General features: G+C 40.6%; 3 protein-coding genes across 11 annotated transcripts; 1 reads left to right on the top strand and 2 right to left on the bottom strand.

Moving 5' to 3' along the window:
- Positions 1–1,913: 1,913 nt before the first annotated feature.
- Positions 1,914–43,164, bottom strand: PARP15 (poly(ADP-ribose) polymerase family member 15). 6 transcript variants are annotated; one of them, XM_053663086.1, is made up of 14 exons: positions 42,895–43,164; positions 38,297–38,416; positions 34,917–35,153; positions 33,984–34,205; positions 32,781–32,859; positions 31,436–31,585; positions 28,356–28,418; positions 26,846–27,013; positions 24,136–24,342; positions 23,903–24,049; positions 20,199–20,332; positions 17,096–17,270; positions 16,561–16,787; positions 1,914–1,967 (listed from the first exon to the last, which is right to left on the bottom strand). In XM_053663086.1, exons 1-14 carry the CDS (start codon positions 42,895–42,897, stop codon positions 1,929–1,931), a joined length of 1,971 nt encoding a protein of 656 aa, XP_053519061.1. In that variant the 5' UTR covers positions 42,898–43,164; the 3' UTR covers positions 1,914–1,928. The 6 variants fall into 6 exon arrangements, with proteins under 6 accessions (XP_053519061.1, XP_053519062.1, XP_053519060.1 ...); XM_053663087.1 differs by lacking the exon at positions 1,914–1,967 and adding an exon at positions 14,554–16,082; XM_053663085.1 differs by lacking the exon at positions 1,914–1,967 and having other exon boundaries at positions 14,554–16,787; positions 38,297–38,404.
- A 3,728-nt stretch (positions 43,165–46,892) lies between these two features.
- On the bottom strand, positions 46,893–55,061 carry DTX3L (deltex E3 ubiquitin ligase 3L). 2 transcript variants are annotated; one of them, XM_053663053.1, is made up of 6 exons: positions 54,795–54,884; positions 54,468–54,675; positions 53,714–53,928; positions 49,920–51,458; positions 49,306–49,523; positions 46,893–48,396 (listed from the first exon to the last, which is right to left on the bottom strand). In XM_053663053.1, exons 2-6 carry the CDS (start codon positions 54,490–54,492, stop codon positions 48,327–48,329), a joined length of 2,067 nt encoding a protein of 688 aa, XP_053519028.1. In that variant the 5' UTR covers positions 54,493–54,675; positions 54,795–54,884; the 3' UTR covers positions 46,893–48,326. The 2 variants fall into 2 exon arrangements, with proteins under 2 accessions (XP_053519028.1, XP_036988284.2); XM_037132389.2 differs by lacking the exon at positions 54,468–54,675 and having other exon boundaries at positions 54,795–55,061.
- A 9-nt stretch (positions 55,062–55,070) lies between these two features.
- PARP9 (poly(ADP-ribose) polymerase family member 9) lies at positions 55,071–88,956 on the top strand. 3 transcript variants are annotated; one of them, XM_053663052.1, is made up of 11 exons: positions 55,071–55,173; positions 61,009–61,109; positions 62,069–62,102; positions 63,886–64,733; positions 69,153–69,380; positions 70,413–70,631; positions 76,763–76,823; positions 80,297–80,683; positions 83,538–83,674; positions 84,310–84,484; positions 88,156–88,956. In XM_053663052.1, the coding sequence occupies exons 2-11, from the start codon at positions 61,095–61,097 to the stop codon at positions 88,533–88,535; spliced, it is 2,484 nt and encodes an 827-aa protein (XP_053519027.1). In that variant the 5' UTR covers positions 55,071–55,173; positions 61,009–61,094; the 3' UTR covers positions 88,536–88,956. The 3 variants fall into 3 exon arrangements, with proteins under 3 accessions (XP_053519027.1, XP_053519025.1, XP_053519026.1); XM_053663050.1 differs by having other exon boundaries at positions 62,069–62,210; XM_053663051.1 differs by lacking the exon at positions 55,071–55,173 and adding an exon at positions 55,586–55,768 and having other exon boundaries at positions 62,069–62,210.
- The last annotated feature ends 12,250 nt before the right edge of the window (positions 88,957–101,206 follow it).

The following is a 101,206-nucleotide window of genomic DNA, read 5'->3' as shown; positions in this document are numbered from 1 at the left end:
GTAGAAAATCTCAGATATTTCACACAGCAGTATTTTCACTTATATGTCCCCCTAGAGCAAGGGACATAAAGGAAAGAATAAACAAATGGTATCTCATCAAAATAAAAAAGTTTCTGCACGGCTAAAGAGAACAGTATTAAAATAAAAAGATAACCAAGTGTATGGGAAAACATATTTGCCAATGATTCCTCAGACAAGGGTTTAATGTCCAAAATATATAAAGAACTCACACGACTCCACTTTAAGAAGACAAGCAACCCAATTAAAAAATGGGCAAAGGACTTGAACAGACACTTTTTCAAGGAGGACATAAAGAGGGTCCAGAGACACATGAAAAGATGTTCAGTATTGCTAGCCATCAGAGAGATGCCAATTAAAACCACAATGAGATACCCCTTCACACCAGTCACAATGGCCATCATAAGCAAAGCAACAAACAACAAGTGTTGGAGAGGTTGTGGAGAAAAGGGAATCCTAGTGCACTGTTGGTGGGATTGCAGACTGGTGCAACCACTATGGAAAACAGTATGGAATTTCCTCAGAAAACTAAAAATGAATCTGCCTTTTGACACAGCAATTCCATTGCTAGGATTATATCCTAAGAACCCTGAAACACCAATCCAAAAGAATGCACACACCCCAATGTTCATAGCAGCACAATTTACAATAGCTAAGTGCCAGAAGTGACCTAGGTGCCCATCAGTAAATGAATGGATCAAAAAACTATGGTACATTTACATAATGGAATTCTATGCAGCAGAAAGAAAGGAGGAGCTCCTACCCTTTGTGACAGCATGGATGGGACCGTAAAGCATTACCAAAGACACTGAAATAGAGAACAGGCTAACAGTGACTAAAGGGAGAGAATTTCAGGTGAAAAGGGTGAAGGATTTTCAGGAACAATTGTAAAAGACACATGGACAACAACAGGAGGAGGGTGAAAACAGGAGGGAGGTGGGGAGGTCTGGGGGGTTGGGCTGGGGTTGGGGGGAAAATGCAGGAAACTTTTCTCAAACAATTAAAAAATACTTTTTTTAAACTATCTAAAATTAATAAATTAAGCATTAAATTAAGCAATAAATTAAGCATTAAAAAAAAAGCATAATTGGCGGGTACAAAATAGATAGGGGGAGGCTAAGAATACTATGTGAAATGGAGAAGCCAAAGAACTTATATGTATGACCCATGGACATGAACTAAAGTGGGGAAATATGGGTGGGAGTTGGTGTGCAGGGTGGGGAGGAATAAAGGGGGGAAATGGGACAACTGTATTAGCATAATCAATAAAATATATTTTAAAAAATACAAAAAAGAAAGGATAGAAAAGAGGTTTGAAAAAAGGTTAATCAGATAAGAGTTCCAGCTGGTGGCAATTTTCCTAGTGTTTCTTTTTTCTCTGATCAACAATTCTTTACCTGCACCGTGGGTTCTTCCTCCCTGGAACACAATGGTTCAGATACCATCTCTATCACTTGTAGACAACCTGGGGCACAAAGGTTGAATTTCAGGTCAATCTCCTGGAGTCACAGAAGTCATGTATCCCAGTTCCTGGAACAATAGCTTTCCACATGCTTTAATCACTTAACCCTATCAACAATAACTAAAGCTAAAATCTTTAACTCTTGAGTTCCCCTATCAGGTTGGCTTCACTTCTAATTATTACTTGTTTGTAATGGCCTGAACCTTAGGCTGTTACCTGTGTAATATTAGTCCTTTGGTCCTTGTACAATGCAATAAGAGAACTTGGTAGAAAGATGACCTGAAGGAAGGAAGCTTTTTTTTTGAAGTCAAGAGCCCAAATGGTCTGTCTTCCACTCTGAAGCTCCTTTCTCTATTAGCCCATCATGGCCCCATGAGGCCTATGAAAGCTGGAAGGGCCCCTTCCAAGGCAGAGCGAGCTCCATGCTCTTCTCATCTCTAGATCCTTTTCATTGTTCTGTTTCTCTAGTAGGAGAGAGAAGAAGGAACTGGGAAAACAGAGTCAAAGAGTTAATCCAAAACACACGTCTTAACATCTTGTCTCATCTACATATTACTGAGAAAGCCATTTCTTCTAGGCTCATCCTAGAGTATTTTTCCTTTGGGGGTTGAGCCACAGGGAAAGCATTGAGTTTTGTAGCTAAACATATAGTTCACTTGATTAATTAAAATTCACTTTAAACGTATTTAAAAACTTGGCTCCTGGTTGACAACCTGGGTAATTTTATTGAAGTTAATGTGAAAAAAATCCCACATTGCACTATAAAACACAAAGGCCTGAACAGAAGAATTTTCTTTTTTTTTTTTGGCAGAAAGATTGCTCTTTCATTATAAAAATCATTTCTAATTTATTCTCCCTGACTAAGTAGAATGTGAAGAGATGTTTTGAGATGAAGAGGATGCCAGGTTTGGCATAAAGAAACAAGAACATACTGGGCACTTTAAAGGAAAGGCTTGGGTTGGAGAGGTGTGGTTGGATTTTGTGAAAGTCAAAATTATTTAGTTGATGGTTTTTAGTTATAGAATTGTGATTTTAGGTAATGAGGAGCTTTGGAGAAATAACTTACTGTGTTGAAAAAGACTTTCTTGCCTTGGCTGGTGTAGCTCAGAGTGTTGGGCATCATCGCCCTGAGAACTGAAATGTTGCCAGTTTGATTCCCAGTCAGGGCACATGCCTGGGTTGCAGACCAGGTCCCCAGTTGGGGGTGATGAGAGGCAACCAATTGATGTATCTCTTGCACATTGATGTTTCTCTCCACCTCTTTCTCCCTCCCTTCCCCTCTCTCTAAAAATGAATAAAATCTTCAAAAAAGAAGAAAGAAAAAAGACTTTCTTAACAGGATAAAGAAAAGAAAGTTAGAGAATATTTATATTCTAATGACAACAAAAATAATATGAACAAGGGAGAAGGAGCAAAGTTCTTTTAAAATTGTTTTTCATTCTAATTACAAGATTCCCTTCATATATTTACTAATAGTTTTGGTAAAGACCAAGACTCACATGAAATACTAGAAAAAATATATTGGTCTCTGCCCCTGGTTCTTGGCCGACAGCTCTTAAAATCCTTGTAATTTCCTAAGTGATAAGAACATTATTCTAAAACTTGACCTCAGTTCCTGACACAAGAGTCCTTAAATAAACTTGGAATTTCCTCAGTGTGGCAATGTCTTTTGGTGGGCTTCTGGATGCGGGCTGGTCACCAAAGAGACCAAACTATAATTAGAAACTTGGAACTGTTGATCTTAAGCAAAAAGTCAGCTAGATATTCCTCCAAAAAAGGGGTTTGTTCAGGGAAAAAGAGAATTGCAACCCAGAACACACAGCCATGGCAAGTTCAACAATACAAATAAAGAGGAAGTTCTTTTGTAGATGGGTAAAAGAAATTAGGAGGGCTGTCGTTTACCCAGAGCTCCTTCTATAGGTTTTTTGACTGAAATAGGCACGGGAGTTCCCTCTGTAGACCCTCTGGATTCCAATCTGGTTGAGGTCAACTATCAATTTTTTTAAAGAACTTTCAGCCTCATTGCCTATTTTCCAGAAATGGAAGGGAGGCTAGAAAGTGAATTAATAATTGATCATACCTACGAGTTGAAGCCTGCATAAAAATCACAAAGGTATAAAGTTTAAGAGGCTTCAGAGTTGGTGAGCACATGGAAGTGCTGAGAGACTAGCTCTCTCTGAGCAAGCAAGAAAGCTCCATGCCCCTTGCCTATACTTTTTTTAAACTTTTTTATTGATTATGCCATTACATTTGTTCTATTCCCCCCTCTGTCCCCCTCCACCTTGCAGACCCCTCCCCCACCATTTCCCCCTTTAGTTCATGAACATGTGTCTCAAATTCTTTAGATTCTGTATTTCCCCTACTATTCTTACCCTCCCCTATCTATTTTCTATCTACTGTCTATGCTACTTATTCTCTGTACCTTTTTCTCCACCCTTCTCCTTCTCCCACTCCCCTGTTGCTAATCCTCCACGTGATCTTCATTTCTATGATTCACTCCTGATCCAGCTGTCCTCTTAATTTGCTTTTGTTTTAGGTGTGGTTGTTACTAACTGTGAGTTTGCTGTCCTTTCACTGTTCAACTTTTTTATCTTCTTTTTCTTAGGTAAGTCCCTTTAACATTTCATATAATAAGGGCTTGGTGATGATAAACTCCTTGAATTTGGTCTTATCTGAGAAGCACTTTATCTGTCCTTCCATTCTAAATGAAAACTTTGCTGGATAGAGCAATCTTGGTTGTAGGTCTTTGGTTTTCATGACTCGGAATACCTCTTTCCAGCCCCTTCTTGCCTGTAAGGTCTCTTTTGAGAAATCTGCTGACAGTCTGATGGGAACTCCTTTGTAGGTGACTGTCCCCTTATCTCTTGCTGCTTCTAGGATTCTCTCCTTCATTTTAATCTTGGCTAATGTAATGATGATGTGCCTTGGTGTGTTTCTTCTTGGGTCCAACTTCTTTGGGATTCTCTGAGCTTCCTGGATTTTCTGGAAGTCTATTTCCTCTGCCAGAATGGGGAAGTTCTCTTTTATTATTTGTTCAAATCAGGTTTCCACTCGTGACTCTTCCCCTTCTGGTACCCCTATAATTTGAATGTTGGAACGCTTAAAGATGTCCTGGAGGTTCCTAAGCCTCTCCTCATTTTTTGAATTCTTGTTTCTTCATTCTTTTCTGTTTGGCCATTATTTGCTTTCTTCTGGTCCACTCCATTGATTTGAGTCCCAGACTCCTTTCCATTACTATTGATTTCCTTTGCATTACCATTCATTTCAATTAGTTTAGCTTTCATATGTTTCTCTAGTTTGTGACTAAAATCAACCAGTTCTGTGAGGATCCTGATAACCAGTATTTTGAATTGTGCATCTGAAAGTTTGGCTATTTCTTCATCACTTAGATTTATTCGCTCTGGGGCTCTGAGTTGTTCTTGAGCCATTTTTGGTCTGTTCATGCCGGTAAGTAAGAGGAGCGAAGCCTTAGTTGTTTACCAGGGCAGGGTCACCCAGGTCGCTGGTTTGTGACGCTGTGTGTGGGGGCGTGGTCAGAGAGGGAGCAATGGCGGTCCTCTCTGCTAGCCCAGTCTGTCCCATCCCACCACTCGCCCCAGCCTGTTTATCCGAGCAGAATTGTTCGAGCCTGCTGCCCCGCGTCGAGCAGTCTCAATGCTCACCTCTTCACTGGTCTATCTGCACGCAGGTGCGTGACCTACCACAGCCAGCCAGCCACGCCTCTTCCCTGTGTGCTCTTGTAGCTAGCCCACGATCCAAGCCTTCGGCTGCTTCCGCACCACCAGGTCAGGGTTCTTTTTGGTCAACCGCTGCTGGCTTCGCCCCCCTTACCAGTTTAGCCGAGCATTTCGTCCTTTTTTGGACTCTGTATTATCGATTTTCTGTGTGGTCTGGTTGAGTTTATCGTTGTTAAAAATAGTTGTTCTTAGATTTGGTTGTGCACAGAAGCAAGGTGGGTCCACCTACACCTCCATCTTGGCGGAAGTCCCCCCTTGCCTATACTTTGCCCTGTGAGTTACATAGGGCAACTGATTATTCATCAGTATCCTTTATCATATCCTTCCGTATTAAACCAGTAAAGGTGTTTCCCTGAGTTTTATGAGCCATTCTAGCATGTCATTGAACCTGAGGAGTAGGTTATGGAAACCCCATTGAGTCAGAAGTACAAGTAACAACCAGGAACTTATAATTAGCATCTGAAGTGTGGGGGGGGGCGGGGAGTGCAAGGATGCGGGGGGGGGGGGTAAGTAGGTAGTGTCAGAATTAAGTTATATTGTGGGACACCCAACTGATATTACAGAGAATTGTTTAGTGTAGGAAAAAAACATACGCACATATCTGGTGTCAGAAGTGTTTGTGGTAAGTAGTGTGAGAGTAAAAGACAAATACACAAGAAAAGTGGATTTTTTAAAAACAGCTTATAAATGTAATAATTTAATCAACTAAGGTTGTAAGACATTTATTTTTTGTTTTTGAAAATTATTTTTCATTGCCTTTGCTATTACAGTTGTCCTGATTTTTCTCCTTTGCCTCCCTTTATCCAGTACCCCCACTCCCTCAGACCATCCTCACACCATTGTTCAAATCCATGGATCATGAGTATAAGTTCTTTTTTAAAAAATATATTTTATTGATTATGCTATTGCAGTAGTCCAATTTTTTCTCCTTTATTCTCCTCTGTCCTGCAATCCCCCTCCCACCCACACTCCCCCTTCCCCTTCGTTCATGTCCATCGGTCATACATATGAATTTTTGGCTTCTTCATTTCCTATACTATTCTTAGCCTCCCCATGTCTATTTTGTACCTACCATTCATGCTATTTATTCTCTGTACTTTTTTCCCCACTACCCCCTCTCCACTGATAGCCCTCCATGTAATCTCCATTTTTGTGATTCTGTTCCTGTTCTAGTTCATTTTTGTTTGTTTTTTAGGTTCAGTTTTTAATAGTTGTGAGTTTGCTGTCATTTTATTGCTCATATTTTTGATCATTTTCTTTTTCTTAGATAAGTCCCTTTAACATTTCATATAAGGGCTTGGTGATGATGAACTCCTTGAACTTGACCTTATCTGGGAAGCACTTTATCTGCCCTTCCTTTCTAAATCATAGCTTGCTGAACAGAGTCATCTTGGATGTAGGTCCCTGCCTTTCATGACTTGGAATACATCTTTCCAGCCCCCTCTTGCCTGAAAGATTTCTTTTGAGAAATCAGCTGATTGTCTCATGGGTACTCCTTTGTAGGTAATTGTCTCCTTTTCTCTTGCTGCTTTTAAGATTCTCTCCTTATCTTTAATCTTGGGTAGTGTAATGATGATGTGCCTTGGTGTGTGCTTCCTTGGTTCAACTTCTTTGGGACTCTCTGAGCTTACTGGACTTCCTGGAAGTCTATTTCCTTTGCCATATTGAGGAAGTTCTCCTTCATTATTTGTTCAAATGAGTTTTCAAGTTCTTGGTCTCCCTCTTCTCCTTCTGATACCCCTATAATTTGGATGTTGTAATGTTTAAAGATGTCCAGGAGGTTTCTAAGCCTCTCCTCATTTTGTTGAATTCTTGTTTCTTCATTCTGTTCTGGTTGAATGTTTATTTCTTCCTTCTGGTCCAAACCGTTGATCTGAGTCCTGGTTTCCTTCCTTTTACTTTTGGTTCCCTGTACATTTTCCATTTTTTCACTCTTCATAGCCTTCAGTTCTTCCTCTATTTTGCAACTATACTCAACCATTTTTGTGAGCATCCTGATTACCAGTATTTTGAACTCCGCATCTAATAGGTTGGCTATCTCAGCAGCAAGTTCTACTTTTTGATCTTTGATCTGTTCTTTCATTTGGGATATATATTTGTCTTAACATGCCTGTTACATTTTAAGAGGTGAATCCTTAGGTATTCGCCAGGGTGGAGCAACCCAGGTCACTGGGTTATGGCACTGTTTGTGGGGAAGGGGTCCGCAAAGGAACAATGCCAGTTGCTCAGCTCTCAGCTGGCTTTCAGTCACTTCCCCCACTACCCACAGGCAAATTGGGCCCTTCTGGTGCTGATTCCTGTGGGCAGGGGTGGGTACAGGGCAGGGGGGGGCGCTTGCGTACATTCTAGGATCCTGTGGGTCTCTTCAAAGAACTCTTCTGTGCAGCTAGGAGTTTTTTCTGCTACTGCAGTTCCCATAAGTTTTTACAGCCAGAGGTTTTGAGGTTTTCATTTCCTTGTGGTGGAATCCTGGGCTGCACAGTCTGTTTCACTCTCCAGTTGTTCCACCTGGTTTATCTGCACATGAATGTGGGACCGCCTGGTCTGCCTGCTGCTGCTTCACCCACCCGGTCCTCCAACCACCGCCTTACTGCAAGTCCTCTCCACCAATCCTCTCTGCCCAGCTGCTCATCTCTGCCCCTCCTACTGGTCTGGATGAATTTTTCTTGTTTAAGTCCTTGGTTGTAGGATTTCTATACAGTTGGCTTTCTGGCAGTTCCTATTGTTTTTTTGTTTTTAAATTCATTGCTGTCCTTGTTTTGGTTGTGCAAGGAGGCACAGTGTATGCATCCATCTTGGCTGGAAGTCCCCAGTTTAAGTTCTTTGGCTACTGCATTTCCTATACTGTACTTTACATCCCCATAGCTATTCTGTAACTACCTATTTGTAATTCTTGATCCCTTCACCTCTTCACCCATTGCCCCACACATGCCTCCCATCTGGCAACCATCAAAATGCTCTCCATATCCATGATTCTGTCTCCGTTCTTCTTTGCTTAGTTTGTTTTTTAGATTCAATTGTTGATAGGTATGTATTTATTGCCATTTTATTGTTCATAGTTTTGATCTTTTTTTCCTTAAATAAGTCTCTTTAACATTTCATGTAATAATGGTTTAGTGATGATGAACTCCTTTAGTTTTTTCTTGTCTGGGAAACTGTTTATCTGCCCTTCACTTCTAAATGATAGCTTTGCTAGGTAGAGCAATTTTGGCTGTAGGTTCCTGCTTTTTATGACTTTCAATATTTTTTTCCTGCCCCTACTAGCCTGTAAAGTTTCTTTTGAAATATCAGCTGAGAGTCTTCTGGGGACACCCTTGTAAGTAACTAACAGTTCTTTTTTCTTGCTGCTTTTAAGATTCTTTCTTTATCTTGACAAATTGGCATTTTAATTATGATGTGTATTGGATTGGGCCTCTTTGCATCTCTCATAATTATGACTCTTCATGCTTCCTGGACTTACATGTCTATTTCTTTCACCATGTTAATAATAATAACTTTTATTATTATTCCTAATAGACTTCCAATTTCATGCTCTTTCTCTTCTTCTGGCACCCCTATGATGCTAATGTTGAAACACTTGAAATTATCTGAGAGGCTACTTACACTATCCTCATTTTGGGGGGTTATTTTTTTCCTGCTTTTTGGTCTGATTGGTTGTTTTTTGGTTCCTTATGTTTCAAAACATTGATTTGATTCTTGGCTTTATCCGCTGTACTGCTGTTTCCCTACAGATTGTTCCTTATTTCAATTAGTGTATCCTTTGTTTCTGAATGGATCTTTTTTATGCTGTTGAGGTCCTCCCTAAGTTCACTGAACATCGTTATAACCAGTGGCCACCAGCCTGGCAGTAGCAGCAGCCAGCCTAGATTCACAATTTGGCTTCACGTGGAAATCTCCAAGCCCAGTACAAGTGGCAGAGTTTTGAACACTGCATCTGATAGATTGCTTATCTCCATTTTGTTTAGTTCTTTTTCTGGAGTTTTGATCTGTTCTTTTATTTGGACCATGTTTCTTTGTCTGCTTATTTTGGCAGCCTCCCTGTGTTTGTTTCTATGTATTAGGTAGAGCTGCTATGACTCTCTGTCTTGGCCACACAACCTAATGTAGTAGGTGTCCTGCAAGGTCCAGTGGCAGGGCCCTATCAACCAAGCTGGATACTCAAGGTGTGCCCTCCGTGTAGGCTGAGTATACCCTCCTCTTGCAGTTGAGCCTTGATTGCTGCTGGCAGACCAATGGGATGAATTTACCCAGGCCAGTCAGCTGCAAGGATTGGTTGTGACCACTGACCACTAGCCTCTACCCTCCATTAAAGGTCAGTTGTGCAGGGGCAGGGTGGTGGTGCTCTGATGTGGTCTGTAGTTGTCCACTGGCTGTGAAGGCTTAGGAATATCTCTGGTGGGGCAGGTGAAGGTTAACCCCGACCTGTGTTCTCTCCAAGGCCACCCTGCATGAGCTATAAAGCAGTCTGTGATATCTGCCACTTGTGCTGGGCTTAGAGATTCCCACATGAAGCCAAATTGTGAATCTAGGCTGGCTGCTGCTACTGCCAGGCTGGTGGCCACTTAGTAAGCAGTACGGGGGCCTTGGGGCTCACTGAGGCTGGCTGATGATTGTTTGATATGATTTAGGAAATTCTGTAGCATGAGCCAAGACCAGCCATTTACGTAGTAAAGTCATGGTTAACAGTTTGGGTGGGCCAGTGAGTTGGGTGGTATGGAGTCTCAGGGGTTTTCCAGAGCAGAGCAGCCATTGTTAGCCAGGTTGATGATGTTTCAGATATGGCATTGGCCTGCTGGTCCTATGGCTTTTTGCAGGGAGGGCTCAGAAAGTGACAATGGCCTCTGCTTGCCTTTCTCTCTAAGAGAAAACTTTTCCCCGGTTCTTGCCTTGATCCCAGATATTTCAGTTTCTCTCCATATATCATTGGTGCCTTTCAAGCTGCTACCCCATTGCTGGAGCTCAGAGGGAGTGAATCTGTGTATGGGTTCTTTAAGGGGAACTGCTTGGGATTACAATAGTTTCTTCCACTGACTCAATCCCTGCTGGTTTTTGCAGTCAGACATTATGGAACTTACCTTCCTGGCACTGGAACTGTGGGATGTGGGGCCTGGGACACCTCACTCCTGAGATATCCCTCCTTAATTTTTATCTACTCCAGATGGGTGTGGGACCAGCTTGTTCTGTGTCTCTGCCCCCCACCAGTGTGGATGGATATGGTTTCTTTAATACTGTAGCTGTCAGATTTCAATACAACTTGGTTTCTGATTGTTCTGAGTGATGGTTATTCTATATTTTAATTATAATTTTGATGTGGTTGTGAGAAGACAAGCCATGCTTACCTGTGCCACCATCTTTGTAAAGAATATTTACTATAAGAAACTATGTTTGTTTAATGAAGTATTTAGCAAAAATGAAATAGTAGCTACAAATGATCTTACTAGCCCTACAATAATTAACCCACCACATTGTAAATGAACTTGCTAATATTGTGTTTAATTAACACATCATCCATACTACATGGAATGTGACTAGCTCAGCACTACAGATGAATGAGGAAAAAAATGAAAATGTGACCCCTAATTCTTCCAAGCAGAGTATCTGTTCTCATTTTTCACAAGTGAGAGAAGAAATTGGAAGAGGGGAGAGGGAAGGAATAAAGACAAAAATGCTAAGAAAAGTAAACAGAGAAGAGAATATATGTGAGATAGTAAAGCCCTCTGTGGAAGCAGAGTCCAGAATGGTGGCCTGTGGTCTATGATCAATCAGGTACAATTGCCTGAACTTGGGAAATCTATACAGAAGAAAGCCTTTTCAGGGCAGACCCAAAATGATGGGAGAGTAAGTGAAGACACACTAACCTCCTCCCAGGACCAAACTGGAATTACAACTAAATTAGAAAAATCATTTTGAATAATCAATTGAATATTAGCTGGAGAGAAGCCTTATAACCAAGGATTTATAGAAGCAACCACATCAACACAGTGAGATGGTAGGAAGCGCAGAGGAGCAAAAGGGCTGGTTGGGCTCCTGCAGGTGGCTGATGAAGTTCCAGAGGCATATTTCAGTAGCTGTGGGAGTCTCCCTTGAGAAGTGGGGGGTCCTAACTGCAAGCTGGGCTCCCCAGCCTAAAGCACCAGAATTGGGAACCTAAATACCATCTGGCTGTGAAAAGCAGTGGGTTTCTGTCTGCCAGTGAAAGACCACCAGAGACACAGAGACCCTCTTAAAGGGCCAATGAACAAAATTTCATTTGCAGCCACTACCTTAGTTTCCAGCAGAGGGAGGGCAGAGTGACTAGAGACAAATGAGGAAAGTCTGGCGTTGGTGGCTCTGAGGAAGGAGCTGAATGCTTGGCCACCAAGATCCCTGTGCTGAGTCATTCCCCAAATTGCAGAGGCCATGTTTCTTGGGCAGAACACTCCCCTCCAAGTGGCATTAGCCTGAGGAAAACAATAGCTCCTACCCACAAGAATCTCTCTCACCTTGCCCTGTGGAGTTTAAGCCAGGCAGCTGAATACATCTGGAGGCTATTTCAGTCATTAAGTCTAACAGCAAAGGTGAATCTCAGAAAACTCTGAGACTTTAGCTGACCCAACCCCTGGCCCGCTGCTGGTAAAGGTCTGCTTTCTTGCACAGCCTGGTTCTTCCTGCATGTACCCATGCCCAGCATAGGCAGACACAACTGTGGATCAGTGATAACTCCAAACATGTTTCACAGGGCCAGCCACAGGCAGCATCTGACATAGATCTGCACCAGAGTCTTTGAAGATCTACCTTATACATAGAAATGAACACAAAGAAGCAGCAAAAATGGGAAGATAAAGAAATAGGCCCCAAATGAAAGAACAAGAGAATTCTCCAGAAAAAGAACAAAATGAAATGAAAGCAGGTAATTTATCAGATATAGAGTTTAGAGTACTGATTATAAGAATACTCAACAGCATGAAAAAATACATAAAAACCAGAAGAAAGAACCAGTCATAAATAAAGAATGCAATATCTGAAATAAACAATACACTATAAGGAATAAACAGTAGGTTAGATGAATCAGAGGATTGAATCAGTGATTTGGAGGACAAGGTAGGAAAAAACACCAAAGCAAAGAAGCAAAAAGAAAAAAATAATTTTTTTAAATGAGGAGAGCTTAAGAAACCTTTGGGACAACATGAAATGTAACAACATCCACATTACGGGAATACCAGAAGGAGAAGGGAGTGTGCTAGGGAATCAAGATCTATCTGAAGAAATAATGACCCTATACTTCCATAATTTGATGAAAGAAAAAAACACATAAGTCCAGGAGTTCACAGAGTCCCAAACAATATGGAACCAAAGAGGCTTGCACAAAGACATCTCATAATTAAAATAGCAAAATGAGCTCTGACTGCTGTGGCTCATTGGAATGAGTGCCAGCCTGAAAACCAAAGAGTCATCAGTTCAATTCCCAGTCTAGGGCACATGCCTGGATTGCAGGCCAGGTCCTCAGTAGGGGACATTTGAGAAGCAACCACACACTGATGTTTCTCTCACTCTCTTTCTCCCTCCCTTTCCCTCTCTAAAAATAAATAAATAAAAATCTTTTAAAAAAATAAATAAAATAGCAAAATTAAAGACAAGGAGAGAATCCTAAAAGCTGCAAGAGAAAGGCAGGTAGTTACCTACAAGGGATCTCCAATCAGACTGTCATCTGATTTCCCAATGGAAACACTTCAGGCCAGAAGGGACTGGCATGAAATATTCAAGGTGATGAAAAGCAAGGACCTACAATCAAGGCTACTTACCCAGTAAAGTTATCATTTAAAATTGAAAGAGAAATAAAGAGCTTCCCAGAAGAGAAAAAGCTAAGGGAGTTAGTTAATACAGAACTAATACTACAACAAATGTTAAAGGGCTTTCTTTAAGAACAAGAAAAAGAAAAACAGAGGACATGGACAACAGTGTGATGATTATGGAGGGAAGGACATATAAGGGGAATAAATGGTAATGGAAAAATAGAATAATAAAAACAAAGCCTTTTCTTTTATAATTAGCAAAGCTGGAGGAAGACTTCTCTTGTAGTTAACTTGAAAGTGGGCTCTCCAGAGAAAAGTGGAGCCCATTCTAGTCATATTAATAGAGAATGCCAAGCCAGCTGGGAAAGAGATTAACTTAACAGACCAAAGGACATGATTTTGCTTCAGAATGATGGAAAGTAGAATTTACATATAATTATATATAACTATGTAATTATCAATTGCTTTATATTTTGTTCCTTAAGAAACCATTACAACTTAACAACATGGGTGTTTTACACTCAAGGCTCTGTGTCTTCCTGCTGAAATAGGAGCAGAACAAAATAAACTGGGGAGTCATTGAGTAACAGCACCAGATGAGACAGAAGACAGTAGTTTACATTGTAAGAAAGAGTCTGACTTACCTAAGGAAAAGTTGTTCCATGCTCCAACCTGGCTCTTTAGAATTCTACAGTGGGATTGGGAGCCAAAGCCCAAGTAGTTAACAGAGCATTATTTAACATGTTTTTGTGCTCTGTGTTGTATGAAAGGAGAGAAGGCTAACATGGTTTTTGTGCTCTAGGACTATATTTTCCTCAAGAAATTCAGGAATTTGTGTCTTGTTGAAGGTAAATTATGGTCTTTGCATCTCATATTCCAATCATATGTTTATTGAGAAATTTAAGCACCCTATTTTGACATGACATATATGTAAACACATACATGGAAACAATTAAAATTATGTATAAGATATTTAATGACATGGGGAAAAGGATACAGATATATTGCAAAAGAAAAACTGGATTATTAAACTATAAGTAAAGATGATGACAAAACTTTATCTATACATAAAAAGGAAAATACTTAGCAAATAACTCAATCATTAAGATTGTTTAAAGAAAAAAGTAATAACATGAGACAAATACTTGTAATGTTAAATGGAAAAATACAGATACACTATTATACAATTAGTAATTGAATAACGTATGATTATTTTACTTTCCTGAAGGTGGATAAAGAAACTAGAAGGGAGTACATACATAAGAACACTGGCAGTGGTCTCCTTGGAATGTTGCAATTTGCGTGATGGAGTTTGGTGAGAATTTTTTTTATTGTTTATTGTACTATGGTTGTCCCATTTTCCCCCCTTTGCTCTCCTCCATTCTGCCTGACCCCTACACCCACAGTCAACACCACACCATTTTCTATGTCCATGGGTCATTCATATCCGTTCTTTGACTAGTACCTTCACATTGTTTTAATCAACCCCCACCCCTCCCCTCTCCTCTTACAGCTGCCAGTTTCTTCCATGTTTCCATGGCTCTGGTTCTACTTTGCTCATTAGTTTATTTTTCATTAGATTCCTGTTATAAGTGAGATCGTATGGTATTTTTCTTTCACTGATTGGCTTATTTCACTGAGCATAATAGTCTCCAGTTCCATCCATGCTGTGGGAAAAGATAAGAATTCCTTCTTTCTTTCTGCTGTATAATATTCCATTGTGTAAATGTACCACAGCTTTTTAATCCATTCATCTACTGCTGGGCACATAGGCTGTTTCCAACACTTGGCTGTTGTAAACAGAGCTACTATGAACATTAAGATGCATAGGTTCTTTTGAATTGATGTTTCAGTATTCTTAGGGTATATTCCCAGTAGTGGAATCACTGGGTCATAAGGCAGTTCCCTTTTTAATTTTTGGAGGAAATTCCATACTGTTTTCTGTAGTGGCTGCATCGGTCTGCATTCCCATGCTCCAGGGTTCCCTTTTCTCCACATCCTCACCAGCACTTGTTGTTAACTGGTGAGAGTTTTTAAAATACATTTTTGTACTTTTTAAATTGTGCATGTGCTTTACTTATTATGATAATGTAAGCACTTCTTAAATGTCTGCAACTCTTAAAAAGTAGTGTTGCAGGGTAAATAAGCTGCTAAACATTTTTTAGAATTTGACTAACATTAGTATAAGGGCTAAATCTGAAGGGCCGTCATCTCTAAAATAAATGAGATGTGTTCTGGGTCAGTGTAGGTAGGACAATGAGGTAATAGACACAGAAGGATAGATTTCAACTCAGTGTAAGCAAGTTATCCAATAATATGAGCTGTCTCAGAATAGAATGGGTCCTCTCAAGATGGTGAGTGCTGGACATAGTCAAGCAGATGCTAGAAGGCTTTTTGCCCTAGGAGTGGGAGATAGTGAAGGAAGAAAGGTGAGGGGACAGTGGGACTAGATGATGTAGTGTCTTTTTTACTGCTAACATGTTATCAATTTATCATTCATTCATTCATTTATATGACTTCCAAGATGGTCCTCAATGATCCTTGCCTAGTGGTGTCCATGCCTTGTTTAATTCCCTCTCAAATTTAATGAGCTGATTCATGTAACCAATAGGATATTGTGGAAAAAATGGAGCATGACTTCAGAAGGTAAGCCATAAAAGACATCGTGGCTTCTGCCTTCTCTTTCCTAAATTTCTCACTGTGGAGTAAGCTAACTGCCATGTCATGAGGACACTAAAGCAACTCTGCGGAGAGCCCCAAGTGGACAAGAACTGAGGACTCCTGCCAATGACTAACGAAACCTTGCCAGCTATCTGAGTCATTCACCTTGGAGGCAGATCCTCCAGTCCCAATGAGGCCAGCAGATAACTGCATCTCCTGCCGACATCTTCACTGCAACTTCATGGTAAACCTTAAATCAGAATGACTCAGCTAAGCCAGTCCTGAATTCCTTACCCACAAAGCCACTAAGTTTGGTGGTAACTTGTAATGTAGCATTAGATATCAATACAATACATTTTTTACCTGATTTGTTCCACAACAGAGTCGATGTAATATTCTTTGATTCAGTCATTCTATTGCTAATAAGTGTTTCTGAGAGAGACAAAATCCCCAGTTGTTACAGATGCATAATAGCAGCCCCTTCATTTAATAGTAGGCTTTAGCTCAACACAGTTTGACGTCTTAACATATTCTAATAAGAATGGTGACAACCTCTTTTTATAGTGATTCATCTTATTTCTTTTCTAATAGAAAAGGAGAAAGGTGCTCTCTGTTCTCCTATGGATTTGGTATCTAAAGTTGTAGCTATAATTGTGTTATTTACATTTCTCAGCTTCTACCCATCAATATGCTCAGAAAATAGGTATGATATGAATTGTAATAAAGAATTTTAAGAGACTTTTTTCACCATTATAGTACCTAACATGGAGATTTTTAAATCTATGTAAATAAGCCAAAGATAAAAACTATAAATTGTTCTTATAAATAGATGACTAACTCCTATGTTTTATCATCTGAAAGTTATGAGATATTCTGGATAAGCCTGATAATCAAAGAATACCACAAATACCTTTGGATGTTGTATATCATCTGTGACAGAGTCAAACAGATCTGTGGAATTAAAAGTGTTCTTTGATGGTGGGCTAATTAATTCCTCATGTCCAAGTGTATAGGCTCCTGTAAGGACTCGTGCAATGTAAACATGCTTCCTCCCATTGCCATCTGGTGTGGAGTAGTTATCATTAGCAGAATAACTGGCATCAACAGCAAAATAGGTTCCTTTTCCATAGGCTATAGCTATAAAGAGAAAGACAAAAGCTTTCCTAAGAACATAAAATTATCCCACTGTGTAGAACCATGCCCAAACCTGCCAAATAAAATTTTAATATAGTTCTTGGTCCCCAAAGCCACTCTTCATCATTTCTAAAATTCACTCCATCTGCCCTCAGAAGGTTGCCAGTCTCCTTTTGGGTGAGACAGAATGAGCTGTATCCTGACAATGACAACATGGCTGCCGTCTACAGCTATGCTGCTTGGGTGTGAATAGTCAACATGAGAACTTCCATTCACTTCATTCCAATCAGTCAGACTACTCGCTTCCTTACCATTCTTCCCAGCATAACTGCGATTAAAGCCGTGCTGATTGATGTGTGGCACTGAGTCTGCACTTGTCCCATGGAAGAGGATTCTCTCATTACCCATATGGCCATTCTTCATGTCCATGTGCTTTTTCTTCATCTGGTAGCTCTGCCAGAGAAATGTATTCTGTATCCTCTGAATCTGTAAATGACAAAGAGCAAAACATTTTGGAAATTACCTTAGAGCTCAGTATAGTGTTTATTGTGGCCTTTAAGCAATATAGAGGAGAAGAAGAAAATGCAAATAGCAAATTCAGAGTAGGTGATGACAAGAGAAAAATTCTGAGATGTTCTAAATTGAATTAAAGTGGGCTAGAGAATGAGAGAAAGACAGCAGCTAACAAGATTGCTCACATTTTTTAGTGTATGTTGGAACTGTTAATTAACTTCCAGGTGGTTATTTCTGAGATTATCTGAAAGAGAGAGTAGCTAGGCATCACCAGACCCAAGGAATCTCCATTTCTTGTTTACACATGAACTTTCCAGACTGTTGACCACCCCAATCCAAAGAAGTAAACGCTTCTTCCTTACGGACTCTGCACCTACTCCAGAACTAGCCCTGCTTCACCTTCTTTATCTACAGCCAATGTAAACTCTTTCAAAACACATCTTCCTACCTCTACCTGATGTGCAAAAACGCTGGCCAACTCCAGGACGGCGGACATTTTGCCTTTTCCACCTGCCCCTGCTGCTGGAGGTTTAGACTTCATGCCCCAGGTCCTGGTCTTTTTATTTTGCTAGCAATGGCCCAATAAATCCTTTCTTTTAAAAAAATTTTCAGCTGTGGAAGTTAAATACTTTGTTTAATGATAACTCTCTGCCTTCAGACAAAGGATAAGCTATCTGTATATTGTGTTTATTATTATCTACTTTTCATAGAAGAGTTTATAATTTATATAAAAATGTTTACCTATATGTATTCCCTGGAATTCCTGGAAATTTATTGACATTCAAATTCCTACTAAAAAATTATAATCATTTAATAATTATTTCCTTAACCCCTTCTGGTCTCCCAATCATAGTTCTTTCTGCATTTCTCCATTTATGGTCACAAATCACCTCATAACTGCGTAATTTAATGACTAATTCTTTCCAGAAACCACAGTAGCACTTCAAAACATAAATCATCCCCTCCTTGAAACTTTATCTTTCTTTAGCTTTTTTCAGAAAATCATTCTTTAGAAAATGAATTTAAAATACATTCATGTTGGGTCTCTTCCCTCAAGATACTTTCGATTTAGTGGGGGAGAAAGACAAGAAAACAAATCACTACCCTTCATTATGATAAGGGATAGATTAGGAGAACATACGGAGAGTAGAAAAACATCAGAAAGAAATCCAGATAATCTATGTCTAGGGAGAGAGGAGATCTGAGGAAATAATGTTCTAGAAAAAAGGCAGAAGAGAGGCTGAAGAAGAAGGAAGTGGATAGCTGTAGAGGGTAGTGAGGAGAAGTCAAGTGATAAAAGCAGAAGGGAAAGTTGTTTTGCTGAGAGTGATGGAGTCCTCAGGAGAGTGGTGAAGGTTTAGAGTAGGGAATGCATGAAGGAGGTGACTAGAGGAAGCCAGGAAGGATTCCAGCTACTGGAGGGTCCAGCTGAAGTTGGAGGCCATGAATTAGTAATGATTTTATCTAGCAGCCAGGGGAGAGAAGGTACGTTAGAGACTTAATCCAAAGTTGGGGTTTTTCCAAATGGGTATGACAGGGCAAGAGCCAAGAATGTTGCAGATATCCAGTAAACACAACTGAAGCATGGTTCCAGTACTCGCAACAGCTTTAAACATAATGATGCAACTCCTCCTTTAAATCCTATGCTTTCCACAGTCTCTTTTCTCATTCTCCTTTCTCAGAAATTTTTATTCCATCCTTCAGTAGGTATGGAATAGTATATGTTCTACAACATACTAAGTTCTGGGAATGTAGAGATGAGCAGGAGGTGATTCCTACTTTAAGAAGTCCACTGCCACCCTGGCCAGTGTGGCTCAGTTGGAGCATTGGCTCATAGACCAAAAGGTTGTGGGTTCAATTACTGGTCAGGATGCCTATGAGAAGGCAACTAATCCAGTTTCCTTCTCACACTGATCTCTCTCTTTCCTTCCCTATCTGTCTCTCTCTCTTCCTCTCTATCTAAAAGCAATTTAAAAATGTCTTCTGGTGAGGATAAAAAAAAGAAGTCCATTGTCAAATAGGGGAGTGAGGCTTGTGAAAGGTTACCAAAGCATGATTTCAAAAGTGCTCTAGTAAGTACACAGCTTTAAGGAAGCATCAGCTAGATTTTGAATGACTAGAATGCCACACCCTGCTCTGATCTCTATGGTATAATAAGGACTTTCTCACAAACTGCTGTACTTTACTGGCTGATATTTTTATGCAGCATAGTGCATGGACAGTGTGAAATCTCCAAACATGTGTTCCATTTCATCCGAATTGTGGAGCAACTTCTGGTTTGGGTGGAGTTGGCCGTCCTATGGTTCTAGAATGGAGCCCAGCTGGGTTAAACAAATTGTACGGTGGGATCCAATAGCCCAGGTCCAAGCCAATCAGCATATGGCACTCCCCTGACACAGACTGGTTGGAATGGTCCGATCAACACAAAGCCTGGGACTCTTATCTATTAATTCTGCAGAATGTGGAGGAGGGGAAGACTCAGATTCTCTGATTGACACCGGCAGCCATCCTATGATCACAAGACAGTCCTGCCTTCAAATGAAACTGAGACTGTGAACAGCAAATCCAGAGAATCTGGATCTATGGCATCGTCAAGCCACTGGATTGAACTGCTCCAAACACCATCCTACTCCTGAACTTTCCATTAAGTTTCAGTACATTTCTTCTTTTTCATCAGTTTCAGTGGGTTTATGAATTGTAACATATACATGTGACTTTGGGGAGTCTCCTTCATTATTGCAAATGGATAAATCATGAGATTTGAAGTCTATGGAACTTGAGTTAGTCTAATTATAATAAATATAGCAAGATATAAAAGAAGAAAGAGTGTTGTTTAAAAAGATAGCTTTCATGTTAGTTTTTCAATATTTAAAAGAAGTAGTTTTTAAAATGTAATGTTACCTTCTCTATTGTGTAGAAACGACAAGTCCGAGAGAACCTCTCCTTCACAGTGTCGTATTCTGACTGTCCGGGCTGTAGCTGGATCACACAAAACAGCTGCTGATTCATGTCAGTCCAGGACTCAGGAATATCATCTGGGAAGTTAGCATTTAGTGAACACATGATATCCATTACCAGCAATCTCTCAAAATCAAGGCTTTTTTTTTTTTTTTTTTGCTCTTTTTCTCATTCACCTAATCCTGGTCTTTGGGGGTAGGGAAGGAGCTTCCTTAAATCTGTGTACTTAACTAAGGATTTTACTATCCTGAACTTGAAACACAGATGAACTGAACAGTTCCAACGCTAATATGACATAGGTTAATTAACGGTTTAGCTAAAATATTTAGATAAACTTAGATTTACTATAGCTTGAAATTATAATGTTCCCAGAAATTTCTACGGAATTAATTCCACAAGAAACTGATATGCAAACATGAAAGCTAATTTATTGATGTTTTCACTTTTATTGGTTTTATTTAGTGTGGTTCTTTATTATTTTTCTTTTACAACATGATTACCCTGCTAAAGATATTTAAAGCACCTTGTTCTGTCTCCCATCTTCCATGCTAAATAAACACTACATAAAAAAAATAATGGGAAAAAAAGGAAATAATGGAAGTGTGAAGTCAATGTTTTCATATAAAGTGGTGATGCTCAAAGTTTTTTTCTTTCCAGTGCCTTCCAGAAACTTCAAACACACATCAACTTCCTGAGATGGTATTACTAGTAGAAATATGGACAGACCGTATTAGAGAAGAAAATACCATGATATCACAGATAAAAAAAACAAAAGATTTCTCCTTACAAACAAGCTACAATTTGCCCATTTCCCATGAAGGATACACTGGACCTGGGAGAGGAGTCCAGGGCACTCCCTTCCTGCTTAGCAAGTCCATTCGGGGAATGAAATTCTAGTGATAATGGGTTAGAAGCATCTAACCCTAATTTGGAAGGTCTTTTCAAATTCCATTTTCAAAGCATTTTTCTGGAGAATTTCCCATGGTAGGGTGTGTAGTTTCTGCAAATTAAGTTATTTTCTTTTCCCCACTGTCCACTGCTTCCAGATCTTTTGGCTTAATCATTTCTAGTCCTAGGTGTTCGAGTCCTCTTGGACTTGCTTTTCTTTTTCTGAATGCAGCAGGCAAGACTGGAAAGTAAGTGAAGTGCTTGTTTCTTTGGGCCCCCTCTTCCTTTCATGACCAGAGATTGCAGAGCAGAAAACTACCAGCACTTGGAGTCAGAAAACCTGGTGAGCCTCAACCTGTGACAGCCACATGAGTCTTCACTTTCTCATCTGTAAACTGGAAATGGTAAGATCTGCTTTCTTCACCACTTCATGGGATTGTTACAAGTTTAAAATATAATATGAGGCATTAAAGCACTTTAAGGAATGCCAAGTCCTTTATGAAGACATTGTTATTATTCTTTAAAAATGATTAGGCTTGACCTTTTCTACATCCCAGAGGTACGTGTACTTAAAAGGAGAGTGAAGGGTAAAGCCAAGGGTATTTTCTTAACAGAAACAACTTTTAAATCACACCCTTCAGCCCTATTACCTCTACTCTACCTGTGGACAAATGGCGTCTCTGGATAAACAATTTAAGGATAATAAAATTGTGTCCCAGGAAAGCCAAATGAATACTCGAGCATTTAATACTACCTGGGAGGCCACCGTCAAAGTAAGGAACAGAACTGTGTTCCGTTGTCGTGCAGCCCAGTGCTTCACAACAAACAACATAATAGCTACTTTTCTTTAAAAGTTTAGTTGGCACTTTCTTGAGCCCTTTTCCTAGAAATATTTTTTAAAAGATAAATGTCTCTCTAGTTCCCATTCCTGGTGTTGAAGATAAATGCCCTCCTACACCTCTCCTTGCATGCTCTGCCTCAGTCTCCTCTCCATGTGTAGAGGTGGGATTAGACACCAAAGAGTCCTGGCTCTGCCTTTAGTCTTCTTTCTCTTCACTCTTCATACTCTCCATGGACTATCCAATCCACGCTCAACTCCCACCTTCTTACCCAACTCCCAAATATATATCTCTAGTGTCTGATATCCAGTGGGTGCTCAATAAGTGTTCTCTGAACCAATAAATAGCTTTAACATACAATGGAAAAGTAGCTGTGTATCATCTGTTCAAAAGAAACTCAAAGCTATCCTCTTTCAGTTTTCTTTCAAAGAAGTCCATATGATAAATCCACACGAAAACTTAAGTTCATCTTTGCCAACAGAGTTCCTTTTTACCTGGCACTTTATCTGTATTATCCCTGCCAGCTAATAACAAAGATTATATAAGGCAGTTTAGTTAATTGTTTTTGCCTCAAGTACCATATGGTCACTTGCCTGCTTATTTTAGTCATTTTTCGTTTCCTTCTCCGAACATTGTTTTATTACATACATTTCATACGTCAACTTAAATGCTGGGTGAACAAGTTTAACTTTATTTTTTACTTTACTAACAATGACTTACTGCTCTTATATTTAAATAAAAATTTTCCTCTACAAAGGCCAAGGTAAAAAATGTTCATTTATATATTCCTTGGATAGTATAGTAGATATGTATTATTTTCAACTGTCTGGCATCCTTTTTCCTTTTTTCTGGTAAAAGCATCCTGAATTTCCTTTGGAGGACAACCCCATTGCTTCAGATAGTGATCCCCTCCAGTTCATGTGTAGAGCATGTGACTCCAGCTTGGCCGAATAATGTAGTCCTGCAAAGATGACCTGAGCTGGTCCAATCAGAAGGAAGCTCAGGCCTTATACTGGTGCTTCCCAGGCATCACGCTCCTGATAGGTTACATTGCTCCTGGGTACTCTCTGTCCTGCTGGAACTGAGCATAAAAGGATGTGGACCTGAACCTGCAAGCAGCCACCTCTCATTGTGTGGAGATTTGTGATAAAGACAGCACAGCTGAGAAGAAAATGGGAGATGAAGAAGCCAGAGTCCAGATGATATCATCTGAGCCCCTGGATCAAAATGGACATGAAGCTAAGTATGCATGGACTTTATAGACATATGAGTCAATGAATTCTTTTTTTTTTTTGCTTAATGTAGTTTAAATTGAATTTTCTATTACTTGCTACTGGAAGAGTCTTAACAGATCCAACTATCATTCTTATTTATTGTGCGTGTGTACACGGAGCTCTTACGTGTACTGTGTGTTGCAGCACATTGAGGAGAATAGTTGTCAGGAAATAAGTGTAAGGAGAAATTAAATTCCTGCTGGCAGACAACAATTTTCAGTTTAGGAAGGCAGCTTGTGACGGGTAGGTCTCATTACCAGTAAAACCCACAGTGCTTTCCAATAAGTGCTCAAATTGGGTAAAAATAGTGCAAGAGGAAGCTGTACTTCAAGTTACTCTAACAGCAGTACATAAGCCACAACATGGGAGAAAGCTAGATGAGAGGAGTAGGTCAATACAGATACTTTCACACCAGAAATCTGTCTGCTTGTGATGTTACACAACCAGATGACCTTGGGCACTCTTTTCCTGCATCTGTTTCTGTTCTCAGACTAACTTGTCTAGAGACGGAGGATCAATAAACCAGCATTAACTAGTTAGTTCATAGCTGTAAGGGGCACGAAGTGTCAATACCCATCAATAAAGGGGAAAAATGGGTCATTGGTTTGGATTTTCAAACTCTATTCCCGTCTTTCTGCTTTCTCACCATCACTCTCCTCTTCTTGTTCATTTGTAATTCCTGCTTCCCAGGCACAATTTTGTCCCTCAGAAGAACAATCAGTTGACAGATTTTGCTCCACAGTCCTTGTACTTTTCCATTGTATTATAGGATGCTGTTTGTGAAGTCCTAAAACTGATAGAAACAGTGAGCATTCCCATCTAAACATTTTCTAAGTAATATCAGAGGTAACCACATGGTTTTTTTAAAGAATATCTTACATGCAGCCTTGGAGAATGTGGACTGAAAGATGGGTGATGTGGTTATTTCTCTTTTCTTCATTTCACCATAGAATACATTTAGCAGCTTAGTTTGAAAGACAACAACTTTAACTTTTTTTAATGATGAAGTAGAATATTTCCGTGTGAAGTCTACAACAGCATCGATCATGTCATCAGCAACCCTCTTTGGGTTTTTCCCAGCATTTCCTGAAAAACGATTTTTTTTAGTGACAAAAAAAATTTCAGCTGGTGTTGGTTGTGTGACCAGACTTGGAAAATGTGGCTCTTGGTGCTGAGAGAGGAAAGCAGCACCTGAAAGCCAGGAACTGCCCTGGCACTCACAGCTGGAACTTGGAATTCTCCAGCTGAATACAAACAATTTCACAGAATGTCATCAAATGTAACTACTCTGCAGCTGTGATGAATTAAGCCAAAACTAGACCACTGCATAATCATGTCTGACCACAGACAAAAATATGAACACTACCCATACCACATCATGGCTAAGCATCCCCCATCTTGACTAATATGAACAATTGTTGCTTCATTACCAATCACTGCTTTAGCTACAGTCTTCTCTTCTTCTAGGTAAGATACCCAGTCATAGAATGACATCTGCTTCCTGAAAGTATCCAATCCAGAGCTAAGCCCAACTTACTTGTGACTACCATAAAATCACCTAACACGAGTGCAAATCTCCTAATAAGTCCTTTCTAACAACCTTTTGCTAAGATGCTGCAGAGTCCCCGCAGTGTGTCTTCCTACTGGTCTTCAGCTGAAGGGCATTGGAAGTTCAAGAAAAGAACATGTGATCTGGATGCAGATCTGCGGTTTTGTCCTGGCTCTCCACTGATTAGCTGCATGATCGTAGATAAGTGCTTGGATCTCTCTTATATTAGTTTGCTAGGTCTGCCAGAACAACGGGTCATGGACTGGTGGCTTAAGCAACAGAAATTCACTTTCTTAAAATTTCAGAGGCTAAAAGTCTGAGATCAAGGCATTGGAAAGATTAGTTTCTTTTGACGCCTCTCTTCTACCAGGTGGCCGTGTTCTCTCTGTGTGTCTTCACCCGGTCTTCTCGGTACATCTGTCAGTATCCTCATCTCCTGTCCTGACAAAGCACCAATTCTGTTGGAGTAGGGACCACTCTGATAACCTCATGTTAACTAACTTGCATCTTCAAAGGCTGTATCTCCGAATATACACATATTCTGAAGTTCTAGAAGTTAACACTTCAACATATGAATTTGGGGGTCACAGCCCAGTCCACAACACCGCTAAACTTCAGGTTACTCAGCTACAAAATTGGGGTGATCATAGAAAGTAATAGATAATAGAGATAAGAATGGGGTAGCTGAGAATATAATAATTAAGAGCATAATGGTAAAAATAGAACACACGGTATAAAAAAAAAGTAATAGTTGGAATGTAGAGGCCTGGTTGCCTGGGTTTAAACCTTGCTATGCTGCTCACTAGCTGTTTGACCCTGTGCTTTAATGCCTTAAGTTTTTATCTACAAACTGTGGAAAGTAACAGTCAAGGCTGGGGCCAGATTTTTGTAGGGTTTGAAATGTATACATCTCGGGAAAACATTATAAAATTACAAATATAAAATTATGGTAAAAGTGAATATTTAGAATCAAAAAGAGAAGTCAAAACAAAGTATGAATTTTTAAATGCTGAAAAGCATATTCCCAAGTCAACTTGTTTTAGCTGTATTCCAAAAGCGCTTGCGGCCACTCCAACACCCAGGGCCAGGGAACTGAGAAGTCAAAGTAGGAAGTAACAATGGTTTAACCCACAATGGTTAAACCATGTCACTTTTGAAGTTTTACTAAATCACGTAACTATGTGAAGGCATTAAGGCCCTTCTATGGGCTTTTTAAAAAGCCTATGCAATTTGGTGTGAATGAATCAGGGAGTGGGTTATTAACATCAGTGAATGATTGTATGATATGATAGAGATGAGGAGGAAAGTGTTCCTAGAAATGGTGAGCAGAATGAACCTGAGCTTGTTGGCTAATGACAGCGACTGCAACTTACTCATGATTTTATCTCCAGTGCCTTGCACAGGGCTAGGTTACCACCTTTCAGTCTAATGAATGTATGAATGAGGAGCCGGTTGGGAGATACTGAAGTAAACCAGATGGGAGAGGCCTCAAGGGTTTGGAAACTAAAAGGGAGGCTGAAACTGAGCGACTCCCTGGAAGGAGGTTTAATAGGACCTGTTGACTCTGGGGCTCTGGGACACAAAGAAGCAAGGAGGGCAGGTTAGCTGAGAGCATCAGGGCACCACTGAAGGAGGAAACGAAAATCCAAGGCAATTCAAGGGATAATGATGAGCTTGGATTGTGATATAATTAGGTTTCTGGTGACAGAGAATCTCACAGAGGAGATCATGGAAAAGGTTAGAAATGCTCAGTTGGTTGTCAGTGCAGAAATGGTAATTGATATAATGAGAACAAAAGAATCCCCCAAAGGGGGAAAAATAAACAGTGAGAAAAGCATGAAGTTAAGGGCCAAACATGGAAAGATAACTTAGGAACCTAAAATAAAGAAAAAGATGGATGAAGGAGGCACTAGAAAGTTTGCCCACTCCCTCATTTACCTCACTGCCGTTTTCTGGACTCAGCACAGAGTTCATTAAAAGTGAGATTGTCTAAATGAGTTTGGATTATCTCAAATCTTTAAGTGATGAGGGGCTGCAAACCTGTTCCGATGGCAGGAAGGGAAACAGATTTGTACTTCCTCCGTTCACACTCTTCTAGAACACTGGAAACTGTTTTCCTGACATCATTTTCCCCAAGAACATGAATTATTCTTTTGCACATTAAGTATCCACCTTGTGTAACTATGAAATCTCTGTGAGGCTGTGTTGCTGGAAGAAAAAAAGGAAGAAAAGAAAACACATCCAGCACATTACTTACGGGAAGCAACATTGATGACTGAGAAATGAAAATAGCTGACTTCAGAAGAAACTGAAGATTCTGACCAAGTCCAGCCTCCCTCCATCTGGCTGGTTTCACTAACTGTGTGTGGCGGGCTCATTGTCTTCACAATCCAGATTCTGCATTGTTGAATATTTTGGTAGCTTTTCCAAAGGCAGTGTATCCAGTTAGCTAATCTCTAAATACCAAGCCAACTCTGGGCTGTATACTTATTTCCTTGTTCCTTGATCTTTCTATCTAAGGTCAGATATGCAACTGAAACCAATCACGCACTGTTTGCACGGTTACAGTTCTAACTCTCCATAAAACTCACTCTTGCACACAATCCCTCAGACACACTGCTTGCCCCACTGTTTGTGAGGCACTGTACTAGCCTATCCATGGCTTGTTTTCCCTTAAATAAAGGACTACAAACTTGTTACTAAATTGCTTTAGTTTTGTCATTTGACATTTTTTTTTAATTTGGCTGTCCCTGAGTTGTATCCTTTATAATGCACAGGTAAATGTAAGAAAAGTGTTTTCACTGAGTTCTGTGAGTTGTTCTAGTGAATAGTTGAACCTCAGAAAGGGTTCTTGGGAACCTCTAAATTTACAGCCAGCCAGTCAGAAGGACAGGTGGCCCCTGGGGCTGAAAACTAGTCTTGAAGCAAGGCCACTCTTGTGGCACTAAGACCTTTAACTTGTGGGATCTGGCGCTAACTCCAGGTAGATAGTGTCAGAATTGGAGAATTGGTCAGTGTCAGAAAACACCTTAGACCCACACAGACCTCTGTATCATTCATAAAGAGAAGTCAGCTACATGGTGTGCTATACAAATCAGAACAAGATTGGGGAAAGTAAAAGGTGATTCGCACAGCACTTCACAGCTTACAAAACTCATTTTCATATTCATCGTTCCTTCTCATCCTCATAACCACAGGTGGGGCAGCCACTACCATACTCCTCATCAGTAGAACCGTCTTATGGGCGAGAGAATCAGAGTCCTTAGAGGTTGGATCATGCGCCCAGGATCCCTCCATATGTGGCGGAGCCTGGATGGATTATTAGGATCAGGCATGGGTTCTTTCTAACTCTCAGGAAGAGAAGGTGGGATGGTGGGATGAAGGACCTCTCCCCCACGGCCACCGTGACATATACCACCTGTGTCTGCTCTCCCAGCGGACCCACCTTCTTCCAAAGTGCTCGCCACTTATTTCCCCGTGGACCCTCTCATAGTATTCTCAGCCCTCTAACTTTCAACAAGTTGTAGGCAAAAGCAACATGTGACCATACCGAGTACAGCACATTCATGTTCCACAGCTGGGCCAGCACCTTCTAAAATTGCTTTTGACACCCCTACAGAAGACATTAATGATATAAAGCATCCATTAAAATTCAGTAAGTGGTTATAGCTTTTGTACATTAGACTTTTGGTCAGCTCACCCTTTGCATAATCCAATGATGCCATCTCCCTCAAACCCACCTTCTCTATAGCAACCTTCATTTAATGGTGAATGAATAAACAATCTGGCCCACAGCGTGATGGCACAGCCCAATAGCCAAAAGTCCCCAGTGTCTGCAGCTATATCATTTCTATGTGTCCTGGGATATTTTTGCAGTTAAGTGGTTCTCATTCTATGCTTATTATTTTACACAATTGAACAAGCAATGCAAAAATAAAATTCCTGATACAAATGAGAAGCATGGGTCTCAAACCTATAATAAAACTGAGCATTTTACTTAAGTTCTTTGATTTTGTTATTTAATTCTGTTTGGTTTGGTTTTTCACAATTAGACAGTTGGCTGGCTTCAGTCCAGTGGATCTTCCCCTCAGGACTGTGGCTTCACCACCCTGGTCATGTCTGGTGACAGCTGGGCCGAGTGGTTGAAAAACCATTTTGGACTTTGCATTTTGGACTTTGGATGGACTTTGCATTTTGATACACTGGGTCTGAGCTGACTCCGCCACTTGCTATCTAATACGTGACTAGTTAGTTCCTCCTCTGTTACACAAAGGCTGTCATAGGACTTTTCTTACAGAGTTGTTTGAACATTAAAAGAGATAATGGATAAAAAATGCTTAGCACAGAATATAGCACACAGAAAATATTGAATAAATGTTAGTTATTTTATCAACATGAACAGCGATTGATCTAATCTAAATATCTACCTATTACCTATCTATCTACCTATTTCTCCTTGATTAGGCATGTGTTACTTTTTTTGAAAAAAACTGTCACTTTTTTTGAAAAAAAGAAACTCCTCTTTTTTTTCAGTTTGTTTTGGTCACTGACTTTGCAATGGTAGATGTTTTCCTCAAATCTGTCGGTCCATTCATACGTAAGAGTGAGTTTGGAAGCTCCATGTACAGGAGGCTTGCCGACGGATAGGCGTCAGGAAAGGTGAGCAGGCAGTAAGTACTGGACTTTGGGGCTGTCAGGTTCTTCCCAGAAGGATCCTCCTGTTTCTTGTCTAAAGGGCATAACTCCTTCTGCTGTTCAGGGAGCCACATCGTAGGGAAAGGGGCTGTGCACTCGCTGCAGTATAGAGACTTTGCTGAAACCCCGTTTTCAGTCCAGTCCCCCACCCTCTCATCTCACCTGTTCCCAGTGTGCTAAGTCCAAGAATCTTTCTGATTCAGCTTCTTTACAGAATACACTTCCCATCTGTGGCCAGGGAAGAGCAAGGGAAGTTACTGGTGCACAGGACGGGGGACAACATCAAGAGGTCTATGTGCTTCTTGTTGGGGACCGTTCTGTGTGGTTTCAGAGACGGTAGCCCCATGAGAGCAAGCCCTGAAAGGGACTAGTAAGTCTCCCTGGAAAACCAGGTAAAAACACAGGTGACAGACATGACCCAACTCAAACACTAAGGGTTCCCATGGGAATCAAGTCTGAAATGTACATTTTATCCTTTGAAGGTTGCTCTGCCCAGCATAACCCTGTTGATATAAACTGGATGTTTAAGTTCAAGGCATAAGGAGTAAACTCCTTATCTCATGAAACAGGTCTTAAAGTGTTTCATGGCATCAGCCTGACTAACAGACCCTGACCTATAACAAATCCCTGTGTTCCTTCAATTGTAATCTATAGATAATACCTGCTTTTGTATGACTATAGCCTTTTGACATTGATTGATGAGCTATGCATGTAAGCTGTACACATACTACTCCAATAAAAGCCATGTGGGAGAAGGGCTCAGGGAAGTCCCCACTAAAGGGAATCACCATCCCATTTCCCACTGGAACAAGAAGATTGTATCTGGGATGACTTATTTCTCATCCGTGGTGGCCAGAAGGAGCTCCGCTGGATGGAGTTCCTCCCACAGTTACTGATAAAGAATTTCATCCAATTCCATTTTCATCTCTTCATTTGTCCCCTTTCCTGCTGCCTCCAGTTCCTGCATTTCTAGGGGTGCTGTTCTCCTGCAGGTACAAAGTTTTTTCCACTAGTTGTATCCCTTCTTCTGAAAATATGTTGCTGTCTCTGTTCACTGTTGTTTTTCCTCCACCGCTTTTTTTTTTGTGGGTTTCTACCCTTTAATTCCTTTGTTGTTACTTTAACGAAGTTGCAAGAGGGGGGCAAAGATAAATGCATATGTTTAATTTATTATGTTTTAAATATCTGAACGTTCTTTATATTTGTTTACATTGAATTGATATTCTACAGATTCCCTTCTGCACAGTAAGTTCCAAAATATTTTGCAATTTAGGGAATATTTAAGTTTCTACTTCTATTTAGGTTTTATCTTGCCCTTTTCATTTAAAAGTTAATGTTTTGTAATATACAAAAGATAACAGCATATGAGTATATGTAAACAAGTTATAGATGAATAGACCTGTGAGGAGGGCATGCTCAGAAGTGTTATGTCAATGCGGGTGGTCAAATATTTTACCGAAAATCAAGGAAAAAGAGGCTGGGTTTCACTCTGGGTCAGTAAAGTACAGAGAAGAGTTACAGAATGTGAGAATACCAACTGAATTACATTAAAAGGGAAATAAGAATAGAAGAACTTAAAGGTAATTAAATGATAAGTGTGGAATTTTGATAGTTCAGAGCTAACAGGGGGATGAGAGCTGACACTAAGTACAATGCATTAATTACACCCCAACTGTATACCACTTATACCCCATCTAATGCTTCTTTGAGAAATAAGCATTTGACAGGCAGAGAGACTCAGGCTCAGAGAGGTTAAGTGATTTGTCCAAGGCCACAAAATGGGCAGTGGCATAGCTGGGATTCAAACCCAGTTCTTTCTGATTCCAAGGCCTAAATATTTACTACACACCTCTCTGTGTACTCAGAGCAACAGTAGCCACGATTGCCCTTCCAGAAATTAGTCATGCAATCAAGTACATTACTTAAATGAAGTACCTAATTTCAGATTAAACATCCTTGTTGTTGAGTTTACAATAACATCTGTGCTTTCTTTTGTGATATCTCCAACAGCAACCTGGAAAGTAATCACACCAATTTTCATTTCATATCTGGTGGACGTAGGGCTAGTGACCGTCCCAAAGAGACCTGCAAAAGGAGAAGATGGATGAGAGAACAGCTGGCTGCTGCAGGAGGAACAAACATGCTGGGGCCCTGTTCTCTTCCCGGCCCTGCGCTTCCTGTCCCCTCAACACAAATCCAAACATTACCATGTCTCCTAGCCGAGTGTTCTTTTTCAGGAAAATTAGAAAACAATGCTTTGTGGCAGTAGGAGTACCAACGTTTTCTCAGTTAGGTAGGATGAAGCAGAAACATCTGATTGGACTGTCTTTGTTTGCACGAGTTGCCGTGGTGTCAGGAGTGAGAAAGAAGGGGAGTGCAAAGTGCATTCTCATTTCATGCTGACATTTCTGGGAGATTCTTTTTTTCAGCTTCACTGATGTATGATTGACAATTAAGACTATATATATTTAAGGAGGACATTGTACATATATGTAAGGTGTACAATGTCAAATGATTGCATTGAGTTAATACACCCATCATCTTACATAGTGTGTGTGTGTGGTGAGAACCCTTGAGACCCACTCTCAGCAAATTTCAAGTATATGATACATTATTACTAACTACAGTCCCCATACTATACACTAGGTCTCCAGAGTTTGTTCACCTTATAACTGAAAGCTTGTACTTCTGGGAGATCCTTTTATTATCATTTTACAAGAAGGGAAATGGTCTTAGAGTGGCTAAGTCATCTGTCCAATGTTGAACAACAGCTCCCTAACCAAACATGAGCTCTTCCTGCCCCTTTACATCCCACTGGAATGGCGCTATCAAGGCTGCTCTGAGAAAATTCCCTTTAACATGTTGGTATATCACTGTTCACTCTACACTCAAGCTTGACAACTTAAACGTGTCATTTCTACGAATCCTGTAAACTCTGTAGATCTCCCTTTCCACATTTATACAGTGGCAACGGAACCAGCCACCTGCCCATGGGGCCATGGTATAGCTTTAAATAATATAATACGTGTGAAAGCAAGTGTGCCGTGTACACTTTAGTCATCTTTTATTGTCATAGCTTAGAAATTCTGACCTCATTACCAATGACTTGGTTCACAGCAATATGAATTATTCTTTGGGTGTCCAGACATTGGGATGCTCTAACACTACTTCCTTTACTGATTTGTTCTCCGGGGGAATTTGTCTCCTGTTGAACTTAACTAACACCACACAATCACTAAGCAAAGGGAAATAGTTCCTCAGCAGGACAACTTCACCAGACCTTGAGTATCTCCAGTCATGAGAATCCTGTCCTTGCTGGGGTTTCCACTCGACAATCTAGTGAGTTTATCTAAAAATGCCTAGATAGAAAGAAACACAGTTACTGACCACAACAATGTTCTGTAGGAGTATTAATCCAATTCTCTAGAACACTAAGCCTCAGACATCAAATAGGAACAACAGTTTGCAATAGATTTTCTCCTTATCTCACAGACTTTTTAACTAATGTGTTGTGATTCAATCTAGGAATGTTCTCAATAAATACCAGTGTGGAAGACCATGCTTCTATCTTAAATTCCTGAGAATAACTAAGAACTCAGAAAACAAAATTATATTTGATACCTTTTTAAGTGCTAATATTAGAAAGTTATACCAATTGCCCTTATGGTGAGGTAATAATAACTACTTCTACAACCAGTTTTAAGGCCTGTTTTGTGCTAGAAGCTTCAAATATATCTCCTCTTAATTCTCACAACTCTGAGAGGTATTATTGTCATGTCCTTTACACATAATAAAACCAATTTTCAAAGAGGTTGCTTCACTCAACCTTTAAATAGCAAAGCCAAGATTTAAACTTAACTGAACCTTTCTTTTTTTTTTTGTATTCTCATCTATTGTTTGTTATGAGTAAGCATAATTCCTATAAAATCTTCACCCTTTTCAAGGGTAAAGAATAGATTTTGGCCAGCCAGCTAAGGAGCACTTCTTAAGGAATGGCACTTTACAAAGGCAGTGCTAGTGGTAAGTACTTGGTAAGTGTGCTTTGACTGTTTGTTTCTCCACTGCTAAATATGGTATAGTATTTCTAGGTTTAGACCCTTATAGACTGTTATATACTGGCTATATTCTATCCAAGTAAGTAAATTCTTGAAATTTTTTGCATTTAACTTTTTCTCAATAGATAAAATCATGTCTTAGCTTTCATTTAGTCATTGTTAAAACGTCTAGCCTACTTTTAGGCCAATAACGTTTTACTTCTTTCTAAGAATATATTTATTATAAATTATCTTGTCTTTTGACAAACTGTCTAGGACTGTATGTGTTATCAGTATTACCTCATAGTTAAGCCACGTGACAACCCCCATCAGCAACCAACACTTATGGGTAAAGAAATAGAAAATGCTATTACTTATAGATCTACAAAGACATCAGAGTGCACTTAGGTTGGCTTGTCAGAATGACAGGAAGAGATATGTAACCATACCTGACAGCTTTCATCATCATCTACATGTACCAGAAAGTGAACTTCTCGTAAGGTTTTCAGCCTCGCACTGCTACTAAATTTCAACACTTCCGAAAGGATTAATTCAGCAAATGTAGCTTTGGGAAAACCCAAATTTCCTGTCCCAATCATGGGAAATGTGATTGATGAAAAAGATAGCTGCTCTACAGTTGTCAAACATTTCTCGATTATATTTGTCATGATCTGAAATGTATGAAATACATTTATATAAGTTAGGGCTCAAGCTGGTGGAAAACAGAAAGAACTATAGCTCCAGCAACCCTGACCAGGCCCTCTCTGTTACTGTTGGCTTGGGAGTGAAGAAGGGAGGCTGAGAAGGGAGAGGAATTCCCGAGACACTCAAACTCATGCAGGAGGGCAAGTGTCCAACAGTATGGAAAAGGCTTCCTAAACAGTGGTATCTTGTTGCAATGAAAATTAATTTTCACAAAAATTTTTAAACAACATGAGGGAGTGTTCATGTTATGTTAAAAGAAAAAGCAAGATTATAAATGTTTGGAAGAAAATCTCAACTAAAAATAAATATGCATAAAATCAAAGGAAATACAGTGTTAAGGGGTGTTGTTTTTTTTTTTATTTTTTAATGAATTTTTTTTTTTTTGATATGATTTTTATGTTAAAATTTTTTGTACCTTTTTTGTTTACATTTTGTGGGGGTATGTTATCAAAGCTCTTTTTCTTCTTTCTTGTGCTCTCTGTACATTTTTGACTCTCATGCATATGTTCAATTGTTTACCTGGTTATGTTACCGGATCTGTATTGGCTATAGGTTAACAAGCCCAATGTCCCCCCACCCTGAGATAAATTCGCTTTGGTTGAGAACCATAGATCTATACCATGCCAGAAGATTACCAACATTATCAAATGAAATGGAGAGCTAAGGGCTTTTTCTACCTGCCGAGGAGACCCAGCTCCACTGTCCCAGTCTGGAGCCACAACATGGAGCACAGCTTTGCAGTCCAGATTGCAGCCACTTGTCATGAATATGCTACCCACTTCCTCCTCTGTTTCCTCTCTGGTGGCATTTAGCTCTTTCTGGAGCATCGGGCCAGCTTTCTGCAAAAGAGCCCGAGAGAGTGATCCTCCTCCAAGCTGAAGATCCGTGGGAACAGCGTTGACAATGACATCGGCCTTAAGGAAAACAGCAACAATTTGTTAGAGTTTGAATCAATAAATAATTATTGAGCACTTATGACTTGCTGAGTGTTGTAGAGTGCTACATATCAGATATGTTGTGCCTCTTACACGGACCCGTCAGCCCTACCCTCAGGGAGCTCACAATCTGTTGTTAGTACTTAGACACCATGATGAGATGAGCCACAAAACTTAAAATTAAGGAAATATATTACCATCAAGTCAACATGTTATGAGTCAGAGTAGAGCTATGAAAATAACTAAAACAGACCAGAGATAGAGAGAGACAGGAAAAAACCAAAAGTGAAAGTAAAAGGCAGAAGCAGAAAGAGAAATATAGTGAGACAGACAGAGAAGAAAACAAAGGTTAAAAGAAGCTGAGGAAAAGAGAGAATTGCTTTTAGGATGAGGGGAACTTAGTAACTGCTTTGACTTTATTAATATACATAACAAAAGAATGGGCCCATCTGAAGGGGGGTTCTGGTCAGTCCTAAAGGCCCAGACAAAGGAAGGTGGCTGGGGTGAAGGTAGGCAGTGTCCATTCAGGCCTGTCCAGAGGCACTGAGCTCTCTACTGTCTGTACTGAGGCCACCTCTTCGGTGAAATGGGGTCATTGCCTGACACCAATAGATATTAGACATTCAATTCATCTCATCGTGTTTATTCCAATTTTGTGTTCAAATTTGGAGGGAGAATGCAATGATCATGTGGATTTTGGTTCCTTGGGGAGCTCTTCCTCATTGTAAATTAAAAGGTGTCTAGGTCTCTGGGCCACATGACAGTTCTGTTTCTCCCACTGAGTTAATAAACAGCATTTGTGGGTTCACCTCAATCTTATATGAGGTTAGTTAACATAACTAATGTCTAGGTCCAACAAGCTCCCTGCAGGGACAAGAGTCAGTGGGTCTTCCAAAAAATCTACATCCAGTCCACTTTCACCTCCCCTCAACTTGCAGGCTCACTCTACCTACTGGTTCCTACAGTTTGGGGAAGCAACAGAATAACACGTAGGAAAAAAATAGCCTTAATGTTTAAGTCAGTTCAAGATATAAAAAGAATTGGGTTAAATATACAATTATTAATTGTTATAGGATGTCAAAAGAGAGAGGTATCATTAAATTGGATTGTTTAGTAAAGTCTTTACAAAGAGGATAAAAGATATACCTGGGACAGGTAGAAAGAAGGCAGAAAAGCCTTCTACATGGGTTGCTAATTAAGGAAAGGCAGAGAGTTGAGGAAAGTCAGAGAGTTGGCCAATTTGGCTAAAGGAAAGTTTCATTGGTGAGAGACAGGGCTGGGAAGAGACTTGGGGCCTGGTGATAGAGGACTCTGAAAATCCACATTTCTCTGGACTTTATCCTGTAGGCGGTAGGGAGCACCTGATGAAATAATGTTTTTGGAAAATGCATCAAACAGCAACGCAGAGGGCAGACTGAAGCGTAAAAAGCTAAAGGCAAGGAGGCAAGGCCAGTACTAAGGGAATGAAATGGAAGAGGTGTGTATGAGAGACACTGTAGAAAGAGGCTGGGAAACTAACTGAAGAGGGTTCCAAAATTTATACAGCATCATCCAATGGTGAGATTAGGTACTCTGATGTGAGTTAACAAGGGTTTAACAATTAACCTAACAGACTGTGTAGTGGAAAGACCATGGTTTCTTTGGCTATAAGATAAGGGTAAATAATACCTCTCCCAATTAGATTATAGTAGTAATTGGGTGAGGTAAAATTTAAAGTGGTGGGTTTTAAGTGGATAATGATAACAGATATCATTTTCTGAGTCTTCACTAGATGCCAAGAAGGTACTAAGTGCTTTTATATGAACTATTTTATTTACACCTCACAACAATTTTAATATCATCATCATCCATACTTATAGATAAGGACACTGAGGCATAAAGGAGATATTAACCAAGATTAATGACTGATCAGTGGTAGGGTGGTATTTGAACTCTATTGGTACTGGCTTTAACCACTGCACTATGCCAATTTTTAGAGTAATAAAGAAACTTGGTGTACTTTTATGTCATTTAGTTCTCTTCTGGCCGGATTATATTCACCAGGCAGTCTCATAATAGTCATCTACAGAGCTCACTATTACCATTAGCCATGGCAATTATCTCTCTCACTACAAATTAAATAGGTACAATTCTATTTTACAAATGAGTCTCTTGAGTTTGATTAGATTCGGATCAAGTCTGGGTAAAATGATAAGATTCAACTTCTTAACCGGCAGATCTGAGGACAAAGTCTTGAAGCCATGTGACAAAGGAGTCTAAGAATTCTATTCTAGAGAACGTGAAGAAAGTGGCTAGCTGCTGCAAAAGCAAGAATATTTCCTGTGGCTCCCAATCCATGAGTCTCTAAATGTCTCAGAAGGGTTCTCTACCCATTATTCTCGAATGTGTGTCATCTGAAGTTCAATATCAAGTGTCAAAATGGTGAAGGCTACAGAATCCTGAAGAAGACTCCAAATCAATAATAATCCTCAGACCTAGCAACATATCAGAATCACCTGGAATGCTCTCAAAACTACTGACACTTAGAACACACACCTGACCAATTAAAATCAGGATCTGTAGGGGTGGGGACTGGACATTGGCCATTTTAAAAGTTTTCCAGGTGACTGAATTGCAGTGAGGATTGAGCTGCATAGATGTCAACTATAGATAGAGCCCAAGGCCTGCTAACTGGTGATTCTAAGGAAAAGGAAGCAGTAGGAGGAGAGGGGCAGGCAAGAGCCTAGCTGAGCATTTAGTACCTATACTGGTCAACTTTCCCCCGCCTCATTCCTACTGTGTCTCACAGAAAGCGCTCAGGCAGGAGCAACAGGGTGTGTGCGCGAAGGGTGATGTTATAATGTGATACACAATCAATGCTGACAGAACAGGAGAAGAAGACAGAACTGGGTTGAGAGTAGGTCGAGATGATTTATTAAAAAATAAAAGAGGTGGCTTTGCACAACCCGTTTTGTGGTTAAACTTGGATCTCTCCACATAAGTACAGGTATAAGGATATAGAAGATGGCATGAACCTCAGGTGAATTTAACCTCTCAAATTTATATGATCTTAATTGTCAACACTTAATCACAGAACCCGTTAATAAGACCCCATTGTAGACTTACTAAATAGCACCACTTACACAGAAATATGAAACATCTCCACTTATCAACATGAGGTTCAGACCTTCTTTGGTTTGGGTTGAGGCTACAACATTTCCAATTGAAAGACGATCTTTCCATCTCTCCGACTGTGAAGAAAACTGTAAAATGTATTACCAGGTATTTCCCCCTGAAGATTTTCCTCATAGGTATGCAAACAAAAAATAACTATTAGATTTCACAGAATTCTCTAACACAATTAATAATCAACCCTAAGATTCCAAAGCAAGTAATTTATTATCACCTTGTTTGAGTATTGATTGTACTTCATACCCCAACTGCCAATCAGCTCTTTTACTTATTCCCCCAAGAATCCTAGCCCAGCAGACCTGGTCCATTTCCCCTGGCTCTTACTATTTAAAGGCTTCCTGCAGACTTTCTCTATGTAGTGCCAAAGTCTGTTTTGCTTGCCAGTGTGGCAGAGGAAGCAAAGAGGAAGTGGAGGTAAATTAAGCCGCCCTCCCTTGTCCTTAAGCCCTCAATTCAACCATTGTTAGGAGCTGGTGTAAAATTCTCCCAGCAGCCTTGCCTCCCAGATAGGACTCACACTGAATTCCCCAGTGGGATTAAGTGGTAACAGATTTGATAACACACCCAATCAGTGTCCTTTACTCTCCTATTTAAATCACTTGAGCTTGAATTTGTCTCAGGTCCTCTTCTGGGGGAACCCACAGCAAGACACACTCTGTAGTCCTCCACAATAATGCATTAGTAGTTTGACTAGTAATCAGTCATACAATTTTAAAATTTAAAGAGTCAACACAGATCATGGAGCACAGAAGCTTCATTTTCCTCAAAGGGAAACTGGTGTGCAAAGAGGCAAAGCTACTTGCTCAAAGTCAAACTACTAGCTAATGAAAGACACAATTCTTGAATCTGCTCTTGAATTCTTGAATCAGAAGAGGAACTGAATGCTGAAAACATGTCACATGTCACCTTTCCCCACCACCCCCTGCACCTGTGACATTGTTCACTGGTATCAGCACTCTTTTTCAACCAACCCAGATATGGTCTCAAAATCTTTCTCAACACAGGCAACAGCTATCATTTGGTCAGTAGTAACCCGTGTAATGAAGTATATTTCTCCTGTCAGATGGAACTCAAAAAGGATATGAATTTTCTTTGCTTCAAACAGTCTTGGAGAAATTTTTTATACTCTAGTTTCTATAACAAACAGAAAACTGCAGACAGGCTGGGAATGGGCTTCCTGAGCAACCCTTTTCACTTGTTAGGGACTGTCGTTCTTCACTCTGCATTCGCCTTTGATGGTGAAAGATTTGTCAATTATCTCCCGCACTCAACATTGCTTGGATACAGACTCTTTCAAAGCACTGATGTGAAGCTTAGAATACCTTCCTGGAGAACCAGCCACATTCTCTGTCACAGTGTTTTGGCTGCTCTTTAGTTGTATTACAGTTCTTTTCACATCCTCCAAATAACCTGTTATTACGACCATCTCTTTGAACATATCAATCAAAATCCTATCATCCTCCATGCTCTTTTTTATGTACCCCCATACCGTGCTGGCTTCACATTCAATTTGGTGACTTGATATTTAGACATGATGTGAGAAAATTATTTTAGAAACATCTCCTTTCCAGGTCTTGATGACATTAACCTTTGTTCTTCCTTGAGTGAACTGGGCGGCTGCAGACCTGGGTGTGTGTGTTACCTCTAGCCCCTTACAGCTGACTTGGGGCCATGATACCTCATAGTAGTCCCTTCCCTTTTATAAATCCTCATTCCAATCAGGTGATGCTTTCTCCGTAAGATCCTTCCACATGAGAGGATCTAAGACCACCAAAAATGGTGCCAGCAACTTTCTCAAGGGCTTCTTTCTTCCATGCAAGGCTGTGTCCAAAGACACATAATAAGGAAACACAAAGATGGGCCTTTCATCAAAGGCAAGCTTTTCAGACAAGTAGGTGTCCACCATTAAAAAAATGAAAAATAGTTGGCACAGGAAGAAATCTTGATACTAATGGGATTCTGAAATACGGTGTGTCTGCTCCCTAAAATGGCACAGCTGTCAAGCAGCTCACTGAAGGATGAGACATTCATGAATGCAATGGAGCTGACCCTCATCTAATGAAACATATCTATTCCATTTACGGTTACTTTGCAGTGAAGTTTTATAAAGTTAATCTGATTTTCCCATTGACATTCATTATAATATTGGAGAAGTGATTTTTTTTCTGAAAAAAATCTGGCCCTTACAGATTCAACAACTACAAACAATGGTACGTGAGCAATTCAAAATAACCTGATAAAAGTTAGATGAACAGCATTTTTAAAGGATATTATAAAATGCAGCCAAGAGGGAGGCTTATGAAGGGGATTTTGGAAATTCATCTATTTCATCCACTTCCATTTCATCCACTTTACTCTTCTGAAAAGTATCACTTTTGTACTATGGTCTTCCAAGTCACCAATTTTGAGGCAGAGAGAAACACTTCAGGCGCTAGTTTTATACCTGATTTGACATTTGAAATGCTCCGGTTTTTATGTTACTTGCTGATGTTTTAAATACTTTGGAAAAAATAGATTTTACTCAGCCTTATTTTTAGAAATATTATAGTTAAACACTATGCTTCGTAAAGTCCAATCTAGTCACAAGATCGCAGGAAAACAAAAGTAACAAACATGGCGGTAAATGATGGTGCCCAAGTACTGACGTGCATTAATAGAGCTACAACTTGTTACTGAAAAGAAAGAAGTTTCTGTGACTGCACCATGAAAGGGCAATCTACAGAGGTAACCAAGGGTCAGAAATGCTGCAGAGTCACCAAGAAGACTGAATATGACAGATATTTATAGACATTATGAGGAGAATAGAGACTTCCATTTTTCATTATTTTAAACCCTTGATACAGGGCCAATTTTACTGTGAACTTAAAACTGCTCTAAAAAATAAAGGTGGTAGAGGGGAATTCTCTCCATCCTCTGCTCAGTTTTGTGTGGATTTAAAACTGCTCTAAAAAATAGTCTTTTTAAAGATGCATTTTAAAGTAATAATTATAAAACGAAATAGTTCTAAATTAAGAATAGATAATATGACAAGCGTACCATAGAAATTCCAAACATAAACCTTAATCTATCGAAAAGTTTAACATATGAAGTATTAAGTGGAACAAGAAAGTGGAGAGATAAATTGTAACTTAATAAATATTGTTGGGAAGTTAGTTCTCATTATGAAGAAAATTAGACATCAATTCATACTTCATAATTAACACCCACACACAATAATATTAACCCCTGGTAAGTCAAAAATGCTACCTTTACACACCCCAGCGATAGTGGAATGCAAGTTCTCTATCTATTTAACTAATTGTACCAAGGTGAAAATTTTTCAACTAATGAAACAAGATATACAGATAGCAATTTAAATGGAGTCACATAAAACACCAAAACAATAAAAATTAAAAGAAATCTATAACATAGCAGATACTCAAGAAACGAAGGTTGATCAATGAATTAAGTGGCGCACAGGGCAGTAAATTTCTAAATTTCCAGAACAGAATGAGTAGACTTGGGTTCATGAATGGCCACCTTTGTTCTTCGTTAGAACATCTCAACACCATCTCAAGATGTCAGCTGTCTGTAATTTGATTTATAAATTTAATAAAAGCCTAATGAAAATTCCAATGAATTTTTTTTTGATGCTGAACATAAATCAGAAGTTAATCCTGAAGTTCATGAGGAAAGACAAGCACACACAAAAAGTTGAGAAAACACTGAAGAGGATGAGTTCTGTTAGGGGACCAGCCCTGGCATTAACATGCCCGACATCCCCAGACACTAAAATACAGGGCAAAGTCTCTTTGCAAGAAATAAATAAGCAGGTCGGTGGAATGGAAGTTCCAGAAACAGCCAAAGACAGGAAAACATGGTGTATGATAATGGTTGTATCTCAAGTTACTGAGGCAGTGGTGATCTTTTTAACAAACCCAACTAATGAAACAGAACTAGAGCTCTGCATGGAGGGATTTAAATGGATTCACCCAGCTGGGTGTTGTGACAAGGGGACACCCACTCAGAAAAAAGATTAAACTAGACCCATTCCTCACACCATATACAAAAATAAGTTCCAAGTGTACCAGAGATCTAAATATTTTTTTAAGGACAGAAAAAAAGCATGGGGGCATGATAACCTGGGTATAGGAGAAAACTTCTAAAACTATGATTAAAGTCCAGATGTAATGAAACAAAAGATTGGTAAATTTTACTACATAAAAAAAGTTTGTGTGTGGGAAAATTACCACCATAAGCGAGCTCAAAAGACAAATGACAAACAGAAAGGAAATATTTATAACATTTGTCAAAGATAAAGGGCCAATATTCCCAATTCACAGGGAACCTTTTAAAATTTCAGGGGGAAATGCTCAGACATTCTACGGAAAACACGCCCTGCCGTCCCCTGTCTTCTGGGACAAGTTGGGATGGTAAGTGCCTCCTGAGAGGAGAGGGTTTTGAGGGACGCAGGGTCTCTGCGCAGCCCTGAGCTGCAAAATGTCCAGCTGGTACCTGGCGATCAGCGCTGTCGCCCCCTCCTCACCCCCCCACCGCCCGCGCCCCTCACCATCCTCCTCCAGGAAGAACGCCAGGAAGCGGGGCGGGTTGCCCGGCTCCTGGGGGACTTCGGGCTCCTGGCGTCCGTATCTCTCCGGGCTCTGAAAGTCCTCCTGCAACTCGGTGGGTAAGTCCTTGGACCGGGGCAGCGGGCTGGGAGGAGGGTGCAGGCGTTGGGGCCCCAGGACTGTCAGTCGGCAGCGGGGAGCCGGGCGCAGTTATCCCCAGCTCCACCTGCCCCCACTGCCGGCCTGCCCCACCCAGCAGACCGATGCCTAGGTCTTTCGCTTTCGTTTTTATGTAAACGGATTCTGCCTTAGGTTGCAATCTTGGAATGGCAAACAACAGCTGCCTCGGATTTATGTCACCCTTTTGGGACAAATGTTGCTGTCAGACAACTTTTAGGTCTAAGTCCTGGACTTTATAGTTTATCAGTCAAGTAACCTCAGTCGATGGCATCCGTACAGTGGGTATAGCCTTGACTACTTCATGATATTATTGCGAGGATTAAAAGAGATAAAGCCTGTAGAGTGTCTAGTATTTTTTTTTAAATCATTATTCTCAGAGATCTAGGCCCCTGGGTAAGGCCTGCCCTTGGGATCCTGAATTGCTGGAGTGGGGCCACGGGCATAGCAGGAGGTCCTGTCCGCAGGGGACCAGCTGGTTCTGCCCACCGGAGACCTACAGCTCCTCTGCTTCTATGCAGGCCAGCGCCAGAGCCACCACTCAGCACTGCGGGCAACCCTGCTGTCCAGCACCTGGGCCAAGCAGCCCCCACGTTTCTTCTCGCCCCATGGCAAGTGGGTGATGGTGGCTGCTCTCCCCTTGATGTCTGCTGGGGACACCTTGGGCTGGCTGACAGCCTCCGGGCTTCGCCAGCACAGATCGGGGCTGCAGGTACAGCGCTGCACGGGGCATTGTGAGCTACTCCTCCCGGTCCTCAGCCCCAGAGATGGCCCAGTGTGTGACGCAGCAGGCAGGGAAGGCCCTGAAATTCGCCTCCCTGCTCACCAGCCTGGCCAACTGGGGACCCCTTGGCCCTTCTCTGCCCTCCTGGCTTGCCAGAGTCCCCTTCCAGGCCTTGGACAGCCGGAGGGCTCTGTTTTAGGGACTGGGAGAGGTGGCGGTGCCTTTCCCCATTCCAGACCCTTCCAGTCAGCTCAGTCTCTCACAGAGGCACCTCTTCCCTCTTCCACGGCTTTGTCTGAACCATTTTGTATAAATTACTTTTATTTAATATTATTTCCTGCTTTGTCAGGGGCAGGTGCCAGGGGGAGGAACTGACCTCTTCCTCCTCTCTGGGCCTGGGGTGGAGATACTTTGTCACTCACCTCCCTGCCACCCCCCTCTGGGAGCATCACGGAAGCACCGAAGGCATATCGTCAGAGGAGTGATGAGATCAGAGCTACTTTGTTCAAAAGATGGTTTGCAGTGAGAGGAGAAAGACTTGGGGACAGAGAGAGCTTTTAGTGGGTATTTTAATCATTTTGGCGACAGAACTCTGAAAATGCCAAACGGGTAGTGAGATTTAAAGTGAAGGCGAAGCAGGACTGGTGGTGATGGACAGACAGGCAGGACAAGAGGGAGAAGCCAAAGGTGCCACTAAGATGCCACTTTAATGTACGCTAACTGTAATACATTCTACATTGCCTATTGTTTTCCCAGGAAACAAAACTGAATTTCCTCCTCTTTAAAATAAGGCATTTCAACAATATGATTACTTCAGTCCTTTTCAACTCCTATGCCAAGCAAATAAAGCTGCGGAGTAAACCTGCTGTGTCTTTTCAAAGCTCTTCGTGAAGCAGTGGCCAGGGCATTGCACTGTCCCATCGTAGTTGACCTCACTTCTCTTTTTGTTTGTCCCTACCTTCAACGACCTGGGCTTGCACCTCCCAAACAAGGTGTTGACTTCCGGAGTTTTTTTTCTAAGGCACTGCATTTAGAGGACTCAGAACTCTTATCAACAAAAAAGAAAATAGTGCCAAACCCCCATATAGAAATCAAAGCAAAACCAATACTACACCATAAGACCAATGTAAGGAAGTGCCACAAAGGTTTGATTTTTCTCCTAGCGACTGCTTCGATGCTGTGATGTTGTGATCTATAAGAAAAATATATTTGGTCTTTGTCCTAGTTTGTGGCACAGATCTCCTAAGACCCTTGGAATTTCCTGACGGCTGAGAGCATAAAGGTATTTTTTATGTTAATGAGGGGACTCATATCAAGGAGGCGACTACAGAGGGGCCTGGTTGCCAGAGGAAGCAACTACGTTGTGATTAGAAGGTCGACACTTTCAGCCCCACTCTCTGACCTGCTGGAAAGACTTGGGGACAGAGAGAGCTTTTAGTGGGTATTTTAATCATTTTGGCGAGAGAACTCTGATAATTTACTCAACCAATGGCCAATAATTTACTCAACCACACCTATGGCCAATAATTTACTCAATGGCCAATAATTTGCTCAATGGCCAATACTTTACTCAACCACACCTATGTAATGAAGTCTCCAGAAAACCACAAAAGGACAGGGTTCAGAGAACTTCTGGGTTGGTGATAAGTGAGCGTGCAGAGTGGCACGTTCCCCGAGCATCTCTTTCATCTGGTCAGTTATTTTTGAGTTATATCTTTGTTTTTTATCTTCACCCAAGGACACGCTTATTGATTTTTAAAGACGGGGGAGGGAGGGAAAGAGAGAGGAGAGAAACATCTATTGAAAGGATGAAGCCTGCGCCATCTGCTGTCCTGTCTCCATTTGCCAAGCAGGCGTGTGACTTGTTAAACATGACTGCCATTTCACTCTTCTAAGCTTATGTCCCCAGGACTGGAAATGACTGGAAAGCAAGAACAAAGCAGGACTAACCTCCCCCACAGCCGAAGGCAAAAGATAACATTGGAGCAAACTTCAGCTTTTGCAAAACCAGCTGAAACCTCTAGTGTTACAACACCCGCAACAGCCCAGGGGCCACACAACAGCAACCCCTGTGATCCAATTGTGATCCAATAAAAGCTCACAGCCCCCACCTTTTGAAGCTAATGTATCTCTCCACACCACGCCCCTTTCCAGTCTTAGAAAGTCAATAAAAAGCTTTGCACCCTGCATTTTCTTCTTTGTGAATTCTTTCACAACCCGCATCATTGACCACCCCTAACATCTGGGCCAAACCCACAACCCAGGCACGTGCCCTGACTGGGAATCAAACCCATGTCTTTTCTGTGTACAGGACAACACTCCAACCAACTGAGACACATGCCCCAGAGCCCCAGGTCATGTTCTTTGTAATATTCAGATAATCTAGTGAGTAAACTGGTTTCCTGAATTCTGTGAGTTGCTCTAGGAAATTATCCAAGGAGGGTGTGATGGGAACCTCAGATTTACAGCTATTCAGCAGAGGCCCAGGTAACAAGTGGGGTTTATTACTGCCATCTGAAGTACAGGGCAGACTTATGGGACTGAGCCTTTACCCAGGGAATCTGGTATTTTCTCCTGGTAGATAGTGTCAGAATTGAGTTGAATTGTAGGACACTTTGCTGGTGTCAGAAAATTGCTCTGATGTGTGGGGGGAAAACCCACACATTGGAACTGAGTGCTGAAGCTTGCCATCTTTAGGAAAACATCAGATGCCTCAATATTATTTTCAATTATCTTTTTCTTTGGAGAGAAGGGTGCCCTGATTTGCGGTGCCCAGTGAGCCACCTGGCTATTCCAGCACCAACACTGGAAAAGTGAAACAGAAATTCTGGGGGCAAGAAGGGGGCAAGTATAGTTTGATAAGGTGTTGCAGATGCTTTCTCCAGAAGGAGAGAAGAGTCAAAACCTGCTGCGTACTCTTACCTTTGTAGTACTCTATGGGTTAAGGAAAAATAATACTACATGTGATTTTTCACAGCTGAAAGTGGCAATAGTGAAGTCAAAAGTGATTTTGTTGTACACTCTATATATTGTGAGAAACCACCAGAATCTTAACCTAAAGGAGGAGAAAAAAGTGGGGAAAGAACACAGACAATCTGCTCCTAATGCGGAAATAACTTTATTGAAAGCAGATACATGTGATAATACCTTCTGCAGAGCAAAAGCAGCAATCCAAAGGCTTCCCAACCGCTCACACCACCGAACTGCCTGTGCACACTTGGCACTGTAATCAAGGAGCAGGAACCAAACTGGAGTTTATTTGAAGCAAATTTAGCTAAAGCTTAGTAGATACAAAACAACTAATCATAATGGTAAAGACTTTAATGAATCACCAAAATTTAAATGTATCATCTGATTTTTTTTAAAAAAAGGGGGGGCTATGATTTAGTTTAAGCTTCCTCAACTCTCCAGTCGAAGGAAAAGATTCTGGGTTTTTAAGTTCTTCAAATAAGACTTCTTCAGAGGAAATTTGCTGTGAGAGAAGCCCAGGGAACGCCTAGGCCGGCTTTGTGGAGGAGAAGCTCTGGGGTACAGAAGCCTTGAGGCCAGGCTATCTCCATTAAATCCTAGCACTTCTGCTTGTTAACTGGGTGACCTTCGCCAAGGTGTCCTCTGTACATCAGCTTTCTCAGTTATAAAATGGAGTCCTACTCGTATCAATCACACGAATGTGAAGATCTTATAAAGGGGACAAAATAAGTCCACAGTAAATATTAGCTGTTGCCCTCTGACCAAATATATATGTATGTGTGTGTGCGTATGTTTAAGGAAAGAAAAAGACACCTCATTCATCATTTTTGGAGAGAGGCTGCAGTGTAGATAACCAGATAAGAAACCCCGTTTTCCAAATCAGTGGTGAGGACTCCAGAAATGGCTTCCTTACTCCTGCCTCTGATAAAGATTTGGGGAACATATATTCCTCTGCTGTGGTATTAGCCACCTAAGTCTGGTAGCAAAAATTTGTTAAGTACCAACTGTATACCAGGCCCTGTGTCATGAAAAATAATAGCCTTATGTGCTTTATCACCAAAGGTTGCCCGATCTCTGCTCCCAGTCACTCTTCTGGCCACAAAAGAGGGGAACATGTGTCTTAATTTTTTCATAACCAAAGCCTCCCTACTTCCCCCATTTGCACTAGGATTTCACTTTCACAGTATTTAAAGGGCAAATCAACCAACAAAAAACTAAGGGACCACCCCGGAGATGGCGGTCCAAAGAGGACCCACTGGCAGCTGGTGTTTCAACTGCAGAGCACAGATGATGACTTTAGGTCCACAACACTCCATCCTCTCTGCCCTGCAACAATGACCCAAGAATGAGGCATATCACCCCTGCAGCAAAAGTCACACAGATATCGGGGGCTTTGTCTTCCATAAAAAGTAGCACTCCAAAAACAACATAACAGATTCTTACTCTTCCACGAACCCTTGAGATGAACATTTGTAAAAGGTCTTTCTACATAAGGATATTTACTCTGCTCCTTCAACTGTGTCTTTTGAAAGCTTGGCTCAAGACATCCTTCCGGCAGTCTTCTTACTGAATTCCTTTATTTTTCAGCTCCTGTTTGACGCGTTTCAGGTAATTAGGATCAGGGTAGCCATATCTGCAGAAGGAAAAGCCCCTTAGCTTCATCACACATGGTTTTAAAGAATGTGTAGAGCAGGTTGCTGGCATTAACATTGTGTTGCAAACATTAACAAGCACTCCTGAAGGCGGATGACTTATAACCACTTGTTGGCGTGCAGATGTGAGCCCTTTAGCTAGTCAGTGAGCCTAGCTGTCTGCCTAGCATCTGCCTTCCAACAAGACATTTCGTGTTTTCAGCTCGTGGTAAGCAGCGACTCTCATAAAGTTATACTACACTATATTAAAAATAAATGGTTTATATATAAAAATATAACATGTTCTATATAAAAGCATAGTATATATTTTATACTTTATATATAAAAATGTAGTGTGTGCTACAGGAGGATTTTCAAGTTTGGAAAATTTGAGAAAGTCTCAGGATCCTTTTGAGTACTACGCGTTAGGTATCGTATCTGAATTTCACTGAGACCAATTGGATTGCCTATAAAACAACATTCACAACACTAAATAAGAGTTTTGCTAGAGCACTATTAGCCAAGTGATTTTAGGATCTCTGTGGAGCGATGAAAGGAACAGGTAGAAGAAAGTATGATCTTCAAAGAAGGCTAAGTAAATAATGTTCCTAGGATCTACCCTGCAAACAAACAGGAAACCTCAAATCAAGTCATCTGAGATATCACTCATCTAGGATTTTGAAGCCTCTTGCCTTGTGATGCAAAATTGACTAACTGTATGATGCTTTGTGGCTGGCAGCGTAGAAGGTGATGGGAACCAATCTGCCTTTGAGATTAACATCTCTCAAAATAACTGTACCGTACCCAATCCCGTGTCTGTAAAGAGTCCCTTGTAGCCATATCCTCAAGATGCCATATCTTACAAGCTCTAAATTCTGTTTAGCCATCATTTTATTTCAAAAAGTTCTCACCTTTCCGGTCCCCCAGACATGGACGTTTTATGGTGGATATCATTCCATGTAATGACATTGGAGAGTCCTGTAACTCGAGACTCTCCCACTGTGAAAATTAGCTTTTGTTTAAAGGCTTTCTGAAGCAGTTTCAAAACCTCCCGTCCTTCCTTGTTATCAGGCAAGTATGCAGTGCGCCATGTTCCAGCATATGGCTTTCCTGGGTTTGGGTGCTCTTCCTGCATGAAGACAAAACAATGTTGCATAAACACATGCCTGAGTCTAAACTTTCCTATACAGATAGATGTATTCGTTTTCAGATAGAAGACATCAAAACCAAAAAAAAAGGTATTGAAGAATTCATATTTCTCCTCTTTTCCTAAATTCATGCTGGGAATACCATCCACCTTCCTGACTCCCCCCACCCTAATACATGATCAATCACCACCCATCCTTCCTCTCCCCTAATAGACAGAAAACATAAGTGATAGGCAAAGATTGTTACTTTTACCACTATTTAAAGCCACTGTATATGACTATGGAAATAAGTCCCTGGGAAATCCACTAATTGGCAACAGCACAGTCTCTTTGCTCAGCACACTGGAAAGAAACCCATGGATCTCAGACACACTTACTGTTTGTATGCCTCCTTTCATATCATAATTAATCACAATGGAGCCACAGGATTCATAGCCTGGGAGTGAGTATTTTTGGACTTGGAAAGTCATGCTTCCCTCCGGCTGATTCCCTTTCTGGACACCACAGGGATCCTGGCACATGGGACAGACTGGTTTATATGTCATGGCTTTGTTGATACAGGGGGCGCAGAATTCGTGCTTGCACTTTGGGAGCACTAGCTTGTTTCTAATGGGCTCCATACAGATGACACATATGACCTCTTCCTTGTTCACTCCTGACGCCTGAGAACTGGCAGAGCGCTGGGATGTTGGTGAAGCTGTTTCTGAACCATTCCCATCAACGTCCATGGGTGTTTCACGATCCTCATTCTGTTTCTGTCCAGCTAACGGGGACATTCCCCCTGTTTGTAAGACATACTGCTTTGCCTTTGCAAGATGATTCGGCAACCCAATAAAGGTCATTGACTCTTGATTTAACACAACACATACACCTGGATGCCTATTTCTAAGGTCACCAATGAACTTGGTCCCATATAAGTTCTTTCTCTCCTTGCCCAAAGATTTCAATGGAAGAACTTCTCTCATCAGCTGACATGAGACATGTTGATAGGCATCAATGAAACTTGCGCGAGCGTGCACAGACAGATCTAACTTCTTGTCCTTAGGTTCAAATACAATGCAGGTTTTCTGACCTTCTTCCCAAACCTTTCTTTGAGTGCTGTACTTTTGTTCTATCTCTGATACCTCCTGCAGTAATGCAGCTTCTAAAAGCTTGTAGTGTGCCGTGTCAACCTCGATTACGTTCCTCGTACTTAGAATCAATATGTTCACAGAAGCCTCGACAGGACTTTCAGAGGTTTGGGAGGCAATAAAATGTGTGGCAGCTGAAACGTCATCATGGGTACCCATAAGAATTAATTCTCCTCCATTCTCCTTCATATAAAGCTTTCGAAACTGGTGACTCAGTTTCTGTTTGATTTTACTTGCCTGCTTACTGTCAGCCAATACAACACATTCCTTCTTCATAGTTCCTATGCTCTGCTGAAACTCGTGGATAAAAGACTCTTGAGCTGATTTGATGTCACCTGATTGACTTGGGGTGAAATCGAAAGAGACCATATCAGGAGAACTCTCATGACTTTTTATTTTTATACCAAATCTTTTCTCTACTGAGTCCATTTTTCCAGGATGGGTATATTGGAAGTACTCAAAGAGAAATAAGGGAACTTCATAGCAGTTGCTTTTTCCTTCTGACTTGGTTTTTGGTTCAGAGGGAGAACCACAGCTGTTCTGGCCTTCCTGGAGTGGCTCCCACTCTGTTGTCAAAGGCGATGATTCAGGATTCCGCTCGCTTTTTACAAGCTGCTCACTCAAGAAGCCATGTATTTTTTCAATATCTTGGAAGGTACCACACACTCTCTCAACTCCATTGTAGCCCTCCATTTTTGCGACATTGGGGCAGAGAGTAGTTATGCACTCCCTCTGCTCTTTAGAGAACAGGTTACAGTTCAGTTCAGCCGTGACAGTAAGGAAGATCTGAAATTTTCAAAGCAAGAAATGAAATCACTCAGACATGCAGGCCTACAGTCTCCTCTCAAGAGAATGTCTAAAGACTAGAGAAACAACTGCTGTGTGTGTCCTCCATTAGCAGAGGACGACTTTCAAATCCTCTTCACACAGGATGCAGCATGTGAGAGCCCGGAGGTTCTCAGCCCTGTCTGTCTGCACATTAGGCTCACTTGGGAAGTTAAAAAAAAAAAAGCTAAGGCCCAGGCACCTCTCCAGGGAGCCTGATATAAATGTAGAGTCTGGGTATTAGAATTTATTTTATTTATTCTTAAAGATTTTATTTATTTATTTTTAGAGAGAGGGAAAGGGAGGGAGAAAGAGAGGGAGAGAAACACCAATGTATGGTTGCTCCTCACGTACCCCCTACTGGGGACCTGGCCTGCAACCCAGGCTTGTGCCCTGACTGGGAATGGAACCCGTAACCCTCTGGTTCTCAGTCTGGCACTCAATCCACTGAGGCACACCAGCCAGGGCTGGGTATGAGAATTTTTAAAAGGTACTGTGGACTAATGGTCTGGATTTTACAGTTGCCACTGTCTGTTTGGCCTTAGGGAAGGCAGTGGAGAAAAGGCGCTTGTCATTCTAAGAAGCTGCTATGGTTCTCACGAAAGAGTCTGTGAGCTTGGAAGGGAGTCATAAATCTGAGGATGTTTTTTCTCATTACTGTTTTTTTTCTCATCTTCAATCCCTCCTGCCCCACCCCCCGCCACTTTTTTTAACTAAACACCTAACTACATGCAATATTACTGGGCCCTCTAAGCTCCCAGCTTTTAGAAACTCAAGTATAAGACAAGCACATTAGATTAGGCTTTAAAAAAGGTAGGAAAATTGAATATAATATAAAAGCAGGATTTCTAATGTTTTGCTACCCCTCAAGGTCTTTGCACATGCTATTTCCTCTGCACATAATATCCTTCCTCTAGCTCTTCCCTGAAAACGCTTCCTGAATTCAGCCACTCCTTACACTGCCATCAGGACCACCCTACAATCCAAGTCATTACCACCTTGCCCCGGGCCCACTGCAACTCCTCCTGACTGGGCTCTGACCGTCCACTCTAGCCCCTTCCCACAATCCATCATCCACACAGCAGCCAAAGTGATCCTTTAGAAATGTAAATCAGATCACACCACATCCCAGGCTCAAAATCATGATGAACCCCCTAACATTTAAGTGAAAAGCCAAAGTCTTGACCTTCATCCCCAAACACCTGACTTCTTAGTGTCTCTCCAAGTTCTTCTTGTATCACTCTCTTCCCTGTTCACTGCCCTCTACACACACTGGCCTGACTCCTTGTAGTTCCTGATGCTCAGGATGTAAGCTCCTGTCTTGGGGCCTTTGCTCTTGTGCTCCCCTCCGCCTAGAACATTTTTCCCACAGAAATCCACTTAGCTAGGCTAGCTCCTTTATTTCATGCATGTCTCTACTCAGACATTACTTCATTGGAGAGGTTTTTCCCGACATACTAAAGTAGTGGTCCTGTCACTGTCATTTGTCCTGCTTTATTTTTCCTAGCACTTACCACTGGCAAACGTTATAAATCTATTTGTTTACTATGACTGTCTATGTCCCTCATTAGAATGTGAGGTCCCTGAAGGCCGAGTCTGGTATGCTCCTGGCTATAGCCCCAGTGCCTGGCACACAGTAGGCAGTTGATATTGATTTGTCACATGACTCTTCATATGGCTCGTTCCTTCTCATTCAAGTCTCAGGCCAGGAGAAGGATCAAGTCAAGCGACAGGTACATAAAGGACCCACGGACAAGGACCAGGGGGTGGAGGGTAGAGGATTGAATGTGGCAGAGGGTGGGTGGGCAGGGCAGGGGAGAGCAATGGGGGAAAAATGGGGACAACTGTAATTGAACAACAATTTAAAAATTGAAAAAAAAATCAAGTCTTAGGCCAAACATCACCTGGGAGAAGTCTCAGACTACTGGTTAGAAGCAGCACCGCCTCCTTCCCCTTACTCGCCCTGGCCCAGTAACTCTCTAAGGCACATATCACTCTCTGAAATTGTTTTCTTTGTTTGTTTTACTTGTTTATTGTCCTGCTATGTACCTCTCAACACCCAGCAGGGACCTGCTGTCTTCTGTTTCCCACTGCCTAAAACGATGCCCACCTCACAGTAAGTCCTCAGTCAACAGTTGCTGGACCAACAGTGAAAGGTACAGCGACGGAGGAGGAAGTTGCGAGCACATACCTGGCTCCTTCTTTCAAATACTCACATTTTGGACACAGGAATCCACAGCATTAGGAATATGTTCTTCACCTGGATGCTTCTCACCAGACCTCTCCCCTTCTTGTGATGCTGTTTGCACTTGAGACATTCCAGGTCTCATATTCTCCTCTATTGGATTTTTGGTGGGTTCCAGGAAAATAGTCACAGGTTTGTGGTCAACCCAAATCTGGTGCGCTTCTTTTTTCAACACTCTCTCCTTGGCTTCAGTGGAGACATTAAACATACACATACACATAGACATGGGAGTGACTTTAAATACTCCTCTTATTCGGGCATCTGTACCCTACCCATCACCCTCCCAGTAAGGGCTGCTCCCTGCGTCCTGGGGCTGTGTGGGTGGGGGGGGCAGGGGGAGCTCTTCAAAACTCTCAAGTGGGAGCCTCAGTTTTACTGTATGAATGAAAGATCAATGATAATCGAACACTGACAATTCATTAAAAGTCATGTCTCTGAAACTGTCTCGGTTTCCCTTTTCTGTCATAGGTAATAATAATACTCACATAAAGTGGACTGAAAAAACAGGGAGTGAACAGTACAGACTCAGAATTCTGTAAATATATGTAGGTGTTTACTGCCATTCATAGAGAGAGGCTGGAAGAAACATACCAAACCCACCACATTGTTTACCTCCAGGTGTTCTTTATTCTTTTCTCTCTTTTCTATGGTGTGCATATATTATTATTACAATCCCCCCCAAATAAATCAATGGAGTATTTATTCTAAACATAAAAGGGGAATACCTAAATGGCAAAGGGTGACAGGCATCTGGGGTGGGGGCAGGAGAAGGTTGCTCTTCTGAGATCTGAGAAAGATGAGCTGGGACTTGGATGCTGGAAAGGTGTCCACGTCAAGGCGCAGTCAGGCTACATCGCCGACTGGGCAACTCTGGGCTCTGTCTGCCACCGTGGCTGCGTCTCTTGGCAGCCAGAGGCCTAGGTTCCTGTACCCCTACAAGACAGTGCCATACTTTGTCCCGCCTTCTCTCCTAGGTCAGCTAGCACTGGGTCTGCCTGGGGGTGAGCCCCAGGGACGACCTTTGCACCCCCAGCCCCGGGCCTGCGCCTCACCTGCCCTGTCCAAGAACTCCACCTTGAAGGTGTCCGGGGCGCTGGCACCCAGGGGTCGGACGGTGCATTCCCCGCCGCCCGAGTTCTTCCGGCTCTGGAAGTAGCTTTCCAGCTTCCAATGTAGATTTTGCCCGTGGCAGGGCTCGGACACCCGCACCAGCAGCGGGGACGGCGGGCAGGGGTTCGAGGCCATGGCTCTCGGTGTAGGTCTGGCGCCGCTGCTCCGGTAGTTGCCGCGCCTGGTCGGGGTCAGGGGTGTGTCCCGCCCAGCGGCCGGGGCAGCGAAGTTTCAGTTTCGCTTTCCCTGAGCTCCCTCCCTATTCCCGGCAGTGCCGCTCCCCTTTCTCTACTTGCGGCCTCGCCTGCAGCCGTCGGCCGGGTGAGTAGGTCCCGTCCTGCAGCCCCCCAGACCCCGGGGCGGTGGGGGACCGGTGCTCTCGCGGCTCCTCTCCCGCGGGCTTGGGCTTAGGTGGCGGGCGGCCCCCAGAGCCAGGGCCCCACGGGAGCATGAGACTGGTCAGATGCGAAAGTCACAGTTTCTCCCGAGTTTGTGATTTCTTTTGACTCTCATTGTTGTTACGGTTATATGCAGCTAAAGTGTAATCCCCATTCTGAGTTAGATTAATACCTGCATTTAAAAAAAAAATTGAAATGGTTCGCCTGCGTTATAACCTATCACCTGTTACGTCCCTCCAACCCTGTGCTTCAGATGGGCTCTGGGGGTCTTTCTGCCTTCATTCCTTGTCTTGACCGACAGTGCTGCCTCGTGTGCTAGGGACTACCGATGAGCCTGGAGGCGCCCGCCTCACAGGCTAGTAACGGGAGGCGGACTTGTGAATGAAGAAGCAAATCTCTTGAATGCCCCCAAGAGGACGTTTGAAGCAGAATCTCAATGAGTGTGTGCGTTGGTGGGTAGTTGGAGGAGAGCATCTGAGGCACACATGGAGACTGGAGGCTTGGAGGAGATGAGATAGGTGAGGGAGATGATGGAGGAAGGGGCTAGACCAGTGCTGTTCAGTACAAATATGATGAAACCAATGACTAATTAAAAAATTTTGGCCCTGGCTGGTGTAGCTCAGTGGATTGGGTGCTAACCTGCGAACCAAAGGGTCACAGGTTCTATTCCCAGTCAGGGCACATGCCTGGGTTGCAGGCCAGATCCCCAGTGGGGGACCATGCAAGAGGTAACCACACATTGATTTTTCTCTCTCTCTTTCTCCCTCCTTTCCCATCTCCAAAAATAAATAAATTTACTTAAAATTTTTTTGAGCCATATTTTTAAAAATATAAGGCGAAATTAATTTCAATGATGTTATTTAACTCAACATATCCTAAATTTAATCATTTATGTATCCTAATTTAATCATTCAGCATGTGATGAATATTAAATACTTACATTTTTACATCCTCTTGGTCATACAGAGTCTTTGCAATCCGGTGTTTATCTGTGGCTAGTTGGGTCTAGCTACATTTTAGGAGGTCAAAAGCTAGCTGCCTGTGGCCAATGGCCCACACTGGGCAGACAGCACAGGTCTAGACAGCGAAAGGTCTTGACGATCAGTGCGGAGAAATGGAAAGATTGTCAGCTGGGGGAACAGGAGAGTGACATGTCAGGTGTGCATGTAGAAAGGTGGTGACAGCCGGGTGGAGGACACGTTTCCAAGCAGGGATGAATGGGGGCAGAGAGACCAGAGGTAAGGATTTTGCACATGACTGGTAAGACTGGAAATAGGTCGGTCTTTATGGAGAACAACTTGATAGTACCATCACACTTATGACTGCACAGACTTTATGATTCTGCAGTCAGGGGTCGGAAGGAGCTTCACACTTTCTAAATTTGAGCCACTAAACTAGTACCCATTCAGACAATAAAATGTAAAACTAAACACATTTAAATCTTTAAAGAGAAGTAGTGACCTAGCTCAGGCAAGAGGCCCTGAGGCCCTGAAGTGAAGTGGCCAATGGGCAAGGAGGGTCAGGGCATAAGTGACCTAGGTGTTTGGACCTAGCTGATGTTTTGGTTATGGGACAAATGAGAAAAATTCTAGATTTCTGACTTGAGTGGTTAAATGGTGTGTCATTAATTGAGCTATGGAAACCGGGAGAGAAAGCATGGATTTTGGAGAGAGTTGACTGAGGGTAGGGAGGTGAATCCAGGCAAAAGGCCTGTAAAGCGAAAGGTAGCAAAAGAACCAAGGGAAGATGGCACAGGAGAAGCCAAGAAAGCAGAGTTTTAGGACTCAAAGAACACAATAACTATAGACAGAGGTCAAGTAAAAATTAGGACAGAAGACCAGGAAGCACAGAGTCCCAAACAAGATGGATGCAAAGGGGTCCACTCCAAGACACATCATATTTAAAATGCCAAAGGTTAAAGATAAAGAAAGAATCTTAAGAGCAGCACAAGAAAAGCAGTTAGTTATGTACCTACGGGGATGTCCCTATAAGTCTGTCCCCAAAGTTTCTCAAAAGAAACTTTGCAGGCTAGAAGAAATTGGCTAGAAATATTCAAAGTCATGAAAAGCAGGGACCTACAGCCATGGTTGCTGTACCCAGCAAAGCTGTCATTTAGAATCAAAGGGCAGATAAAGAGCTTCCCCCTTTCCACACAAGAGAAAACTAAAAGAGTTCATCATCACCAAACTATTATTATACGAAATGTTAAAAGGACTTAAGAAAAAGAAGGAGATCAAAACTATCAACAGAATAGTCATGGGGAAGCACAGTATAGTAAAGAGTAGCCTAAGAACTTATATTCATGACTCATGGACGTGAACAGTGGTGCAGGGATTGCCTGAGAGAGTAGGGGGTGTTAGGTGGAGGGGACGAAAGGGGAAAAATCAGGACAACTGTAATATCATAATCACTAAAATATAATTAAAAAAAGAAAAAGGACAGAAGAGAGTCTGCTGGGGTTAACCTCCTGGAGGACACTGATGAGCAGTTTCAGAGGATGGCAGGGGGTGAGGCAGGGGCCCACTACCGTGGGCTGAACAGGCAGATGGATGGAGAAGAGTCATCTTCATGCTGCCCCTGCAGAAAAAAGAACATAGTAGGAACCAGTTATGGAAAATTAGGAAGGCTTTTGTTGTTATTGGTGGTATTTTTAAAATGGAAGAGATTGGATGTTTGGGGCAATATGCTCCTTGTTTCTAGTTTCTTTGGGGTTGACCCCACCACCACCACAGCAAATGTATCCCTTTGAAGCCTGGTCTATAGAAAAAAACAAGTGCAACACCATCGAAGGCAAAAGCCCCCAGGAAGCCCACCCACCACCAAAGCCAACACTGAAGACTTCCTTCTTTTGTGGAAAAAAAAAAAACAACAGTGCCCTCTGGGTATAAAAATTCATCTTGCCTTCCAACTTTAGGATTGTACTGGACATGCCACTTTTCCTGACATGTAAGAATAATAGTGCTCTGATGCTGTACATAACCATACGAAGTTTTTCTACTGCAAAGGCATTACAAATCATTTCAGAGGCAAATGGCAACTGTGTGGGAAACTAGTGTAGGCTACTATGTAGTTAGGCATTTTCATTTCTGTCTAATTGATGGACAATCATTAAAATAGATTTTTCAGTGTTTCTGATTTTTATCCAGATATTCCTCTTTCTTTTTTATAATGTATTTTATTGATTATGTCATTACAGTTGTCCCCTTCCCTGCCTTCATTCCCCTCCACCCTGCACCCCCCCACATTCTCCCGCTTTAGTTCATGTCCATGTGTCACAAGTTCTTTAGCTTCTACATTTTCCACACTACTCTTGCCCTCCCCCTATTTTATCTCCACCATCTATGCTACTTATTCTCTGTACCTTCTTCCCCCTTTTCCTCTTCTCACTCCCCTGTTGTTAACCTTTCATGCGATCTCTATTTCTATGGTTCTGCTCCTGTTCTAGCTGTCCACTTAGTTTGCTTTTATTTTAGGTGTGGTTGTTAATAACTGTGAGTTTGCTGTCCTTTCACTGTTCATTTTTTTCATCTTCTTTTTCTTAGATAAGTCCCTTTAATATTTCATATAATAAGGGCTTGGTGATGATGAACTCCTTGAACTTGACCTTATCCGAGAAGTGCTTTACCTGCCCTTCCATTTTAAATGAAAGCTTTGCTGGATAGAGCAATCTTGGATGTAGGTATCCAATCTTCTCTAACTGCATGTAGGAGCAATCCTTGCCTTTCATGATTTGGAATACTTCTTTCCAGCCCTTTCTGGTCTGTAAGGTTTCTTTTGAGAAATCAGCTGACAGTGTAATGGGAACTCCTTTGTAGGTGACTGTCCCTTAGCTCTTGCTGCTTCTAGGATTCTCTCCTTCATTTTAATCTTGGCTAATGTAATGATGATGTACCTTGGTGTGTTCCTTCTTGGGTCCACCTTCCTTGGGACTCTCTGAGCTTCCTGGACTTCCTGGAAGTCTATTTCCTTTGCCAGATTGAGGAAGTTCTCCTTCATTATTTGTTCGAGTAAGTTTTCCACTTGTTGCTCTTCCTCTTCCCCTTCTGGTACCCCTATAATTTGGATGTTGGAACGTTTAAAGATGTTCTGGAGGTTCCTAAGCCTCTCCTCATTATTTTGAATTCCTGCTGCTTCATTATTTTCTGTTTGGTTGTTTCTTTCTTCCTTCTTGTCCACTCCATTGATTTGAGTCCCAGTTTTCTTCCCATCACTATTGGTTCCCTGTGCATTTTCCTTTGTTTCACTTAGTGTAGCCTTCATTTTTTCATCTAATTTGTGACTAAAATCAACCAGTTCTGTAAGCATCCTGATCACCAGTGTTTTGAACTGTGCATTTGGTAGGTTGGCTATCTCTTGGTTGCTTAAAAGTATTGGCTCTGGGGCTTTGATTTGTTCTTTTGTTTGAGCCATAATTTTTTGGTCATGTCGCACCTGTTACGTATGAGTGGTAGAGCCTTAGTTGTTCACCACAGCGGGTCAACCCAGTAGCTGGGTTGTGACATTGTATGTGGGGGTGGGTTCCGAAAGGGAACAGTGGCACTTGCTCTGCTCTCACTCGGATTTCAGTCCCTTCTGCCACTTCCCACAAGCAAATTGGGTTCCTCTGATGCTGTTTCCTGGGTGGGTGGGCTTGTGTTCTAGGATCCCGTGGGTCTCTCTAACGGATTCTCCTGTGAGGCTGGGAGTCTCTCCTGGCACCTTTTCAATTGGTGCTTTTAGGCTTAATTTCCCAGCGCTGGAGCCCTGGGTTGCGTGGTCTGTCTTGCTGCCCGTTTTTGTCTAGTTTATCTGCGCACAAATGTGTGATCATGGTCAGCTCTGCATAGCCTGTGCTCCGGGGTCTGCCAGCTACCGCCTTTTCTTGCCATGACCCCTCTCCGCCTGCCGCTGACTTCGCCCCTCTTACAGGTTGAATGGTTACTGGACTTCTGTACAGTTCAATTTTCTGTCTGTTTTGGTTGTGGTGTTGTTTCTTAATCTTTGTTGTCCTTAATTTTGGTTGTGTGAGGAGGTAGAGTATTTCCACCTACGCCTCCATCTTGGCCTGAAGCTCTCTTCTTTCTTATTACATCAAGGAATTTACCACAAACTCAGTACACACACCCTTGACAGGCATAAGTACAGTTCTTCAAATACTCTCCAGGGTTCTTCATGCTCACTTGTATAGTTGGTTTCTCCTCATTTAATTTTTAAAAGATTTTATTTATTTATTTTTAGAGAAGGTAAGGAAGGGAGATAGAAAGGGAGAGAAACATCAATATGTGGTTGCCTCTTATGCGCCCCCCCCCACTGGGGTCCTGGCTTGCAACCCAGGCATGGCCTGACTGGCAGTCAGACTTGTGGTCCTTTGGTTCGCAGGCCGGTGCTTAATCCACTGAGCCACACCAGCTAGGGCCTCATTTTATTTTTAATACCATGCTCAGTCTTACTACTTGGTATCATTCTCCTTCTCTAACTGCGTAAAAACCTGCTCCATCCTTCAAGGTCTGGTTCTAGTCTTACCTTCTCCATAAAGCTTTCCCTGCTATAGCCCATATGGCGCTTGCCCATCTCTGAACTGCCATTATTCCAACTGGAGCCTCTCTGTAAAGGATAGAAGGTAAACAGTACCTATAGCAGCAAAACAATAGGGAATAGTGCCTGTTCCCTAGTAAAACTAAAAACTACTCAAGGTCAGAAATCACGTTTAGCCTTCTTATGGTTTAGTTTTCCCTAAGATCTGGTCAATGCTTAGTGTATCCTTTGTATTCATTTCTAGGAGTGGGCCACCATATTTGGGAACAATCGTCTTTGCTCAAACACAAAACAGAGTATAAACATTTAAAGACCCCAGAGCCCGAGAGGATGGACTTTTCTAAGGTAAATGTACTTCTATATAAATACATATTTATCACAAACTTTGATCAGCACATGAATAGTTCTTCCTATAACAGCAAGAAATCTGGGTCTTTGGTTTGGTTTTAATAGTCCGATAAAAGTTTTTTCCTTTTGAGGAACAAGTATGAAAGACACAGAGATGAGGACTGGGGGGGGGGAATGGGAGGGAGGGGGGAGACCGGGCGGGGGGGGGGAAGAGAAAAAAAATGTACTTGAAAAGTAACTAAATAAAATTTAAAAAAAAAAAGTTTTTTCTTTGTACCATGTGAAACAAAGAGAATCGAGAATATGCTGATCTAAACAACAGAGGCACCATTAGGATGGATGACTTTTATAAATGTAACTTCAGTATCATTTTGATTCTGCCTACTCATTCAGCAGTTCTGCTTTTGCAAAATGAGGGGGGAGAATTATGGAAGATGGATAAAAACAAGGAAAGAGAGGAAAGACCCCCTCGTTCATTTAAGCATAAAATTCTACATTCAGGCCGATGCCATGAAATAAGCTAAGCAATGGAAAGTGGGTTCTGACTGGCAGGTGGAGGGTGTAGCTGAAGTGGCTCATGTCCCTGTGCCTTCCATTCTAGCTAGGAAAACTCTGCAAAAAATTGGAGGCCTGTCTGAAAGTTTGGGGTCATTTTGGTCTGTGGCCTTTGGGCCTTTTCAAGTGTTAACCTCTAACCTTTCATCTCATCCTGAATTAGAAGTGCACTGAATGGCCTCCAGGAAGTGGGATAGGGTCAGTGTTTGCTAGAACATTTAGTACTTCAAGTATTTCAAGCACACAGATGAAACAAAGGAACAAGTACATGTTCTCCTACCTGCTCAAACCCAGAGCTTTTAGCAGTTTCTGTTGCTTTGTGATCATTAGGCTGTATTTGTTTTCAGTAATTTGTAGTCATTCGGTTTCCGTTTTTTTAAAACCACTCTCATTTTTCATAGGGTGCTGAAGCAGCAGCTTACAATAAGAAATCAGGTAGGAACACCTCACTCTCAGTCTTGCTCCAGAAATTCTTTGCTCAGATCTGTCCTCTGTGGGAAAATGGGAACACAGAAGGAGACTGTCTCCCCTGCAGGTGTTCAGGTGCGTGATTGCAGGGCCTCGCGGCAACCTGGCCTGAGCCTCAGAGCGGGGACTGCTTGATAGGCAGTTTGAATCAGCAGGCATGTTCTCTTATGGTTCCCATTGGTCCTTTCCTTTGCCCACAAGAAGTGAGACTCTTCTGACTGCAGCCCTAGAAACTGATCAGAAGAGGTGCCCCACTGGTTTTCCCTCACTCAACAAGGGCTGTAAGAGTCCATGGAACCTGCCTGATTCTAAGGGTGGCCCACTTGAAATGTAAGCACAGGCCAATTGGATCTGGCTACTCAAGTGCTGCTTCTTTTAGATAATTCAAACCATCAAATTCTAGGTGGCTGAGATTAGAAATGATAGTTGAAGTAAAATATAATTAGTTACCACATTTTATCTATTTTAGGATGCACAGTTTTTCACATCTCTAAGTAAAGCTACTCCCTGTCTATCAATAATATGTCATGGTTTAATTGGTATTGTTTTTCCTTTCTCGGTAGCACATAATAATGATGGCATAGATTCCACGAAATAGGTGTCACAGGTTGGGTTCTCAAGGAAGCAGAAACTGAGATGAAGTTAGGAATTCAGAAGGTTTATTTCGAAACGAAAAGAGGAGAAATCAGATTGGGCAGGTGGAACCATCAGATTGTAAGGAAAACTGACAGAGCTCTGCCAACCTTGGCAGAGACTGCCCATTAGGGGAGTCCCACCTTGGACATAAATGGCCTTGATCAGCCAGCATTGATGGGGGCCACCCTCAGAACAGTGTGACCTTGGCTGGAAAGCTGAGGTGGGTTCCCTCCATAACCACACTGAAGGGGAATCTGAGCAGCTCATCTTCTTGTCTGCCACATACAGTAATTTTTAATCTATCAGTTTTAATTCCACCAAAATTGTCCCATGAAACTAGAGTATGATTCTTCACCCATTTGCTGGACCATGCCCCCACAGAACATCCTTGACTAATGACTGATGGAAGTTGGATGAATATTTCAGCTTCTTTCCCCTTCTTGTGGTAGAACTCTTTTGAGACACGCTGTCCCGCAGTGGAGTTAAGCTTTGTTTGCTTTGTAACACATCCTTTATTCATGTCCTTCCTTTTCTTGTCTTACTTGCCCACTCTGGCCTCCCATCTCACACCCCTGGTGTTTTCTAGGATCAACTCCCAAATAAACTTACACTCAGATCCATATCTCAGAGTCTGCTTCTAAGAGAACCTAGACTGAGGCACAAAGACTAAGCAAACAAGTTATAAATAAAGCCTCCATTTATTTTTGTCTCATAATTAAATCCTTTCCAATATTCATGCCTTAAGCATGGTTCTTCCCAAACTCACAATTTTTATGTAAATTGTAAAAATCATGAAGCCCTACACATGTAGTTTTCTTACCACCATCATTGTATCGTGGTAGCTACCAATTATGGAGTATTTACTAAATGCAAGACACAAGACTATGTAAGCATTTTATGGGCGATTTACCATTGAAAACTCTTAGATATTCTTGGTCTAATTACATATCTAGGTGAGAAAGAACCAGGAAGGGGGCGAGAGGAAGTTCATCCCAGTTTTGCATATAGGACACTCAGTCTCCAAACCTGAGGTGGCGTCACATCCTTTTCAAAGGAACCTTTGCTCATTTCTTACTTCTTCTTCTTCTTTTTTTAATCTTCTCTCCTTTTCCAGAGACTGACATTCTTGGAGAAAACTATAGTTGGCAAATACCCATTAATCACAATGACTTCAAAATTTTAAAAAATAATGAGAGTCAGCTGTGTGAAGTTCTCCAGAATAAATTTGGCTGTATCTCTACCCTGGTCTCTCCAGCCTGGGAAGGTAACAGCGAGTCTCTGCAAGTCTTCAGAAGAAGACTGACTCCTTGGTTAGAGCTCTCTGTCTGGAAAGATGACCTCACCAGACATGCTGTTGATGCTGTAGTGAATGCAGCCAATGAAGACCTTATACATGGGGGAGGCCTTGCCGCTGCCCTGGTGAAAGCTGGCGGCCAAGAAATCCAAAAGGAGAGTACAAGATTGGTTTCTAGATTTGGTAAAGTACCAACTGGTGGGATAGCAGTCACAAGCGCAGAGAGGCTTCCCTGCAAAGTTATTATCCACGCTGTTGGGCCTCGGTGGGAGGAAGTACATGGAGAGCGCTGTATTTATCATCTGCAAAGGGCCATTGTAAATATTCTGAATTTTGTCACCTCTGCCAAGCCACCCATTGAGACAGTAGCAATTCCAGCTGTGAGCTCTGGGATTTTCCAGTTCCCTCTGAATTTGTGTACACAGATCATAGTGGAAACTATCAAGAATTATTTCCAAGGGATGCAACTGACTGGAAGTTTAAAACAAATTCACCTGGTAAGCAATGAGGACCCTACTGTTGCTGCTTTTAAAGCTGCTTCAGAAAGCATACTAGGGAAGAATGAGCTGGGGTCCCATGTGAGTCAAGGAGCCGTCCTTCCTTTGAGTACAATGGTGGTAAACAACCTGACTGTCCAGATTGTCCAAGACTTCATTTTTCTGCAAGAGGTAAGTCTTTGTGTTCTCTTGAACTGCCGAAGGGCATCCCCTCACCTGTTGATTACCTACCAAGTATGTTTCGAGTGTACACTGTTCCAACCATTGTTTAATCCTGTTAAGGTTAAGAGTATGGACTTTAGAGACAGACCATCTGGATTTGAATACTCGCTTTGCCATATACTAGCTGCGTGATGTGAATCCGGTTACTTTATTTTGGTCCTCGGTTTCTTCATCTGGAAAATGAGAATACTAATAATAATATCTTAGAGTTGGAATCAATACACATAAAATGCTTAGGCTAGAGCTTGGCCCCTGATAAGTATTTATAACTATTATTGCTATTATTCTTAAGCACCGTGAGGAAATAGAATAATTTTTTATTCCAAAACTTCTCTATTTGAAGAATCTCATTGTTAGACAAACCATCAGAACATTTCTGAAGCAACCCATCAGTAGTAAACAAAAAAGTCTTAATGCAAAATGAATTCATAATATTTAAGAGTAATATTGTGATAAGAGTGGAGTGGATTAAGAAAGATTACTTCAGAAGATGGGAGTTTTGGATCTCATCTCGAGTTATGATAGATATGAATTGACAGGAAGAGGGGTCTGGTTGTTAGAATGATCAGAGGGACACAAGGAATTAATGAATAGAAAACAATAATCTGGACCAGTCAGGAGACTTAGGTGGACTTGTAAGTTATATTCTGAGTATACAGCTCTCTGGCAGGAGCCATGGAGAATACAAAATGGGAGCATTTAGCCAGGGTACGAAACTTCCTAGGTCACAAAGGAGAGAGCCTTGGCAGGGAGGGAGTCAGGAACCTAGGCATTTCTGGGTTAGTGCAGCTCCCCTGCTAGGAAGAGAGCACCGTGAGAATGAGCATTATAGCTTGTAGCCTCTGTAGCCTCAGAGCCTGGTCTGGGCATGCTTCTAGGTGTTTGGCAAGCGATTGATGAATGAGTGAAGGGGAATGCAGGGAGCAGGGACTGGAACAGAGGAAGAGAAAGAACATAAGGCTGTATTCTTTTTTTTTTTTCTGGATCAGTGATATCACACCTGAGACTCTCCTCAGGCCACAGTCAAATAGACTTAATCATAAGTGAAAAAATACCACTTACTGCTTGCAGGACAATTAGAAAGAAGACTAAGAGAACCCCCGCAAAATGAAATATTTATTTGATAAGTCATTAATATAGAAACATGAAAGTGGAAACATCATAGTTGAATAACTTATTTAACTAAACTTTTATCATATTTATTTCGTTCCAAGAACATTAGGAACCTAATAATTGCAAAATGGGGCCAGTTCCCCCAAATTGTAAATTCTGACTGTACTTTCAAAGTAAAGCATTCATTAACATCTATGAGAAATACCTAAGTTACCCCTAAAGGGAGCCAAACCATCAGGATGATTTAGGGGGATTTGGACATGGTAGGGGGAAAAGGATACAACCCTTTAAGCGCAGATCTTAGAGCTAACTATGTGATATTACTTCAAATATAACCCATGTATATGTGCAGCCTGTTTCGGAAAGGGCAGATGAGCTGGGAAAAGCGTCTGCCTGTAGGATAGGTGGTGAGTGACGGATCTGAGGACCCACCAAGGTGGAGGCTGACTTTTTTTTGTCTCACTTGTAATTTCTTTATGTACTTATGCACCTTTAAAAAAAATAAGAGGTGGAAATTTTATTTCTACTCTATTTAAAGCAAAATGGAAAATTCACACAAAGATAGCAAAAAGTGATGACAGTGAGGCAGAGAGTGAAACTATTCATTAATAAAACTTAAAATAGCCCTGATCAATATGGCTGAGTTTGTTGGGCTTCATTCCACAAAGCAAAAGGTCGCCAGTTCCATCCCCAGTCGGGGTACATGCCTGGGTTGTGGGTTTGGTCCCAGGTTCGGTACGAACAAGAAGGCTGCTAAGTGATCTTTCTCTGTCACATCAATGAGAGATGTCTATCTCATCTCTTTCTCCCTCCCTTCCCCTCTCTCTAAAATTAAATTTTTAATTTTTTTAAATTTATGTTTTATTGATTATGCTAGTACAGTTGTTCTATTCCCCCCTTCATTCCCCTCCACCCTACCACCCCGTCCCCACCATTACCCCCCCCTTTAGTTTATGACCATGTGTCTCAAGTTCTTTAGATTCTATATTTCCCATACTATTCTTGCCCCCACCACCTATTTTCTATCTACTGTCTATGCTACTTAGTCTCTGTACCTTCTCCCCCCTTCTTCTTCTCCCACTCCCCTGTAGCTAACCCTTCATGTGATCTTCATTTCTATGTTTCCACTCCTGGTCTAGCTGTCCTTTTAGTTTGCTTTTGTTTTAGGTGTGGTTGTTGATAACTATGAGTTTGCTGTTTTTTCACTGTTCATGTTTTTTTAACTTCTTTTTCTTAGATAAGTCCCTTTAACATTTCATATAATAAGGGCTTGGTGATGATGAACTCCTTGAATTTGATCTTATCTGAGAAGCACTTTATCTGCCCTTCCATTCTAAATGAAAGTTTTGCTGGATAGAGCAATCTTGGTTGTAGGTCTTTGGATTTCATGACTTGGAATACCTCTTTCCAGCCCCTTCTTGCCTGTAAGGTCTCTTTTGAGAAATCAGCTGACAGTCTGATGGGAACTCCTTTGTAGGTGACTGTCCCCTTAGCTCTTGCTGCTTCTAGGATTCTCTCCATTTTAATCTTGGCTGATGTAATTATGATGTGCCTTGGTGTGTTTCTTCTTGGGTCCAACTTCTTTGGGACTCTCTATGCTTCCTGGATTTCCTGGAAGTCTATATCCTTTGCCAGATTGGGGAAATTCTCCTTTATTATTTGTTCAAATAAGTTTTCCATTGGTGGCTGTTCCTTTCCCCCTTCAGGTCCCCCTATAATTCGGATGTTGGAGTGTTTAAAGATGTCCTGGAGGATCCTAAGACTCTCCTCATTTTTTTGAATTCTTGCTTCTTGACTCTTTTCTGTTTGGCCATTATTTGCTTTCTTCTGGTCCACTCCATTGATTTGAGTCCCAGTTTTCTTTTCATCACTATTGGTTTCCTGTGCAATTCCATTCATTTCAATTAGTTTCGCCTTCATATGTTTGTCTAATTTGTGGCTATAATCAACCAGTTCTGTGAGGATCCTGATCACCAGTGTTTTAAAGTGTGCGTCTGAGAGTTTTTCTATTTCTTCATCGCTTAGATTTATAGGCTCTGGGGCTTTGAGATCTTCTTGAGCCATTTTTGGTCTGTTCTCCCCCTGTTAAGTATGAGTAGCGGAGCCTTGGACTCTCAGGTCGCTGGGTTATGACGCTATATGTGGGGGTGTGGTCAGAGCGGGGAAATGGCGACCCCCTCTGCTGTTTCTTACCGCTGGGTGAGGAGCAGAACCTTAGGTGGTTCACCAGGGCGGGGCCACTCAGGTTGCTGGGTTATGACGCTGTATGTGGAGGCGGGGTCAGAGCGGGGAAATGGCACTGCCCTCCGCTGCCGCTCGCAGTGGGGCCTGCTCAGTCCCGTAGTCTCACCGCCCACTCCCTCGCTTGTCTGTCTGTGCACCACAGTCAACCTGCAGCCCTGCTCCCTCGCTGTTTCCCCGGGGTCGCTCGCTGAGTTGCTTACTAGCTCCAACCCTGTGCCCGGGTTCCTCGAGCCCGAGTCCGTCTGACCGAGTTTTCCTGTGAAATCCCGCTCCACCAGCTGCTGGTTTCGCCCCTCTTACTGGTCAGGCTGAAGAATTTGTTGTTATCAGACTTCCGAAAAGTTCAATTTTCTGTGTTCTAGCTGTGTTTTCTGTTGCTAATATTTAGTTGTCTCTAAACTTGGTTGTGAGAGAAAGCACGACTTCTCCACCTATGCCTCCATCTTGGCAGAAGTCCAAAATTAAATTTTAAATTTTTTTAAATTAAAGCTTAGCCCTGGCTGGTGTAGCTCAATGGATTGAGCTCAGGCCTGTGAACCAAAGGATCTCGGTTCAATTCCCAGTCAGGGCACATGCCTGGGTTGTAGGCCAGTTCCCAGCAGGCAATGCACAAGAGGCAACCATACATTGATATTTCTCTCCCTCTCTCCTTCCCTTCCCCTCTAAAGATAAATAAATAAAATCTTTCAAAAAAAATTAAAGCTTAAAACAAAGCAGGGAATGCTCAGAATGTGGGAATATGGGGGGTATAAGCCAGCAGGAGGCTGTCAGATGCTTGCAATAAAAACTGTATCATCCACACACTTTACCTAATTACTGAATATGATAAACAGACGGGTCAAGTGATCACTCTTTGGAAATAGGAGTTTCTATCCATTATTAAATAATATTTTTGTGGATTTAGGATCTTTAAAAGTAACTTTCAAAGCTCTTCAGGAAATAAAGATTTAAAGTGATCATTTAACAAAAAGTAATTTAATGAGGAATCCTGTCCATTTTTTCCCTTTTCAGACAGATGCAATTGTTGGTTTTGAAAATTCAAATCCTGGTGATAGAGTTGGTCCTGTGTCAGAATCAATTCCCCCAAAAGCAGGAAACAAAATAGAAGAGAAGTTTACCAATAAAAGCCTTCAGACATCTAAGGATCCTCCGTTGGTATTGGTCACAAATAATCCTAAATTGCCTGGTCAGTATGTATTCCATGTGTGCCTGCCTTCAGAACATTCCAGACAGGATCTGGTAAGGTCAAAATCAATTTATCTTTATGTAGCTTGGTAGTTTATGTAGTCTTTGTTGAATTCCCATCATGTCATTACATTTATGAAATATTGTCGAGTGGTATAGTTCCTATTTTCTACCACTCCTGTGAAAGCCTGAGATACTGAATAATTGTTGTTGTTATAATAAATTATATTAAGGAGTTTAATCTACAGTAATACCTAACATGTCTAAGTTGTAAGTGGAAATACCACAAACAGACACAGCAATACCAAGTCTGTATATCCATTTGCCATGCCCTAAGTGGGTCTGGAATTCAGCCTTTTCATATTTCCCTCCATCTGTTAAATTCCTGGAGGACCTGGGATTTCCCTTCTAGCACCATTCTAGTCAAATTCATTACCTGTCCTGTCTTCCCACTGCCTTTGTCTATCTTTACTTTGTCACAGTTTCTGGTTCTTTCTTGGCTAGAGGGCACTCTAATCCCAAATTGGTCTTTCAATCATCTCTACTCCTCAGTTTTCCAAAGTCCTTCCACAGACAACCTTTCTGTATTAGTATTCAGTTTGGATGTTGAAATATTGATGCAAAGTTTAAATCTGCCCAGTATACTAGCACTTCTCAAGGAGAAGTTACATGACAGACCTTAATGACACTGAATAAATAGTGCTTACTTATTTTAACCTCTGCCTCCTTTATTAAACTCCCAAGACCTCTTTTTGTTGACCCAGAAGTGGCCCATGAGTGGGGATAACCTACCTGATGGTTGGCTCTCTGACCTGGAAGAAATCATGGTGCCCAAATGTCCTGAATAGCACAAAAAGGACTACTCAATCATTTCAGTTTCTTTAGCTCTTTTATTTTTTGTCATTTAACCATATAGCTGTAATGGGTTCCCTGTACAGTGGGACCTGTCCTGCCCTCTGAGGAAGCATGGACAGAGCTTTGACGGGGAGAGGAGATTAGCACTGTAAACAATGGGCAGGATCAAGGGATAAGCGAAGTCTTATTTCTGACTTGAAGGCTGATCTTAAAATTGTATTTTTCCTATAGATGTTGAGAAACATGGTGAAGAAGTGTTTGGAAAAATGCCTTGAGCTAAATGTAACTTCCATTTCCCTTCCTGCTCTTGAGACTGGAAATGCTGGTTTTGGGAAGTATAAAGTAGCAGAGATTATGTTTGATGAAGTTTTAATGTTTGCCAAACAACACTTTACAAAACAACTAACTGTAAAGTTTGTGATCTTTCCTGGAGAACAGGAGACATATGAGGTAAGTTAATATCTTAGAAATGTTCATTCACTCATTCATTTAACATCTGTTTAGTGCTTCAAATGTAAGACATGAGGCTAAGCTGGAATGCATGGTCACATTCTGATTGGGTGAAATCTAACTTTTGTAAATTGCCCATCTGAGACCTGGTAAAGAATACCATTGTAGAAGCCTTGTTTAACCCACTACCTAGCTTCACTCTGTTCCTTTGTTGGTACTTACTCTTCTCCCATCTTTAAAGGTAAGCAGCTTCCTGGTTTCGATGTGGGGTCCTATGCTCCTCTCTTTACTTGCTTCCTCTAAGAACACAGCTGTTCTTAAACTTCTTCAGAGTCTTATCTTCTGATTCAACTTCAGACCCACATCCCCAACCCTCTCTTATTTCCAGTTAGGTATCTGAGTGTTATCTTAAGTCCAGCATATTTAAAACAAAGTCTTTGGCTTTTTCTCTCCAATCAATCAACTTCCTTGGGCAAGTTTAGTTACTCATCTGTACCTCAGTTTCCTCAACTTTAATATGGGGATAATACCCACCATCTCATGGAGCTGTTATGATGATTCGATGAGTTAATAATACATGTAAACACTCAGAACAGTACCTGGCATACAGGAAGTCCTCCATGAAGGTTAGCTGTTATATTAGTTGTAATGAGCTGTAGTTCACTGGGGCAGTACCGTGGCCCCAGTACTGCCCTCAAATTCAATCTGTTCTTTCTTAACTCATCTGTAGGTCACTTCACAGGGAAATCAGCTGTGGTCTGATATAAATGGAGGACGTGTGGGCCTGTGTGTCTGAGTGCAGACATCTTGTGCCCAGCTTCTTTAGTTTTCACTTAATCTCAAGCTTTTTGTTTTAGAGTGGCCAGATCAGCAGAGTTTCTTTAATGTGAATAGGTCATTGATGTATTCAGCATAATTAGTATATACTGCTGTGCTGTTCTTCCATCTCTTAAGGAGTTCATCATTATCAAGCCTTTATTATATGAAATGTTAAAGGGACTTATTGAAGAAAAAGAAGATGACCAAAAGTGTGAACAGTAAAATGACAACAAACTCATGACTATCAACAACTGAACCTAAAAAACAAAAACAAAACAAACTGAGCAAACAGCTAGAACAGGAACAGAATCATAGAAATGGAGATCATATGGAGGGTTATCAGCAGGGAGGGGAAGGAGGAGAATGAGGGAAAAGGTACAGAGTATAAGAAGCATAAATGGTAGGTACAAAATAGACAGGGGGAGGTTAAGAATAATAATATAGGAAATGTAGAAGTCAAAGAACTTATACGTATGACCCATGAACATGAACTGCGGGGGGCGGGGCGGGGAATGCTGGTGGAGGAGAGGTGCAGGGCAGAGGGGAATAATGGGGAGGAAAAAATGGGACAACTATATAGTGTAATCAATAAAATATACTTTAAAAAATATAGGGTGGGGCAAAGTTTACAGTTTTAAGTATAGAAAACAGTTTAGTCTTATATTATTATTTATTAATTATTATATTATTTTTCATATGAACAACTGAAAGCCCACTTTTGCCCCATCCTGTATATGACCTCATTTGAAAAGAAAGAAAGAAAGATCTTTTTGCTTTATTCTCACTTAGTTGGCATTTTAAAAACAGACTCTAATAATGATGTTAAGAAATACTAAAAAAGAAATGAGATGAGACAGCACCTTAAACTAGGTTTTGAAGACCTAGTTCCTGAGTCTGCCAACAGCAACATCGAAGTGCTGGTGCAACTTCCAGGCATGTGTCTGGGTTTGGGTGGAAAGGGCCTTCTGAGTGCCTGGCCCAGAAAGTAGCTCCGAACATTAGTCTTTTTTCAGACTTCCCAGCCTGTCTCTATGTGGATGGTTGCCATTTTATCTCTCCACACAAGAAAACTGACTTATATTGGTTCTAGCTTGCTCTTTCCTGGAACAAGTATAAAGGTTCTTGTTCCTTTTGCTGCCTGACCAGACACCAGGAAGTTTGTAGTGTTTGCTGATTTCCCCTGCTGTCTTCAAACAATCCATGTGACACCACTGCAGGTGGAACTGAGAAAGCCTGTGCACGATGGGTTCTTGCGAGCCAATATTAGCTGGCTCCAGCACAGCACTGTATGTGAACGTATCTTACCTGCGGCTCACCTGCAAGATGATGGTGCATTACCCAGTGAAGAAAATGATTAGCCTACTTTCTTGACAAAATGAATCATCCTGTCCTTCAAATGAAGTTCACCCATTCCCCCAAGTAGAGGACTATAATTGGGCCCATACAGGTTGCCCTGAGTTTATCTTTGAACTGTTCATGAAGCATTATATCCCTGCAAGAGGAATTAACCACATCTTGAAAAGAAGGCTCATTCTTTCCAACCTACAAACAAAAAATGTACATGGCAGATCAACAAAAGTAGAAAGATCAACCACAGTCTGAGGGCTCCCCCAGGGCCTAATAATAAAAATAGCTGCCGTCTATTGCATCAGCCAGGTACTGTGCTAAGAAGCTGTCTCATTCCATTCTCTACCCTAATTCTGTGATGAAGCCACTGTTGTTATCTCCATTTTACAATTGGGAAAAACCTGTTAACCCGGAAGTTAACATACACACAGCTAGTCAAATGGCCAAACGAAGATTCCAACCTGGGTCTGTCTGTCGCACAGAGCCCGTGTTCTGAACTACTAAAGAAAAACAAAAAAGAACTTGAGAGATGATGTATCTTTCAGTTCTGTGACTCAAAAGAGAAGACTGTCTAACATAGTAACTTACATTATACTCTGACATTGACTCTCCCCCTTCAGGCTTTTTCAATATCAACACAGTATGATATCCATGTGGAAGTATGATGTGTGTGCATGCCTAAGTATATCCTCAGGCCTCCTGATAAACACATCTTTTCTTCCTAAATAAGTCTTTCGGTGAGGGGTGTGTGTTCAGAAAGCTCAGAGGGCAGTTTACGCATTTCTTCACAGTGGCCGCTATCTTGGCAAGTCCCTACATTTCAGAAAATGGATACGTCAGACACCCAGAGTGGACCTGACTCAGGAATAGCAACTTACACTGAACTCACAATAAGGTGACACGTTATTCACATACTGGTGAGTTTTTGAATTCATGAATGACAGTGAATAATTCCCCAACTGACTAAAATACTTGTGTTCACCAGTATTTCATGGTGATAAGGGTCCTGGTTGGGGCTGAGTATCTATAAAAGGTGATGGATAGTCATTCATTTGTTTTTATAACAAATATTTATTGCATATCTACCTTGTGCCAGACATTATGTCTCAGAATAAGGAACACCTCTCCAGGCACACACTACTAACATTCCTCACAATAAGTGTTGGTCGTTTGTGAACAGAGTTAGAAAAACTGCCAAATTCTTGCCATACAGAACCACGTTTCCAAACCTTGCAGACCATTCGCTTATTATCCACGCATTCTTCTAAGTGACTGATATTGATTAAGTTACAGTCTTCTCCCAAATTCAATTCAAAAGGCTTGCCTAATTGATTTCTCACTCTGCAACACATTCTGCCATTTAAAGTGACTTTGGGAGAGCAGATTTTTATCCATTTTGCATATGGCAGCTATTCTTAGTCTATTTATCAGTAGATAATATTATTTCACTTGTTTTATTTCCAAGTTCTTCTACAGGGAGCATAGGGAAGTTCCCTGTAATGACCTTTCCAGGTAGAAAGTCTGTTAAGATTGAGAGCTTTTTGCTCTGCAGATAGCAGGTGCAAATATGATTTATAAAAATGTGTCCTACAAATTATGAAATTCTATTGTTAAAGTTCAGACTCAAAACAAAATCTAGTTTTCGCCTCAATATTTATCATCCTTACAATGAAATAATTACTGCCAATTGTATCAACTTTAAAAAAGGAAGACACTGGATATGGTGGTTCCAAATCTTAACAGATCAGTTCTTTTAAACAGACAAATCTTAATCCATAGACTGTCATATAATAATAATCCCAGCAACAGCTAACATATTGGATGTTCACTGTGTGCCAGATACAGTTAGGAATTGATCATTTATTCGTTCTATGAGAAAGCATTGTGCATAACATTTTAAAAATGAATTTATGTTTTATCAGTTACAAGAGCACCCACCTTTATATTTGTCTTCTTCAGTGCCATACCCACAGCTCCAGGTCAGTGCCTGACATGCATATCTTTTGAATGAGGAGTTCTGGCTGAGATGGAAGTGTAGGTAGAAACCCCTCGCCTCCTTGCACAACCAAAGGGAGGGTAACAACTAATCTAAAATATACAACCAGCAGTGCCAGAAAATCAAATTGCGTGGAACTTCAACTCCCAAGGAATTAAAGAAAGAGTCAAAAGAGCAACCAGACCAGTAAGAACCCACAGTGAGGCAGCTGAACGCATGGGCGGAGCTGGCTGAAGGAGAAACTGAGACTCAGAGCTGACTGTGGACTACTACTGTGGTTGCCGCAGTAAGAGAAACTCCCAGTCTCATGTGAGTGTCCATTGGAACATGTGCTAGAGTTGAGAAAGTGAGCTGCACTGTTCCCTCTTTGGCCCCTCCCCCAAAGGCAGTGCTGCTGGACAGCAAGGAGGGTTACCCTGCCCTGGTGAAAACCTAAGGCCCCGCCCCTTACAACTTAACAGGTGTCCTGAGACAAAGAAATATGGCCCAAAAGAAAAAACAAAGTAAAACTTCAGAAAGCGAGCTAAACCATGAGAAGATAGCCAACCTATCTGATGGAGAATTTAAAGCCCTGGCAATAAAAATGCTCACAGATCTGATTGAGCTTGGTCGAAAAATGAAAGATACCCAAAGTGAAATAAAGGAAAATATTCAGGGAACCAGCAGTGACAGGAAAGAAACCAGGACTCAAAGCAATGATTTGGAACAAAAGGAAGAAATAAACATCCAACCAGAACAGAATGAAGAAACAAGAATTCAGAAAGTAAAAAGAGTCTTACAAACCTCTGGGACAACGTGAAACATTCCAATATCCAAATTATAGGGGTGCCAGAAGGAGAAGAACAACAGTAAGAAATTGAAAACTTATTTGAACAAATAATGAAGAAAAACTTCCCCAATCCTGGTGAAGAAAATAGACTTCCAGGAAGCCCAGAGAGTCCCAAAGAAGCTGTACCCAAAGAGGAACACACCAAGGCACATCATCGTTAAGTTACCCAAGATTAAAGATAGGGGGAGATTCCTAAACAGCAAGAGCAAGGGAGAGAGTTACCTACAAAGGAGTTCCCATAAGACTATCAGCTGATTTCTCAAAAGAAACCTTGTAGGCAAGAAGGAGCTGGAAAGAAGTATTCCAAGTCATGAAAGGCAAGGACCTACACCCAAGATTACTCTATCCAGCAAAGGTATCATTTAGAATGGAAGGGTTGATAAAGTGCTTCCCAGATAAGGTTAAGTTAAAGGGAGTTCATCATCACCAAGCTTTTATTATATGAAATGTTAAAGGGACTTCTCTAAGAAAAAGAAGATAAAAAATATGAACAGTAAAATGACAATAAACTCGCAACTATCAACAAATGAACCTAAAAGAAAAGGAAAACAACGAAAACAAAAACTAAGCAAACAACTAGATCAGGAACAGAATCAGAACGTCCCGTGGAGGGATTTCAGTCGGGAGGGGGAAGGGAGGAACAGGGGAAAAGGTACAGGGAAGAAGCATTATTAGTAGGCATAGAATAGATGGGGAGAGATTTAAAAAATGGTGTAGGAAACAGAAAACTCAAAGAACTTACATGTAAAACCCGTGGACATGAAGTCGGGGGGAAGCTGGAGGGTTGGAGGGTGCAGGGGGGATAAAGGGGGGAAATTGGGAAAACTGTAATAACATAAGCAATAAAAAATACTTTAAAATATCTTTTGAATGAGTGAATCAATGAATGAATGAATGAATATTAATATTTTGCCTGGAATATACTTTCTTCTGGCTTTTTGGAATAAACCAAAAGGCAGATTTTGGGTTTCCTTCCATTTTTCCTATACTTGTTTCCCTCACGCATTCTAATAGATTGTGGTGCCGCACATGCTATTCCCTGCAGAGTGGATGAGGTCAAGTGTGGTGTGTGCAGGTAGAGAATGGGATTTTCATGCTGATGGCTAAAAGCCCTGCTCTGTTCTATTTTGCTTCTTGCAGGCTTTCAACACTGTGATGCAGAGGAGTAGGTCCAAGCAGCAGCCTCTCAACAGTTACGCTGGTAAGAAATCGTGGGCCTAGCTGCAGCGTCTCGTGCCCTAGGCTCGTTCTATTCTTGATCATCTAAACTCACAAAAGGAAGAATAAAGAAGCCAAATTTATTTCATTGTGCTCCTGCCTAGATACCATCCTGCCCTGTCCCTGACCATGTCTCAGTCCTGTTTTATAGGAACAGAGCAAGGCCAGGTTGCATTAAGTAATCCACAGTGTGGATAGTTCATTTACAAATGCTGTCTATAACTTTTTTCTAAGAAAAAGTTCTGCCCTTCAGGAGCTGACTTAGTCAGCACTCTTTCTGCTCTGAATGAGCAAACATCTAATGGAGGTACTCTTCAATCACTATGGAAAATATATCATGTAATACCAGATAACAATAAGTGTATTAATCCAGTGCTACCCAAACCTGAGTAAGCACTGAGATCATGACTGAAACTTTAAAAAGCAAACAGCAAACAAGCAAATGTATGAACAGGCCCCAGTCTGGGTCTGGGCCAAGCATGTATTATTTTCAGTGTCCCCTAATCATGCTATGGAACCAGGTTTGGACATCACTGAGCTAAACCAATCCTGGTTGTTGGGGGGTGGAAAGTGTTTAACTTTGTCTTGTAACTACCTTCCTTCAGTGGAGATTGAGTGGACCAAGATGGAATTGCCTCATGGCAACTAGGTTGTGTACCTCTGAAATAGTTTTTTAATCTAAAGTATTCTGTAGATGTTAAGAACACTGAACATTCAACCAGCATTAAAATTATTAGTATATTTCCCATTAGGGTAAAAATTATTCGGAGAGTTCAGTTATGGATGTTCAGTGGTCCAGCAGGGCTGGGAGTGAAGGAGGGATTTTAAGAGCCCTGATTTGTGACTGTGCCTCTTACGAGCCTATTTTTATTTATCTGTAAAATGATCATGACAGACTGTTGTCAGGGTAGAGATTATATGCGTAAAAATGTTCTGTAAACTATAAAGTATTAAATAAACGCCAGGGGGTAAATAATGAATGACAGAATGGACAAACTCCCCAGGTGGCTAAGCGATGGGAGAGACTGCCAGGGACCAAGTATGGCTTCACGGATGAGATGTTCCAAGCTCGACTTTGAGGATGCTAAGATTTTCAATGACCAGAAGAGATGGGGCGGGGCTCCTAAGGTAGAGAAAACCCACTGAAGCAAACAGAGGCAGTGCATGGTTGGGGAACCACAATGAATCTAGGGAGGCTGGATAGGAGGAGTTTGGGGGTGAGAATAATATGGAAAAGAAACATACAAATGTCTGTCATTAATCTGAGTAATAGGGCCAGGCATTAACATTTATGTCAGCAATTCTTGAGGACATCTGTAAAGGAATTATAGAGTAACATTAATAATGATGAACGGTGATGATCTCAGATGATCATTTGAGATTGATAATGATTAATGAAGTTAATCTCAGATTATCAAGGATAATTTAGGCTATTACATAATGTAAGTATTATTAATAATGTTAATAATGGCAAGTGGTAATGATATCAGATTACCATTAAGGAAAAGTTAGACTATTTAGGAAGGTAATGTGGTCCCATTAGAAGTACCTAACTAATAAATAGTTCAATGTTTTGGTGTTAGAAGAATATCCTATAGTGATCTGAACAATGTAGTTGCCTAGAAGAACAGTTCTTTCCTGATGATGATGGACAAGTAAATTATCACCATATAATGTTTTTATTTTCTCCTAAAAAGTAGTAATAATGTAAGCTCCCCAACAGAACAAGGGTTTTTAAAAAAGTATGCTTTTAAGAACACACACACACACACACACACTTGTAAGTGTTGTATAAAACATTGGTTTTACTTTTTACTCAGAGGAAGGCCCTCCTGCCCCTGTTCTAGGTCTGTCCTGATACTTTTCATAGTTCCCGGTACCTCCCTACTACTGTATTAGGTGAAAGATGCTAATTACCACTATTGTCTTGGGGTCACTCGCTGGGAGGCAGACTTGTGTGGGTGACAGAGCCACTGCCCACATCTACCAGCTCCCCGGCCAGCATTTCCCAGTGCTAAAACCCTGGGCAAGTTACTTAGTAACTCAGAGTTAGCTTCCTTATTTGTAAGACGAGGCTACTAATAGTACCTATGTCATTGGGTTGTGAGGATTGAATAAAATATGTAAAGCACTGAGAACAATGCCTAGAACAGAGTAAGTGGACAACTTAATTTTTCCCCTCAAAATATGTTACTGAAATTCATCTGTGTATCTAAAGTTCTCTACTTTTCATTGCTATATTAATATTCCATTGTTGAAGGACCTAGGTTATTTCCAGGTCTTGGCTGTTACAAACAAGTATGTGAACTTTCTTGTACATGTCCCCTGATACACATGTGCCAAAGTTTCTTCAAATAATATAATTATAGAAATGGTTGCTCTGGATTTACATCTGTCATGAATACACACAAGCCCCAGTTGCTCTGTTGCCTTCCCAGCACTCCAGGTGGTCAGACTGACGAATTTTGCCAGTCTGGTGGGTAATTCTCCATATCCCTGGTTACCGATGGAGAGCACCTCTTTTCATACATATGTGGGCCATTTTTGTTTCCTCTGCTGTGAATTTTTTTCCCAGCTGGCTACTGGGTTGTTTCTTTTTCTTAATGATTTGAGGGCATTCTTTATATATTTTACATACTGCCTCACCTATGAATTCTCTCTCAGCTAGTCCATCCTCCTTCTCCCCCTGACTCCAACTTTTTTTTCAGTTTGGGTTCAGAGCCATCCTGATCCGTCAGAGACTCTTCTTCATACATATCTTCATTCCTCGTAGAGGGGTGTTGTAGAAAGAGGTCTCTGTGGGTGGGTTGAAATCAAGTTGCATTTCCTCTTCTGCTGGGATATATATACTGTGTCCAGCAGCAGGAGCTGCCAAGGCCCTCAGGCTTGTGCAGATACACAACGCCCGGTCACACACACACACACACACACACAAAATATAATAGGAATCCCAGGTAGTGGAATTATGGGTATTTCCTTCTTTCGTTTTACTTGCATAATTTTCCCTTTTTTCAGTAGTAAATATGTATTATTTTATAATAAAATATACTTTTAAAAGAGTTTTTACTCGTCAAGCTCTATGGCTTTCAAAGATGTTTGATTTGAAATCTGGGGTTAGCAAGAGGTTAAGGAAAATCCCACTCAGTAGGAAATAATCGTCAACATCCAGAGTGAGATCACAAGGGGAACTTACTTGTGAATTGATAAGTGTAACACAGCAGGGGCAAGACATGGTAGCCAACCCCTTACAGGCTAACTCTGTATTCTCAAGGAAACCATAAACTACATTTAGATTTCCTTTATAACCAGCACAGCTCTCAGAAATATGTAATTGAAGCTGCTACATCAGGCAGTGGTGACAATATCCTGGGGTGGACACTGGCTGGGGTGTATATTGCTATGCTCTGGTTTAAAACCCACCTTTCTTCTGTGGTTGCTTACAATTGCCTTTCCCAGTCCCCCAGGGGACCACAGGTACCAGAGAGACCCGAGAACATGGGCTAAAAGCTAACTCTCCTGCCATCAATCTGATGGGGTCTAACCAGGAAAAGATGAGTGAGGCCCAAGAGTGGATCCAAAGGATACTGATGCACCAGAACCAGCACAGCATTGAGAATAATCACATCCTCTACCTTGGGAAAGAGGAACATGACATTTTGGCTCAGCATCAGGCAGCCTCAAAGGTCTCTGTCTCAGAGATTATCAATCCAGAAAAGGCAATTTTAGAGATTAAAGGAGCCCAGGCTGACCTCGTTGAGGTGGTTTTGAAGATTGAGCAAATGCTGTGTGAAGTTCAAGAGAAAATGGCAAGAAAAAAGGAGCAAGCCCTTTGGAGCTTATCAAGTGAGTAACTTCCCATGAAGTTGGAAAGTCAGCCCTCCCAGCTGTCCTTTTGGGTATGATTATGCATGTATGTGTGTGGGAAAGAGAGAGAATGGAAGAGAGAGGGAGCAAACCATGCAGGTTCTGTGTTAGGCCATAAACTTCTATAACCATTTTGGGGCGGTTTCTACCAACAGGGTTAATGATTAGTAAATGGACACACACACACATGCAGTCGGATTTACTTATGATGACATGGATTTGCCTAAGAGGTGGTTACAGGGAAAGCCCAGGGCACTCCACTCCCCGGCAGTGGGGGAAAGTACATCTTTAATTCTTCAGACGGAGCGTTCAAGTGCAGACATTCCACTTGATTGACTAATTCCTTGAACTGAGTTTCATTTATTTGTTGCTGGCAGCCTTAGGAACCCTAAAATTACTCACTTTGAGCATTCTTACCACAGTAAATTATTCATTGGTGCTGTTTAGTACTTGCAAGTATCACACGTTTTGTGGGGCAAAATCCATCAAGATGACTGGAAATGAGGATCTGGGGAGATCCTTTTAACGTAGCCCTAGAGTTAAGTAGGGAATTATAGCCTTGAAAACACCATCTTAGGAGACAGCGGCTCATTTTGTTCATTTCTTTAACTAATGATTATTGCATCCACGATATGTACTAAGCATTGTTCTAGGTGCTGGGGATACAGCGCTAATGTGGACGTTGTTTCCCCTGGAAATGTAACTGGGGGTACTGGGAAGTAAGCAGGGTTGGTTGGGAAAGAGAAGGGTGGGAGTGCTCTGGGGACACCCAGGGGAGGCGCCCTGCCCAGCCTTGGGTGGGGGAATGCTTCACGGGAGAGGTGTCATAAATGGAGAACTGAAGGATGAGGAGTTAGTAAGGCAAAGGAAGAAACTTTTAAGAAATCAGACCATAGTGGAGTCTATATTATGCAAGACTCTATAGATCACATGAAAAATTCAGAGTTTTTCTTGAAACCAATGGGGAGACTTAAAGGAGTTTAAACAAAGGTGAGGTTGGAGTTGTCTTTTAGAAAGATCACTGATTGTAATGTGGAGAATGGATTTAGTACAGAAATTCAGATGCAAAACTTAAAAGGACACCATATTTTCACTATGTGTTTATAAAAATAATTTGGGCAGAAATGGTCAAAGGGAGTAGGAGTTTACAGTAAATGTTGTATCCAAATTCCATAGAAAACAGCATCCCAAAACATAGACAATAATAATATACAAACATGAGTCTCAAGGTTATGATTCCTACTTAGCTTTTGAAGTGTAATGTCTGTCGGTATCTAAACTGATACCGATACCTCTCAAGACAAGAGACAAGGAAACACTGATCTGCTGTAGAGCTTGTGGCATTACTTTAACTGCATTTTTAAGGTTGACCCATCCTCCCAGCTACCGGCAATTTAGTTATGTAAGTCCCTTGTTCTGCTGCAAGGTGGCATTTATAGTGGTTCATGACTAAGCATATTATTCCACAGCAGTGTTTCAGAGGTTCACACAGACTCATCCTCTCTTAATAAGATTAAAATCATCATTAATGAAATGGATAAATTTGAACTGTTATTACAGGGAACATTAACTCTCCGTCAGAATGATAAAATTTACATGATAGATGTTAGGCCTCTCTCTGTTCATCCTTCCTGGTGAGCTCTTCTGATAGCAAGAGCTTGTGAATTTTTGAGTCTCCAGTGCCCTGCCAGTGCCTGGCATGTAATAGGAGCTCGATACGTGTTTGCTGAACTCAAGTCAAGTGAACTTAATACTGTATTTCATAAATGTGAGCTGTCGCTCTCCAGATTTAATTTACAGTCTCTTCCTTTGAAATTTCCTGCCTTTGGAGTTCCTTTGCTATGGGTTTTGTCCCTCCTGCCTTCTGGATTGACAGTTTCGCCCTCTAGCAAGTTTTCCTGGGTTTATCATCTTCTTTTTGTAGTTAAATTCAGCCCACTCAATTAGATAATGTGCTGGGGACTAGGTCATTTTAAGGCACATGGCCTAACGTCAGACTCAAACTGAGTGAAAGCAAACCTCTCGGGGGAATTTCCATTTTGGCCACCTGTATATTTAGTCCAATTAGGAGCTCCTCTGGACAGTAACAGGTGTCCTTTGAATTTTTTTTTAAAAAAGGAGGGATGGATATTAAAGGAGAAAGGAAGGAAAAAGGGGAGGAAAGACTGACACAGTTCCCTTTTAATCTCCAAATTTTGCTCTTCTTGATTGGGTAGTGGCATAGTGACATATATACCAAATATTCTCCCTGCCCCTCATGGAAAGCACTGGTGATAGCCAGGTTTATAATCTTGGATCTCTCTATTTGTTAGTCGTGTGATATCAGGCAAGTCACTTAAGTCTCTGGGTTTTAATTTTCTTATTGGTGAAATTGTGTTGATGATTTCAATGGTGGTGTTGTAATGATCAAATTAGGCAGAGATACGAAATCTCTTTGAAAACCTTGATGTGTTATATAAATGGCATATTGTTTTCTGCAGTTACTTAATGTTTTCTTGCGCCTTTTTGTTGATGGGCGTCTTGACTGGAAATACAGGCGTTTCCCAGGAGCAACAAAATTCTACATCTCCACTGTAGCACTCACAGGGAGTGTGTTCGTGCCCTGCTTCTCTCAGCCCTCAGCCTCGCGATCCACATCGTCTGAGGACAAGTTTATCGATCCTCTGCTTTATCTTATGACAGCTGTCCTTGCATGTCCTAAACACATGAGGTGTACAATTTAAACTGGCCATTTCATTCCCCCAAATTTCTGTCATTTGTTTCATTGAACTTATTTACAAACATTTTCCCTCTCACAGACCATTGAAAAAAAATTTGTATTACTCATTTTTAGGGCAATGGACCGATCAGCAACCAAAACACCAAGATGAAATGAAAGAAAATAAGTTTCTGAAGCGTCTAGTGCTTTCAGCTCAAGAAATTCAGGATCAAAAGAAACAGTTTGAAAACTGTGGTTTGCAGATTATAAAGGTATATGTAATTAAGGGAAAGAGTTGACTTATCTTGCTATTAATCCATTTGTTTCTGTAGCCAAAAGAAAATCTTACCTGCTAAGTCTAAGCTAAGCTCTTCATTTGACTAGGAATCTCAGAAACAAGACTGAGAGGAGGCTAGAGATGGGCAGGTACCAGGGTATAGTTGGAGTCAGGAGATAGAGATGATGTCAGGATATGCAAAGCATTGATCAAGACCCAGGAAAAAGCTGCCTATCTTGATACAAAATAAAATAACTGAAATAGCATTTATCACACTGCATTACTTTAATTATGGACCTATTTTTATCTCTCACTAAATTCAGCTTTAAGAGGGGAAAGATGGGGTCTTCATTGTTGACCATTTCATTACCAGTGCCTACACATAGTAATTACTTAATATTTTTTATTAAATGAATTTATCAAAGAAGGGACAGGGAGTTTTGGAGAGATAGAAACCAAACTAGGAGAGGGTTGGGGCCAGGAACTACTCTTTGCAACTTGATATGAAAGGCAAATTGCATGGAAAGTAACATGCACATTAATACCTTTATTTTTGAAGCAGTTGCGGCAAGCGATTTAAGTAGCAGTTCTCCAGTCTCTTTTTCAGTCTTTCATTCCCTTGGGTTCTAGGTGGAGAAGATAGACAATGTGGCTCTCATGGCTGCCTTCCAAAGAAAGAAGAAAACGATGGAAGGGAGAATGCATGGGAAACCTGTGAGCCACAGGTTGTTTCAGCAAGTCCCGCAGCAGTTCTGTGAAGTGGTGTGCAGAGTGGGCTTTCAAAGAATGTACTCCGTGCCCTGCGGTAGGTGTCAGCCCCTCATTATTGGGGCTGCTATGTGTGGGAGTTGGTAAGGGACATAGCAGGTGACTCACCACAGGTACCATTTGTTGCTGTGGAGAGGGGATCATTTGCAACTAGGATTTAGTGGCTAAGTCCTTTGGAAAAGGTCATATTTTTCATTTTTCCTTCACATATTTTGTTGCTGATGGGTTTTATGTTGATGAAAGCATGAGCAGTAAAATGCGTAAATCACTGGTTTTCTCTTTTCTTCTGTGTTTCTGTGCCCAATCTGCAGAGTACCTTGGAGCTTTCTTTTTTTTACCCCCCTGCACTTATCTCAAGAAAAGTATTATCAACACTATAAAACCTAATCCCTTAATAAAAAGGGCATTTTCTCGAATTTAATAACATTGGTCTTTTCGCTTTCATCCTCTTCATTTCCTGTAGCCTGCTAGTGAATTTCATCTGGCAGGTGAAGTGAATAACATCTTAAGATCCTTCTCAGCTATTGGAGTTCTACATGTAGCTTCCACATCTCTTCTCAGTTGTACAAAAATAGAGCGTACTTCATTGCTCTATTGTCCTTTCTAGATCTCTTCAAAGGAGGCCAAGAAGTTCTGTAATTATCATGAGGGATACCTAGCAATGCAGCTTGATTTTGCCTGATCCATGAAATCAGTGGCTCTTGATCCTTGCCTTTCAAAATACAGGGTGGGGCAAAAGTAGATTTACAGTTGTGAGTGCATGAAATAGAGTTTATTGTTGTGTCATTCTTTATCAGTTATTGTGTCATTTTCCACATGAGCAACTGCCAACCTACTTTTGCATCATCCTGTGTGGTGCGGGATCCTGGCTGCAGCACCACCTCCAAGTCTTGGTTTCTGGAGAGCAAAGGACCTGAAAAATCACTTTCTCTTTATCCCAGAGAGAACATAAGCAATACCTAGGGTACAAATTGAACATGCACAATTCCTGGGGGTAAAAACTGATGGAAAAATTGGATCCCCACCAAGAAGTCTTTGAGTGTAACCAGGCAAATGATGATCAGTATGGTCCTTTCATTAGCGGTCTTACAATCACAACTTCTTCTGTTCTTAAGTCGTTGTAGCTGGCTTCTCTGCACTCCATTCCCCCCCTTCACCTCCTTCTACTCAAACACACGCATCATCACCTTCTACTCAAATGACTCCAAGATTGTCACTGTTTTCCAAATCCAGCAAGTGCCCTCTTTTCAGTCCTGTGTCAGACAACGCTAATTGCCCGTCGAGGCAATTGCATTGTAACCTCCTACCTCTCTTCTGACCTGCAGGTACATATTTCAAACTGTCTGGGACATTTCAACCTAAGTGTTCATAGCCACCTCAAACTGAACTCTTTTATTGGCTGTATTTTTTTCTAAGACCCAGGCTTTTTATTTTTCCCCTGATACTCTCTAACCTGGCTGATATCATCTGTCAAGTTTTTTAAACTGGAAATTTCATCATCCTCCATTCCTTCTTTTCTCTCTGTCTCATATCCAGGCAGTCACACGGTTCTAGTGATTCCCTTGCAGTATAATTCTTAGCACAGCCTTACCTTTCTATTCTTACTGCCTTAGCTCGCCTTCCCCTAAGCCAAGGTGATTACCAGGTACTTTCTTTGCCTCAAAATCACCTCTGTCTAACCTATCCTTTTCTCTTCCACCAGAATTATTATGCTAAAAATTATATGCCTGTCTAATATCTGCATTTCCATTTGCCTACAAGGTAAGAACCCATACTTCTTAGCAGAGCTTATAATGCCCTAGCCCCACATTGTTTCACCAGCCTCACTACTCACTGTGTTCCTCCACACTCCAGCCATAAACTTCTTCCACTTTCCTGAATATGCTGTATGCTCTTTTGCCTCTGTGCCTTTGCATATGAAAGGCCTTTCCTACTCGCCATTTTTAGCCCTGCAAATTCCTATTCCTTCTTCAAGACATAACTCAAAATAGCATCTCCTGGTTGACACCTTCCCCAGCTCCTGCAGGCCCAAATTGCTTACTCTGTGTTCCTGCATTTCCCTCCATTCCTTTGTTACAGCTTCTCTAACTCTATCAAGTACAAACATTTACAATCCCACAAAACGCAGGTGTGAAGTTCCTTTTCCTTATGGTTGTATAACTGAACATTACCTAGCTTTCATGATCCCAAGTCCACAGATGTGGAAAACTCCATCTTGACAGTTCAAGAGGAACTCAGTCATTTTCTGAGTTTTCTTAGTCCCTTCAGAGAATAGACTCAGTTACTGCAAGATTTTGCCTTTACCTCTCCTCTTCAGAGAGTGCTCTTGATGGTAGGACAGGCACTGGAGGGAGGGTGGTCTGGTTCATGGCCCTCATCCATCCTCCGCCTCTAAGTGTCCTCTGCTAAATAAACTGCCCTGGACTTTGGTCATTAGCATCCTGTTGTACTTGAATTTCCAGTTTTCTTTGCTCTTAGGCAGTGTCTACACAGGGCACTCTGTCTTTCCTGTCAAGGGAATTCCTTTCCAGGCTGTGTTTGTGTGCCTCCTACACTGCAGAAAATGGAAAATGTTGGAGTGTATACACTTCTTCCCAGCCGAAATGTGGGGTTTTGTGTGGTAGCCTTTACAAGGTCTTCCCCAGCCTCGCCGCTTTCCACTCATTTGCCAGGTTGGATGATGGGGCTGCACCCGGTGGAGTCAGTTGTCCCTTCTACTCTGGAAGTCCGCCCAGTTTTTCTGAGATTTCTGTTGCTCTTCACCATCTTGGCTCCCAGGGCTCTCTTGAGGGAGAAGGACAGAGCAGTGAGCCCCTTCTCCGGCTCTTCAAGCGTTCTAGTCATGTCCTCTCTGATTCTTCTCTTACCATCAGGTGGAAGGAAGAACTTTCACTTATCTTGAAGTGGAAAACTGCTCTTAGAATGTCTCATATTGTTCTCTTCTGTTATATATGGTATAAAATCTATGCTCTAATTCCTTCAGGCTTTTATCCTCTTGGTTCAAAAAACTCTCTTCTTAGTTCAGAAAAATCTAACTTTGAGAAAGTGTAAAAGTTAATCATACCTTCGAGAGCACATTCTCTACTTCGATTAAAAATAATTATATATTATATATGATAGGTCTATATCATGTATGTATATATTCAATTGATTTCGTTCTAAGCTTCATTCTTTCTTCCACTGGGGTAATAAGTAGAAAGGAACAAAGAGCAAGAAGAAACTTCCAGGAAAGAAATCTTTTATTTTTATCTCAAAATATTTTCTTATCACATAAAAGTGTACTATATATTTTCTGTTTCTGTTTACATTGCATTTCTACTGATTAATGCTGCTCTAGAGCCTGAAACAGTGTTTGGTTAAGCCCCAAGTAAATGCAAAGAAAGAAAGGGAGGTGAGGGGGGAAAGGAAGGAGGATCGGAAGGAAGGAAGGAAGGAAGGAAGGAAGGAAGGAAGGAAGGAAGGAAGGAAGGAAGGAAGGAAGGAAGGAAGGAAGGAAGGAATATTTAAATGTAAGCTATTATTATATTGATCATATGAGTGATAATTTGTCTCGGGAACAACTTGGGGTGTCTTTGCTACAGACACAGGGACTTCGGACTGGGAAGTGGTGAATATTTGGAGGACTAGACGGAGAGTATGTATTGTACCCAGATTGGCAATATGAATCTTCAGATCATACTAACAGTTTAATGTTTTTCCTTTTATCAGACCCAAAGTATGGAGCTGGCATATATTTCACCAAGCACCTCAGAAGCCTAGCACACCAGATCAAGAAAGCACCTACCACAGATAAGCTGATCTATGTGTTTGAGGCAGAAGTACTCACAGGCTCCTTCTGTCGAGGTCATCAGCTAAATATCGTTCCCCCACCATTGAGTCCTGGAGACACAGACAGACATGACAGTGTGGTTGACAATGTCTCTAGCCCCGAAACTTTTGTTGTTTTTAGTGATATGCAGGCCATGCCCCTGTATTTGTGGACTTGTACCCAGAATCCTGTAAGTCCACAGGGTTATTCATCAACATTAATGATGCACTCTCCACAGTCCCACTGGGAGAAAGTTGTAAGGAGCAGCTCTGTTGATTAACCTTCACATCATTTAACAACTGACATGGCCTTGCTTTGGAGGAACTAGCAATAATGTTTATCAGTGACGAAAGGGTGGTTTGAATGTGCCAAATGGGTTGTATGGACTGACTGGATTATTGAAGGGACCAGATGTATACCAATAGCATCCTAATCTTTATCTCTTAGGGCTGGGGTAGGCAGACACCAACTGAAATACTTTCAGGATCACCCCTGTCCTACAAGTTGTCTTTTTACCTCCTTTACTATCGGTAATAGCAAAAATGTTTTACATAAAATGAACACATTTTTCTAGTATATAATCCAAGCCTTTTATTTTCTAAAATAATGATAGTGTAACATATTAGGACAGCAGGATAGTTTTCTGGAGAACCTTATACAGTGCTGTAGATATAAAAATAAATCACCTTTGCTTTGAAAAATTGTGTGTAAAATAAAGTTATTTGAAGTGGAAGGAAATCAAAAGGCTGATTTTCTATGGATAACCTATGTGGATTTAGCCACATCAAGCAATCTACTCAAGTACCACTAGGCCAAATTAGTAATTTACCAAATATTTCTTGACCACCAGATGTGTCTCAGTCACTTTCTAGAAACTAGAGGTATGATGTTGGTACACCCAACTTAACAAGTAGGTCGGGTATAACAAATGAGGAATTACAGATTCTTTGGGGAAATGTAAGGGGGAGAGGGATCAAAGGTTGGGGGCAGGCCTTCTAAAGAAAGTAAAACTCAAGCAGAGACCTGAAGAATTTATAAGGGTTAGGCAAGTAAGGGATGCAGCAAATAAGGAGCAGAGTCTGAAGAGTATTTATGCAGAGCTCTTACAAATAGCTCTTACAAAGGTTGAAACCACAGTGACTGTGCCCAAATTTGACATAAGTTCTGCAGCGTAGAGGCCAACTGATTTCACTGTGCACCTCTTGCCTATTCTGAAATCTGTATTTCTCTATACTTCCAAACTTTTCTGACCCTCACAGCCTCGACCTCTTGCATGAACACATTTTGTCTCCTCATCTTACTGTAACCAGCATTCTTCTTCTTGAAGGAAGCATGTTTATTGACTTATATGGTACTGGCCTTGGATATGGGCAAGAGGGCCATGCTCTGGCCTTCTTCCAGCTGTGCCCCCTCCATAGAGAAGAGTCCACAGGGTCAATGCATACCTCACTCCTAAACCACCCAGTAGAGAGGTACCCCCAAAACTTCCTGCCTAAACAGCTCTATGTCTACTTATAGGACCTGATTTGGCTTCTTTCTTGGGTCTTTCCTCCTAAGGGTGGGCCATGCCATACTCTGCATCAAGAATGGCCTCAGGGTTTGCAGGGATGGGGCTTGGACTTGAGGCTGAGGTAATCACATGCCTGTGGATGAGGCCTGTGGCACAGAGCTGAGAGTGACAGGACAGCTCTGAAAGATCTAGCATATGTTTCGTAGGGATTTCAAAAGAGAATGGAGGAGAAGCAATATTCACAAGGATAAGAACAAAAGAAAATCCATACTAAGAAACAGTGAAACTGTAGACCACCAGAGAAGTGATCTTAACAGCAGCCAGAGAGAACAGCTGAATCATCCACACAGGAATGACAATTAGACTGGCAGTCTAATGGAATTTTGGAAATTTTGCAGTTGTTACTAAGATTACCCTTCAGATGGCTGGCGGGCCCAATCTAATCACAAAAGTCTTCAAAAGTAGAGAACCTTTCCTAGCTATGTGAAAGAGATAGCAGATGGAAGGAATTTGATGCCCTGTGCTGGTTCTGAGATGCAGGGGCTATGTACAAGGACAAGAAAGAAGTTTCTGGCAGGAAAAGGTAACCCCAAGCTGACAGACAGCAAGGAAACTGATATCTCAGTCCTTTAACTGCATCGAATTGAATTCTGCCTATATGTGAGTGAGCAAGGAAGTAGATTCAAGTGTCCAGAAAGGAAGTCTACCAACACTTTGATTTTAGTCCATCAAGGCCCGTAGCTGACTGCTGACCAACAGAAGTGGAAGACAATAAATCTGTGCTCTTTTATATCACTGAAGTTGTGGTGATTTGTTATGGCAGTAATAGAAAACTAACACACTTTTTAACAGCAATAATGGAAAACTGAAGACATTAGTATAGTATTTTCAAAGGGGTTGAGAGAAATTAACTGTTAACCTAGAATTCTATGCTTAGCTAATTTTTGTATTTTGCCTTAACTTTTGAATAAAGACACTCTCAGATCATCCAAAACTGAATTTACCAGAGATAAACTGTCATTTAAGATACTTAAAATTTAAAGGATATACTTCAAGAAGAAGGGGGAAAAAACAAAAATCTAAGCCGCAAGAGGGCATGATGAGCAAAGAAATGGTAAATATGGATACATGTAAACAATCATTGTCTTCATAAACAGAAGTAATAGGAATGTCTAATTTGGGAAATAAAATAAAATTGAAATAAAATATTGTAAAATGAACTGTATAAAAATGGTGGAGTGATGACTACAATTAATGGGGTTTAAAGTCCTAGTGTTCTGCCCGGGCCAGGTAGCTCAGTTGGTTAGAGTGTCATCCCAATATGTGAAGACTGAGCGTTTGATTTCTGGTCAGGGCACATACAAGAAGTAACTGATGAAATTTGTAAGTGGAACAACAAATCTCTCTCTCCCCCCCCCACCGCTTCCTCTCTCTCTAAAATGAATAAATAAGAAAAAATAAAATCCTTGTGGTGTTCAAAAGAAGATTAGAGTTAAGATTCTTATACAGATTAAAATTTAAGGGAGGCCACTATAAGAGAAATAAAGTACATAACTTCTAAATAATAGACCAAAAGGGGGGAGTTAAAAAAATCAAAAAACAGCTGGAAAAGCAGGGAAGGGGGAGAAAAGAATTGGGGAAATAATTGAGACAAACAGACAAAATGGTAGAAGTAATTCCAAATACCTAAATGACCATAATAATGTACGTGTAATCTGGGCTAAACTTGCTAGTTTAGTAGTTGGATTTAAAAAAATTCAACAACATATTGTTTACAGAACATATAAAAAAGCATTAAAATAAAGAAAGATTGAAAATAGAAAGATAGAAACATTTAATTGGCAAATACCAGAAGAAAGCTGGTGTAGTTTTATTAATAGCAACAAAATAGACCTTAAGTTAGTGAGTGTTATTAGGAATAAAGATGATTTCTGATAATAACAAAAGATTCAGTTAACCTGTATGCTATTAATAACATAGCCCCAAACTATATAAAGCAAAAGCTGACAGACTTATAGGCAAAATGGACAACTCCACTATCACAGAGATTTAACACAGCTCTGAGTACTAGTAGATCAATAGTAAAAAAGAAAAAAATAGACTACAGGAGATTTGAACAACACAATTTTTAACTAATGTACAATATTAAACTCTCCACCCAGTAATTAGATTATACCCATTCTTCTCAATTATACACTAAACAGTTATGTGTACTGACCTTATTCTAAGTTCAACCATTTTAAATACATTTTTAATTGGACCATATTCTCTGACCATAATTCATGATGCAATTAACTGAGAAATCAATTTTAAAAAACCTTAAAAATGCCTTGGCTGGTGTGGTTCAGTGGATTGAGCACTGGCCTGTGAACCAAAAGGTCACGGGTTCGATTCCTAGTCAGGGCACAAACCTGGTTTGCTGGCAGGTTCTGGTCAGGGGTGTTTTAGAGGCAACCAATCAGCAACCAATCAATGTATCTTGCATGCTGATGTTTCTCAGTCTCTCTTCCTCCCTTCCTCTCTCTCTAAAAGTAAATAAATAAAATCTTTTTAAAAATAGCTGAGAGCCCTGGCTGGTGTAGCTCAGAGGATTGAGCACGGCCCTGCAAACTAAAAGATCACGGTTCGATTCCCCGTCAGGGCACATGCCGGGTTGCAGGCCAGTTCCCAGCAGGGGCCAGTTCCCAGCAGGGACCAGTTCCCAGCAGGGGATGCAGGAGAAGCAACCATACATTGATATTTCTCTCCCTCTCTCCTTCCTTTCCCTTCTACAGATAAATAAATAAAATAAAATAAAAATTTTAAAAATAGCTTAGAAATAAGCATTTGGAGATTAGCTGTACACTTCAAAATAACATTTCATGGGTCATGACAATATAACAAATTAGAAAATATTTGGAACCCAATGACAGTGAAGATATTATATAATTTGTGACATCAAGCTAAAATAGTGCGTGAAGTATTCATAACTTTAAAGCTTATATTTTAAAAGAAGGCAGAAGTTAGCCAGTAAGTATTTAACTAAAAAAAAAAAGAAAATTAGAATAAACTTGAAGAATAAACACAGAAAATAAGGAAATAGAAAAAAATACAACAAGTAATAAAGCCAATAGCTATTTCTTTGTAAAGATTTAAAAAATAGAAAAATCTTTGGTAAGACTGATAAAAAACCCAAAACAAGAAACAAATAAAGATTTTGAGTAATAAAAAGATGATGTAACTAAAATATATTAGAGACCTAGAGGTTTTAAGATAATACTAGAAAAACATTTTTGTGCTAATAAGTTGAAAATTAGACAAAGTGTAGATTTTCTTAGTAAAATAGAACTTATAAAATTGACTGAAGAAATAGAAATCTGAATTTTTAAATATGTATAAAATAAGTTGAATTAGTAATTGAAAATTTACCTACCAAGTAAACAAGTAAATTCAACAGGTTGAAATTATTTTACTAGTGACATTTATGCAAATACATGCACCAACTCTAATCAAAATATTAATAAATATAATTCAGCTCTGTATAAAAAAATAAATCACAGTCAATATGGGTTTATCTCCAAAATGCAAAGATAATTTAACTTTAGAAAAATCTATTAATGTAACTCACCATATAAACACTGTTGGTCCTTGAACAACTCAGGGTTTAGGGTACCAGCTTCCTGTCACAGTTGAAAATCCTCATATAACTGAACTCCCCAAAGACTTAAGTTGTCTTCTTTAGGAACCCATAGGACATTGTTTTTAGGGCCCCCATGGATACCAAAATTCGTGGGTGCTCAATGTGGCAGATCACTGCATATAGTTGTCTCTCCACGTCTGAGGACTCCCAACTGCAGATGGAATACATTACAGGTCTTTACTGAAAAAAAATCTGCACATAAGTGTACCCAGGAAGTTTAAACCCATGTTGTTTGGGGTCAACTGTATATTAAAGGGTATGCTCATTTCAATACATAGAGAAAAATTACTTGATAAACAATTCATAAAAGGATGTCTACCAAAAACCTAGAGCAAGCATTATATTTTGTCATAAAACATTAGAATGATCCCCTAAAAAATCAGGAATGAGACAGTGCATGCTTCCTATACCACTGGTATTTAGCAGTGAATTAGACCTCCTGTCAAACATAGTAAAGAAGAACAACCAAAATAAAAATGACTGGAAATGGAGAAATAAAAATGTCGTTAATCACAGGAAATAAGATTGCCTAAAGAAAACCTGAAGACAAATGATTAGAATTACTAAAAGCATTCTCCAAGGTTCTAAATAGAAGTTATACATAAATTAATTTCACTCTTATGCATGAGAAACAGCAAATCTAATGACTTCTTTTTACCATTACAACAGCAGCTGCAGAAAAATAAGGTAACTAGAAATAAATTTAACGAAAGATCTGTAAAACTTCATGAATAAAATTGTAAACTTTCACTGCAAGACATTAAAGAAGACCCAAATAAATGGAGAGATATACTATATCCTGATCCAGAGGAAGACTCAGTATAATAGAAATGTCTATTCTCCAAAAAATAATCATCTCAATTCAATGCAATTTTTATCTAAATCACCCCAGATTTACTTCATAAAAATTGATGGAGCAATTATAAAATCTATGTTAAATAAAATGGCCCAAGGAAAGCCCAAGCTATTTTAAAGAAGAAAAACAAGGCAGAGGGGACTTGACCTACAACATGGCATGACTTATTCTACAACTACAGTGTGTGTTATTGGGGCACAGACAGACAAACAGACCAACTGAATAGACTAGAAAGCTCCCAAACACACCTGTGTTAATATAGAAACTTGAAGGTATTCATATCTTGAATATATATCTCAAAATATATGGGGTGGGGCAAAAATAGGTCTACATTTGGAAGTACAGAAAACAGTTTATTCTTGCATTATTATTTATTAATTATTGTATTATTTTACATATGAACAACTGCAAACTTAGTTTTTCCTGCCCTGTATACATATCTCTACATATGTATTGAATATAATGTATATATAAATTTCATAGTATATATTATAGCTTATATAATATATATTTATATAAAAATTATATTGTATACTGTAATGTATAATATCAATTATATAAATATATCACATATTGATATATAATTATATACACATATAATATATACATATATAATACCTGTATACATATGTAATTATAAATATAATTATACACATATGTAGTATATGAGTCAATAATATATGATTATATGTGATAAGTGTATATGGTATATAATTATGTTATAAATTATATATTAATTAGATATACATATATAATATATACATACACATAAAATTGTATAAATATATAAGTATTCTGTTATATTTGTAATCCACCTCTTCACATTGCAGGTTTTATAGCATCAATATTTTTATGGTACATTGAAAAATTTTCAACAAGTATTTGAATATAGAAGAAGCTAAGTACAGAATTTAAGTCAGAATTTGTGTGATGAAGAATAAAATTGATTTCTTATTCAAGTTCTCACATTCAAGTCAAAATTGCTACTTGATGCTTGCATTTTTACTCACTGGTTCTTCTTTTATTTTCTGATTATAATGTGACAATATGTATACTTTTCTTAATACAGAGCCCTGAGTGTGTGTTTGTAGATGAATGACAGAGGTAAATTGCAGATCACTGGTAGAATAATGGACTAATTTCTATAAGTGGTCTTGGCCAACTGGTTAAGGAAATGGGAAACAATACGTTTGGTTCATGGCCTTGCTGGGGGTTTCTAGGAGCAGAGCCTGAGATGGGGATTCTTGTTCAAGTGACTTATTGGGGGTGAGCTCTCAGGAATATGGGAATAAAGGAGATAGTACAGGGCAGAAGGAAAGTTATTAAGAGTATGGTCTCAGCTGATAACTAGCTTTAGTCTTATTCCAGAGAAAAGATCTAGAACATAAACTGTACCATTAAAGTACATCCCACACTGTAGCAAGAGTTGGCCTTTTGAACTCACTCTGATGTTAGTTATTGGCCTAGGTCTGTCCTTGGGAGTGGGAATGGGAAGATTTCTCACAAGCTGGCCCCTGATAGGCTTACAATTCTTCAGGGGAGGAGGCGGCATTCACGGCAAGTAGGGGAATGGGTGTCCTGGCTACATGGAGGGGATACATCTGGCCAGTACAAAGTGGGAAAGGGTGACCAACTATTCTGATTTGCCTGACCTCCAGGGTTTGGCACCAAAATTCCTACATCCTGGGCAACCCTCCCAGGATACCCAGAAAACTTGTGGTCTTCTATGATTTATGTGAGAGAGATGGGAGAAAACTACAAAAATCCATGACTGCCCCCAAAAAATCAGAGCTGAAAGCAACACTGCTTTAATTAATTTATTTTAAAATTATTTTTAGAGAGACAGGAAGGGAGAAAGAAAAGAAACATTCATTTGTTGTTCCACTTATTTATGCATTCATTGGTTGCTTCTTGTCTATGTCCTGACTGGGTATGGAACCTGCAACCTTGCTGTATTGAGACAACGGTCTAACCAACTGAGTACTGAGCCCGGAATGGATACAGCATAGATTATTTGGCTTCTATAGTCACTGTCATTGTTTTTCCCCTCCACCATTGATATTGATAATCATGATTTGCAGTTCATAGTAATGATTATCCATTGTTGCATCCTCCTGAGGGATGTGACCTAAATGTGCAATTTAAGTCCGCTGTCACCATAAACATTAGAACATTAGCAGTCCATCTTTGACTTTGCCTGTGAATTAACCATTGTGCCTTATTTAAGTTGAATTTTTTAACATTGTGAATATGGTGACTGTACATTATGAGTTAAGAAAATGAAAATGAGAATGATTGTAGTACCAACAACAGCATGACCCAGACGTCACTGAAAAAGAAAGCTACACGACTGTGTAATATTAACGACAGACAGAAGGACAACATAACTGGATTTGGAAGGTAAATAACAAAAATATGTCATTGCACAACATGCAGAGAAGAATTCGGGATTGGGTGTGGTGGAGAAGCGGGTTTGAAAGCATACAGGAGACTGATGGTTATAAGTCTGGAATAAGACAGACAAGTACTTCAAAATCAGTCAAAAGGTTTTTTGTTTCCTCAAAAGGCACCCATGCTTAGTTGAAAATAGTGGCTGCTGGATTATCTTGGGCCCAGCACACGAACCAACATGCATTATTGTATTGTATCTCTGATTACTCCTTGGAATGAGTAAGATTACATTTCCTGATTCTAAATAATATTCTCTGTAGCTCCTAAAGTAATTTGACTTGAAAAATGGAATTAAAAATTAGCTTCTTGATGCCCTGCCTGGTGTGACTCAGTGTATTGAGCACAGGCCAGCAAAACAAAGAGTCATCAGTTTGATTCCCACTCAAGTCACATGCCTGGGTTGCAGGTCAGGTCCCCAGTAGAGGGTGTGCAAGAGGCAACCACATATTGATGTTTCTCTCCCTCTCTTTCTCCCTCCCTTCCCCTCTCTCTAAAAATAAGTAAATAAAATATTTAAAAATAAAAATATCACCTTCTTGAAATCTAATTAGATTTGAATGAAACCACAACACATAAAACAAAGGGTGTTATATCTTGTCCAAGGACAAAGTAGATTTGACTCATTTATCTGCTTTCAGTGCAAATGTTAATTTTGACAAATTCTATTTAATCTTTAAATTTCTTACCAAAGAAAATGAAATTATCTCATTGATAAATACCTTATACAGAACACTTTTAAAAGAGGAGTGTGGTTTGATTACCTGTGATATAGAGGTTTTCATAATGAGAGTGTTTGGTCATTTCAGTTTCCTCACAAGTGGAGAAGCATTTAGTGAAATTTTTGACTTTGTGCAAATGGAAGACAATAGCTTCCCTAAACATGTGCCCATAAGAGGGCTATCATTGTTGCCAGCCATAGAAAAGATGTTAAATGTTGGCCTGAAATAAAATCACACTTTAAAGTGTGGAACAAGACTTGGAGTGGTGAACACACATTACAGTGTACAGATGATGTGTTGCAGGATTGTGCACCTGAAACCTGTATAATTTTGTGAACCAGTGTTATCCCAATATATTTAATAAAAAGGAAAACAAAATAAAAACAAAACAAAGTATGGAATAAGAGGAATGTCTTGCTCCAGTTGGGAAACATGTTGAAGATGAGAATAAAGAGAAAGATTACAGTGGAAAAGAAAGAAACTTGTTGATCCTCCAAAACTATGTAATAATCTTTGAAGGGACCGTAAAGAATCAAGAAAAGGAACAACCAACTGCACGTGAGTCATTCAATATTGTGTGTAGATTTGGACAAAAAAATTTCAAAGGAAGAAAAAGAAAGATTTTGTGGTGGGGGGGGGATAAGATGTTTTTAGAGCTTAAAAAAAAGTCCCTAGAAAAAGGCAACCAAGTTGAACAGAACCTTCTGAGGACAGGGTAAAGTGGGGACAAACGGTGCTGGAAGGAGACTTGACGTGGGGTGGTGAACACACAATACGACATGTAGACGATGTGTGATAGAACTGTACATCTGAAACCTATATAATTTTAGTAACCAATGTTACCCCAATAAATTCAATTTTAAAAACTTTATTTTTTACTAAAATGGTGAACTTAGTTGGATTCTAACTTCAGTTTCACAAGTTCACATACCTCTATTCTTTAAAACCATTTTCCCTGGGAAGAGAGGTTTAACTTAATATGATGCACGATGTCCTTTAGAGTGTTTTAAAATGATGAGCATTTTAGATAGGGAGATCCTTCATGGTTAATTTATAGCTGCAAAGGACACAACTGACAAACCGTCGGTTTACCGAATAGGTCTAGAGATACAAGATGGGTGGACATTTGGGAGAGCTGGAAATGAATTCCAACAAGTTTCAAACCCTGCTATGCTAGTAAATAAAATCCTAAGTATGCTATGCTCAAACACTTTTGTGGAGAGAACATTTAGCTTGGCACGATTTGTTCCAATGGGGCAATGATAGGAATCAGGGCAATGTAGGCAGAAGAACAGAGCTACAGTCAAAATTAATTTTATATTTGACTGTATTTAGTCTTATCATCACACAGAGGAAAAGAAAGATATCCTAAAGGCTCAGAGAAGTATTAATGGAAAAGAAAGCAGAAAGAAAAAAATATCCCACTGTACCATGAGTCAGAATTTTTTTAAAGATTTTATTTATTTATCTTTAGAGGGGAAGGGAAGGAGAGAGGGAGAGAAACATCAATGTATGGTTGCCTCTCATGTGTCCCCTGCTGGGAACTGGCCTGCAACCCAGGCATGTGCCCTGACTGGGAATTGAACCGTGGTTGTTTGGTTCCCAGGCCCGTGCTCAGTCCACCGAGCTACACCAGCCAGGGCGAGACAGAGTTCTTTAATTTAATAAAGGTAATGTGTTTAATTAGTTCTATTGTATTTACATTCTTTTTTAAAAATTAGTACAGAAACATAAAAATATCGTTATACTTTTCTCACACACATTATTTGCTTAATTAGTCCTGCAATTACTAGTTGCCATTTTTAACTAGTCCTATTATTATTTGGTTTAAGTAATAGCATTTATGAAACAAAAGAAATATAACAGAATACATAATTTCAAGTAAGTACAAAATTTTAGTTTTTAAATTAATAATGTATATGTGTGATTATTATATATTATTAGTTATTTTCATATGTATCAGATTGGCAAAAACAAAAACAATAGGACATTAGGACATTTCAAAATGTTAGCAAGGATGTTTAGAAAAAAGAATCTTACATACTGCTTTTGGAGTATAAATTGGTATAATCACTTTGTGAAATAATGTAGCAATATCTAGTATATTAGTTTTCCATTGCTGTTTAATGAATTACTAGAAACCTAATATCCTAACACACTTTATTATCCCACACTTTCTTCAGGCCTGAAGTTGAAGGACAGCCTAGCTGGTTCCCCTGTTCAGGGTGTCACAAGGCTGCAATGAGGGTATAAGTCAAGTCATCTTTTCATCTGGAGGCTTGAATGGGGAAGAGCCTATTTCCAAGCTTTCTCAGGTTGTGGGTAGAATTCATTTCCTTGTGGTTGTAGGATTGAGGGCACTGGCTTCTCACTGGCTATCACCTGAAGGCTGTACTCAGATCCGTGCAGCCACCCACAGCTTTGTGGCATGTGACCTTCTCTGTACATAGTTTATAACATGACAGCCCACTTCTTCAAGGCCAGCAGGAGAGTATCTAGCTCCAGGCTCCTAAGATATTTACATATGAAATGTGATCATGAGAGTGACATCACATGAATAGAACTGTTGTACATTCTGTTGGCTAAAGTCACAGGTCCTACCCACAGCAACACTGGGAGGGTATGGGTACATTTTAGCAACAAGGTCATGGGTACATTTTAGAATTCTGCCTACCACGTCAAGTAAAGTTAAAGATGTGATGTCCTAGGACCTAGTAGTTTCCCTGTATACAGGAATATTCATATCAGCATTGTTTGTAATAGCAAAACTATTGTTTTATAGTTTTTAAATTTCTCAAAATACAAATATATATAGTCAGAGAGACATTAGCTAATAAAACACCATGTACGTTATGATAACATTTTTATAAAGGCAACATATATATGGCAACTACGTTTCAGTGATGGCCTACGTTGTTTTGAACAAATCCTCCCACCACTGACAATAGGACAAAATATATAAAACATTAAGGCAATGAACTGCTACCATGGCCATGAGAATTGTGGGTCCAAGAACTGGAAGAAAGGGTAGCTATAAGAAATGAGCCAGACATTTGCCATCACTTTACCACCTGAGGCTTTGCTAACCATGAAAGCAGGGGCTGAATAAAGCTTTTGGCTGTCTCATTGGGCTTAAGAAGCCTGGCCCTAGTAAATATGCCAGACTTTTGGTTGTGTTAACTTAAAAATAAAAGACCTTTCAAAGTGAGAGGCAAGAAACATTTACTTGAGATCATAGGATAGATACTCAGGAATCACTGATTCAGACAGAAATTCAAATAGTGTTCCAATTAGAGACAAAAGCAAGGGATATTTATGAGAACGTAGGGAGAACCACATCAGTAGAAGAAAATCGTTTCTATTGATGCAGTAACATAACAGCAATGCTAATTACAAACAGTTTTTAAATTTTTCAGTCTGGTGGTCATCAGTCTGGTAGAAATAATATCTGCTTTCTTGTTATCTTTGCAAACAGTACTTTGGGACACAGTGTTGCTTTAGGCCCAGTCCAAAGGTTGTTTTGCTCTGTTTTAAAATTCCATAGGTTTGAGGCAAAATATGTGCGAGGCAATTCCTCTTAGATGACAGTTCCAGCTCCATTTTAAAGTGACTCTGTTTATATTATAATTTTTTTTACAGTTGAAATTCTCAAGGGATACCCTAGCTAGGAGTAAGGGTGAACTGGAAATAAACTAGTTTTCACTAAGACTAAAGTACAGCTCTGAATAATCTTAGC

Source organism: Artibeus jamaicensis, unplaced genomic scaffold (genome assembly GCF_021234435.1).
Source record: "Artibeus jamaicensis isolate MK-2021 breed Jamaican fruit bat unplaced genomic scaffold, CSHL_Jam_final contig_3126, whole genome shotgun sequence".
NCBI classification, from domain to species: Eukaryota; Metazoa; Chordata; class Mammalia; order Chiroptera; family Phyllostomidae; genus Artibeus; species Artibeus jamaicensis.
This window is presented reverse-complemented; position numbering and strand designations above follow the sequence as displayed.

Coding starts and splice junctions, on each gene's coding strand:
- PARP9 (XM_053663050.1), top strand. Junction 69,381..70,412: donor AACATTCCAGACAGGATCTG/GTAAGGTCAAAA, acceptor TTTTTCCTATAG/ATGTTGAGAAACATGGTGAA. Junction 80,684..83,537: donor AGCCCTTTGGAGCTTATCAA/GTGAGTAACTTC, acceptor ACTCATTTTTAG/GGCAATGGACCGATCAGCAA.
- PARP15 (XM_037132377.2), bottom strand. Junction 32,860..33,983: donor ATGATGATGAAAGCTGTCAG/GTATGGTTACAT, acceptor CTTTCTATCTAG/GCATTTTTAGATAAACTCAC. Junction 20,333..23,902: donor ACAAGAAGAGGAGAGTGATG/GTGAGAAAGCAG, acceptor CTAACTTCCCAG/ATGATATTCCTGAGTCCTGG.
- DTX3L (XM_037132389.2), bottom strand. CDS start 54,987: ATGGCCTCGAACCCCTGCCCGCCGTCCCCGCTGCTGGTGCGGGTGTCC. Junction 53,929..54,794: donor GGAGTTCTTGGACAGGGCAG/GTGAGGCGCAGG, acceptor TCTCCACTGAAG/CCAAGGAGAGAGTGTTGAAA. Junction 51,459..53,713: donor TGGATTCCTGTGTCCAAAAT/GTGAGTATTTGA, acceptor TGAAAATTTCAG/ATCTTCCTTACTGTCACGGC.